Genomic DNA, 123,832 nt, shown 5'->3' on the forward strand with positions numbered 1-123,832 from the left:
TTCTAAGTTAGCCTCATCACAGCTGTATGTAATGTAGATAACAATTGTGTAGATGTGTATATAGTTTCTCACTTGTGTAAAATGGATCTGATCACTGCTTACTGATCACTGCTCTATGATCACTGCTCTCTGTGTATGCCTCAGTGTGCTGATCTGAACTGATCTGAATTGGACTGCACAGAAGCCTGAAGGAAATAAACCAGCTCTGCTGTGTAAGACCTGCGTGATGTGTGTTTGTTTTCTGAGCACAAACAGAGTTCCAGAAGGAGAAAAGTTCTGGCAATAACCCAACAAAGGTTATGGGCCCAGTCTAGCCTAGACCAGCCTACGCCAGCCTAACCCAGGCAGAAGAACCAGAACTTGATGGGAATGGTGCAGTATCAGAACCAGAACCAGGAGTCTGCTAAAACAGAAAACTGTTGATGAAGGAAGACATCAAGCTAAAGCCAGTGCTGCAAAGTGAGGAAAAATCTCAGTCGGCTGACTCTGAGGAGGACTCTGAGCAGAAGGACGGTGAGATACCAGTTCCTAAAGCAGAGGGAATGGCAGGAGCTAATATGTCTGGTTTGCATCAATTGTTGGAAAAGCTGAATGACTCTAACTATGCATTATGGTCTTACAAAATGCAAATGTATCTGATTCAGGCTGAACTGTGGTATGTAGTCACAGAGGATCCACCAGATAGAGCAGATCCACAGAATGCTAAATGGTTTAAGGACGATGCAAAAGCAATGGCAGTTATTGCATTAGCTGTGGAAGACTCTCAAATTTCCTTCATTCAGTTTTTGAATACATCAAAAGAGTGCTGGAATGCGCTACAAGCTGTATATCAAAGAGAAACAGCGGGCAGTAAAATAATTCTAACCCGGAAGCTGTATGGAATGAAGCTGAAACTAGGGGAGTCTATGTCAAACCATTTGAAAAGCATGAGAGAAATCTTCAATCAACTCAGGGCACGAGGGATGGAGTTTACAACTATACACCAAGTCTATGTGATTTTGTCAAGTCTTGATTCATCGTACGACGCGGTTGTCACCATGATGGAAAGTCAAGAGGAGAAAAATTTAACCCTCGAGTATGTAGCTGGAAAACTACTGGAAACCTATGAAAGAAGACAAGCTTCAAAACAACAGAGTTTTAAACATCCTGTGGCTGAATTTCAACAAAGCCATAAATCTTCTGATGTGGTGGCTGCATTAAAGGCAAGGAAATGCTTTAATTGTGGTTCCACGGAACATTTACGGCGGGATTGCAACAACAAGAAGAAAAAGCAGTCAACAGCAAAGTGGAGAGAAGAGAACAACATGAATGAAGCTGAATCAACAAAGAAGTGTCTTCTAGCAAGAGTCAAAGAGACAATGAATCCTTGGTTTTTGGACTCTGGGGCTTCAATAAGTATGGCAAAAGACAAACTTTCATTTGTAACCTTGGAAACTTCTACTTCAGAGCAAAAGTGTGTTACCCTTGCAAATGGAACAAAAATCCAGATATGTGGTGTGGGTAATGTATATTTTGATTGTCTGGGAGTTGAACTACAAAGTGTTTTATATGTACCAGAATTAGAAACAAACCTTCTAAGTGTGTTTCAGTTAACAGAAATGGGGTATGAGGTTTGTTTTACTGAAGAAAATTGTACTATAAAACAGGGAAACAAGGTGTGTGTGCAGGGAATAATGAAAGAATCTTTGTATGTAATTAATACTTGTACAGAAAATGAAGTTGTAGCCAGCAAAGTCACAACAAAAACAATAGCCAATTGCAAACCACACCAAGAGTGTATCCATTTAACTCATAAAAGGTTTGGTCATGCTAACTATAAAACAATTTCTAAGATTCCAGAATTGTGTGAAGGAGTGAAAATCAAACCATGTTCTAACTATCTAGAATGTAATGTATGCAGTGAAACCAAGTGTCATAAGTCAAACATTCCAAAACATAGTGAGAGAACAACAAAAAGAATTTTTGAATTAATTCATGCAGATCTTGCAGGTCCTTTTGAGACAAGTCAAGGAGGAAACAGATTTTTCTTGTCTATTGTTGATGATTACAGTAGATTTGGATTTGTGTATGTGTTAAAACAGAAGAGTGAAACTTTTGGAAAGTTTAAAGCGTTTGTTAAGTGGAGTAAAAATAGATTTAAAGAACCTATAGCTAATCTAAGAACGGACCGGGGAGGTGAATTTCTTAGCAACCAATTTAAAAAATTCCTCAGTGATGAGGGTATACAACATAACCTTACTGCTCCATATTCACCATTTCAAAATGGAGTTGCAGAAAGGAAAAACAGAACCTTGCAGAACATGTTAAGAGCTCTATTGAAAGAGTCAGGATTGTCTAACCTGTTCTGGGCAGAAGCTTTGTCCACCTCAAATTATTTGTTAAACAGGCTTTACCACTCTGTACATGAAAAAACTCCATATGAAATGTTTTACAAAAGAAAACCTAGAGTGTCACATATAAGGGTTTTTGGAAGTAAATGTTTTGCTCATGTTCAGAAAGAAAACAGACCAGGAAAGCTAGCTCAAAGAGGTTTGGAATGTAAACTGTTGGGATATGATACACAAACAAAAGGCTATCGTTTGTGGTCTCCATATCACAAAAGTGTAATTGTGAGCAGAGATGTAGTTTTTCATGAACAAATGCAGGAAACAAAACAGTATGTAAGTTTGCCTGTAGAACAGAAAGCTGTAGAAACAGAAGAAATTCCTGAACAATCTCAGCAAGAGAGGGAGGGGGAAGAAACTGTAAAGGAGGAAACTATGCCTGTAACTATGCCAAGACGATCAGAAAGGGAACGCAAAGCTCCAATTCGTTACTCAGATGAATACCAAAGCAAACAGGTTTCTCATAGAGCTTTACTAATAGCCTATGAACCTACTTCATTTGAGGAAATTCAGGAAATGGAACCTACAGAAGCTCAGGGCTGGCATGAAGCAATGTCAGAGGAAATCAGAGCAATGGAAAAAAATGAAACGTGGGAGCTAGTACCTTTACCTGAAGGTCGTAAAGCCATTACCTGTAAATGGGTATTCAAAGTAAAACAAAATGAGAAAGGACAGGTGGAACGTTACAGAGCAAGATTGGTAGCAAGAGGATTTGCTCAAAAATATCTAATAGATTTTGAAGAAGTTTATGCACCTACAACAAAATACTCAAGTGTAAAACTTTTGTTAAAAATTGCAGCAGAAAAACAATTGAATGTATTTCATTTTGACATCAAAACAGCTTTCTTATATGGAGATTTAACTGAGGAAATTTACATGACTCAACCAAAAGGTTTTGTTAAAAATCCAGGGTTAGTTTGTAAATTGAAAAAATCCATATATGGTTTGAGGCAAGCAGCAAGGTGTTGGAATAAGAAACTGGACAATGTATTGATCAAAATGGGTTTTAAACAAAGCAAAGCTGATCATTGTTTGTACACAAAACAGGATGGTTCAAATGTAGTGTATTTGCTGATTTATGTAGATGATTTGTTACTGGTTTTTAATGAAGAAGAACAGAAAAACACATTTGTAAACCAGCTGCAAAGACATTTTGAGTTAAAAGACCTTGGTTCAGTGAAAAGTTATTTGGGAATGCAAATTTCAAAAGATTCTAACACAGGGTCATTTCTGATTGAACAAAGTGGCAAAATTAAAAAATTGCTGGAAGAACACAGCATGGAGAATTGTAAAATTGTTGCCACTCCTATGGTCACTGATTTTCAAAATCAGACAGACAGTACTGAAATGGAAGACATACAGAAATATCAGAGTGTGATTGGAAGTTTACTTTATCTAGCAAACCTAAGTAGACCAGATATTACATTTGCTGTAAATCTTTTAAGCAGAAAAATGACAAAACCTTCTGTAACTGATTGGACAGCTGTAAAACGTGTATTGAGATATCTAAAAGGTACAATCAATCACAAATTGGAAATATCTACACACAAAGATGGAAATTTCTGTGTTTATGCAGATGCTGACTGGGCTAACGCAATTGATAGAAAGTCTACCAGTGGAGCAGCATTCTTTTACAATCAATCTTTGATTGATTGGTATACAAGAAAACAAAATTGTGTAGCAACCTCTAGTGCAGAAGCAGAATATATCAGTTTATCTCTGGCTTGTAATGAGATTGAGTGGTATAAACAATTATTTGCTGATCTAAGGTTGGAAATTGAGACACCAGTAACCATATTTGAGGATAATCAGGCATGTATTAGTATGGCTACATCTGAAAAGTGTAAACCAAGAACTAAACATGTGGATGTTCGTTATTCTCATGTGAAAGATATAATTCAGAAGGGCTGGATTAAGCTTGAATATTGTCCATCTGAAATGATGTTGGCTGATTTATTCACAAAGCCAGTATCAATGGTAAAACACAAAGAGATGCTTTTAAAGCTGGGTCTCAGATTGTAACACAATTTAAACAACATGCGCAAGAGGAGGACTGTTAAGTATATGAAAAGAAATACTTGCTTAGTCATTAAAATTGTGTGTGTATGGCTATCTCAGGGTTAAACAGAGAAAGACTATCTGTGGGCAATTACCTTGAGATAGAGGCTGTTCTGGGAACCTTGCCAAGATTCTAAGTTAGCCTCATCACAGCTGTATGTAATGTAGATAACAATTGTGTAGATGTGTATATAGTTTCTCACTTGTGTAAAATGGATCTGATCACTGCTTACTGATCACTGCTCTATGATCACTGCTCTCTGTGTATGCCTCAGTGTGCTGATCTGAACTGATCTGAATTGGACTGCACAGAAGCCTGAAGGAAATAAACCAGCTCTGCTGTGTAAGACCTGCGTGATGTGTGTTTGTTTTCTGAGCACAAACAGAGTTCCAGAAGGAGAAAAGTTCTGGCAATAACCCAACAATATGAAGCACCTGGTGAAATACCCTCTTCATCACAACAGTTAAAGCTGCAGGAGCCCTGCCCTCAAGACCAGATAGAAAAGAAGGCAGGGCTCCTACAGCTTTAAATGTTCTGATGAAGAAGGAATTTCACCAGGTGCTGCATGCATACACAGGAGCCCTGTCCTCCTTTCCACATGGTCACCCTAATTAGAAGGAGGGAACTGGCAAGCCTGAAGCCCAGGTTGGGGCACTTAGGGGAGGCCTACCCCCCTAAATTATTTTACAATTAATTAAAAAAACAGTTTACAAGTTTGTCTTTAAAAAGCTTGCACATCAGATGACCTCTCTCACACACACTCCACACACTTATTTTGGCAGCCCCCAGCTTTTAGGCTGGCTACAGGCCTAGGAACTGATTCCTCTGAGTTCTGCCACAGCCCAGGGGCTCATCTACACAGGCACTTTGCACCAGGGTAGTTTCGGAGTGGTGGCAGGTGATCTACGTGACGCAGCTGCCACACCAAAGGGATCCAGGGGCAAAGGCCCAAAGTTCTGCACTAAAAAAGTTGGGTACTTACCCTGACTTTTTTAGCTTGGAGCCAGGCTCTGCACCTCTGTGGAGCCTTTTTAAGAAAAATAAAATAAAATTTAAAGGGGTGTTGGAAGGGGATGGACAGGGAGCTCTGGGCTCCACACTAAATAAATAAATAAATTTTAAAGAAATGAGGGGTGGGAGGAGAGGAACGGGGCAGCCGGGAGTCAGCGGCTGCTGCCGGGACAAGCACCGGGGAGGGGGGAGGAACGGGGCAGCCAGCTCTCCTCCCTCTGAGCTCACTCTGGCTGCCCCCTTCCTCTCGCCCCACCCGGGTTTTTTTTTTTTAATTTTTAATCTGTAGAGACGAACTAGAGGGAGGAGCCAGCTGCCCCATTCCTCCCTCTCCTTGGTGCTGCCAGTGGCGGCAGCAGCAACCCCAATTTGGCGCTCCTTCCCATGCGCCAATTTGGGAGCTCGGGGCGCAGACCCCTAGCTTCAGTTGTCCATGCTCTGGTAACCTCCAAATTAGATTACTGCAACGCCCTCTACATGGGGCAGCCTTTGAAGATGGTTCGGAAGTTGCAGCTTGTGCAAAATGCAGCGGACAGATTGATAACTGGAACCAGAAGGTTTGAACATATAACACCGATTCTGGCCTGCTTGCATTGGCTGCCTATACGTTTCTGAGCCCAATTAAGGGTGCTGGTTTTAACCTATAAAGCCTTACACGGCTTGGGACCACAATACCTGACGGAATGCCTCTCCCAACATGAACCTACCTGTACACTGCCCTCAACATCTAAGGTCCTCCTCCGAGTGCCTACTCCAAGGGAAGCTCGGAGGATGGCAACAAGGGAGAGGGCCTTTTCAGTGGTTCCAGAACCCTGGAAGCCAGCCAATGAAGGACAGAGCAGTGGCTCCAGGTGACGCTGGAGGTAGAGCATTTCTCAGTGCTTTATTCCATGGTTAACCTTTTCCCCTCATTCTCATTAAACCAAAAATCATTTCTTTCTGAGTAAACTTATGTAGGATCTTACTCAATGTGATGGACATAGTTATGGGTAATATAGATCTATGTTAATCATAGAATAGTAGAATTGGAAGGTGCCTATGAGGCCATTGAGTCCAACCCCCTGCTCATTGCAGAAATCTACCTTAAAGCATCCCTGTCAGATGGTTGTCCAGCTGCCTCTTGAAAGCCTCTAGTGTGGGAGAGGCCACAACCTCCCTAGGTAACTGGTTCCATTGTCATACTGCTCTAACAGTCAGGAAGTTTTTCCTGATGTCCATCCGGAATCTGGCTTCCTGTAACTTGAGGCCGTTATTCCATGTCCTGCACTCTGGGAGGATCGAGAAGAGATCCTGGCCCTCCTCCGTGTGACAACCTTTCAAGTATTTGAAGAGTGCTATTATGTCTCCCCTCAATCTTCTCTATATTAAGTGTTGTATGGGCCCACTATTATAATTCCAGCTGGTTGTGGAAGAGCAATATCTCAGCAGGGCTAAAGGGTCCTAAAATGAAAGGACTTTGGAAGCACAACTCACAGTCTGGAGCTGTTTGTCTACTTGCATTCAGATATTGTTCTCCACCACAAGTTATTCTCAGGAAGCCAATTTATTACTCATTTCTTTCTATTCTTTTGGTCCTTTTGATTGACTGGATTACTCCTCTAGTTGAGAGATAACCGCAACTCATGACAGTTCCAGGAAATCTGGCCTGGCCTTTTGCTGATGTAATTTAAGTGGAGATATTTCTAAGCTCCAGAAAAGGAAGTTTATCTCATTTCAGTCTCGTTAGACTACAATGGCTGCACAGAACTATGTAAAGAACCTTCAGGATGAAGCCATTTGCTCTATTTGTTTAGAATACTTTAAAGAACCTGTTACTCTTCCCTGTGGCCACAATTTCTGCCAGCCCTGCATTGCTCAACATTTGGCGAAATCAGAAACTACCATGGCCTGTCCTCAGTGCCGAGAAACCACTCACCAAAGGAACTTCCAGCCGAACAAGCAGCTGGCAAAGTTGGTCGAAATTGTCAAGCAGATGGAAGCTGACCAGGCAGGAACAACAAGAGGAGAGACAATGTGTGAGAGGCACCAGGAGGCTCTGAAAGTTTTCTGTGAGGAGGATCAGGCCCCTATTTGTCTCGTCTGCCATCTGTCCCAGGAACACCGAGGTCACTCTTGCTTTCCCATAGATGAAGCCTCTCGGGATTACCTGGTAAGGTCTGTCTAATCTTTCTTTGTTTTCAAAACAGCAGTGGGTTTGTGGAGGTGGGAGATTACTGTGACGTAGAAGAGTCCTGTGACAAATATGATTGACTGCAGCATGGGAGGTTCGTACCTACAAAAATGCATTCTACAATGAGACAGTTTTGGGGAGCCACCAGACTTTGCTTTTTTGCGTCAACAGATTGAAAGCTGATTTCACACATCACTCACTACTTCATCGCTTGATTACTGATTTGTAGCCTTGTACGTGAACTGACTCCATTAAATAGTATTGTGTTTGAGGTGGTGTGAAGTGACACGAAAGCTCTGTGGAAGTTTTGACCTGTGCCGTGAGTTCAGTTTCACATTCACTTGATGTTGCGTTCTTCCAGTGATGAACTTCCATGTGGGAACTCACCTGAACATAACAGCTCTTCTGGGGAATGTAAGTTCTATGTTACCAATGGAGGCCCATGAAATTTCACAGGCATTTAAGGGAGGGGGTGCCCTTTTCACTCCCGTGGGTAGGTCTTAGTTTCTTGATGGGGGTGGGATTAACATAAGCTGTTTTGGGAGCCTTTTTGGCAAAAGAGTGGGGGTATAAATGCTGTAAATAAATAATAAAATAGTAAAAACAAAGAAGCCCAGCTGGCATGTTTAGCCTGGAGAAGATTGAGGGGAGACATAATAGCTCTCTTCAAACACTTGAAAGGTTGTTACACGGAGGAGGGCCAGGATCTCTTCTCGATCATCCCAGAGTGCAGGACACGGAACAATGGGCTCAAGTTACAGGAAGCCAGATTCTGGCTGGACATTAGGAAAAACTTCCTGACTGTTAGAGCAGTACAACAATGGAACCAGTTACCTAGGGAGGTTGTGGGCTCTCCCACACTAGAGGCATTCAAGAGGCAGCTGGACAGCCATCTGTCAGGGATGCTTTAGGGTGGATTCCTGCATTGATGGCCTTAAAGGCCCCTTCCAACTCTACTATTCTATGATCAGACAAAGAGTCCCTCTAGCCCAGGAGCCTGCTTCTAACAGTGGTCAAACAAATGCCTCCAATGCAATAGCTCTCCTGTCCTGTTTTTTCCCCCGTCAAGCAACTGGTATTCAGCCGTATCCTGCCTCTGAACACAGATGTTCAGGTTCCATTTTAACCCTTATTTCCATACAGTAGAAATAGCTCCTTCAGAGGAAAGATTTTCCTCCATATTGTAACAGCAGAGGAAAAAAATAAATTCTCCCTCCGTGCCTGTTACAATCCTTATAGATCATCAGCCCTCCTCAAATGATGCTGTTTGCATTTTTAAAAAACTACATGTTAAATGCAAAGATAGATTTAGCTTCACTTTTAGTTTGGCCCTAAGAAAGCTGCCGCACATGGGCATAAGCTGCTGATTTTAGTGGTTGAGTGCTGTGCGTTACAAGTCACCAACTGACAGAGCTCCGGAAGTACCAGTAGGATGAATGAGATAATAAATGAGAAAACAGTACAGTAATAAAATATCAGAGTAATAACTCAAATTAATAAAACTGAAACTTCCATTCTGAAAACTCATTTTAATCTAAAATTGCACTCATACTAAGGGCATTTAGAATGAACTGAAAGTTCACAGAGAAAAGAGCAATGTCTCCCCTACAGAAATTCAGAAAAACAGTAATTTAGACCAAAATCTTCTTAAACTGTCTATTACTGTTTTTCTGAATTTCTGTAGGGGAGACATTGCTCTTTTCTCTGTGAACTTTCAGTTCATTCTAAATGCCCTTAGTATGAGTGCAATTTTAGATTAAAATGAGTTTTCAGAATGGAAGTTTCAGTTTTATTAATTTGAGTTATTACTCTGATATTTTATTACTGTACTGTTTTCTCATTTATTATCTCATTCATCCTACTGGTACTTCCGGAGCTCTGTCAGTTGGTGACTTGTAACGCATAGGGCAAGGAAATTCAGGAGAGCCAATGGCTGATCTCCACATATAATGTAATACCAAGGAATTGAAACCAAAAGTTATCAACTGCTTTTAACTTCTATTCACTTGCCTGAGTCATGAGAAACCAGGGGCAGTGTGGCAGAGTTTCGTTTCCTTTACAGATTTATGAAATTGTAGATTTATGATCCCCCCTGCACCTAAAATGTAAAAATATATAAGCAGAGGCAATGGCTTGGATCCTAACTACCCTTGAGCAGAACTCCGCTCATGGGATATTCTTGCTGGAGAAATGGGGGAAGTGATTTTTGTCAATTTCTTCTCCCCGCTGCAGCTCTCTGTACCCCCTGAAAATCTGCTTTGTAGGATTGGGGGTTCCCGATTGGGGGTTGCCAGAACAGTGGTGAAGGTGCAGAACAGTGGGGGCCCAGAACAGTGGGGGATACAGAGGATAGGGTGCGTCTTTCAGCTCGCTCTGAGCCTAGGATTTTTGTTTTCAGTACCAGAAGTGAACTGAACGGCTTTCCCACAAGAGTCCACTACTGATCCTCACCCCCTGCTCTCTTCATTCCAGCAGCCTTACTTGGGTGGGGGAAATCATTTTTGTTGTTGCTACTGTTAAAAAATTGGAAGTCAGAAAACCTTGCTGATCTACTAGAAATAACCCAGGGATCTATCAGTAGATCTTGATCTGCCTCCTGCCCACCCCTGTGTTATAACATACGGGAATGTGAGCTATGCATCTCCAAATCTGTTTTGTAAACATTTTTTTTTGTAGGAAAAAATTCAAGGTCATTTGAGACTTTTGAAGAAAGAGAAAGCAGAACTGGAGAAGCTTCAAACAGATGGGGAGAACAAAAGACAAAAGTACATGGTAAGGTATTTGTTATTGTTAGTAGAAGGATGGGAAGCACTACATGAAGAGCTTTCCTTTTCTTTTTTCCCTACATAACCTCTAGATGGCACTGTGGTATAGTGGAATAGCATAAATATACCAGTGGAAAAAGTGTTTTCTTTTGCATACACAAATAATACTGCTTTCCCCCTGCTCTAAAAAAAACTTGCTGAAAGTGCTCTTTAAAAACAGAAGCAAAACTGGAGGGTCGCAACATTGTCTAAAGAACCTGTAAACAACTGTTGAGTAGGGAATGATGAACGCACAACAAATGCCTCTTGTAGAAAAGCTTTGTAAATTATGTGAAAGTTCTGCATTATCTTTTGAATAAAATGGCTGTCTTCTGCTTTCTGCTATGCATTAATAAGAGTCAGAAGTGATACGGTCAAGAATGAAAAATGTTCTTAAGAAGTTGTGAAAAATTCCTATGATTTCTATGCATCTGCTCCATCTCTAATTCTAATATTCCATTGTTTTGTTTCACCCCAGCAAAGGATAAACACAGAGAAACAGAAAGTTCTGGCTGCATTTCAGCATCTGAAGCATTTTCTAGAGGAACAGGAGGGACTCCTGCTGGCCCAGCTGGAACAACTGAAGGAAACATCTGTCACAATTAGAGATGAATATCTCGGAAAATTCTCAGATGAGGTTACCCGCCTCAGTACCCTAATTGCAGAAGTAGAGAATAAGTGTCAGCAGCCTGCCAGTGAGTTCTTGCAGGTAAAGCTAAGGGTTGGTACATACTTTTATCATTATCACTTTGTGAGCATCATCAGACAAGCATTTTATCGCACGCTCATTACTGGGCACTCACGGTTTTTCACAAGTCCTTTTGACAACGCTGTCAGCCTCCATGCATCTCCCGCCCCTTCTGCTCGTTTTTCTGTTGCAACAAAAGACCTGGAAAATCCAGTATTTTCAGCTGCAGCGAAACATCCTGCCATTTCCTGCTGTGTGCAGGAGAAGCAGCGGGATAAAAACGGCCACTGAATGGGCCATGTGGTCATTGTTTACTTCCTCTTTCTTCCCTGCGTAAAGAAAGAGGAAGTATTTTGGGACAGAAGCAGGGGGAGAAGTGATGGTAAAAAAAGTGGGATTCCCTGCTCCCCCCCCCCCCGCCCCCATATGACGATACTTTGTGTGTCTGCAACACACAGGATGTTGGGGCAGAAGTCCAAGGCCCCACTTAGCAGAATTTACACATTACTTGCTAAAGATGGGGAAGACATAAAAATATTAAGTCCAGAGTCTAAAAACTACCAAATTGCACCACTGCTGCAACATCAAGAATTAATTTGTGTGTGTGAATTAACCATCACAGATCTAACATTGCTGACACCACTTTCACGTCACCTGATGTCTGCAGTGAAGTACTTTTCTGTATAGTTAGTCCACCCATTCATCTGCTAGCCATGAAGTGCTGAGTTATCAAGTGATGTGCACCAAATATGAATCAGCCCTATAGTTATCTGTGCTACACAAAAGGAATATCCCAGCCTTGTTAGCATTTTGTAGTCAGAGCTTTTCGTCATCAGATCTTTCTTACTTTCCAGGTGTGAATAATCCATAGCAGGCAACTGTGCGGCAGCTAGCATGTCATGCCACCTTTCCTCAGCTGGAAAGGCTTTGGCCTGCAGCAGGATGAGTGACTACATGGGGATGTTGTCTGCTATGGATTATTCACACAGGTATCACAGTACGTTGTTCCTTTGTGCAAGGCCAATTAAAGGATTTGTTCCCTTCACTCTCTGTCATACACACACACACACACACACACACACACACACACACGGTAGTATCCAGGTAGTATCCAATGTTCATCCTAAGTAGAGTAGACCCATTAAAATGAATGAGACTTAATCATTTCAATAGGTCTACTCTACATAGGAACATTAGATACTACCCAGGGTCTGCACACCATTCTCTATACACCGTGAGTCGGTTTGCATGACATGCAGATGTTTAAGAAGCTAGAGTAGCTCATTAAACACTGCGTGCATGCCGCCCAATTTCCTAATTATCCTCGCTGGGCACAGCTTGTGGTTACCTGTGAACCCAGGGAGGGTGGCTGGCTGGGGTAGTTAACAAACCACCGAGCAGCCCTGGAATAGGCCATGGGTTCTGAGTGGTTTGTTAACCTCCCTAGCCAGCCACCTTCATTGGGTCTGCATGTAACAAGCCGTGCTTGGCGAGGGTAACTAGGAAAATTAGGAAGCATGCTTGGCCTTGGATAATACGCTACCGTGGTTAATAAGTCACCTGCTTTTTGTGCAAATACAGTCAGTGTACAAGATGCAGATTTTGAGCTTTAAAGCCCGTAGTGGCTTGGGAGCAAGTTACCTGAAGGATTGCCTTCTCCCATATGTAACTAACCCGAGATCACCTTTGGAAGCCTTTCTCTGCGTGCCCCTGCCAAGTGAGGTGCTATGGTGGAAGGGCCTTTTTGCTGATGGCACCCTGGCAGTGGAATGCCCTCCCCAGAAAGGTTCACCTTCCTTATAATCGTTTCAGTGTCAGATGAAAATCTTCTTACGCTCCATGTTTTTATGTTCTTTTTATGTTTAGATCTGTGTACTTTAATCTATTGAATTTTAGATCTGCTTTCAGTGATGGTGTGTATTTTAGAGTTCTATACTTGCGGCTCCTTTTTGTTTTGTTTTGTGGATGATAGTTTTTGTATTTTAATATTTATTTATTTATTTAAAACATTTGTATCTCGCCCTATATCATTAAGATCTCAGGGCGGCATAATATCTTATTGTTGTAAGCTCCCCAGATATTATAGGGCAGAATACAAATTCTGAAAGTAAATAAATATATCATTTGCCTATCCAAGGTCATTGTCACTAACCTAATTCAAATAAACATTGGATATGATAGTAAAACAGGAAAATAAATTATTTTAAAAATCCAGTTACCCAAAATGGAAGGTAAAGAGGTAAAATAAAGTAACTTGGGCTACAGCCCCTGAACTGTTTGCTTTCTATCTCTTCTCTGTAGGGCATCAGAATCACCTTGAGCAGGTATGTAACTGTGTATCTTCAAAGAATTGAAAAGATTACTGGTAATAAAGGGAAATCAATCGCCTACTCTCCACCAAGGATAGTTTCAAATTACAGAAAGGTAGATCCAGATGATGGAATTGAGTAGATCAGGTGCAGAACCTCAGGCCTAAATCTGGACCTCTTGGGATCCCAATGCAGCCCTCCAGGGTTGCCCAGATGGACCTTAGCACTTACCACCAATTATTTTGTGGTTCTCTGGGTTTTGTGCAATTTTTCCCCCCATTCTAAAATGTTGAAATGGGTTTCCTAAGGATTCGTTACTGGCGGTAAGAGTTTTAAAGCTAGAAGATGCTGGTCTCCCCCCCCCCCCCTTTGCTCCATCAAATTGGCATGATGAGGCCTGAAGAGCTTCTCTGAAAAGGAATTTGGCTCCTGGGCTGAAAGAGGCTCAGTCCCCCTGCAGTAGTTAATGTGGCTACTTTCATATACCTGAAACAAGCCTGGGCCGTGTTTGGATGGCGTGGCGTCTGCACCCCAAAGCCTCGAACTTCTGCATTGGTGCTCCTTCCCGTTATCTGCACAGGAAGGGGAGCAAGGGTGGGGTTTGCGTAAAGGAGCCACTGCCCCCCCCCCCCCGCGCTCATGCACCCAAGCCCATGTGTGCCGTGGGACATTGCACAGGCACTCAGGGGTGGCAGCCTTTGGGGGGGGGGGTTCCCTCTGTAAATGCAAAGCTTTGTACTTCCAGGAAAAAAAACAGGTGGTGGGAGGGGGTAGAGGAACGGGGTGCTCTGGCTTTGCACAAACCCCCTTTTGCCTATTTATTTATTATTATTTTAAATGACGGCCCACAGAGGCGTGGAGGTGATCCAGTGACATTTTGGCTTGCTGGTCCACCCCCTTCCCTGCCCAGCCTAGGGCAACCAATCAGGGGTCCCCATCGGCTGTGGCATGCCTCCGCAGCAAGGCAACAAATGGCAGATGCCATCGTATAGATGATCTGCTGCCACTCTGAATCCATCCCGGGGCAAACCCCTCGTCAAGATGTACCCCAGCAGTGAGGAATGTTGCATTGGCTCTGGGGAAGCACATCAGGGGCTGCATGCCCACAGTGGCAGAGGAGAGGGGGCGAGCCCAAAATGAGGAGGGCCACCCCCTCCGTTTCACACACACTGCAAAAACAGCTCCCTCTCTTTGAGCTATAGCAGCAATGAAGAGGGTGCTACTGCTCCTTCGAGAACTTCTGCTTCCAAGACATTTAGGTAGGTAGGCTGAATCCCAGCCTAAGGACTGGAGGTTGCCCACGACTGCATCTCATCTATATCTGCATCTCATCTATATCTGAATTTCCCCGCAGAAAAAGGCCTGTATGCCTTCACAGGAGATGGTAACGCAATGGAAAAATTGGATTGTGTGCTGCAAAAGTAATCAGTGGTATTTTAACCTTCTCCCAAAAGGTCATTTTGAGTGATGTTGTCTTAATCCCATTCTCAAATAGCCAAGTTAACTCATTATAAAAGGAGAAAAACGCAATGTTTTTTGAGATCAATGTAAAAACAGAAGGTCTTCTGACAAAGTGCTGTTTAAGATGACAAGAGAACATTCTTTTTATACATAGTGCTTCAAAAACATGCATATGTGAATCAGACTTAGAGCTTCATCCCACATACCTGCTACCTTTGAATTATCCCCGTAGCACTAAGCTTTCGCCGTTATTGTTTTTGCTACTGGGAGGCAACGATGCTTTGCATACCAGGAAGTGAGTTTAAGGGGGGAAATGTAAAAAAAAAAACACCATTAAAAATCAACAGATGACCCAATCCAATTAAAATTGGGTATGCTTTAAGCTCTTCCTAATATCTATTACTGTGCCAATTTTGGTGTCTTTATCTTTAAAGCTTACGCAGATGTAAGCATTTCTTTAAAATCCTGCTCCTGCGCCCCAGCGGCGGCTCGGAAGATATGCTCAAAAACTAGTGGCTAAATATGGCAAATCTTTTGGCTTTATAGCACAATTAAGGCAGGATGCATGGGAATACTTCACAATCAAAGCAGATTATAAGGTGGAAAACTTCGCAGTCCTTTGCATGCAATTCGCAGTGATTGCACAGTATAACGCCGGTGTGATGAAGCTCTTCAAGCACCAAAGACAGATGGCAGGAAACAATTCTTTATGTGGGGCTTTATCTCCTCAGGAGCTCTGCGCCCATTGGTGGTGGGGTTGGGGGAGGGAGGAATATATATATATATATATATATATATATATATATATAAAAAATCCCTTTGAGAGCATGAACACTTGTGCGCATCTTCTGTTGTCTTTAAAAAAAGAAAATGGCGGCTGCAACGTCCTCTCCTTCTGAGGCCGTCGCGTGCTGCGTGTAAACAGAGGGGGGATCTTGCGATAAACACAGCGCAAAATCTTCACCCGTGTTGTGCAATAACAGGTAGGTCTAGCTGAGGCCAAAGTATTTCTTAACATTCCTTGTTAAGTCTTTCTATACCACACGTTTATTTGTGCTCATGATTCCTCAGCCACAGCTGTTTCTGGGTGCTTCACATGTCATCTAGGGCCTCTCCTGTGCTTTGCAACCATGTGGTTTTTTTCTAACAAGGAAGTTGGTGTTTCCTTCAATGGCAGTATGAGACCCTGGTGTATTTGTGCAAGTCTGCTATAACACAGCACCACCTAGTAATTGTGTAATGGAACATTAAGAAAGACAGAGAAAGAACCCCCCACAAAAAAAATGTAAAGGAGCTGATTTTAATCCCACAAAGAATCCAGAAGCAAAAGCCTCAGTAAAGTAGTAGGTTAAAAGCCTCATGTAGAAAAGTCAGTTATCAAGTATTTCAGTGCTGCGTGTAAACAGAGGGGGGATCTTGTGATAAACACAGCGCAAAATCTTCACCCCTGTGTTGTGCAACAACAGGTAGGTCTAGCTGAGGCCAAAGTCAAGAATTCATGGACCCTGAATTGGATTGGGACATTAGGATATGGATGGTCCCCCCCCCACTCCAGACTCTTTACCCTTGTGCCATTGACCTGATGAAATCCCTCCCCACCACATACCCATTATTTAAAAATGAGAAGGGAAGAGAAACCTTTCTGCTAAAAACCTTTCTGCTCAGCTAAAAACCTTTCTTTTTCCTAAAGCTTTTAAAACTTGATTTTGCTCTGACTTTATACTGTTAGTTTTACCCTACCCTGTGCCTGTTTGGTGCATTCTCTTCCCCTCCTTATTGTTTTATTATGATTTTATTAGAATGTAAGCCTATACGGCAGGGTCTTGCTATTTACTGTTTTACTCTGTACAGCACCATGTACATTGATGGTGCTATATAAATAAATAAATAATAATAAGTGTTTTGTCCGGGGAGCATTGCTTGTTTTTATAACTATCTGGTTTTTCTTCTGTCTACAAGGTGCGAGGAGAAAACATTTCAGAAGGCAACGGACATTGCCCCTGAGCTAGAAAAGAGTCTGAATAAAATAAGTAAAAAAATTACTGTTCTAACCACGACATTAAAGAAATGCAAAGGTACAAAGAAAATAGAAGAGACTGCAGATATTTGAATCTCTTTTTATTTATTTTATTGGTGCCTGTATCCTGATATAAAGCTCCATCTGACGAACGTTTTATTGCACGCTTGTTACTGGGCACTCACCGAGTTTGCTCAGGTCCCTCACATGACGTTGTCTGCCTCCCGCACACCTTCCGTCCCTTCTGGCCTTCCCTTTGTGACAAAAAACCCCCTGGTTAAGTCCGATGTATTTTTAAACATGGAATTGCTGCTCTCTCCTGCTGTGTGCAGGAGAAGCAGCGCCATTACAACAGCGGACTCAATGGGCCTTGTTATTATTATTATTATTATTATTATTTATTTATATAGCACCATCAATGTACATGGTGCTGTACAGAGTAAAACAGTAAATAGCAAGACCCTGACGCATAGGCTTACAATCTAATAAAATCATAGTAAAACAATAAGGAGGGGAAGAGAATGCAAACAGGTACAGGGTAGGGTAAGCAGGCACTGGGTAGGGAAAAACTAACAGTAGAAAGTAACAGTAGAAGTCTGCACAACATCAAGTTTTAAAAGCTTTAGGAAAAAGAAAAGTTTTTAGTTGAGCTTTAAAAGCTGCGGTTGAACTTGTAGTTCTCAAATGTTCTGGAAGAGCGTTCCAGGCGTAAGGGGCAGCAGACGAAAATGGACGAAGCCGAGCAAGGGAAGTAGAGGCCCTTGGGCAGGCGAGAAACATGGCATCAGAGGAGCGAAGAGCACGAGCGGGGCAATAGTGTGAGATGAGAGAGGAGAGATAGGAAGGAGCTAGACCGTGAAAAGCTTTGAAGGTTAACAGGAGAAGTTTATATTGGATTCTGACCGGAAGCCAATGAAGAGATTTCAGAAGCGGAGTAACATGGTCGGAGCGGCGAGCCAAGAAGATGATCTTTGCGGCAGAGTGGTGAACAGAAACCAACGGACTGATGTGAGAAGAAGGACGGCCAGAGAGAAGAAGGTTGCAGTAGTCCAACCGTGAAATAACCAGTGCATGAACAAGCGTCTTGGCAGAAGAGACAGACAAAAATGATCGAATCCTGGCAATATTATACAGGAAAAATCGACAAGATTTAGCTACTGCCTCAATATGAGGAATAAAGGAGAGCGAGGAGTCGAAGATAAAGCCAAGGCTACGAGCTTCCTTGACCGGAGTAAGCGTAACATCATTGACAGTAAGAGAGAATGAGAGATGAGGAGAAGGTTTAGGAGGAAAAACAAGCAATTCAGTCTTTGCCATGTTAAGCTTCAAGCGACGATGAAGCAGCCAAGCTGAGATATCTGAAAGACATGCCGAGATACGATCGTGAACATCAGGAGAAAGTTCCGGAGATGACAGATATAGTTGTGTATCATCGGCGTACAGATGATATTGGAGGCCATGAGATTGAATAAGCTTGCCCAAGGGCAACATGTATAAGGAAAACAACAACGGGCCAAGCACCGAGCCTTGCGGAACCCCTACTGAAAGGGGAAAGGAGGAAGACGAGCTGCCATTAGCCAACACGCTGAAAGAGCGACCCGCTAGATAGGAGGCAAACCAGTTATAGACAGAGCCACAAAATCCAAGGTCATGAAGGGAATCTAAGAGAAGATCATGATCAACCGTGTCAAAGGCTGCAGTTAGATCAAGGAGAATAAGAACGGAATAATGGCCTTTAGACTTGGCAGTAAGGAGATCATTGGTGATCTTAGTAAGGGCTGTTTCGGTGGAATGCAGAGGACGGAATCCAGATTGAAATGGATCCAAAGCATAGTTACTAGAAAGAAAGTCAAGACAGCGAGAGTAGACCGCACGCTCCAGGATCTTTGAAACAAACGGCAACAAAGAGACAGGTCGGTAGTTAGATAGAGATAGCCTATCAAGAGTAGGTTTCTTGAGAATGGGAGAGACTGTAGCATGTTTAAAAGCAGAAGGAAATGAACCAGAGGACAGAGAAAGATTAATAATATGTAGCAAGGAAGTATGCTCGTTGCATACTTCCTCTTTTGAAAGAGTTAGCAACTGAGGAAGGAAAACACGGGTGGAGAAGCGACGGTAGGAAGCGTGTTTCCCCCTGGTGTGATGGAGCTTATAGTGGAGGTGTGGCTATTTCTTTTCACTATGGGTTTGCATTGTGCAAAATGGAAGATTTAAACAAGAAAATAGACAAATTTCTTGCCTTCTCAGTGCTGTTTTTGAAGACAATATTCTATTTTTCCTGAAATATTTCTATTTATGTACATAAAATAGTTAATTTGCTCTTAATTATATCAGTGTTACTTTTATACGTATGACCGGTTTGCAGTCTGGGGGTGCAGGTTACTCTTGTATTCCATGATTCTGCTTGATGATCAGGTGGCAGCTATAGCTCAGAGTGCCTGTGCACATCTTTGTCTGATGCACCAGCTGTATTCTCTCTTGGGTAAAGCAGGTCTGGCCACTGTTATACATGCCTTGGTCACATTAAGATTAGGTAACTGTAGTGCTCTATATGGGTCTGCCCTTGAAAAGTGTTAAAATGCATCTGGTACAAAATGTAGGTAGGGCTTGCTGCTGGGAACCAGTGCTTTTTAATCTGCACTCGTGTGTTTCTGAACTCAGTTCAAAGTGCTGATTATTACCTATACAGCCCTAAATAGCTTGGGAGCAGGATATGTGAAGGGCTGCCTCTTCCCACATAAATCTGCCAGCTCACTGCCTACTTCACGAGGCTTTTCCCCATACCCCTCTGTTCTAGCAGCAGGGATATTTTTGGTCCCTGCTGCTAGAACAGTTTTAATAAGTCTTTTTATCCTCCTTTCTGTGTTTTTCAAGTTTTCATTTTTTAGGTATATCTTTTAACAATGCAATCTGTCTTGGGAGCCCTCCTGAGGTCTGAAAGCAAGGCTAGAAGTAATTGTATAAACAAACGAACCATCGCCAATAGGTCACAGATTTGAGAAACATGCTTTGGGAACACCTTACTGCCCCCATCGTTAAAAATAATATATAAGCTTGAGGTATTTCAAATACTTACCGTGCTATGTTTACCTTTTTCAATGAGATATCCTCTAATAGAATTTTCCATTTGTATCTGTCTGTCTGGAAATTGCATTTTCTCTCCTGGAAGTATTTCTCAGTAATCTTTGATAAGAGGTAACGGATTGTGTTTTGAGGAGCAGGTGTTTTAAATATGATCAAAGCCAGAGGCATTCTGTGGCCTTTCCACATGTAATCTTTGCAGAATCCTTGGTTTTCCTTTTCTGAGAACTATATCATTGAGGATATTTTAAAATATTTTCTCTCTTGCACCTGTTCATTTCATCAGGTATTTTGTCAAAAGAATTGAAGAAAGAAGAAAAAGATACATTTCTTGATGCATACCAAACTGGTGAGAGTTTATCAGAAAACTGTAGAGGTTAATGGGATCAAAGGGCCACCTAGTCTAGTCTACTCCCTATATGGTGAGGCGGAACCATCCATCTATAAATCCCAAATCACAGTATGCTATAAGCAGGCATTTATTTCCATCAATGGGGGAAAAAAGTATTTGAGTAGTTCCAAATAACTCAAGCAAATGAGCATAGCTGCATGCTGTTAAAGATGCTATCAGCCAACATGGCGAGGCTAAAAAAAAAGGTCCCTTTAGACCCCAAATGCAGTGATCATTCAGACCAAGAGTACAGACAAATCCCATTCATCATCCTAAAGCAATGTCTTGGGCTAAATGCAAATATTCTAAATATGGCAGTCTTTGATGCCTCAAGAAAATGAGCGAGTGGTGGAAGAAACCATGGTGGCTTTCTGGCTACCATGTTTGTGGGCTGCATCTACATTACAAATATATCACCAGTTTACTGTCATGGCTTCCTTCAAAAAACTCTTACGAATTGTAATCTGGTAGGATGCTCAGAATGATCTCTTAGAGGACTTTAGCTTCCTTCCATATCAGAACTACAGATTCCTAGAACAGCCTTCTCCAGCCAGGTTCCCTCCAGATATTTTGGACTACAATGCTCAATAGCTGGGGATTATGGGAGCTGTAATCTGAAACATCTGGAGGGCACCGTGCTGGGGAAGGCTATCCTAGAAAGTGGAAATGGCTGTTAAAGCTAGTTTAAATCTGTAATATGGGTCTGTTGCTGGTGGAGTTCAGGTTAACGGACTGCAGGTACCAACTCAATTGCTGGAGAGATTCCCACCCACGGCCCCCATCTTCTTTCCCACGAATATCCCCCCAGGACTTCTTATTTTTATGCCCCATATTCCCAGATAAACAGATGCTAATATACAGATTCTTTCTCTCCAGTGAATGTGACTCTGGATGTGGAGACAGCCAATCCTTTCCTCATCCTCTCTGCAGATTTGAAAAGTGTACGACTAGGGACTGAAGAGCAAGTACTTCCCATCACTCCAAAGAGATTTCTTTCCGACTACTGTGTGCTGGGCAAGGAGGGATTCATCTCTGAGAAAGTTACTTTTGTAGTGAACGTTGGACATTCATCTGGATGGGCTATAGGACTTGCCAGAGAATCTGTAAAAAGAAAACCAAGAGTTAATTTTAAAATTGAGGAGGGGATCTGGGGACTTTACTGTGCCAGGGGGGAGTATCAAACTCTTACTCTGCCTTGCACCAAATTGTCTCTGCCATGGAAGCCCAAGAAAATTAGAGCTTTACTTGATTATGAAGGTGGAGAAGTGGTCTTTTGTGATGAGGAGAACAGTAATGAGATTTACCATTTCAAAGCATCCTTCACTGAGAAAATCTTCCCTTTCTGCTGGATCCCTGGTTTGCATGCAGAGCTTAGGTTTTGCTCCTGAATGGAAGACAAGATACAGGCTTTTGAGTTGTGTGCCCCTTAGGGTTCATTGTGGTGTCTGCAATCCAGAAGTACCTCACCACAAAGAAAGAAAAGTGGAAATCCGCAATCAGAAACCAAAATAAAAGTGTTCTATACAAATGAAATATTTTATTGGGGGAATTCACATGATACAAACCCACACACATCACTTTTTTCATCCATTCCACATGTCCTATTTTGGAGAGGGTAACTAAATATTTCTGATTAAGAGCTCCATCACACCTACTTTTTTTATCCAGTTTTCATCTGTGGTTTCCCCCTCCGTTTCCTTAGCGAGTCGAGCGCTGGGCACTTTCATGTCTGTGCACTGTTGTGCTCTTTCAAACTCATGTATCTTTTCACCGGGAGTGCTACTATGCTGGTGAAATCACCTGCCCCGCCCCTTGGGAAAGGTTTATAGGGGAGGAGGAGCGAAGGTTTGTTTTGCTTGTTTCAAAGGATGGGCAGATGAATAGTCATTTTAACTAATTTCTTTTGTAAATGTGGTCAGCTCCCCTCCTTTGCTCCAAGGTAACCAAAATGCTTACAGCTGTGTAAGTTTTAAAGCTAAAGAGATCAAACTTGGCATGGTGATAGCTCTTAAGGAGGGCTTTAGCCACCCCAAGTTTGAATCAGATCAGTTCATTCCTTGATTTTTTAAGGAATTTTTAAAATGGAAATTAATTAAAATGCTTACATCTGCATAATTTTTAAAGATAAAGAGTTCAAACTTGGCACAGTGATAGCTCTTAAGGAGATTGGTTCATCCCTTGACTTTTTAGGATTTTTAAAATTTCCCCCTTAAATCCTTTTCCTGAAAATCCACCAGTGCAAAGGATCGATTTTCCTTTCCTTTGATCATGTGAAGCTGTACATCTCCAAGTTCATAAAATAGAGATCTGCTGTTCCCTTACTCAAGAGTAAATCCCATTGCTTTCAACTGCATTTATATCCAAGTCATACTAAAATCCCATGCTTGCTTACCTTTGAGTAAACCCCCATTTTAGTAAATCTCTCTCTGTTCAATGGGGTTTACTCAAAGGTAAGCATGCATCTGATTTTAGTATGGCTGAGCCTGGGGTGCCTTCTGGCATTTGCTGTCTTAATCTCAATCCCCCAGCCGCCAACCCCCCACCCCCATCTGTAATATGGGGATAATACTGGCCTACTGTCACAAATATTTGCCCCAGAAGCCTTTGCATCTGTCAAGACTGTTGCATCAACCTGCATAATAGGCTACCTTGCAAATATTTATCCAAAATAAAGAGTTACTGGTCTTCCACATTTTCTCTCATAAATTGGTACAATTTCCTAAGCTATGATTTTAATAAAGAAGCGATGGAACGTTAAGACATATTCTTGTATTAAGTTTCAATCAGTTTGATTCTAACAGAGGCATCTGTGCTGACATGTTGAGACATTTGACTGGTCCATGGACCTAGGAGCCTGCTATTGGAAAAATAAAATTTTCCCAGCTGAACTCAGGAAAGCAGTAACAGGTGCATCAGATAGAAAAGTTGGGGGAAAGGTAACTGCTTACTGGCTGTACATATTTCTGTTTATGTGTAGTGATGAGACAAAATGAACATTTTAGAAAACCTGACAAGATATGAAGTATATACATAGCTGGGAACTTCGGGGGGGGGGATTGTTAGAGACATTTCTGTTTGTAGAACATCATGTAAGCATCACTAATAAATCATAAATGTGACCAGGGGATTCAGGGACTTCAGAATCAAACATCCCTTCTTACGGAACAGAACACCTGTCCTCAGAAGGACAATGGCAGCAGCCATTTTGCCCCCAGCTCAGAAATGTTGGGTGGGGGTATTTTACTACTTTAAAGGCTGTGATCCAGGAAATCCGGATGACCTTGGAATACACCTGCGTCAACCATGCAATGTATGTTCCTCGGGGCAGATCCTGAAAAGCGATGTATGTTCCTCGGGGCAGGCATGTTGGGGGTTGTGACACAGGCTGTGTATTTAACAGTTTCAATTGTCATGGCAAAAAGGAGTAAGTAAACTATTTCCTAACGCCGCATCGATAAAGCTTAAGGCGGTGACTTTGCCACAAACACACTACCTGTTTCTCGCTCGTTCTCTACTCAGTTTCGTTTTCTAAACTGCCGTCATCTGTACAGGACCCCACCCTCCCTTTCCCATTGGCTAGAATAGTTCGATACCTGAAAAGCCCCATTGAAGAGCCGCAGCCAATAGCGGGGTTCAGTGGGGTGGAGTCAGGGCAATCTTTCGGCCGCTGCCCTGTTCTGGCTCGGATTGGAGGTCGCTCTCTGGGGTGGCTGATGGTGGCTGTGTGAAACGGATCGGCAGGCGGAGGGGGAGAAAGGTACGTAGGGCTGGAGAGCAGTTTGCAATCTGCTGGAGCAGAGGAGGGTCGGGTGGAGACGGGGAAGCCAGGAATGAAAACGCAGGAAAGCGCCTGCAGGATGGCCCACAAAGAGGAAGTCATGGCCCCGTGTTCAGAGTGAGTCGGCTGAAGTGTAGTCTGCCATTGCCACCAGAAATGGGGCGGCAGGGCGGGTAGGCTCCGGGGCTTATACTGAGAAAACAGCTCAGCAGGCCGATTTCAAACTTAGCAGCAGGGTGGAGAAAAATGGATGACTTTTTAAAAAGGAATAAAAAAATTAAATTGGATTCTCTTATTTTACATCTATTTACTAATAGTATAAATAATATATTAGTTTTCTGGCTCAAAAAACAAGTTATAATAAAATCTGCAAACTGCCCAGAGAGCCTTGACTGTTGGCCAGTATAAATATGTAATAAATAAATAAATAAATAAATCTCATAAACATGCTAAACCCACACTTATAAAAAATGAAGCTACCTAACACTCCAATGTGAGCATTAATTTAAGTCTTTCGTGTCATGGAAATGCCTTTACCCTGCCTAATTTACCAGCTCTTGCTTCTTGGAAGTTCATTTTCTCGGAGTAAAATGGTGTGGGCAAAAGACCCAGGCTGGATAGGATTGTTGCTCTTTGTTGGGACGATGTAAAAGCCGGAATGGAATCGGCTGGAACGACCCCACAAAACAAAACGATGCCAAAAACAGTGGCATGTGTTAGGAACAATATTGAGAACAATATTTTAGGACTAAAAACTTTGCGGTATAAAGGTAGCATACAGCCATCATTTATTTATTTATTGCATTTGCATACCGCCCAACAGCCGAAGCTCTCTGGGTGGTTCACAAAAATTAAAACCATTCAAAGTATAAAACAAACAGTATAAAAGCATGATATAAAATACAATATAAAAGCACAACCAGGATAAAATCAGCAGCAGTGCAGAAAAACAAATTTTAAATACAAATTTAAAACAGCAAAATTAATATTAAGTTTATAGACTGTTAAAATGCTGAGAGAATAAAAAAGGCCTTCTCCTGGCATCTGAAAGAATGTAGGAGGGTAGGTGCCAGGCGAGCCTCCTTAGGGAGCTCATTCCACAGCCGGGGTGCCACAGCACAGAAGGCCATTGACTAGAAGCCATTGATGGCCCCACAGGCCTGCCAGCCTGATGACCCTCCAAGTAGAATGCAGCTCACCAGCCATGTATCTTGGCTTGCCAAGCTCTTTACACCTGCTTATTTCTGTTGTCCTATGCAGCAGTTAGTAAAATGGAGGAATTGAGTTCCTGGTGTACTGTATGTATGGTCCGAATGTTCATAAGTTCTACAGACCTTCCTTGCTATGGCCTTCCTGTTTAGAAGCACTATTCTTGCAAAAAGTCTATTGTGGGCCTTGTAATAATAAAAAAGCCTCAAATGATGTGTACTAGCCTGCTTGTAAGTGGTGTTATGTGCTCTAATACTTCCCTAAGTGGTGAGAAATTCCAGGTTTGGCTTCCTTTAGAGAGCACATGGGAGTCTTATAATGTTTTGTAGTATTTGTGTTATATATAAATATCTATGTAGAGCAGAAATGGAGGCAATAAATCTGATACCCCTCATATTGGCTCTCCAGACCGCTCCAACATCCCAATGCGCTTCACCTTCAGCCAACTCCTACCTCTCCCAAAATGTTATTTTTGCACACACACTCAGACTTGCATGTCCAAGCACTCAGACCCCACCTCTGGCCAGTAACTTGCTTTCAGGGAAATACCGAAAGCCATTGAATCAACATTACTGCTTCTGTATTCAGATCCCTGACCCCTGTACCTGCCACTTTATTCAAAACATGAATGGCAGACCCTTTCAAAGTAACTAAGATAGGGTAAACCCGACAATACCTCTGGCATTCAGTGGCTCAGTTCAGACAATATGTTTCTGCAGTGTTTACACTACCGTTGAGAAACGTGTTGTCTGGCAGGAAAACTCCACGCAACGGTGGCAGAGTGCTGAAAGAAGTGAGTGCCGCACTGGGAGAGTCCCCGGTATTTTTTTTTTTATTATTATTTTTGCAGAAGTGGCTGATGGGATACCATTGGGAAGACCATGGGAGGAGGGAAGGCAGAGGAACTGTCAGTCAAATGTCACGATGGATTTTGCTCAACTCCACAGTAGCCTACAGTCACACGGTGGAGTTAGAACATGTTATGTGGGGAGTACCTCCTAATAACTCAACCGTTGAGTGGAGTTTTCACACTGCATTGACTAACATGTTGTCTGAACTGAGCCAGTGAGTCTGAAATAAAAGGAACTACCCCTGTTCTGGTTATTGTATTTATTTATTAAATTTATATACCGCCCCATAGCCGAAGCTCTCTGGGCGGTTTACAAAAGTTAGAAACAGTGAACAGTAAAAAGTATACAAAATTTAAAACCACCAAAAATATAAAGACAATGTAAAACAACAGTATCCATTTAAACATCAACAGTTCTGGGGTCCATTGAAAAGCAATCAAACCTAGCATATGTTGTTAAATGCTGTTAAATGTCTGGGAGAAGAGAAAGGTCTTGACCTGGTGCCGAAAAGATAACAATGTTGGCCCCAGGCGAGCCTCATCGGGGAGATCATTCCATAATTGGGGGGCCACCACTAAAAAGGCCCTCTCCCTTGTTGCAATCCTCCAAGCTTCCCTTGGAGTAGGCATGCGGAGGAGGACCTTAGATGGGTAGGTTCATGTCGGGGGAGGCGTTCCATCAGGTATTGTGGTCCCAAGCCGTGTAAGGCTTTATAGGTTAAAACCATTGCCTGTTCACTGGGAGGCAATTCTTAACACATTTACAGGTCTGCCTTTAACCACACTGTGAGTAGCTGTAGAAACAATGACTTCACCCTTAAGCAGTGTGCAGTAACAGGGAAGGAAAAGATGACCTTGGACTATTTACACTTAACTTGCATCAGATCAGGCTGTTAGGCACTGATAGTTGGTGTGGGAACAAAGTTCCTTCATCCTTTTCGCCAACCTTGTGTAAAGCACAACAAGATTCTTTGTTCCAGTAAGAGTATTCAACAATATTGTGCCTTTAATAGTTAAAAAACAAACCCCTTCTTCAAATACCCCTTATAAAACCTCCCACTGCTCCCTCTGTATCTGATTCCTGGCGAGGGGAAAGAACTTCCTGATTGCACAAAAGGAACGCTCAGCATTCTGAGGAAAAACTAAACTAAACTTTATTCCTGTACTTTACAGCAACACGACACCAATGGCTGCTCCGAATCCAGAGAAATCTCTTCAGGATGAAGCCACTTGTTCCATCTGCCTGGATTATTTTCAGACTCCAGTGATGATCATAGATTGTGGGCACAACTTTTGCCAAGACTGCATTGGCCAGTGCTGCAAAGAGTCCATCCGCAACGTGTTCTCCTGTCCGCAGTGCAGGAAGCCCTTTCTCTGGCAAAACGTCCGGCCCAACAGGCACCTGTGGAACATTGTAGAACTGGCCAAGCAGTTCAGCATGCGACGGGCAAAAGAAGCAGGAGATCAGGATCTCTGCAAGAAACACCACGAGCCTCTGAAGCTGTTCTGTGAACAGGATCAAACTGCCATCTGTGTGGTGTGCGATAAGTCCAAGCTACATAAAAAGCACAGTGTCGTTCCTATAGAGGAGGCTGCTCAGGTTTACCAGGTAATGGAGGATAGCAGAAAGGGTTCACGACAGCCTTTTCCCAAATGGTGGGTGGAGATGATGGGAGTTGTAGTCTGACATATCTGAAAGGCATCAAGTTGAGGAAGATTTATGGGAACAAGTTTTTCAATGTTCTTGGTATGACTCTCGAAGAACGGTCAATTAAGGGCAAAGCATGTTGAATTGAGGGAGGGAGCATAATGGGAGAAAGCCAACCATTTGCAAACAGTGAAACAAACTCTCAATCCGTGGAAATTCTCTTGTGAAAGGGGCATCTTGGAGGAACAGGAAATCAGGTTGAATTCATTTATTCGTACAGAGGAAACTACCTTCTACCAGCTCAAACTATTTGCCTTTCTAGCTCAATATTCTCTGATGGGCAATGATTCTCTCTGGCAGAAAAAAACCCTCTTTCTCATCACCTGCTTATTACTGATACTGGAGATGTCAGGCATTGGACCTGGGCATTTCTGTATGCCAACCATGTCCTCTACAAGTATGTTCTTTTCCTGATTAGTACATAATGGCCTGGTTCTCATATAAAGCTAAGCTATGGTGTGGTTTGTTGATATTTGGCTTGTTGTGTCTGAACCCATCCCTGCAAACAAACCATGGTATGTTAACCAACTGCAAACCACACATAGAAGCCATCATTTCTCAGCGGCTTAGGAAGTCCAGCTTGTTCAAGCCATAATTAGTCATCATCTAAACCCAGAGGTGTGACTTATCCCTGTCTTGTTTACACTCTGATCAGTCCTGAAACACAGATGCTCAACAAGTAATTATTTATAGGATGTTAGTATTTCACTAGGTTGGATATATTAGTTTTGCTGCTGGTCCTTAATAGTTAATCTTGTTTTGAAGTTTGTTTATGTTTTATATTGACTGTAAGCAGCCCCTAACATATTATAGCTTAAAGCATTTACTGCCAATACCTAAGCCTGAGAAGAAGGGTTTCAAATATTTAGAATTGGGACCGGGTGGGGAACATGTAAAAGCTTGGAAAACACCAAGTGATTGATGGTTGGGGGGCATTGGGAAAGGGTGTGTGGCCATTTGGAGAATCCTTATGGGGGGGCGGGACTGTGACCCCAGATGGGCTAAGCCTGAGGTTCTTCACCTATATCCTATGGCTAAACTTGAATTGCCTAATCTTAGATCAGCAGCAATAATGAGTTGGATCCATGCTTAGTCATGCTGAAAGTAGACCCAGTGAAATCAAGGGGACTTGATTGAGTTAGTCATGACTAACTCGTCCGTTGATTTCAGTGGGTTTACTCTAAGCATTGATTAAACTCGTTGTTTCCACAACCCTGTAATTCCTTAAACATTACATTCCCATGTGCCTGTCTCTCAGCATGCTCGCATGTGATGCTGCTACCATAATAACAAACGCCATAATTAACTGGAAAAATGGAGCATTGTTTTTTGTTCCCTCGTACAGTATTTTATTATTTGCTTTATTTTCTAGTATTTATAGGCCAACTCTAACTGGGTTTTCGGGGGCAGTTTGCAAACAGCAGAGTAGATTTAGCAAACGCCACAGCGGTTGCATTATTTATTTCAAGTGTGAGCTGCCTTGAGGGCTCTGGTGTGGCAAAGATAAAAGAAAGGTTGCTGTGATTATATGTCATACAAAATGGAGGACCTGTATTATCTCTCAGCTCTTGTGAGATCTCTTAGTTGCTGACTAATGGGGATTTAGATGAAGCAAGAAACCTTAAAACCATCCCTTTTCTAAATCTCTAGTTGAGGTGTGGGCAGGAGATTGGAAGAAATGCTTTGGCTCATTTGAAGCTGGTGCCTGAAAAAGGTTGGAGAAGTAGTTGTGAATTCGTTTAATATAGCAGAATATGAGGTGGGATAGTATTTAGAGGTTACTACGACACCAAATTTGAGTAATTTTCACCGAGATTGATGATGCTGAAGTTGGTTACTAGTTCTCAGTTCAGTATTTGCACAAAAGCAAAGCTCAGTCAGTGAATGTAATAAGGAATTAAAATGTATACAGTTATGCATTCCAAAATAAACTTTGGACACTCCTATACCCTATATCTCCATGACTGGGAAGGGGACTTTCCCTGTAGAGATCCAAAATCATTCCAATAAAACTGCTGTTCTTGTGTAGCACTCATTGATGCATGTTCACCCCATATCACAATTACAATAATGAATATGCCACCCCTAATGATACACCAACGCCTCCAGGAAAGTGTCATCTCCTAGATGGCATTGAATCATGTTTGGCCCAGTGTAATATTAGTTATTTGTTAGAAGTTTCCGAAGAGTAAATAGTATTAACTGATTCAGGAATGTATGTTTTAGAAAAATAAATGCATTACCTATGAATTTAGAATAGCGTTTAAGAAAGATCATTGCAGAAATGTACAAATTAATGTTATTTACAGGTTCATGCTGAATATCTCCATATATTTTAAAATATGTTCAGTAGTATATAAATCTATTAAAACATAATAATAAATAATTGCAGGGAGATGAACTTAGAGACAGATATGTTTTTACGTGTAATGTTAAGGAAAACTGAATTGAAGAACATTTTTAAATTCCAATAATGTTTTTTCTTGATGAGTTTCATTTCTTCTTTTGTAAGCATAATCACAATTTTCTGTCCTCCTCCTCCTCCTCCTTATTCACTGGTGAAGCGGTAATTTACACAGGTGACTATCCAAGAGTTCTGGGTGTATGATTTGTGGTGAGCGTGGGATAGTGAGCAAAGTCTTGCATCTGAGCAGAGCATTGGGCCAGGTGTGATTCAATGCCATCTTGTAGAGGAAACTGCCCAGGACATTTGAGTGTAGACATTTGAGTGTATGGTTTTGGCTTATTGCTGGCTGCACAGCCCCAGTTCCTTAGTTTTTTTCTATATGCGCTGGCAATTATTGGCACGAGGATGCCGTGCCAGCCAGTGTCCTGCATTCAGAATGTTGGACCAGATGTGATTCAAAGCCATTTTGTAGAGGAGGAGAGGACACTTCCCTGGAGGAATAGGTGTACAATTTGGGATGGCCCAGAGCTTTTTGCAGGGTACACAGCCCCCATTCCTTATTTGTCACCTGGGAACATCACATAAGGGTTGTGTAAAAATGACTGTTTCGATTGGAGAGAATGCTTTTGGATATCCAAGTGGACAGTCCCCTGCAGTCATGGAGATATCAAATATACGGTAGTCCAGATCTTATTTTGGGGTGAAGGGGGTATATAAACTTTAGTTCCTTCTTAAGTTTACTGATTGAGCTCTGTTTCAAATTTCCATGCAAATAAGGAACTGGAAATTAATAACCAGTTTCACCATTATCCCAGATTGGTTGTTTAGCTGCTTGTGTATGCAAGAAGGAAAAGTTAAGCTCAAAATTGTATATATCTGTCTCAGGAGAAAATACATCGTTGTTTGCAGACACTGAAAGAAGAGAGGGACAAGGTTTTATCCTTTAAATCGGATGCAGCGGGGCCAAGCCAAGATCTGCTGGTAAGTACTATTATAATCTGAAGGCAGGAGTGCAGGTAAGAATTAGGAGCAACATTCACTAAGAGCTGGCTGTCCTTTGTGGGCATTTGGTACCTGGATTCTAAAAACAGCGACTTGTCCAAGACCACCTGAGTCAGCTGCCGAGCTGCAGTCTCAGTCTAGGATTCTTAGCCTTAGACCAAGGGCAGCACTCTATCTAGAGAAGTAGACAATGAATGAGCTTCTGTAAATGAGTGATTTATTGCGTGCTCATTACTGTCCACTCACGGATATTCGTGGGTCCTTTTGATGACACTGTCAGCCTCCTGCGCGTCTCCTGCTCCTTTTCTCAGTTTTAGCGTGACAAAATCTACCTCAGAAAACCCGACTCTTCTGAGGTTGCTCTATAAAATGCTCACTAGAGGGCGCTGTCCCATTGAAATGTACAGGCCACGTGGTTGCTGCTCTCTTCTCTGGATATTTGTGCTCATTTCAAACATGGAAGAGAGCCAGGAAGAGAGCAACAGTAAGGAAACGAGATTCCACCCGCCCACCCACCCCATCTGAAAGTCTTCATAGCAACACTGTGCAGATTTAGGAAGCAGTGCCCCAGTTCACACAATGTTATTGTACTCCCATCTCTTATCAGCCCCAGCCAGCACAGCTAGTGCTCCAGGAAGATGGGAGTTGTAGCCCCAAAATACCTGGAGGAGCACCAGTTCCTCACTAAAGCAACAGCTATCACACACCTTCAGTTCAGAGGACACAGTGATTTGCCAGTAATGGCAGTCTGAAACATTCTGGGCGAGGGCTTGGTGGTATCTGTACATTCCCTCTTGGAACCCTCGTCTGGAAAGTATCTCAGGTCCCCATGTTTCCTTCTTCTTTTCCATTGTTTGCATCTGTCCAAACCAGAGGGAGACCGAAGCTGAGAGGCAGAAGCTTTTGTCGGAATTTCAGCAGCTGCGGCAGGTTCTCTTAAGAGAAGAGCAACTCCTGTTGACCCGACTGGAACAGCTGGAGAAGGAGGTGGAGGTGAAGAAGGAAGAACATGGAACCAAATTTTCCGAGGAGATTTCCCATCTCAACACCCTAATTAGCGAACTTGAGCAGAAGTGCCAGGAGCCACCAAGCAGGCTGCTCCAGGTAAGACTGTATGGTGCAGCTATTTCCATTCGGCTGCATAGTCGTCATGATCCGGCACGCATGCTCCTCTACTCTCCTGAAGTGGCATATTGTGGTGCAACACATTCTCTGAGTGCTCAAAGCACAATATGTTGTATCTGGGATCTGTTTACCTCGTACGCCAAAGTGTCGTTGCATGCAAAATGGTTTCGTGCTTCTCCTGGTCAAAATATGACCTTTTTCTTTTCTCCAGAATGAGCTGTTAGCCAGCCTGTGAACAGTTCTATGAGACATCTGCATAGAAGTTCAATTAATTGGCTTGTTTGCCAGTGTTACACCTATTCTGATCCTGTTCAGATGACAAGCTAAGCCATGGTGCTTAAGTATTTTGCACTAAACATTATGGCTTAGCATGTCTCGTGAACCATTCCTAACCATGGTGTAAACATGCTCACTAACCATTTGCTGCAAAAGGGTTAGTGCCCTAACCGTGGCTTAGCGTGTTGTCTAAACAAGCCCTCTATCAATTGCATTGGCTGCCTCTTCGTTTCTGGGCTCAATTCAAGGTGCTGGTTTCAGCCTTCAAAGCCCTAAATGGTTTCGGCTCATGCCATCTGAAGACCACCTACACCTGTATGCTCCTGCTCATATGTTAAGATCAGTGCTGGAGGCTTGGTTCATCAGCAGGAGCCATTAGGGAGAGGGCTTTTTTTAGTGTTTACCCCACACCTTTGGAACTCTCTCCTCAGGGAGATACATAAAATGCCTAATCACTGCTACCTTTTTAACTGAAGAACTAAAAAGTCAGAGAGAATAAAAAGGTTGATGCTGGAAAGGCCACAACATAGCTATTAGGTGAGCCTTTTCTGGGGAGGGCATTCCACAATGGCGGTGCCACCACTGAAAAGGCTCTCTCTCTAATAGCTACCTTCTGCTCAGTGCTTGTCTTGGAATTAACCTGAGAACCCCATGTGCACTGAGTTCGATGATGACAGAAAGATGGGATATAAATGTAATAAATAAAATGAAATGAATTCCTGCAGAAGGGGGTTCCCAATATGGTGTGTGTTAGCCTGAGCTGTCTAATCTCTCTGTATCTCTCTTTTTCTTCCCAGGATATTGGAAGTATCTTCAACAGGTATGAGGCTTATTCTTCCTGTTATCACTTCTCCACACTGAGATCCAGAAGACCTAAGAACTGGAGGGGGCAACCCGGAGTACTGTTTTTCATACACACTGAGATTTTATTAATAGCCAGTGATTGTTACACTGGCTCCACGGAAGATATAAAATAATTAGAGTTTTATTGGACTAATTTATATTGATGTTCGTTTGATGTTGAGCCTTCCCCAACATGTTACCCTCCTGATGTTTTGGCTTTCAACTCCTATCAGCCCCAGCCAGCAAGGCCAATGATCAAGAATGCTGGGAATTGTAGTTCAAAACATCTGGAGGGCACCAGAGTTTGGGAAGGCTGATATAGAAGCATGCAAACTTTTGACATGGACAGATGTCTTTATCCTACAAGTTCATTACCAGTTGAAGAGTTTCATTAGACTGGGATATCCACTTTGCGTGGCTCTTAAGCTCACAGGTGGAAAGTTTCCTATGCCCACCTCCCTCCAGAGCCAACTGCAACCCCGGAGAGTTGGGTGGTGCTCATAGACAGCATGGGATTGGGTGCAGTGAGGCTGCCCAGTAACCAAAGTGGATATAGTGGGAGTCAACTAAAATGTTGTAGGTTGGAGTTAAAAGTGGCTTCTAGGCCAGAAACGGTGTGAAGACTGCTGGCTTGAATAAAAGGCCACATTGCAAACACTGACACGTGAACTGCCAATTGTCCTTTGTATTAGATTCCAGCACCCATAATTGCCACATATATGTTGGACAATGTGGTCTGCTGTCATCCATCACTCATGTGGTGGTGCTTTGAGATATATGAGGTTAGGATTTTAAGAGTGCAGAGTTAAACTATGGGATTTGCTGCCACAAAATGTGATGGTCACCAACTTAGATGTCTTTAAAAAGGGATTAGACAAATCCATGGAGGATAAGGCTATCAATGGCTACGTGTCATCATGGCTACATACTACTTCCAGGAGCAGAGGCAGCAGGCCTCTGAATACCACTTGCTAGGGAAACACAGTGAGAGAGGGCTATTACCCTAATGTTCTGCTTGTAGGCTTCCCAGAGGAATATGGTTGGTCACAAGAACAAAAGCCTTTGGTTTGATCCAGCGGGACTCTTCTTACATTCCTCTTCGACCTAGAGTGCTCTTGATTTTCGGTAGCATATGTCTACTGTCCCCCTCACCCCCAGTAGTAAGCACATTGATCGAGGTCCATGTCACCTTGGCAAGCCATTCGCACGATGAAAATGTCTTCTGCCTGACATGGATTTTGCCTCTGTTGAGTGTTACTAAGATGTAGTTCTGTATTTAGGAAGCCCTTAGTTGCCAGTTAACTGGTTACTGATTTGAACACTTCAGACAAAGAGTACACCAGAAATTGTCATGGGTTGCTTTCAGTTTTGGAATTTGCAAGTGGGAAATCTCTAGATCCTTTTTTAATTTTTATGAAATCTAAATGTTCTCAATAAAACATGATACCCAAGTACAACCATGTAAGCTAACATAATAGTTCCTTAGCAGTAAGAAATCAATAAGATGCCCGGATCTTAACAATTTAAAAGAAGACAGTATTTCTTAACATTCCTTGTTAAGTCTTTCTATACCACACATTTATTTGTGCTCATGATTCCTCAGCCACAGCTGTTTCTGGGTGCTTCACATGTCATCTAGGGCCTCTCCTGTGCTTTGCAACCATGTGGTTTTTTTCTAACAAGGAAGTTGGTGTTTCCTTCAATGGCAGTATGAGACCCTGGTGTATTTGTGCAAGTCTGCTATAACACAGCACCACCTAGTAATTGTGTAATGGAACATTAAGAAAGACAGAGAAAGAACCCCCCACAAAAAAAATGTAAAGGAGCTGATTTTAATCCCACAAAGAATCCAGAAGCAGAAGCAGAAGCCTCAGTAAAGTAATAGGTTAAAAGCCTCATGTAGAAAAGTCAGTTATCAAGGATTTCAGTCTTAAGAGTTTAAAAGGAGAGCTTTAGTCTAAGTTCTGTGTTTCTTACTTAGCCCTAAATAGGTTGCCCCGCTGATAGGTAGGGTGCACAGGCTTGTGAGCTTTTGGAGGTTAAGAATCTGATGTGATCCATATCATCAGAGCATATGTTGCTTACCTTACATTTTAGCTCAGTCTCAACTCCTCAAAAATTCCAATGAGATTAAAACACACAGAAAGAGGAGTAAGTTTAACATATGTCTTTCAGGCCAGATAAGATTCTAAGATAGATTCTAAATCCTATCTTTGAGGAAACAACTTCCATCTCAAAACCACTTAAAGCAGAGGTTCTTCTTCGTGGTCTCGGTGCATCACACATATGGGCTCTGTTTTTGTTGTTTATTCGTTCAGTCGTTTCCGACTCTTCGTGACTTCATGGACCAGCCCACGCCAGAGCTTTCTGTCGGCTGTCACCACCCCCAGCTTCCCCAAGGGCTCTGTACCTGTTCCTATAGATGCTCTGGCACCCACAAGTTCAAGTTTGAGGGGTCCTACAAGTGATTTTCCTCCTCTGTGAATAAATGGAGAAATTGCTCAATTCTCATGCGTGGGGGGAGGTGGGCCTCTTTGCCAAAAACAGCTGGAGGCCCCCCAAATCCAATCCCTACCAAGGTTCCATAGCCAGCAGGGTCTTCAGTGGAGATGACCTTTGCCCCTCCTGCTGATTTTTTTTAAGAAGGGCAGCTTTTTCCATCCCTATTAAAACCAATATTGTACAACTCTTCATTAATCAAATAACCCTTGATCCAAAGTGATTGGCATTAATTCAACATCCTTCCTTAGATATTCTCCAGAAAATTAGTTCTTGATATCAGTTAGCCAGAATCCATTATGGACCTGCTTGTGTTTTGGGGTATCTTCTCTGTAGTACAATCAGTATTTTTGTTAACATCTCCAAATTCTTAATTAGGTATCATTAAGCATTTGCAGCAGCTCTTCACCTGGCTTTTTATAATTAAGAAAAGACATCTGATATTGCTTTGAGAGAAGCAATCTCTCAGTTGCCGTCCCAGCAGTTCCAGTGCAGGTGGTAAGATGAGATATTTTCTGGAAATAGGTGACATTTTTGTGAACCGCCCAGGGAGCTTTGGCTATTGGGCAGTATACAAATGCAATAAATAAAAATAAATAAATGCATCAGATCTTCTAAGAAACATCAGGAGCTTTATGTGAATAAAACGTTTTTCGTGTGGTTTCCCTTTCATTAATTAATACCTTAGGTGCAGGAAGGGCAGATTCCAGCCTCCTACTATACCTGATCCTTCAGCGCTCAGGAAAAAACTCCAGGAATTCTCCAAAGAGAGTGCAACACTGCAAGGAGAACTGAAGAAATTCAGAGGTATCAAATATATTTCTGAAGCAGACTGGCTAGCATAGAAACACTTCTATTGGTGTGTTGGGGTTTTTAGGCCTTTATCTAGGCAATCAGTGAATGCATGTCCCTATCATATGCCCCATTAAAAGTCAATGGCCTGGATCCAGACTTAAGTTAGGGTGCAATCCTATGCATGTTGAGATCGAAGAAGATCCATAACTCCCAGCATTCCACAGCCAGCCATGCTTGTTGAAGTGCTGGGAGTTATAGGACCTTTTCTGTCCACAAACGTGCCTCAGCCAGGCATTAGTACCATTGAAATAAATATGATTAGTTAGTCATTATTAATTTGTTCCATTGATTTTCAGCTTCGTCTGGGTTCAACCTAATAGCATTACAGTACATCTAGTGCCTGGTTAATGGATCTGAGGTAGTGTGGATGTAATGGCTCAGTTTGGACAACATGTTAGTAAATGCAGTGTGAAAACTCCACTCAACGGTTAAGATTTTAGGGGGTACTCCCCACACAACATGTTCTCACTCCACTGTTGTGTGACTGTGGGCTACCATGGAGTTAAGCAAAATCCATTGCGATGTTGATTGACAGTTCCTACCCCAATCCTCCCAGTGGTATCCCATCAGCCATTGCTGCAAAAAAACAATCCCGGTGGCTCTCCTAAAGTGGCACTCCCTCCTTTCTCCGCTGTTGCCTGGGAACTCTGTACCCAGTGGGAAAAGTCAACTCAACGCAAAACTCCATGGGGTCTTGCCACATGACACCCAGCACAACAGTTGTGCAGGAAGTCTGTTCTGCACAGTGTGGATATTCTGCGTGGAGTGTTCCCCCCCCCAAAAAAAAACCCCACCCCTCCACTGTTGCTTTGAGTTTTCCCGCCAGACAACACGTTTCGCAACTCTGGTGTAACAACTCCACCGTGGAGTTCTAAAACCACTGTTGACTAATGTGTTGTCCGAACTGAGCCAATGACTGGGTTCAGACGACACGATAACCAGTGGCGGGTTAAATAGTCAACGGTTATTTAAATAATCAACGGTTGGTTATTGTGTAGTCTGCCAGGACTTCTTCACACCATGGTGGGTTATTTGGCTGAAATAACCAACGCAAATAATCAACTCTGTGCAGAATTGATTATTTGAACAATTATTAGTTAGCGCGTCGTGTGTTGGGCACCGTTGACTATTTTGTTGCACACAGTTCATTATTTTCAGCAACTACAGAGTCCCCTGGCAAGAGTGACCAAAGCAGCAGCTGCCACTCTAGTTCAGCCAGCAGAACTCGCAATGGCTGATGGGATACCAGTGGGAGGGGGCTGTGTCAATCAAACACACTGTTGACTAATAGTCAACTCAACAGTGGCCTTAATCCACACCACAGTTTATTATAATCATGTCGTGTAGGGAGTACCCCTCAATAATCAACTGTGGAATTGACTATTAACCCACCATTGTTTATTGTGTTGTCTGAACGCAGCCATTGGTTGAATTTCTGTTTGCCCCCTTTTAGAAAACAAATAAATTGTGTTGATGTATGCTCAAAAACGTGAGTAGAGGAGCTTGCGCTCTTCCAATAGATGAATCCGTAAAGTCAGAAGTGGGTTTAGAAAGATTCCCAATTCCAAGATAACGACAATTTAGCATGTATAGCTAGAATACATGCTATGAATGTCTGCATTATCTATGCAATGGATATAATAATAATAATAATAATAATAATAATAATAATAATAATAATAATAATATTGTTACCCGCCTCTCCCTCTCGATCGAGGCGGGTTCAACACAAATGCTGTTAAATATAACATATTAATAAACAATAGTAGTTTTCAGCCATGTTTCTCCTCTTTTTCTTTCCCTAGAGACTCTGACTGAACCAAAATGGGTAAAAGGTTAGTTTCTACAGAATATGGGTATCTCATAGTAAAGATAAACACAGAGGCATTCCAAGGCAATAGCTTGGTTTAGACATGACAAATTGTGGCTGGATGCCAGACAAGAACAAACTTGGAAGGAGCCTTTTGCTCTCTCCTCTTGCAATGAGTAAGTAGTTGATCTCTGAAAAGCGGAAAGAATCATAGAATAGCAGAGTTGGAAGGGGCCTACAAGGCCATCGAGTCCAACCCCCTGCTCAATGCAGGAATCCACCCTAAAGCATACCCGACAGATGGTTGTCCAGCTGCCTCTTGAATGTACCAGAGCCAGTACCAGAGCCAAGTACCACCACTGGTACTGGTGTCAGTACCAGAGCCAAGTGGAAAAGAAGAGAGGAAGTCTCCAAGGCACGCAAAAATAAGAGATTGAATAGCCCTTGGCATTTTGAAGGTATTCTTCCTTGGGGCACTTGGATACATGTCTTTGAAATGTGTTGGGCTGTTTTTGTGAGGAGACCTTGGTGGTGTGGCAGGGCTGCATGAGAACAATTGCATTAGTTTGGTGTTCACCTTTCTAAAGAAAATGTTTTTTAAAAATGGTTGTAGGTGTGGAGAAGGGGAGTTCTGTGACACTTGTGTAACAGAGCACCCACTCCTGCCATTGATGTTGATTTTTCGGGGGCAAAATTGCATTTTCCCAGCCCTCTTTTGGTTTGAGCGATAGGAAGATGCAATAGGGTTGTCTTCTGGAAGCACATAGGAGTCACGTGTAATGTATTAATTATTTCTGGTTGTTTTCAAAACGGTTCATGCGCAAGGATCCTTCGGGCTAACTGTCACATTTGTTCTTCGCAGAGAATGTGATGCTGGACTCAATGACGGCTCACCCTCGATTTATTGTGTCTGAAAATCAGAAAAGTGTCAAATGGGGCTGTGTCCGTCAGGAGCTGCCCTACAACGCCAGGAGATTTGACCCTTCCCGCTGTGTGCTCGGCGCCCAAGGATTCTCCTCAGGGAAGCATCATTGGACGGTAGATGTGAAGCACGGGACATCCTGGGCTGTGGGCGTGGCTAGAAAAACCGTGAAGAGGAAAGGACAATTCAATATTGACCCCGAAGAGGGCATCTGGGCCGTGGGCCTTTCCAATGGACAATACAAAGTTCTGACTTCACCCCCTACCATTCTGGATCAAAGCAAATACATGACAAAGATCCAGATTCGTTTGGACTATGAAGGAGGTACAGTGGCGTTTTATGACCCTGAAGAAAAGAAGCGCCTCGTTCTCTTCCCGTCAGCCAGGTTTGAGTCAGGGAAAGTCTTTCCTTTCTTCCGAGTTGGTGACATGAACACTATCCTCTGCCTGTGTTGAATGCACTATCGCCCGTGGGGCTTGGTCCCAGAGCTCAGTGCCAGGCCCTCCGACGAAGTTGTAGCATCACCAACTATAGTACCAAATTGAGCTTCAGCTTTGCTAACTAAGAGAGTGGCCCCATTCAGAAGGCACCTTTAACCACAGTGGTTAAGCCAGAAAGCCAGGCCGTGTTCAGAAGACACCTTAAACCATGGCTTTAACCACGGTGACTAAGGCTTTTTGGCTTAGTCACCGTGGTTAAAGCTGTGGTTTGAGGTGTCTTCTGAACACGGCCCAGCTTTTCTGCTTTTCATGGTTTAAGGTATCTTCTGTCCTTGATTTTTCTTAACAATCCCCCATCAGTTTTCTGTATTTTCTAAATGGATCTGGAGGTAACAAAATGGCTATTCTACTTAATAAACTGTCTGTAAAGGGCTAATCAAATGGAGCCTCTACCTATTTTTGCAGGGTAGAACTTGACCTGTCTGTATCTTAATTGCCTGCCTGTGATGTGATCTATTTTCCCCTCCAAAGATAATAAATTTTGTTCTGATGGCCTAGATTAGGAAAAATATAGGGAAATCAAGTGTAAACTTGGGGTGCACTTTATATCTTTTTAAGTAGTTAATAGATCTAGTTTTTAACAAGTTTTGTTGTCTTTATTTTATTCTTGGCTGGATTTTCTTTTACTTTGGTACCCAGTGTACTGGAAAGCATATACACACCTCATAACAGTTATGAATGGTGCATGCATTTTAAACTACTGCCTTTCACAGAAAATACACAGAAGGGGTGATCGGACAGGATCATAGCCCAGCTTCTAGGTATCTTGCTGTGAAAAGTGGCAATTGAAAGGTGTGAGGATGTGTGTGCACTATTAATAACAGGTATGAGGGATGTGTATCTTGCATTTGTACATTTATGCCCAGATACAAGTAGTATTGTGAGACACAAGCAGGAGTTATGGTCGAATAGACTCAGCTTATCCTAGCTAAACTGAGATATCTGAGAAGAAGGAAATATGACAAGGGTTTATAGAGAAGTGGTATCTACTATTTTTACATGAGAAATAGAAAGATCAAGTAGGTTCACTTTGTTTTAAATTGAGATCTGCTTTGAATATTGTATCTGGTATGTTTTTACTTTCTGGAAAAAATGTTTTTAATTGCAGGCTTTGCCTGTAGAATAAAAGCTTACCTAGGTAATCAAACCTGTTTTAAGTAGGCAGCAACCCTGCTTATTTTAAGAGTTGTGCATTTTATTTGTTATATGCAAGACCTGGATGAAAAAGCTTAGGTGACAGGCAAATAGTTAGACACTGGAATAACTTGCTGCCATACGTGTGATTTCAAAAAACTAATAAATGCTGGCAGGTTTAGCATTAAATCTGATAATACCTTGTCATCCTTCACATAACATATACAGCTTATATACAGCTTCAACCAATAGCATTCAATAATAATAATAATAATATTGTTAGCCGCCTCTCCCTCTGGATCGAGGCGGGGTACAACACAAATGCAAACAGCATAAAATACATATAACTAATTAAAACGTTTAAAACTAATACATTATTAAAAGCAGCACATTATTAAAAAGGCATCTTAAAATTCAACTGGGTAGGCCTGCCGGAAGACATCAGTCTTTATGGCTTTCTTAAATTCTGGAAGACTGTTAAGCTGACGAATCTCTCCTGGCAAGCCATTCCACAAACTGGGAGCGGCAGAAGAAAAGGTCCTCTGGGTAATAGTTGTCAGCCTGTGTGCACCAGTTGCTGGGGGACATGGGTGGGAGGATGCTATTGCACCATGTCCTGCTTGTTCATCCCTGGTTGATGGCTGGTTGGCCACTGTGTGAACAGTGCTGGACTAGATGGGCCCTTGGTCTGATCCTGCAGGGCACTTCTGATGTTCTTAACAACCCTGCCAGATAGGTTGGGCTGGGTGTGTGTGACTAACCCAAAGTCACCCAGTGAACTTCCATGGCCAAGTGGGGACTAGAATACAGATCTCCCAACTCCAACACTCTAAGCACTACATTAGACAGCTGCTCTGATCATTTCTCTCTCTCAAGCCAACCAAGTGGGGATCCTATACATGAGAACCACTGAAATCATCAGTGAAATTGACTATTATTAAGCAGAGGCTGGATAACTCTCTGTTGGGGATGCTCTAACTCTGGATTGCCAGCATCAAACGGGGGTTGCATAATAGATGGCCTAGAAAGCCTCCTCCAATTGTATCATATCACAAAAATCATGGAAGTCCACATGCAGATTCCCAGAAGAAATCACCGATAAAGTTGACTGTTTCTAATGAAGAAAGCCTCACTAGAAAGAAGTAGCAAAGGAGTAATTCATTAGAAACTTGTAAATATAGAGCACATAACTGTGGGTAATCATACCTAGGGTGTGCGGAAACAAGCCAGCTTCATAACACATGGTATCAAGTTGGGTTGTTTCAAACAAACCACAGTTAAGATCAATCACAGTTTGTTGAAGTTGGGCAACATGAGAAGCCACGGTGAATCAAAACTGGAAATAAAAGATTACAAACACCTCCTTGAGACTGCACAGAAGGAAAGGGGACTAGGCTCACTCCTAGCACAGCAAGCCACCATGGTAGGGATCACTAACAGAAAAACAACAACTCTAAGCTCTATCAACACTGCTATAATATTCAAGGTTATTCAGCATACGCCAAAACAGCAGAAGTGGTTTACAAGATATTGATGGTGTAGTTGCACTCATAGTGTAACCAATTCATTTTGAAATGGATTTTCCTACAGGCTGATCACAACTCAGGTAGAAGTGATGTATGCTGCAGTACCAGGGAAATATTCTGTCAGGATTGTAGTATCTATTGATCTAAAATTATTTCTAGGCTGACTTTTAAGGGTGAAACCCTCTCAAGGTGGCATGCAAGATACCAAGTACATGAAGTGGATCTATTAAAAACAGGTTGCCAATTAGGATAAATAAAAACAAAATTTATCAATAAAAGCCAAGAACCCAGATTTACTAGAAGAAATTTGGATTAGCTTGTAGTTTTTCCAGTTTTAACACAAATATGAATTCGGGTTAAATGATGAAACTGATTGAGAGAACACAAGGGTTCAAGAACTTTATTGTTGGATTAATGACACCAAATCATAAGTATAAAAGAAAAATATACATATGAGGAGTTACAATGCTGGCAAACAGTATACAATGATTACATGAGAAGACCAGGCGAAATAGCCAACATTGCCCAGATGCCAGTGAAACCCATTGCTAGCAGTTGCTAACATAACCCCAGAAACGAGATGAAACACTAGTTTTTGGAATGGGGTGCAGATCAGCAGAATTCATGAAAGCTCCACTGATGTGTCCCATTCTGGAAACACATTTTCGGCTTATGTCTCAGGAAGTGCTAGATTCCTGTTTCGCCACCGGTTCATCCCATGGGCACAACAGAATGAGCAGAAAGTATTGGATACTGCTCAATGGCCCAAATGAGGAACCATAAAATATATCTTTGTTTTTAAGGCACAGAGGGCTTTAAAAGGCAAATCGCATCATCTCTGTGGTGGGGGGGAGGGGGCTAATAATTGTCAGGCCCATGGCAGGCACAGAGGGGGGACTTATCCCCCCTCTGAAGCTGGTATTTGCACTGGGAGGAAATCCCCTTACTGGCATCAGCAGAAGGGAGGCAAAATAAGGGTACAATTCTTTGCATAGTATAATGCTACTGTGCTCTACTCTTATTATAATGCAACAAGCCGTGCAGGCGGCCGAGCTCACCTTGGTCCTGAATTGAAGGGGGAATTTGGGCCACCAGCCTGGGATGGCAGCTTCAGCTTGTGTAGGCTGCCCACAATGGATGTGCTCAGAATGGATACCTGCTCCCCTATCAGAGCTGCCACCTAGACACATCTGAGTACCCCGTTGCAGCAAAACACAAGCCAAGGATCATGTGTTTTAAGAACACAGCAAGAGTTCAGCGGATGAATCAAAAATCCGGAAGAAAGGGAAAATTCTCTCTCCTTCAAAATCGATTGACTGGAAAAGAAAGAGGCGGCTCTTATCCTCAGGATCAAAAAAAGCCACAGTCCCCTCTTCATAGTTCAGAGATACCTGGATCTGTGTCGGGTCATCATCTGGGTACAGAAGGGTCGGAGGGGATGTCAGAGCTTTGTATTGATCTTTGTAAAAACCCAGAGCCCAGATGCCCTCATCAGGTTCAAAATCAATTTCCTCCTCCCTCTCCACAGATTCTCTAGCCACGCCCACAGCCCAAAAGTCTACGTCCTCTACATCCACTGTCCAATAATGCTTCCCTGAAGTGAATCCCTTCGTTCCAAGCACACAGCGAGCATATTCAAATCTCTTGGGGTTGTAGGGGAAATCCTGACGGACGTCTCCCCAGCTGACACTTTTCCGATCTTCAGAAACAACGTACCGGGGATGGGCTGTTTCTGGATCCAGCAACACGTTTTCTTGAAGAGAGTAAACACGATGATGTAACACGATCCAAACCAATTCAAGACAATACCCTTTTAACTGAATCAGTTGCTTTAATGAAGTAGGGTACAAAGCTTTCAAACTGCATGTATTTCTTTAGAAAGAACCAAGGTAGGCTGATACACACAACCAAACTGGCATATGGAGAATGTGGCCTGAGTAGATCTGCAGGTTGACTGGATAGGTGGGAACTCAGGGAGGCAACTGTGAGATTCTTTCAATCCATGTCCTGCACTGCACAGATCTACACAACCTTCATACTCAAATACACAGGTATCAGTTAGTTAACTGCACCAATAAAGGCCAATTTGCACAGCCTCTGTTGTATTCCAAGATATAACTCTTGCATGAACCTCTATGGGTGCCTTCATAACCAGAAGATTTGTTGACTCCACATATTAATTGAAAACCATTCAGTGAGAATTATATACCCAAAGCATTGCTGATTCAAAGGCCAAATAAATTCTGTAGAATAAATCTGGTAAACATCCTCAAGACTACATGACAAGGACATTCATGCTAAGCCATGCAAAACAGGAAAACCAAGTATGGGAAGTTTTGCAAGCAATGGGCCTGTTCAGACAACACACCAAGCCATGGTTAGGCCACTAACCATTTTGGAGAAAAAATGCTAAGATATAATATTTTATAATATTATAAACTTCCCTCCCCAGTACTGCTGTCTGGTCCAATTTGCTCCCTCTGCCCCCGTTATTAACTAAAAACAGAAACATCACCTCAAATCGCAGATCACCGAAATCTTGGCTTTCTGTAGGTACCATGAAAGGAAGCTTACCTTTTATCCATTTTGGTTTCGACATGTTCTCTAGGAAAATAAAAGAGGAAAGTAAAAGGTAAAACTTCAAAGTGTAAATACATAGACAGGTCTGTACTAATAGTTCACAGAGTCTGCTTGCATAAAACGGCAACGCATTTTTTCTTGTCATGAAAGTTATCTTCTTTCAAGGTTACTAGGGGTTACTCATCTGACTGCTAGAACATGTTGGGTGGTTGACCTGGCCAAACATAATAAAGATGGACTAAGATGCCTCATCTTCTACCAGTTGCAGAATCCCTGATCTGAGAGGCTAAATAAGGTATTTTCCATGCTTAGTTTTGTAAGACCCCCAAATTTCTTTGTCCGTTCCTTCAACTATCCAAGGGTGCTGGGCACTGAATCTACGCTACTTTTGATAGCTAAAGGAATTTGGAGATTGTACAAAACAAAGTACCCCCCCCCACCCCAAATTTACCTAATACTTTCATCCTGAGAGTATGAGGATACCTGGCATAGGATAGTCAGATTCTTAAAAGTTTTTCTATTTTATAAAGTACCTTTCTGCTGGCTGCTGTGTCTCTTATTAAAACTTCTTAAATATTAATTCACTTTAATGGTTGTGTTATACAGTGCCATCTAGTGGCTGTATAAAGAAAAATGTAGAACTTGCAGATAAAGCAAGTCACCCGAAAAAAAGCCCATGTCAGCCCATGTAAGGTGCCGATCACATGCAGACAGAGGCTGCAGGCTTTCTGGTGGCCATTCAGCTCACCAGGCCCACCCCTGCCCAGGTGGATGGTAACCAATCAGGGGTTACCATCTGCCTGGGAAATCCTCTGCTGCAACGCCAGACTGAGGTTATACGATGGATGTTCTGTACTTGCTTTGCTCCTTTCAATCTATTCCCTGCACTGCACAGATCTACACAACCTTCATACTCAAAACACACTGGTATTGGTTAGTTAACTGCTCCAATAAAGGCCAATTTGCACAGCCTCTGTTGTATTCCAAGATATAATTCTTGCATGAATCTGTATGGATGCCTGCATATCCAAAAGTTTTGTTGACTGCACATATTACTTGAAAACCATCCAGTGAGAATTATAAATTTGAAAACCGCCCAAAGAGCTTTGGCTATGGGGCAGTATATAAATGCAATAAATGAATAAAAAAATAAATATATATACCCAAAGCACTGCTGATTCAAAGGCCAAATAAATTCTGTGGAATAAATCTGGTAAACATCTTCAATACTACTTGACAAGGACATTCATGTTAAGCCATGCAAAACAGGAAAACTAGATATGGGAAGATTTGCAAACAATGGGCCTGTTCACACCAAGCCATGATTAGGCCACTAACCCTTTTAGAGCAAATGGTTAATGAGCATGTTTAAAATGTGGTTATGTAGCCACCATGGTTAGGATTGGTTCACAGGACATGCTAAGCCATAACGTTTGGCTCAAAAGGCTTAACCATCGTGGCTTAACTTGTTGTCTGAACAGGGTCGATGAAGAAGTCACACTCCTTCCCCAGCGCTAAAGCCCAAATTCAAATTACCCACCTCCCTCTTTGTGAACTGCTTTTAACCAAATGAAAGAGTTTGACATCAAAGATGTCCTACTTCACATGTAGTTTGGCCCTTAGTTAGTCATGCTTTATCTCGCTGCATTAAACTTTTACTGATGCTTAATGTATTGCTTTAATATGCAGTGTTTCAGTGCTATTTGACAGCAACGGACGTTTGCTTATTCACGTCACAAACTAAATTACTGCTTCACCATGCTGCAGTCACTACAGTGTGAATTAAAATCAACCCACATTTTGGCATGCGAAACGGGATCTCCCCTGTGAACTTACCCTCAGAGCCTTTACATTGTACCAACAGGAATTATGCTAGGAACCAATCCTGTGAAATTGCCCCCAAAATATATTTTAAAAATTCCCTTGAAGGGGCAAAACAGACAATGTGTAAGAGGAGATGCATGACTGGATATTCCCAACATTCCTATTTTTAGTTAAATCTGAAGGTGGCCATAAAAGAGATTGGGTCCATGTTACTCAGGAAGAGATGGTTTAATCCTTTCACCTGTACCATTTGCCCCAATTTAAATCCTGACATAAGCCATTTGCCTCCCAGGGCTTAGGGGATGAATTAGATCAGGAAAGCAAAACAAGGGCTAACTTCCCTCCCCAGTACTGCTGTCTGGTCCAATTTGCTCCCTCTGCCCCCGTTATTAACTAAAAACAGAAACATCACCTCAAATCGCAGATCACCGAAATCTTGGCTTTCTGTAGGTACCATGAAAGGAAGCTTACCTTTTATCCATTTTGGTTTCGACATGTTCTCTAGGAAAATAAAAGAGGAAAGTAAAAGGTAAAACTTCAAAGTGTAAATACATAGACAGGTCTGTACTAATAGTTCACAGAGTCTGCTTGCATAAAACGGCAACGCATTTTTTCTTGTCATGAAGGTTATCTTCTTTCAAGGTTACTAGGGGTTACTCATCTGACTGCTAGAACATGTTGGGTGGTTGACCTGGCCAAACATAATAAAGATGGACTAAGATGCCTCATCTTCTACTAGCTGCAGAATCCCTGATCTGAGAGGCTAAATAAGGTATTCTCCATACTTTGTTTTTTTAAGACCCCCAAATTTCTTTGTCCGTTCCTTCAACTATCCAAGGGTGCTGGGCACTGAATCTACGCTACTTTTGATAGCTAAAGGAATTTGGAGATTGTACAAAACAAGGAAAATTCCCCCCTCCCCCATAAATTTACCTAATACTTTCATCCTGAGAGTTTAGGATAGTCAGCTTCTTAAAGTTTTTCTATTTTATAAAGTATCTTTCTGCTGCCCCTGTGTCTCTTATTAAATCTTCTTAAATATTAATTCATTTAATGGTTGTGTGTAATTGCGTATTATACAGTGCCATCTAGGGGCTGTATAAAAAAAAATGTAGAACTTGCAGATACAGCAAATCACCAGAAAAAAAGCCCATGTAAGGTGCCGATCACAATCCCGCAAAGAATATAGACTGATCACAATCCCGCAAAGAATCTGGAAGCAGAAGCCCCAATAAACTGCAGGACAAAAAGCATGATGTGGAGAAGCCCTAAGACCCCTTTGCTTGGAAGCACTCATGGATGGAGTTTTGTGACAAACCCAAGGTATAACTTCCCCCACCCTACCCACCTCTTTGACTTAACTCCAGCAGTGTGAGATCTCCCTCTGTCTCACAACCAGGTAGGTGGTAGTCGAAGGTGAAAGCTGGTAACACACAGTCTTACTGAGCCAGGCTGATGTGTGCCCAAGAACCATCACAGACATCTCATGAGTTTCACGACTAAGTGAGGATTTAAAACCAGGGCCATGCTTTGATGTCACCAGGATGCTGCTGCGGTTAAGGAAACCCCACACTTTCTTTGCTGCAGGGTGGCAGCGGCTAATCCCAGCGCAGAGGGAGGCTGCAGGCTTTCCAGTGGCCATTCAGCTCGCTGGGTCCGCCCCCTGCCCAGGCAGATGGCAACCAATCAGGGGTTGTCATCTGCCCGGGAAATCCTCTGCCCCAATGCCAGACTGAGGTTATACGACGGATGTGCTGTACTCGCCTCGCTCCAGCGAAAAAGTTAGGGGAAGCACCCAACTTTTTTAATTCACAGCTTCTCAGGAAAGCCCCACGATGGCTGTGAGATGGTTGCTGCATTGTATAACTGACGCAGCGTCACTGTGCAGCCATCACGGGGTTTTCAAAGTGTATAGACAACCCCAAGATCTGCTTGGTCTTCGTCAAACCTTCTCTCCTACTAATGAGAAAACCTTCATGCTGCTATACTTCCATTAAAAGCACAAAGCTGCTGTCCCATTGAAAGGGTAGTAGTCCATCTTTGTCTCTAGAATTCATATTTAAGTATTTCTTTTACCTCTGAATTTTCCCAGAGTACTTTTCAAAGATGCACTTTCTTGAGATAATTTCTTGAGCTTTTGTTTCATGTCTGTAGAATCAGGTACAACTGGCAACTGAAATTTTCCTTTCTCACATCTAATAGGAGAAAGCAAGAGAAATACACATCACCCCAAAACAATACTTTTTGTCCAATTCCTTCATCAGTCACATAGTGCTAAATAAAGACCTGGCTATACTCAGAATAGACCTTTTGAAATCCATGGGACTTAAATCTCATTAATTTCAATGGGCTACTCTGAGTAGGACCAAATCTGGATCCAACCTATATTGATGATCTTCCTATACATAAAAAGCAGTGCTTAATTGGCAAAAGGGCTGCCACAGCTCAAGGATTTTTCCATACTAGGTGTTGCATGAAGAATTGCCACACTTCGTTCATTCACTTTTTGCAGGGCATCTCCATGACATCAGGTGCTTCCAGATGGATGGTTCTCAGCACTACAAATGAGAAAGCATTCTGCAGCAATTCCGTCTTTCTTAACTGATTTTTTGCGGCAAGAAAAAAGATGTAAGCAGCAGTGGGAAAACACAGGTAGGGGGAGTATAATGAGTTGGAGACACACACATCCCGTCATAAAATTCCATGAATAAGGCAGTGTGATATCCCTTGACGTGTTTAAAGTCCATTGCAGTTCTGTACATCACTTGAAGTGGAAGAGCAAAGACTTAATAGCACCGGGGGGGGGGGGGGGGGGGAGGGTCGCCTGTCTGGAAACACCACAATATCTTATTTATTTCCTTTTTAAACCAACATATATACCTTATAGAACAGTAACTAAAGATTCAAAAAGGACTCGTTCTCTCTCTCTCTCTTACACACACACACACACTGCATACTCCACCGGTAACTCAGGCACTGTTATGGATCAACTACAAAGGTCACATACCTGACCAATATGCTTCCAATGTCCTAAAAAGGGGAAAGCAAAGGTAATTTAGACACTCACATGAACCTGCCCATGCCTTAAGATCATCTTCCAAGGCCCTACTTACTCTGCTGCTACTAAGATCATTGCGTTTGTTGGGCACTACAGAGAAGGTCTCCTCAGTGGTGGCCCCTGCCCTATGGAATTCACTCTAAAGGCAAACACAGCTGGCTCCATCTCCATTTATGGGTACTTTAAAGAGATCTTCAAAGCATATCTATGCTCTCTGGCTTTTAACTAAAAACATTTAATGAAATTGGCCGCCACCAATCTACTGACTGGGTGAGGAAGAGGAGTGAATAGATGGGTTGACGTGGGGGAGGGGGGGTCATCAAAATTCAAAGCATCGTGGTTCATGAATAAGTCATGCAATAGTTATGCACGTGGCTAACCCTTGCTCTGAAGTCAGTAACTAGTTATTAAAGCATTGTTCTGATTGGCTACTGCCATTGAGGCAACAACGTTCGAGAGAGAAATGTTCCCGGTCAGCTTCACTCAAGGTCTTCTAAAGATATCTTGGCTCTCAGCAGCGGCTTTGTCATTAAATTCATGTTTTACCAGCCCAATTCACCTCAAGCCCAATTTGCTACACTATGCTTGAAACTATTTGTTTCACTTTGAAACTATTTGTCTGATAGTTCAACATTATAAGAAATGTTGACAATTTTAAAGGGACCAGAGTAACGAGATAGCAAATGGAGATCCTGTGACAATGTGGCACTCTTGAACTACCTTCCATATTTCAGTTTGTACCATACCCTTTTGTTCTTCTTCTTATGCATATTTCATGAGTTGCTCCTTTAAATAAATTCCTTGTCTTCAAAGTCAAGTCTGTCAATGACATCATTAATGAATCTACTGGCTATATATGGTTCAATATTTACTAACTAAACTCATTCATTTCAGCCTGTTTATCTGCATCTGCATTCTACAATCATGTACAGAAGATGTAAATAAAGTGTCAAACCCTATCATTAATGGCTAATTATGTTATCATAGAATCATAGAATAGTAGAGTTGGAAGGGGGCTATAAGGTCATCGAGTCCAACCCCCTGCTCAGTGCAGGAATCCACCCTAAAGCATACCTACAGATGGTTGTCTAGCTGCATCTTCAATGCCTCTAGTGTGGGAGAGCCCATGACCTCCCTAGGTCATTGGTTCCATTGTCATACTGCTCTAACAGTCAGGAAGCTTTTCCTGATGTCCAGCTGGAATCTGGCTTCCTGTAACTTGAGCCCATTATTCTGTGACCTGAACTCTGGGAGGATCGAGAAGAGATCCTGGCCCTCCTCTGTGTGACAACCTTTCAAGTATTTGAAGAGTGCTATCATGTCTCCCCTCAATCTTCTCTTCTCCAGGCTAAACATGCCCAGTTCTTTCAGTCTCTCCTCATAAGGCTTTGTTTCCAGACCCCTGATCATCCTGGTTGCCCTCCTCTGAACACGCTCCAGCTTGTCTGCATCCTTCTTGAAGTGTGGTGTCCAGAAGTGGATGCAATACTCAAGATGAGGCCTAACCAGTGCACAATAGAGGGGAACCAGTAGCTCATGCAATTTGGAAGCTATAGTTCTATTATTGCATCCCAAAGCATTTTCTTTTTTTGCAGCCACGTCACACCGTTGGCTCATATTCAGCTTGTGATCTACAACAATTCCAAGATCTTTCTTGGTTGTAGTATTGCTGAGTGCAAAAAGAGAGAGACATTGGCTCTGGTGCTGGATTTTTCATTTTTTATTTTTGTTAAAAAGGTTATTTTAAAAAACTTCACGAATAGCCCAACGTTTCAGATGGTGTCAATCCTTCTTCAGGGGCTGTTTAGAAAAGTCGGCTGATAAGCGGCCACTGTGCTGGCGCTTTCTTTCGAGGGAGTTGCCTCTCCAGAGCCAGCGTCTCTCTCCTTTTGCACACACTTTTGATGCTTCTCCCTCCAACCCATTTTTGTAGTATTGCTGAGCCAAGTATCCCCAACTTGTAACTGTCCATTACAGTTTTTCTAGATGTAGAACTTGGCATTTATCCCTATTAAATTTCATTAGGTTGTTTTCAGCCCAGCGCTGCAGCCTATCTTGATCACTTTGTTTCTGTCTTCCAGGGTATTAGCTATCCCACCCAATTTTGTGTCATCTGCAAATGTGATAAGCATTCTCTGCACCTCCTCATCCAAGTCATTAATAAAAATGTTGAAGAGCACTCGGCCCTGGACAGTCATGTCGATACGTCTATTAGTTTCTTTAATCTCAAAACTATGGGATTCAGCACTATGCTTACACCTCTATGTAAGAGATATGAACTTTTGAAAATGGTGCTATATGACTCTTTTGCAGCTCTGACTCACTGAGGTCACCATAGGGCTGCAATCCTATACCACTTACCTGGAAAAAAACCCCACTGAATGCAATGGGATTAATTTCTGAGTATACAATTGCGCTATTTCTTGCTGAAGATAAGCAGTACACCTATGTACCCTTGTTGCTGGGGGACATGGACGGAAAGGTGCTGTTGCACTCATGTCTTGCTGGTGGGTCTCCCATCAACTACTGGTTGGCCACTATGTGAAAAGAATATTGGACTATATGAACTCTTGGTCTGATCCAGCATGGCATACTACAAGCGAGAAGTAACTTGGAATTGTTGTAGATCACAAGCTAAATATGAGCCAATGGTGTGATGTGGCTGCAAAAAACCAAATGCTAGTTTGAAATGCATTAGCTTTCAAATTGCGCGAGGTACTGGTTCCCCTTTATACTCATCTTGAGTATTGCGTCTAGTTCTGGGCACCAAACTTCGACAAGCTGGAGGGGGTTCAGAGGAGGGCAACGAGGATAATCAGGGGTTTGGAAATGAAGCCCTATGAGGAGAGACTGAAAGAACTGGGCATGTTTAGCCTGGAGAAGAGAAGATTGAGGGGAGACATGATAGCACTCTTCAAATACTTGAAAGGTTGTCACGCAGAGGAGGGCCAGGATCTCTTCTCGATCCTCCCAGAGTGCAGGACACGGAATAACGGGTTCAAGTTACAGGAAGCCAGATTCTGGCTGGACATCAGGAAAAACGTCCTGGCTGTTAGAGCAGTACGACAATGGAACCAACTACCTAGGGCAGTCGTTGGCTCTCCCACAGTAAAGGCATTCAAGAGGGAGCTGGACAGCCATCTGACAGGTATGCTTTAAGGTGGATTCCTGCACTGAGCAGGGGGTTGGACTCAATGGCCTTATAGGCCCCTTCCAACTCTATTTTATGGTTCTTATGTTCTTAAGATCAACCACCAATTAGCATTATTATTTATCATACTTACAATGAATAACTTCGGGACAATGCACCGAGCAGTTGAGATGTATGGCATCCCAACAGATGGCATTCCGAGATACATTTTAGACCAGGATATTAGTCTTACCTCCAGGAATTCACTTGCCGATTGGTCACTCTTCTTTTGTATCTCACCAATCAGATCATTGATGGAGGATATTTCATTATTAAATGGACTTGCATAGTCATCTCTTGTCTTCTCAATCTCCCTTTCCAGCTCTCCCAACTTGGCCAGCTGGGATTGCTCTTTGTCATCCAGAAACTGCCGCTGTAGTTGGAATTCAGACATAATCCCCTGTCTCTCGGCTTGCGCCTCTTTCTGACATAGACAAATGCAAATGAAGGGGGGGGGAGGTTAATACTTTAGCAAAATCAACAAACTGATCAATCTAGAGCCTAATTCTATCAAATACTTGGAATTAAATTGATGGAGGGTGCAATCCTATGCATGTTAATGCAGAAAAAGTCTGGTTCCTGGGTAGGCAGAGAACAGAAGTAAAAAAAGAAACATGACAGGCTTTATATTAGTAAAACAGATTACCACTAAAATTAATGCTCTGGCATTATTTCCGCTCTCTACCTATCCAGAAACCTGTAAGTTTCACCCAGAGCAAGAGTTACAGCTGGCTTGCATGTTTTCAGAAACAGGATGCCAGCCATTTGCTTCTTGTCCGAGAATGCTAATTCTAATCTGATACCTGCAACACCTAGCAGTGACTTGTTCGATCAGTCTGCAATTTCCATTTTGAGACTAGCTCTAAATTGCAGACCGCAGGATCATGAGGCTCTTCACATGAGCGAAATAAGGCACACTCATAACTGGCTACTCATGGAAGTTTGCAGGTCCTTTTGATGATGTCGTCAACCTCCTGCACTTCTCCCGATTATTCCATTGTAAAATAAATCCTGGATATCCTGATTCTTCTGAAATATCATGGGATTTCCTAAGGTGCACATCCGAAGTTGTGCTACAAAGCACCCACTAGAGGGTGCTGTCCCATTCAAGGCTATGAACACCAAGAGGAGGGTAAGTTTTCAATTATAGACCACATGGTTGTCCCTCTCCACCCATGTAATACAACCCATTATAACTGCAGCTGCAAGCAAAGCCCCAGTAAGGCAACATGAATTCCCCTTAATCTAAAGAAGTACTACAGGTAGCCAAATTTTCAGACTTTTCTATTCCTTTGCCATTCCCTGCTTTTTCCCACCTAGCCTAATGAAGAGTTGTGAGAAACTGGAATATTTGCACAATCTTTGAGGGGCATTTTCGCTGGTCCTAATAAAGGACCCAGCTGTGGGTTTTGGATTTTTTTAATTTATTTTTATTTATTTGTATTGCAATGTGGCTAAAGTTTGCTTCTCCTTTGATGAACTGCAAAATCTGTGTCCTTGGGGATGGTATGCAAGAAACTCAATGAGAAGGGCCCTAGTGCCATGAAATGTAGGGGTTTGAAGGGTGTAATAAAGCATGCTTACTCCTTTCAGCTGGGAGCCATGAAAGCTGTGGAGGCTAGTGATTCTCTCCAAAGACAACACAGCACCTAGAAAGTTCTGTCAAGGGGATTAGTCAATACTCTTCACCTGACACGTAATGGAGGCGCCAGGAGAACCTCCCTGTGGAGAGCATTTCACAAATGGGGCGCCACCACTGAAAAGCCCGTCTTCCCTTGTAGCCACCCGCCTTGCCTCATTTGGCGGAGGCACCTGGAGCAAGGTCTCTGAAATTATTTTAATGTCTGCATAGGTAAATATGCCCCTTCTGTGCCCCCTCCCTTGCTTCCCCTGATGATGCCATTAGCTTAGAGTGCTCCAGCCCTCACAGCATTTAGCATATGTACAATAGTGGTGGCTTTTGGAGAAATGCTTTATGTGACGTGACCAAACACCAAATGTTACAACCAACTAACTTCCTCCTTTCTCTCCCCTAACAATTTCAAAGCAGAGAGCCAGCCCTTCCCCCTTCCAGTTCCTACATAGAATAGGACATAGGTCAGGATTGTGGTGCATGAAGTATATTTATCTTCCTCCTCCTCCAGTCCTTTGTTTAATCACATACTCCACCAAACTACATAGATCTTTGTTCCCTGGCACACCACCAGCTCATTTATTATTATTTATTTATTTAGTAATTACATTTCTATACCGCCCAATAGCCGGAGCTCTCTGGGCAGTTCACAAAAATTAAAAACATTCAAAGTATAAAACAGTATAAAACCATAATCATAAGGTTATGATTATAACCTTATGGTTATCATAAACATGCCCTAAGAGGAGGGAATGCATGCCAATTCTTACCAAAAGCTCCTGGCTTGGCTTTTCGCCATTCGATTTTACGAACAAAATCTGGTTTCTTTCCTTCTTCAGATTTTCTGCATATTTAAAAAGTTTTGCCTAAGGATAGATAATGGTTTTTAGATTTAAAGCTTTTGCTTTTCTGGGATATTTTATTTATAAGAAGCAGTCGTCTTTAAATGTTCTTAGTTTATAAAGGACCTTCTTCATTTGCATTAAAACTGTATCACTTGTGTAAGACCAATATTTTCCAGCAATCCAGCCCACCCTTGCTTTTCCAGTCATGTGAAATTTTAGAAGCAAACCCCCATAAAAAATCCAGAAAGGCCTTTCCAACTTTCAAACACTCAAATTTATTGCAAAATGAAAATGAGAGCCGAAACTAATTTGAAGCTATTTGACTATAAAGACACACACACAAAGTACAGAGGCAAAAGACTGTAAATTCAAATTCCAAATGTTAAATGTGGGTCAAGAAATGTAAATTTGGCCCACTTACCCATTTGAAGAATGATGTTTGCTTTTGTTGAAACAGTAGATTAATAATTCATTTAAAACAACAACATTATCAAATGCTGGCTTCAAATCTGGAAAACCTGTCCCATTACACATTTATGATACATGTTCTTTCTACTCCAATGGACATACCACTGCCTTTCCTACTCAAAATGACTCCAGTGCTACAAATATTTACTATAGGATGTGTTTCAAGACAGGTGTGGGCCTACAACTCCCATCAACTCTAGTCAGCATAGCCAATAGTAAGCAAATTTGGGGTTGTAGGCTAAAACATTCAGAAATCCCAGTTAGACTTCTGTTGGGGAATCCTAATTCCAGTTAATCTGTGTCAACAAAGGCAGATGTGGCATTTTTTTAAAAAATATTGTGGCCTGAATTCCAGAGCCAACACCTTATTTCATCAGTCCACATGTTTGATGGAGCCTGCTGCATCAGTCTCCATGGAGATCATAACATCCCGAGTTTCCAAAACATGGGTAGTTCAGGGTTCAGACATTCTAGTTTCAAAAACACCATGCCCCTCTCACATAATTCTTGTACATCCTTAACTTCCTTTTTTTGAAACTAACCATGGTGCAATGCTACGTTTGCATCAGCATTAATTTAAATCATAGTTTTCTTCAAACCAGATTTTACAGCCATGCCTAGAACAGGATTTGTGAACTGTGGCTTGAAAATAACCCTGATTAACATTTACATTGATCCAGATAACACATTAGGAAGCGAAATATGCACGCGAGAAAGGGGTAGATATCCCACGAGTGAGATGCTCACTGTCTTCTAATCATGGTTATATTAGGAATGTTGGGACTACATCAGGCCTATGAATGCAAGAGCATTCTTGGTCTCTGTAGAAATCGGCAAGCCTTACCTTGTAATCTGCAGCAGCTTCTTCCGTGCAAACAACAGTGTGGTTTCTGTGAGCCTTGGACCTCTCACAGGACGTGCAAAGGAGGGTCTCATCTTGTTTGCAGAAAAGACTCAGAGCTTTGTTGTGCTCTTTGCACATTTTCTCCCTTCGTGGGCTCTTCTCCAGATGCACACTGAGTTGCTTAGCTACTTGTACTATGTTGCCCATTTGTCTATTGGGTTTAAGATCTTTCCAGGAAAAAACGTTTCTACACTCCGGGCAATAGATATTAGTGTTCGATTTTTGCCGATGCTTGGTGATGCAGCCTCGGCAGAAATTGTGCCCACAACCAACGATCATCACTGGATCCTGGAAGTAATCCAAGCAGATTGAACAAGTAAGTTCTTGCTCAAGATTTTCTGCTGGGTTTGCAGCAGCCATGATGCTTTGTTGTCAGCTGAAGGGAAAATGAGTTTCTCTTTCGTGTTCCTTGAAATGGGCGTTTCCTCTCTCCTCCCACCCCCCCTTTCTCTCTCTGCTCCACCCACCAGTCAAATTATGCAGTGTTTGAGTTTAAGGTAAAGAAAGGCCTTCAAATAGGAAGTCTGAAAAGATTTACATTTTGAAAACAACCAAGAGGCTTGAGACACTTTAAAGATTAACACATTTACTACTGCATAAGCTTCCACATTACTCTTTCCTCTAGCTACCAAGTGCCACGTTGCTGAGGCTGTAACAGGGAGAGGGAACAGCAGACCTTGTACTGTGTTTGGAATTCCTGACTTTAGCAGTGGGATTATTTAGGGTGACCCTATGAAAAGGAGGACAGGGCTCCTGTATCTTTAACAGATGTATTGAAAAGGGAATTTCAGCAGGTGTCATTTGTATATATGGGGAACCTGGTGAAATCTCCTCTTCATCACAACAGTGAAAGCTGCAGGTGCCCTGCCCTCTGTTAAATCTGGTCGCTCTAGGATAGCTCCTGCAGCTTTAAATGCTGTGATGAAGAGGGAAATTCACCAGGTTCTCCATATATACAAATGACACCTGCTGAAATTCCCTTCTCTATGCAACTGTTAAAGATACAGGAGCCCTGTCCTCCTTTTCATAGGGTCACCCTAAATAATCCCACTGCTAGTCAGGAATTCTAAACACAGTACAAGGTCTGCTGTTCCCTCTCCCCTAGATTGTTATGTTAGAGAGACTTATTTGACCGTAGTTAATAAATACAAAGTAGTTCAACATTTTGAATTAATCAGTGATGTCGGTCACTGATGGCCTGATTCCGTTGAATCCACTTCTAGTAAAACATCGCAAAATTCTTTCATCTTTTAAGTATTTAGTCCTCATTGTGAGGGGTAGTGGGGATGCAAGGCAGTTGGTATGCTTTGGGGATTCTGGCACCCAGCCTCAAATTTAGGTGCTTATTTTAAAGATTCTTGGCCCAGGGGAAGTGTGGAAGAAGGTGGGAGTCATGTTTCCGCTGATGCATAGATTTCAATTTCACATGTCCATTGTGGAAGCTAAACAATGTCCCTAAAACAATGGTAGTATGAAAGATATGCTTTCAGTTATTGTATTGGCAGGATGGTGATTGACAGCTGCCTGGGATTTCAGTCTGCTTGTAGGGCAAACTGGTTATAAAAGGTACTATTTAAAACAGCCATGGAGAACATCCGACCTGCCAGCTGGTCCCCACAAGCCATGCCCCCCCTCCCCACCTGTGGCAAAAATCTGTTATCTCTAATCATCAGCTAGTCAGAGATAAGTGCTTCTCCTTCCCTGGCACTGAGATCACTGGGAAGGGACGTGGCTGTGTGTGAATGGGATGCATCTGTGTAAGCCACTTGCCACCAGTGGTTCCAGACAGAAAAATGTTCCTCACCTCTGATATACAGATTGCTTTCATTTATTATTACTTTACAACTTTTATATATCACTCCCTATCCAAATATTTTGGAGTGGTGAACAGAATAAAAACATTAAAAAATTCATTTTTGGAAGAACAATGTGCAGATAAAACCGCAACTGGTCATTCAGGAAAAGCTTCCTGGAACGTTTTTAGGAGGCGCTGAAAGTGATACAACGCTGGGGCCTGCCTGACCTCCAAAGACAGGGAGTTCCATAGGAAGGAGGGCCACCACACGTAAGGCTCTTCTCCTGGTGGACTCCAATTGGACCAAAGGTCCATGTCTACCTACCAGGAGCATGCCCTCCGACAACCTCAGTGACCAGGCAGGTTGGTAAGGGAGACGGCACTCTCTCAGGTACTCTGCTCCCAAGTTGTTTAGGGCTTCGTACACTAGTACTAAGATCTTAAACCTGGCCCAGTAGTGAATAGGCAGCCAGTGCAGTTCCTTTTTACCAAGCAAGAAAATGGAATGGCTCAGTTGTTTGGCCTCTTAGTGATTAATTGTCCGCTTTATTCTTCCATGTTTAGGCAGAAGCCTGATGAGAAAAATTATACCAGTAAAGGACAGGGGTGTTTCCAGTTATGGGAATGGGAGTATGTTACCACCACCACCGGAATTCCCCCAAGGGTGCCATGCCCCTTTCCCAACCCCAATTTCCAGGCTACCCAGTAACAAAATGGGACGGCTCAGTTGTTTGGCCTCCATTGAAAAACTGTCCGTTCTAGTCTTCTGCATTTGGGTAGTAGCCCAATGAGAAGAATTCTACAAATAGGTATTTTTGCATTGAAATGGTCAGTGACCATGCTCCACAATATGTCTTTTATTTCTCTCTGTTCCCTTGCTCCCCAGCAGAAGTTTGGTGTCCCAATCCAATCTTTGAATCACGTAAATTTTTTGATGATTATTTGTGGCTGGAATAATGATACTGAATAGGTTGGGATCCTGTCCTAGGCACCACTACAGAATGGCTGTTATAGTCACCCACCATCTTCACTTCCAGAGAATGTTTTCCCCAGCTGCCAGTAAGAAAATGCACTTGGAGGCAGAACCTCACTAAGCAGTTTACAAAGTGGGCAGAGTGTATAAAGTAGACAAGGCCCAAATCCTGCCCACCTTTGGCTCTGGTCCTGTCTACTGGAATTTAAACCCCATGGTTTCAATCGTGGTAATTTTGACAGGCAAAAGTTATGGTAAGATAACTTTTTATCTGGTTGAGCTTTTATATTGTATTTTATATTATGGTTTTATACTGTTGTTTTATACTTTGAATGTTTTTAATTTTTGTGAACCGCCCAGAGAGCTCCAGCTATTGGGCGGTATAGAAATGTAATAAATAAAATAAATAAATAAGATTAACACTAGAAATTTGTCAGCTCCCACCTCACTCTCTTCAACACTTCACTCCACTTATGGTTCCATCAAATGTGGGTTTGGAGGACTGTCAATTAGTAGCCTGCTGGCTGATATATTTGGAAGGGCTAATATTCCATTGCAATACAGTTCCTCACTAGCACAAGCAACCATTTTTGCACATCACCCAATGGAGGAGTTGGTCCATAGATTTTAATCTTAATTATATTGTAAGGTATGGTTCAGCTTGGCAAGGAGGCATATTTTTTCAAATAAATCTTCAAATATAAAATTTAACAAGCTAACATAAGAGGATGGGACTTACTTTTTACAAGCGTTTAATATAATATTCACAGTTCTTGTTATGAATCCCATAACAAGATGGTAAATATTTACCCCATTCAGAAACTGGTAAACCTAAAAAATAAAAAAACCACCCCAAAACAGCAGAACCATGCACCCTAAGCTGTATGTGACTTTTCTATATGGGGTTGTTCTCTTTTACGCTTAGGCAATTGTATAAGGCAGTAATGAAGGTCTGCACACCTTGTAACTTATCAGACTGCATGCAGCCCATTAGAGGCTCTGCAAAGCTGCTTTAGCTTCCTACCCGAGTCTCCCAAAACAGGGGAGCTAAATAGGTTAAGCCAGCACTTGGTAGACCAAGATACATGACTGGTGATCTGCCTTTGGTGCGGTGGGTCAAGCCCTGCAGACTCCTAATCCCAGTTTTCACAGTGGCAGCCTAGCAACCATTAAACCCCCAGTGAGATTTCCAAATGTTATTTGCTTTTTCTGAACCCACCGCACCAAATGAATTGCAAAATAAGATGCAATGTTGAATCATCTATCAGAGTAGGAGAGGGCAAGTTTTTGAATTACACTGGACTCTTTGACATGTCTTAAGAAGCCTGTGCAACTCAAAAGCTTGCTTCTTTTCCCTTCAACAGATGGTGGCTCATTAAGGCATATCTTGATCTTAGTCCAGGCCTGTTTGATACTAAAATGAGCTCATCCGCACATTCTCTGTCTCTCATTACTTCAAACAATGAACTTATTCTGAATGGCTCTTCTTTTCCTTCCATTCAGCCCTCCCACCCAAATCTACATTTTAATACATGTGATTATGACTTTGCAATATTATTTCAAATTTTTCAGTTTGCTTTTACGCAATTGCTGAATAATCTTTCAATAAATTTCATGGAAAGAAAACCTGGCCTCTGGCTTTACTCCCAGGTTTTCTTTCCATGAAACAGCGTCTCGTCTGTTTCAAGACGAGACGCTGCCAGACAGAAATGGGTTTGCCTTCAGATTGTCATCTCCTGCCGGAGGCACCTGGCCAAGTGAACATCACTTTTTGAGACCGTAAATCTCTTTGCGTGGAGAGCGCACAAATGCCAGTCCTCAAATAACTCCAGCAGATAAGCTTGGCTAGCTTCCTTCAGGGCCAGAACCGCCGGAGTCTGGAAGCGCAAGTTCCACTCGAAGCCATGCGCCAACTTCTTGGTGAAACGCAGGAAAGGCAACTTGTCCAGCATCATCCCAGAGGCCTTCTTCTGATACCGGTGGATCAGCTGCAATGCCGACATTCTGGGATGGCCGTGGCGGAATGACGTCTCCTGTCCTGCGTCATGGCCAGGAACACGTCTACGAGTTCCTTGGGGAACCGCCTTCTTCCATGGCTTGCTTGCTCGCACCAGTTTTTGAGAAGCCTTCAACGTTCTAGCCATGGAGAGCCACCAGTGGTCTTTGATGCTGTTCTGCAATACAAGACAAGCAGAAAAGCCGATCGTCAGATTCAGGGATGGGGAACCTTGTCACAACAGTTAAAGCTGCAGGAGCTATACTAGAGTGACCAGCTTTAACTGTTGTGTTGAAGAGGGAATTTCACCAGGTGCTGTATGCATGCTAATGACACCAGCTGAAATTCCCTTTTCAATACAACTGTCCAGTCCTTCTTTCCATATGGTCACCCTAGTTTACAGTCTTAAGATGGAAAGTGGCAGGAGGCTGCAGACACTGAAATTAGACTCTACCAGGTACTGAAACGGTTTCAGGTCACAACTGGAATCCTCACAATGGTTGCTTGGAACCAACAAACAAAGTTTGATCCCCCTTTTTGAAAATACAAAATTCAGCTGTTACTAAAAAAAAGGGGGGTGAAATCTCCATCCATAGGCAAATTGGGTAGCTTTACCTAACAGTTGGAGGAGGATGTACTTTCAGAGAATAAAGTCCCAGCAGCTGCTACATAGCATTGCAAGCCTTCAGCAGGGGTGGGGAACTTGTGGACCTCCAGATGTTGAATTATAACTCCCATTGGCCCTGACTATTGGCCAGACTAGCTGGTGTTCAGAGGAGTCAGAGTTGAACAACATCTGGAGGGCTACCACCTCAATCATCACAAGGCTCCCTTCCATCTCATCACCTGTCCTGTGCATTTATTCTTTTGTGACTAGAGGTGCCATGTGTAGCTGCCTCTGCCCCAACCATCGGCCAGAGAACCAAGGGCTGCTGGAAGCCTCATCCATCCCTGCCTCACACCATAAACATCACAACAAGGGGGAAACCAACCTACTTTGAACAGAGAAGGAGCAGCTGCAGGGAGCTTGTTTTATTTATTTATTACATTTCTATAACGCCCAATAGCTGGAGCCAGAAAGCATACTTACAAGAACTTTGAAATTAAGAACTAGTGCCTGAGTTGGCGTTTTTTCCTCCTCACTCACAATGCTTTTTCCTTTTGTGTTGTGTATTCTAAGCCTGAAGGCAAAGCCTACCTTATTAATATTTGTAAGCCACTTTGGGAGCCTTTTATGGCTAAAGAGCAGGGCAAAAATAGTTTCTATAATTAAATAAATAGACCTATCTTGCGCTTTCTGCCATCTCATCATGTTCCCCCTGCATCTCTAGTGCATGCACAAGAGGGTCAAATACAGCCTGCCCTTTCAGGAATGCCTAATACTTCGAAAGTAGAGGCGCATAGCTTGCAAGCTTAGCAGGTGGAGTTTTTTTTTTTGGCATACAGCTGAATGGTGTGTGTGAGAGAAAAAACTTCAGCTGCTAAGTGCCTGTGCATAAGGCTGCTGTTTAAAGTCACAGAAAAGGCACCAAGAAAGAGCCAGCAGCGTTAAGTTTGCACGAGTCTTTTTGTTTTGTTTTATCTTTCTATTATTCCACGCAATCATCCAAAGGTGGATGGGGATATCTTTAGCAGATGTTGCCTTATAACAGATCTGACTTCTTTTGCATCTAACACAATATCATCTACTGAGGAGTGGAGTGGAAGCACCTCCCCAGGGTCTGGGGAGAGTAAGGGATTGTCTACACGCAACGCATGGGCTCTGGCACTGAGTGAGAATCCCATCCGCACAGCAGAAGCCCTTCCCAACTCTCCTTCTCCAATGCATCTAAGGAAGGCACATTGTTAAGTTCAGTCTTCAATACCTTTGGTAGTAATTTAAATCACAAGATTGGCTCAGCACCAAAATTTAATGGGTATTTAACATGTTTGTGCCTTTAGGTCAGGGATGAGGAACCCTGTGGCCTACCAGATGTTGTTTGATTCCAACTCCCATCAGGCCCAGCCAGCAGGGCTGTGGTCACAGATAATGGGTGTTGTAATCCAATCCACTGGAGAGAAGCACATGTTCTCCACCTCTGTGTTGGGTCTAGCACAAGCCACTACAAAATATGCTGCATACAATCATAAAGACTAGAACAACATTTTCTCCCAGGGCTTTGGAGGTTAATTTGCAGTCAGCCCCCGCCACCTCACCCTGTAATGAATTAATTACATACAAAACAGATACAATTTAACAACCACTCCACTCACATCCATAGACAGATTCCTACTTACAAAACAAGCAAGCCCAAGAAGTATAATAAATCCCACTGAGTTCAAACGCTCTTACTCCCTGACAAGCCATAAGCAGGATTGCAGCCAACCTTACACATCTGTGGAACAAACACAAACCCCCAAATTAGAGCAAATAAAATGTACTCACAAAATTACAGTAAACGAAAGGTGAAGTAAAACCCTCGCTGGCACAGAACAACTGCACTACTCTATTTTGTCTTTTTGAGACCCAGGCTATTAGGGCCTTGTGAGCTGCGGCTCTGAAGGGGAAATGAGCTGGGTTTATGGTCTTAAGGTCATCTTAATTTAAATACCACACAGCGAAGTTGAAGGCTATTGGCTGCAATTGATGGAGGGCAGAACGAATGCTTTCCATAATGTCTTCAGAAGAGTTTTCAGTTTTCAATCAGGTCGGACCTGGTATTCAACCTCTTTTCCTTTCCTTTCCTTTTCTTTTTCAGTGCTAAGGAGGCTAAGTAATTGTAGGCATTGTGAGACAAACAACAAGAAATACTTGAGGGAGATGACTTCGATAAATCGCGTTTACAGCTAGGATGGCCAGATCCAAAAGAGGAGAGAGATCCTGCATCTTTAATAGTTGTTTAGAACGGGGTATTTCAGAAGGTGTAGCTTGTCATGCAAACTACATCTGATGAAATTCCACCCTTCGACACAACTATTAAAGGTGCAAGAGTTCTGCTTTCTTGCATCTCGCTACCTTATTCATGTCAGAAGGTTTGTGAATGCATACTATTGCATTGTACAATAGAACGATGCATACTATTACATACTATAGTATATAGGATGCAATAGTATACTATACTAGAATACTATAGCGATGCATACTATTGCATTGTACAATAGAACTAGCCTGAATTAACTCAGGCTAGCTCTAGCAGTCTTTCCCAACCGCGCGACCTTCAGATGTATTGGATTAGTTCCCATCACCTAGCGATTTTCCGACTGTTGTGTACCTCTTCCTTGAGAGCTACCTAGGCATGGAGTGGAAAAGAAAAGTTGCCGCCTTTTTCTAGCAGGGCTCTGCTGTCTTTTTAAATAGCAGATATGCATCAATACGTCAGGGCAGGTAAAGCTCTCCAAACACAGCATTATCATCCCAGGAATAGCTACACCTGCTGATTTTCTGCCTGAACTTGATTAGGTTGTGTTTAGTGGGTCTTACTACTAGGAAAGTGTGTATAGATTGGCAGCATAAAATATAAGAAGAGAAGTAACCACGCCACCAAGAAGAAAAAGTTTCTGATTGTTTTCCTTGCCTCAGGGAAATTATCAGCCACGTGGTCGTCTGCTCTCAAAGGATAGAAGGAAGCAAAAAAGCAGACGTTCTTATATTACACCCGTGGAGGTGAGCAGCCGATCATTGTTCTTTGAAGTCTTCTGTCAGGACCGATATAAAGGGGGCGTGTGACCCGAGGTCAATTCTAGAAATGCATTTCTCATTCGCCATTTTTCAGAGTCCAATCAATATTAGTCCTTCGAATCAGAGATAGTTGACCCTTACATCCAAATAGGCAGCATACAGAAAATGATTCGCTACCTCATATATGTTATGTTGTCTTATTAGGGCGCAGGTTCTGGCTGACTAGCCGGATCGATTTCCGCCCCTTTCAGGTCATACAATTCCGTTGTCTGAAAACTCGTGACTTTTGCCTGATTTTGGGGGGTAGTGGAGTCGAGCAAGTTTTCGAGTTCACAGAATTCTTCATCAGATTGAATAATAAGCAAAACAGGGGAATGGGGAAAGAAGAAAAATCTGATTTAACGCCTAAGCCACATGTCAGCCTTTTCCTCACAGCCCTAGCTTTGCTTTCGAACTAGTCCAATGAAGTACCTCTGTGAATTCAAAAGCTTGCTTAAACTATTTTGTGAGTTTGGCTGATTCCGACCCTAATAAAGATATTGCCCTTCTATAGATTGCGTACTCTTAGAATAGTTGCATTCTGCTTCCAGATTTCCAACGACTATCACAGAATAGAATCTTTAGTTTACCCATAAACATCAGGCAAAAAAATGAAAGTGGGTAAGAGATTCTTACTGTTAGTTGTAGCTAGTGTGGGTAAAACCACCTTGGATTCTGATTGGTCTGTAAAAAACGGCCAATGAGAGGAACACAAAAATAAGTCATTGCTTACTTACATCTCAGTCCAGTCGTGAAATGAATCCATACTTTCCTACTACAGTTGTGAGGAAAAACTGCACAACCATAAGTATGGGAGAAGTAAGTCTCACTGAGTTCAATGGTGCTTACTCCCTAGTAAATGTTCAGGACTGCAACTTAAATTATGTAAATAAACCATCTACATTTATGACCAGTATAGAAATTAATAGTTATTTATTTATTTTATTACATTTATATACCGCCCCATAACATCTCTGGGCTGTTTACAGAAGTTAAAAACAATGAACATTAAAACATATACAAAAAATTTAAAGCATAAAAACAATATTTTAAAACATTTTATTACAAATGTTCAATTCGCCTTCTTGACAATTAGCAACGCTCTTCCAGAACACTTGAGAACTACAAACTCAATCACTGCTTTTAAGACTCAGCTCAAAACTTTTCTTTTCCCTATAGCCTTCAAATATTGAGTTTGTTCTGACTTTACACTGTTGGTTTTGCCCTACCCTGTGCCTGTTTACACTTCCCTGTGCCTGTTTGCATTCTCCTTCCCTCTTTATTGTTCACTACAACTTATTAGATTGTAAGCCTACGCGGCAGGGTCTTGCTATGTACTGTGTTATCTGTACAGCACCATGTACATTGATGGTGCTATATAAATAAATAATAATAATAATAATGTTCTAGGTTTCAGACACGCAAAGTACTAGGAATTCAAGGCAACTATAGAATCAGATCAGACGTATAAAGTGTTTAATTGGAAGTTAAGAACATAAGAAGGGCCATGCTGGATCAGACCATTCAGTTTGTACTGTATAACAGATCATAAGAAACACTGGGCTAGTAGTTTTCAACACCATGGGTCCATCTAGTCCAGCACTCTGTTCACAGTGGCCAACTGAGTCCCAGTATGTTCGATTGCCTTATTCTCAGGGAAGTGTATGCAGGATCGTAGTCTTAACATCTGCAATTAAAAATGTAAGCGCGGCAAAACCGAGGGATTTGGATTCAAAGAAACACATCAGCTGAACGCATTTAACTGATCTTTACAGAAAGGGGGGGGAGGCTACAATCCAACCACACTTTCCTGCGAGTTAATGGGGCTTACTTCTGAGTAGACATGTACAGGTTGCACCATAAAAGGGTTTGACTGAAAGGTGCAATATCGGATACATATTTTAGTGTCGATTAAGATTAAAAGTGAGGATCTCTTTAACGTTTTTGTTGTTTGACAACCCTCTTTCTACAGCTGCACATTATGACTGATTACATCTTCGCTTTCAACGATTCAGGAACGCCGCGTCGTACGACGAAGCCTTCCTTTGAAGCCTATAATCCAGGCGCGGGAAGAGAGAAAAGGCGGGAAAGCGAGAAGCGTTTGCTTGCTGTTCTCCACGCAGCCTCTCGAGTGTCTCAAGCCCCGCCCCCCTCAGTTGCCCCTAAAGCCTGTGTTTCTTCAGCACCAGAAATCTGCGTTTAGAAAGCATTACGAGGAATTGTCACCAAAATTGTACAGCAGATTTATAGCAGGGGCCTTAGTGATTTAATGCATGGGAAATTTCTAACCAAATGTTTTAATTGGAAATTGCACGAGCAGGAAAATCCTGCAAACTATTCCCAGTTCTCACCAGTACAGCAGACTAGGTCTAAAAAAATATATGAAAATGAATATTTGAGTTAGAAGAATAGTAAGGAAAGATCAGGAGTGGAATCAGATTAATTAAACAGAGGAGGGCAGCTGTTGTTCTTTTCTCATCCTTATAGGAATACATTTTAAATTAATTCCAAAAAACACAGAGGTATTTTTGGCCGTTTTGATAATACTCTTCTCCTACTGGTCAAAACAGGATCCTGCTTTCTATTGGTTTATCATCTTCAACCAATCAGGGCAAGAGAGGCACCACCAAGAAATGTATAAAAGAGGTGCCCGTCTAAGAGCTTTCTGCTTTCGTTCACTTCGGAAGAAATTGGAAAGTCTTTGACGATGTCTGGTCGTGGCAAGACAGGCGGGAAGGCACGAGCAAAGGCAAAGTCTCGCTCCTCCAGAGCAGGGCTGCAATTTCCTGTGGGCCGAGTTCACCGACTGCTGCGAAAGGGGAATTACGCAGAGCGGATTGGTGGTGGAGCCCCAGTATATTTGGCTGCTGTGCTCGAGTACCTCAGCGCCGAGATCTTGGAACTCGCCGGCAACGCAGCGAGAGACAATAAAAAGAGCCGAATCATCCCGCGCCACTTGCAGCTGGCGGTGCGCAACGATGAAGAGCTGAACAAGCTGTTGGGCGGAGTTACAATTGCTCAGGGTGGTGTTTTGCCCAACATCCATGCTGTCTTGCTGCCCAAGAAGACGGAAGCTCTGCATAATGCTGCTAGCAGCAAACCTACCACCAGCATGAGCAAGTCTGCCAAGGTGCCCAAAGTTGCAGTCAAGCCCATGGCTGCTCCTGTTGCTGTTCAGTGAGGAGAGAAGAGTTAACAGCCCTGCCCCGGGGGATAATACTGAGACCCAAAGGCTCTTTTAAGAGCCACCCTCAGGCGTTTTAGAAGAGCTGCTTGCGCTGACCTGACCATTCCAAAATTTAGCTTTATGAAAGGTATATGGCATGCTAGTGCATTGCAAGCTTAGCTAAGATTAACAGCACAAAAATGTTTTAAGTGGCAATCAATGTAAGCCCTTCTGGATAAAAAGGCCCACCTAATCCAGCATTATATTCATAAAGGAACCCAATCAGCTGCCTGTAGGAAACCTGCAAGCAGGATATGAGTACATCAGCACTGTCCAACCCGTGCTTGATGCAGAAAACTTATACCATGTTAATAAAAACTTTCCAGAGTACACTGAAAATCATATGAGATAAAGACTGAAAGAAAAATTATGTTAATACAGTTGTGGGTACGTGAGAATCCCCAGATAATGGACTGCAACTCTTACCAACCCTAACCAGTATAGCCAGTGGTGAGGGATGATGGTGCAGTCATATTCCCCACCATTGGGTTAATGGTTGCTTCATGTAGAAGCGAGCCTTCTGTTTGGGGGTGAAATTGAGACAAGACCATTTCTCCTTCCAGAGGGCCATTTGTTCTACACACGTGTAGCAATATTCCCCCCCCCTCGCTCTTGTGGTTGAGGGCGTAAGCAAAAGATGCAACCTTTAAGAATTATTTCAATGCTTTATTATTTTCAAGTTCAATAAATAAAAGTTAGAACACAGATTAACAAGCAGTTGTGACAAACATTTAGCTGGTAAGCAGTTTTAGTTTTAACTTTCTTCCTCCCTCCCTGCAATACAATCAGAATAATCTTTCCCTCATGTTTATTGGTAACTGATACTTACCCTGGTTAAATTCTTCTGAGCCTTTTAACAGCTGCCAATTTATCACCTTAAACATTCCTGTCACCTCCCTTACTGGTACTAGTCCCTCTAGCAAGCCACCAATCCAAAGTGGACCCCATGCTTCAAGGATGTAATTTTGCCTGGGCCCCCTCCTTCAACAGCATGAAGAATGGAAAAACACACTCTCCAGCGAAAGCAGCTGGCACAAGAGTGGCAATCAAGTCACTGGAATTGGCATCAAAAAATGCCACACGCCTTCCCCCATAGTCCACATAAACACGGATTTTTCTGGTGTCGTGCAGATGAGCACTTTCTGCTTGCAGAGCCCAGATGCCCTCAGTTGGATCAATTTTGGTCACACCCTTCCTTTTGACAGATTCCTTAGCGACACCCACAGCCCAGTTTCCCCCCTCAGCTGCTATCTCTACCTCCCAGTAATGCCTCCCCCAGGTAAACCCCCGAGAACCCAGCACAAAAGGCACAGAATCGAAGCCTCGAGAACTTGCGGCTGGATGCAAGATTAAAGGTCCCTGCTTGACACTCTTTCGATCCTCAGACAGTATTAGCTGGGCACACGCGGTAGCTGGATCCAGAGTCACGTTTGCTTGTGGAAGAACAGAGACAACCCATGTTAGAAGCAAGCACAGAGAGGCATGGGGAACTGCAGGTTAAGTAGGCAGGCTGCTGACAGTGTCTCAACAAACTGCACCAACTGAGTGGATTAGTGTGGATTCCTGAGCAACAATTCCGCTTATCCCAGCCATCCCCAACCTGGTGCCCTCCAGCTCTTTTGGACCAATTCCCATCAGCCCCAACCAGTATATCCAGAAATGCTAGGAACTGTAGCTCAAAAAATCTGGAAGGTATGGGATTAGAAAAGGCTGGGTTATCGGATTGTACTCGGTATACGTCCAGATGGGTCTCAATTTAGAGTCTGGCCCCTTGCAGAGCTAGGCACCAAAATCAAAGGATTTCAGTGCACCTAACTCACATCAGATCAGGTTGCATGGCTAATATCTGTTTAGATATAGAAACTGCCCTTAAAAATAAATACTCCAACAGCTCTTGGTGGTGCACAGTTTAAAGTATACAACGTGCATATAAAGCAATACAAAAACCCACTTGAGTTTTAAACTCATGCACACATCCAAATTGGTGTAGTCATCTAATGAAGCTGAATGGTGGGAGTTTTAGGACATGGTTAAACGGTGGAATTCCCTGCCACAAAATAGGATGATGGCCACCAACTTGGGCAGTTTAAAAGGGGGATTAGACCAATGTATGCAGGATAAAGATGCAATGTATACAGGGTAAGGCTGAAAGTAGTTTCTTTCTCCTACTCTGGAGACACTGGGAACTACATGAAGTACTGATCTATTTTTAAAAGTAGAAAAATAAATGGTTTCTACACTCTTAATCTCTCATATTTCATTCCCAGATATTTACCTCTTTCCACCTTTGGTTTCAGTGGCAGTGTCTCTAGATGGGGGGGAAAAGCGAGACAGATCATTTTCCTCTAAGTTGTGCTTTCCTACTGCTAGTACTCAAGTTAACTAAAGACAGGACCTATACTAAATATATTAACACACCTTTAACAGCTGTTCCATCTGTACAAGTAAGCGCAGAACTGTCCTAGGCTTGCAGCTCAAAGTCACAGCCCAGAGAGTTTAGTTTTGCAAGGGAATCAGAACACAAACAGCAGAAGCTCTGCACGACCTGAACCCCAGTACAGAATTTGTCCATCAAAAGAGATTTCAAACCATCATTTCAGAAACAGTGTCCATTGAAGTAAAAAAAGAGAGAGAGGCTTTCAGCTGTGCCTTGCAGAGCTCCCCTTCCTGAAATATCTGGAGGCCCAAAACAGAAGAAAAAAATACTCTCATGTGCCTGGAAAAACCTTTATTATGCCCAACGTGTTTCAGAATCATAGAATAGTCAAGCTGGAAGGGGCCTACAAGGCCATCGAGTCCAACCCCCTGCTCAATGCAGGAGTCCACCTTAAAGCATACCTGACAGATGGTTGTCCAGCTGCCTCTTGAAGGCCTCTAGTGTGGGAGACTTTCCTTCCTCAAGAGAACTTTGTCTTTCTCCAAATGTGTCACAAGGAATCTTTTTCAATGCTTCTGTCTTAAAATGCTCAAAACATTGTTGGAAAGATTCTTTGTGACACATTTGGAGAAAGGTAAATAGCCCCTGAGGAAGGAAAGTCCTTTCCAAAATGCGTTGGGCATAATAAAAAGGTGGTTTTTTTCAAGGCACTTGAGAATATTGTCCATTCTGTTTCGAGAGTCACAAACGTCTTCCCTTCTTGCTGTTTCCGAAAATGTCTGGAGGGCCACAAGTTGCTCACTCCTGCATGGTTTAGCAAAAGAAGATGGAGAAAGGGACAGAGGGCCTCCATTTTTAATGGCGCATGCACACATACTGGAGTCATGTGACCAGATGCAAAAAAGGGCAGGACTCCTGTCGAGTTCCCTACTTGCACACAGGAGAACATTTCTCCAGGTACATGCAGAAAAGCACCCCCTGCTCCTGTTCCATCTTCTACACAGCCGTTAAGGGTGCCAGGCAGTGGTGCTGTCAGTGCAAAACTCAAGGCAGACAGCCAGGTCTCCACTCCTGGGCATGTGCAGGAGGGCCCCCAAATCCAGCAAGTGTGGTGTAGTGGCTAAAGTGTTGGACTGGGAGTTGGGAGATTCAGGTTCTAGACCCCACTCGGCCATGGAAACCCACTGGGTGACTTTGGGCCAGTCACAGACTCTCAGCCCAACCTACCTCACAGGGTTATGAACACCGCCTTGGGTTCCTTGGAGGAAAGAAGGTGGGATATAAATGTAATAAATAAAAATAAATAAAAATAAAAACAGCAGCAGATAAAAATAGGTAGTATCATTAAGTGATAGCAGTATCCTATCTAATCAATTAGATCTAAAACACTTTTAAATGCCATGTCTTCAACCAAGAAAGCTCTGAGTCCTAGCTTTGCAAAGGCATTGATAATTCTGTTTGAGAACTACAGGCCCTAGATGTGATCACAGGGCAATAAAACATCAAATAAAATATAATACACGAGCAACCCTAAAACTACAAATATATAAAAAGGGCACCAGTAATCCCAGAAGGGTAAAAATAGAGTAATCAACACTGCAGGAGACTAAATTATAATATCAGCTTTAAAACAAAATGGAGATACAGAGCATTGAAACATTAGAAGATGTTAAAAGGCCAGAGTAAACCAAACAGTCTTTGCCTGGCACTGAAAAGATGCACCAAGCAAGCCTCTTTAGGGAGAGTGTTCCTGAGCTGAAAAGCCCCCCCCCTTCTCATTGCCCCCCCCCAATACTTCAGAGAGATGGGGCACACCCATCATAAGCTTTTGTGGGCTAGGTTTAAGAGGGCTGCATCATATTATGTCATAATAAATATTAGTTTTTTCAGGGTGACTCACAGGTCTCTCCTTAGTATTATTCATTGGAGAGGTTTTACCTGTGCATTTTCTCAAGGTATCTTGTACGAAAAGGCTCCTTACGGAAAGATCCCACAGCTTCTCTTTCAGCTTAGGCGAAACACGCTCTGGAGCTTGAAATGTCTCTGCCTGACATCTAGAGACAACAAACAAGCAAGTTACCTGCCAGCAAAAGACAAGGGAAGGAAACAGCTGGGGAGAGATATTGGTGGGTGGGGGAGGGCGTACTTTGATCATCAGTAACTCTCTCAAGTAAGTATATCTTACTTGAGAGAGTAGCTTCAAGCATTTTCCCATAAAAGTGCATTCTGCTGGGAGCTGTAAATTTTGTAAATCACACGTTTTAATTTGTGTTTTGTAGTCTCTTTCTCAGTACTGATCCTGCACTGAGCAGAAGGGCATGTGACCTCCAAAGTCTGTTACGTGATTCCACAAGATTACCATTTTTAATAAAGTGGTTAAAAGCACAGGAATGTGTATCTTCTTCCACCCAGTCAGACCATTCGTTCCTATAGCTCAGTACTCAGTCATTATCTATGATATGAAGATAACAATAAAACCTTCCTTGTAGGGCTGTTGTTAAGGATTGGCATATGCAAGTATTCAAAGGACTTCACATACTTAAGAAGCATGGCTTAAATTTTGCAGTCTTCACTTCTGCATCAGGTCCCAATTAACAGGGCTGAGTAGACACCAAAAAACCCAGCAAGGCTTTGTGATCAACTCCAATTGTGCAGCCGGTGTCTTTTTTCAGAGGGGAGGGGAGGAAAAGACTCATTATTTTCTTATTGGGATTTCATCTTATTGTATGCAATGACATACTTTGATATGGGGGGAGCGGAGGTGGAGAGCAAGAAAGAGAAAAATTACATACTTGCGCATGGTCTGTTTGATGTCCTGGAAAGAGAAACAGAATGGAATGACGTTAGTCTCAGGAGAGATTTAATTCGATGGGAGGAGAGTTCTGTGAACACCCTATCTTTGTGCACAAATGGCAGGTTATTGAATCTGCAGGTAGTTCTGTTGCAAATGACAACTGCTCCATTTTATGTCAAGAAATTCAATTTACGTTTTAAATAATCCACTCCATCTGTGTGGGTGGTGGGCTGGAGAACAAGCAAGAAGGAAAAGGAAGGCAATCAACATCAAGGGAAAGCAAGCAACCCTTTTGCAGTAGGTCGTCTCAGTTTTCCTGCTGTAATTGAACAGTTGTTCTGGGAGACTCACACAGTTGAGACCTCTTCAAATTATAATTTCTATTAAAAGTGAAACATTTATGAAAAGTTTTGTTTAATTATTAAATCACACCAGATGGCATTCAATAAGCCAATAGCAACTTGAAAAAAAAATTCAACGTTTTGAATTTTTCAACCCATAAAAGCCTTACTATACCTGGGACAGGCCAATATAGGGGTCAAGCAACAGCTGATTCTAAAATCTCAGGGGCTACTAAGGAAGGACGTGCACCTACTTTTATCCAACTTCACCTCCAGAATCAGAAGGACAACCAAGCAGATCTTATGTCTTAATCGTGGAGGGAAAGGGGTCAAATGGGGGGGGGGGGGAATTGTATACACATAAACCACCCTGCAGAAAATCTTGACCAAAATGTGAAATGGAGTTGGATTCAATCCGTGGCACATCCTTTCTTGCACAATTGATAAGGAGAATTAACTTCAGGCACAGGAAAAAAACATGTAACTGTGAGTAACATTTTCAGAACACAGCCCAGGCTCCATTGCCTGCCCTGCTCTTCCCCATCTATGGAAAAAAGCAAGATGCTTTGGAAACACACACAAGACCTAGCCCTGCAGGGCACTTATTGATTGATTGATTGATTGATTGCTCTCTGGGCGGTTTACAACATTTAAAACCATAAAAACCACAGTATAAAAGCATAACATATAATACAATATAATGACACAACCAGGATAAAATCAAGCGGCAATGCAGAAATTAATACAGATTTAAAACAGCAAACTTAAAATTAAATTGTTTAACTGTTAAAATGCTGAGAAAATAAAAATGTCTTCACCTAGCTCTCTCACCTGTATAAACTCACAAGCTGGCAGTTTACACACCCTCTGTATCTCGTCAATTTGCTTTAGGATATAGGAGCTTCTCTTACAGAGCTCAATCATTTCGTCATCAAAGTCTGTCTCCATCAATGCAGCAAGTGCTTTCACATCTGCTTGCAGCTCCTTCATCTGTTGACCAAGCTGCTTGTACTCTACTGCCATCTTCTGGGCTCCATCTTCCATAAGTTTCTGAGAAAGAGAAAAAGACCCAACCCAGAAAAGAGAACAGAAGTTATATGTACCTCTCTTTTCAACACATAATACTCAAAGTGGTTAATAAACTGCATGTAACAAAGTCTAAAATATGAAACCCATTAAACCCTCTGGATCGAGGCGGGGTACAACACAAATGCAAACACCAAAAAATACATATAACTTATTAAAACATTTAAAACTAATACATTATTAGAAGCAGCACATTATTAAAAAGGCATCTTAAAATTCAACTGGGTAGGCCTGCCAGAAGAGATCAGTCTTTATGGCTTTCTTAAATTCCGGAAGACTGTTAAGTTGATGAATCTCTCCGAGCAAGCCATTCCACAAACTGGGAGCGGCAGAAGAAAAGGTCCTCTGGGTAATACCTGTCAGCCTAATTTTGGCTGGCTGAAGGAAATTCTTCCCAGAGGACCTGAGTGTGTGGGGCGGATTGTACGGGAGAAGGAGATCCCGCAGGTAGCCTGGACCCAAATCATGTAGGGCTTTAAAGGTGATAACCAACACTTTATACTTTGCCCAGAAACTAATTGGCAGCCAGTGAAGAGATTTTAAAACTGGAGTAATGTGGTCACCCCTAGGTATACCGGTGACCAGCCTGGCTGCCATATTTTGAACTAGCTGAAGTTTCCGGACTATATAGTAAACAGAAACATTATGAATTCAGTAACAGGAGTTCAAAATTGTTAGCACTTTGGGTTCTTAAGAACCCCCCTAGATAGATATTAAAACAGGGTGATTTGGAAGAAGAGCAACAGAGGCACAGCCATGACACACTTGTATGGTACGTGATGACCTCACAAGCACCCTAGGCTGCGTTCCACTGACATGCATCCTAAGTTAAGTTAAGGTCACAAAACCTTGGGCCTAAACAGGAGAAATGGGGCCTGTTCAAACAACAACATGTTATTAAGTCATGGTTGAGCTGCCAACCCTTTTGCATCACATGGTATGTGAGTGTGTTTAAACCGTAGTTATGTAGCCACCATGGTTAGGAATGGTTCAACAACATGCTAAACCATCATGTTTAGCTCAAAGCGCTTAACCATCATGGTTTAGCATGTTGCCTGAACCGGGCCGTTGATGCTATCTATGATGCAACAATGAGTGTGCTGGATCTGAACAAGGGAGGTTAGCTGCTGTTCTTATACACTGATTTATAGATGGGTATGTAATGTTTGCAACACTGGACCTATTTGATGGAAAGGCAGGACATAAATAATGTAGTAAAAATAAAAACCCAGGTTCAACATGTATAGTTCTGCTATGGAGGTTCCTGGGTAGGCCATACCAAGTCGCCATACTTTGTGGGAGAGAGGGGGTGGGTCAGAAGAGCAAGAGGGAAAGAAACAGAAGAAAGGCAGCTGCGAAAACCAATTGATGACCAAGCGCTTCTCTTTTCCTACTTCAGCGGTCGAGCAGCATTGTCAGGAGCAGACACAAGATAACTGCCCTTATACAAATCTATGGTGTGACCACACTTGGAGTACTGTGTACAGTTCTGGTCACAATACCTAAAAAAGGATATTAGAGCTGTAAAAAGTGCAGAAAAGAGCAACTAAAATGATTAAGGGGCTGGAGCATCTCCCCTATGAGGGAAGGTTACATCAACCGAGATTGTTTACCTTGGGAAAGAGAAGGCTAAGGGAAGACATGATAGAGGTGCACAAAATAATGCACAGTATGGATTGGAGAATGTGGCTAGGGAGATATTTTTCTCCTTCTCCCATAATACTAGAACCTGGGGTCATCCCATGAAGCTGATTGGTGGGAGATGCAGGACCAATAAAAGGAAGTACTTCGTCACACAGCGCAGAGTTAAATTATGGAACTCACTTCCACAAGATGTAGTGATGGCCACCACTTTGGATGGCTTTAAAAGGGGGTTGGATAAATTCCCGGAGGAAAAGGTTATCAATGGCTACCAGCCCGAATGGTTGTGTGCTATCTCCAGTAATCGAGGCAATAAGCCTGTGTGCACCAGTTGCTGGGGAACATGGGCGGGAGGGTGCTGTTGCACCATGTCCTGCTTGTTCATTCCTGGCCGATGGCTGGTTGGCCACTGTGCGAACAGAGTGCTGGACTAGATGGACCCTCGGTCTGATCCAGCAGGGCTCTTCTTATGTTAACTGATCCCTATTCATATTAAGATTGCATTAACAATTAAGAAATACTTGGGGTAGAAACATTGCTCCTGCGATGGAAGAAGTGTGTTTATAGTATTCCCATACAAACTCCCTGGCAACTTTGAAATGCAGTCCCTCACACACACACACACACACACACACACACACACACACACACACACACACACACACACACACACAGAGAAATATTTAAAAGGGCCTACCTACCACTAGGCTGTGCCTTTGTTCCTTCACAGCAGAGAAACACTTCAAAACCGCTTCATACTGCTGCTGCTTAACTTCCAGCAGCGTGTGGATTTCATCCTGAAATAAGAGATACTGAGATTCAGTTCAGCTTTTCCAAAGAAGGGATGTGGGTGGTGGGAATCCAGAACCATCTCTGTGTTACATGTTAGCTGTGCCTGCATTGAGGAAGCCGCTGCTGTTGCAAGGAGGAGTCCGCCTGTAGGGTTGCCAACAGCTCTAACCTGTCCAGCTCTTGCGCTTTTACCAGGGGTTTGATGTGCAGAAATAAGCAGATGAAGTATCATCACCTATTAATTCCTGCCCAGACTGCCGCTAAAGGCACAGGAACAGAGGCCAACTGAGATATTGGCAACCTTTTAAAAAAAAAACTAGCCCAGGGGACAAATCACAGGACAGTGATCTTAATTTGAATCCCCATTCTGGCCTCTGAAGCCTAAACTACACTGATAAGGATTTGCTGTGACTGAGTCTCCTGACATGTTTTGAGTTTGATTTTTGAAACTGCTGCAGGGGGTGCTCCGCTTTAGGGAAGGGACCATAGTCCAGACACATATTTCGCACTTGTTCAGCCCCTGGCATCTCCCATTAAAACAGGGGTGAGGAACCTCTTTCATCCCACAGGCTTTAGGGGGCCGCATTCCAGTGTTGGGTGGAGCTGAAGGCAAAGGGGCAGAGACAAAAGTAGTACCAATGGGGCCAAAATACAAATAATAATAAAAATAAAAATAAATAAATACTAGCCTATTGCCAGTAACTAAGCTTTAGGAGACACAATTCTCAACCTTTTAGAATGGGAGAAAAAACTGCACCAAATCTGGGAATACATCAAATGATTGGTGAGTGTTGAAAAGGAGGTGGAGCCAGGGGAAAGGGGCGTGGCCAGATTTGCCCTACAAAGCCCGAGGTTCCCCAACCTTGCATTAAAAGGACCATGCAGGGCAGGCGAGGCTAAAGGCCTCTGCCTCAGAGATCCTGAAGAGCTGTTGCCAGTCAGTGTGGACAACACAGGACTCCCTGCTCCTGCTCTTAACTCCACCTCCCAAAAAGAACATCGCATGCCTCCATTCAGGCTGGAGCATCAAGGATACATCTGCAGATATACACTTTTGCTGCATTGTTACATTCAAGCAAATGAAAAAGCAACACACAATATAGAAATGATCCCTCAGCCAGGATCTCTGAGAGCAGTTTCCTCCACCTGGTACCCTCCAGATGTGTTGGGCGACTTCCCATCATCCATGAGATCTGAGGATGATGGAAGTGATAGTCCATCGCAACCAGAGAACACCAGGTTGGGGGTAGGCTTATACCAGAGATCCCCATCATACCTTGGAGTCCTGGGCAGCATCTTCTATAGGAGCAACAGGGTGACCTATGTGAGCATTGGACTGGACACACACCAAGCAGAGCAAAGCTTGGTCCTTTGTGCAAAAGAGCCTCACCGGCTTCTGGTGCAACTTGCACAGGCTAGTCGTCGTCTTCACCATCTCCACATCCTTTAACCGGAACTGTTTGATGAGTCCCAAGATGTTCCTCAACTGCCTGTTTGGTCTGATTTTGGCATTGGCAAAACTCTGCCTGCATTCAGGGCAGCATACGTTGCTTTTGGTGCCTTGCCAACACTGGGTGATACAGGCATTACAGAAGTTATGGCCACAGTCTAAAATCATCGGCTCCTTAAACAACTCCAAGCAGATGGAGCACGTGGCTTCGTCCCGAATGCATTCCACTGCCTTCTCCGCATCCATCGCACCTGCATGAGATGAGCAGGTTTCCAAGCTGCAGTCTTTATAGGCATCCCCCATGGCTCAACGAAGACAATTGCTCCTCTCAGCCAATGAGCGCTAAGCAATTTCTTGCAAGAGCCTCCTTCCATTTCTGATTGACTCACTGAAGGAAGAAGCCTCATTGAGTCACTCCCACTCCTCCTCCCTCTGGTTTAATTTTCAGCAGCATCTTTCTTGCAATTTGGGCCTGCAGATTTATATTGGGTGGTGGGAAAGATCTCAGGGATATGAGTTTATTTGCCCTTGCTATTTGCTGGTCATCAGCCCTAAGTAGAGACATGGATAGTAGTGCAAGAATCTTAATTGCAATGTATGTGGGAATCAGTGTAGCCAGGCAAGTACTCCACAGAATGAGGCCCTAGACCAGTGGGTGCACTGCTGTGCTTAATCATCACTAATTTTTGCCTTGGTCTCTTTTTTGGCTCATCATTTGCAAAGTTGTTATAGTGGTTTTAAATGTTTCATGTTTTTGTAGTTTTTAATTTTTTGTATATTGTTTTTATCTTATGTGAACTGCCCAGAGACCTTTGGCTATGGGGCGGTATACAGATGCAATAAAATAAATAAATAAATTTTCCATTATGACATTTCTGTGTATGTTGCCTCCTGTGCTTGGGTTCCTTGCAAATCAGTTCCTTGCCTTCTTTTTAATTGGCCCTGCTCTTGTGCCCCTAACAGTAGAAATGGAGCAGACAATGCTTCATGGAAAATGCTTTACCAGCAACATTTTGGTGTTCCGGGACCATGGCCAGTAAGAAGTGGCAATCTTAAATACACAACATTGGTCAATCCAGCGGCAGGGAACCTCTGGCCCTCCAGATGTTGTCCAACTCCCATCAGTCCCAACCAACGTGACCAATGAACAGAGATGATGGGAGTTGTACTCCAACACATATTCTGCATGTGTGAGGAGAGGGAGTGCATATCTATGCCAGTAACCACTGTTGTGCCTGGATCTTTGCACACACACCCTTCTTGAAGGGAATGTCCTACCATGACCTTTGAGAGAGCCACTGGGACTACTGTGGGTACCATAAGAACACAAGAAGATTCCTGCTGGATTGGACCAAGAGATCCATTTTGTCCAACTACCTGTTTCCCACTGAGGTCAACTGGATGCTCTGAGGAAGCCAACAAACAAGGCATGAAGGCAGTAGCTCCTTATCAAGTGGTATCCAAATGGCATAAATATGGACTTTCTGCATAGCCTTTTATCTAAAGGCCACTTGCTACAGCTTTGTACTATCCTCATGCGTTCATAGGAATCGGCCACATTTGGAATACTGTGTACAGTTCTGGTCATCACACTTCTAAAACAATATTATAGAGCTGGAAAAATGCAGAAAAAAGCAACCAAAATGATCAGGGAGGGGTAAGGTCTGAGCATCTCCCCTTACGAGGAAAGGGTACAACACTTGGGGTTATTTCATTTAGAGAAGAAGACAGGTAAAGGAGGACATGACAAAGTGGATAGAAAGAGGCTTCTCCCTCTCTCATAATACTAGAACCCAGGGTCATCTGGTGAAGAAGCCAAATAGTGGGAGATTCAGGGCAGATAAAAGGAAGGGCTTCTTCACAGAGAACACAAGCGAATAATGGAATGTGCAAAGACAAGATACAGTGATGGCCACGGAAGTGGACAGCTTTAAAAGGGAATTGGACAAATTCATGGAGAAGGCTACCAACAGCTACTAGTTCTGATAGCTATGTGCTACCTCCAGTATCAGAAACAATATGGACACCAGTTGCTGGGGAACATGGGGGGGATCATGTCTTGCTTGTGGGCTTCCTTCAGGCAGCTCGTTGGCCAGCATGTGAACAGTATGCTGGACCAGAATGGACTCTGGTCTGATTTGGCAGGGCTCTTCTTCTTACGTTATTTTCTTTGAATCTGACGCCTACACTTTTAAATGCTCTGAGGCACAGAAACAGAATACAGATGTTTGCAGAGAGGCAACATGAAGAGTCCTGCTGGCCAGTTGCCACAACAGGGAAGGTTACACCAAGCTTATAAACCCAACCTCAGTAGCTTTCCCTTTAACAGCAGTTACCAGGTGATTGTGCTTATCTCCACACCATACTGTGGAAAGCTTCAGCAACTGATTTCTGCATTGCAATGCTGTTAAAGGGCCAGGAGCAGGTCAGGTTCTGTGGCAGGCGTCTTTCTGGCCAGCTGGCAATGCTAATGGTGGGTGGGAGCAGAAAAGGGGGGCAGTGTTAGTCTTCCCAAACCTGGCACCCTCAGCTATTTTGGGCTGTAACTCCCATCAATCCTAGTCAGCATGGCCAATGATCAGGGATGATAGGTGTTGTAGTCCAAAACATCTGGAGGGCACCAGGTTGGAGAAGGCTGCTTTATGTGAACGGTAACAGATAAGAAACTGCATTTTGTGAGTCTGAAACAGCCTTCTTCTGCTGGCTTTCAATATGGCTCAAGGGTTCCACTTTTTTCCTGACAGACAGAATCTGTTATTAAAAGCTTCATGTCTGGCAGAAATTCAACAGGTGTGGCTTCCCCCTCCCAGCATCACCACACTGAGGAAAATCAGCCCTTCTTGTACTGCTGCTGTTAGTACACCCCCAACTGAGAGGAAAAAACTAGCAATCCTTTCTAGGTGTAAACATAGTCATAAAAATTATACTAAAACATTTAATCAGTAGCCGCATGGGAAAACTTGTACCAGTGGGACAGTGCGCAAAGATCTATCTTTCATGATCAAGCACTAATGTGTCATTGTTCCACTCTCCCGCTCCAGTTTGTGTCTTTAAAGCAAGGGAGGGGCTTTTCAGATCATGTTAAACCGCAACTCCCATCAGCCCTAACCAGCATAACCAATGGTGAGGGATCATGGGAGTTGCAGTCCAACAACTTCTGGATGGCCAAACGTTCCCCATCCCTGTTTTAAACCTAGCATTATTTTAAAGCAGTAGCCTTTGTTTCAGACGATCACAATCCCATAAAACATAATCAAACGTCAATTTCTTCAGAACAACACAAATAATCTTTCGTTAAACTTTGGTCTGTTCTGTCTCCTTTTTCTTGTTTGTGTTGCTTGGAGCAGCAATGTATATTCTTTGCAGTTAAGGATAAAGAAGAAACACTCAAGTTCAAGAAACAGTTTATTACATAATTTGCACCTCGAACAAACCTGAACTGGGCCTTATTTTTGCAGCCTGAACTTCCTCACAATGGCAAATCAAATATTCGTTAGGAGTGGGGGATGCATTAGACAGCCCATCAGCTCAACGTACCGTCATGTTAAAACAAACCTAATCCCAATTGGAGGGTTTTCAGATTTTCTAGCACCGCTTAATTAAAGCAAGTACTCTTGGCTAATATTCCCTTTTACTGTTGTCTCCAATAGATGGAGAAATAATGTGCTTGAGAATAAAATTGCCAACCTGTTGATGTAAGGTAGAGTCATTGTGGGAAACATAAAGGATAGCTTCCAGCATTGAACAGAATGCTGCTGCTGTCCACTGCTACTATTTAAACCCACCAACCTAGGAAGCAGTTCTTCAGAGCACAATTTGCCAAGGGATCTTTCCACTTGGAGCTGGCCCTGGCCTGGAGAAAGTCACTGACAGCAGAGACAGCAGTGCCACTGTATTTTTCCTCGGAAAGAGGAATATACATAGAGCACTGGCATTGCTACCATTCTCCAACCAGTGACACAAGCAAGGAAGCAGCAATGAAAGCACGAGTTAGACATATGCCAGAGGTAGAAAACTTGTGGACCTCCAGATGTTTTGGCTTAAAACAACTATGATCCCTCACCATTGGCTATGTTGGCTAGACTGATAGGAGTTGTAGACCAAAACATCTGGAGGGCCAGAAATTGCTCACCCCTGGAGTAGGCATTGGTCACTTGCAATTTCAGCTCACCCCAGCTTCAGTAGGATAGTGACAGACTATAAAGTGACCTATCAAAATAGGCCAACTGCATTTAAAGAAAAGAAAAATCTTTCAGGTGGTGGTGGGAGAGAAAGAGATGATATCCTCTTCCCAAGACCTCCCACAAAGATTTATTTTAGGGAAAAGAAGAGATTCAGCCCTATTTTGCCCATTCTTTCCTTTCCATGTATGTGCTAAAAAGATCCCTGATTTCCCGGGCATGAGGGTTTGACACGTACACAGGTTGGCGCTCTGGCTGCTGGTAAGACCTTGAGACAGATCTCACCACCTCCTCCCACCCTTCCTGGAGGGGCTCCCCTTTGGTCTCGCATATGTTGTGCAAGATGCAGCAAGCCACAATAACCCTGGGGGCATAGCGCTCCCTCACATCTAGACGGGAGAGTAGGCACCGCCAACGGCCCCTGAGGCGCTCAAAAGCATATTCTACCACTGTTCGGCAGTGGTTGAGTGTGTCATTGAACAGCTGCTTGCGGGTGTCCAAGTGGCCACTGTAAGGAGTCATTAGCCATGGCAGGAGAGGATAAGCAAGGTCCCCAAGGATCACTGGTTTCACTTGCTCGCCCTCCATGTCCAGAATAACGTTGGGGCCAAATGTGCCTTGATTCATGGCACGGAAGACGGGGGAGCTACGAAAGATCCTGGCATCGTGAACTTTCCCAGACCTCCCAGCATACACATCTGTGAACCTGCCTTCATGGTCCACCAGCGCCTGCAGGACCATAGAGTAATAACCTTTGCTGTTGATGTACTCAGTTGCTCTGTGGGCAGGAGCAATGATAGGAATGTGGGTTACATCAATGGCCCCAATGCAGTGAGGAAATCCCTTGGTTGCAAATCCTTTCATCACCGCCTGGGGACTGGTCAGGTGGACCACATGGTGATAAACATCATAGAGTGCTTGGCAAACTTCCATGACTATCCTTGAAACCGTGGAACGTCCAACACCAAAACACTCTGCCACTGACCGGTAGCTATCTGGGGTGGCCAGCTTCCAGATGGCAATGGCCAGCTGCTTCTCAACAGTAATCGGGGCCCGCATGTTGGTGGTCTGCCTCTCTAGGACAGGCCTCAGCATGTTGCACAGCTCCATAAAAGTCTGCCGGCTCATCCTGAAATTCTCTTGCCAGAGTGGATCATCCCAGTGGGGCAGGACGACCTTCTCCCACCATTCAGAGCGACCTGGCTGCACCCAGAAAGCACGTTCCATTATGTAAAGCTCATCTATCAGCCCAGCGAGGACTGCTGGGGACTGGAAGAGGCAGGAGCACATCATGGTTCTCAAAGAGTCTATGCTGGATTCTACAACGGCTCGGAGGCGAACAGCAGCTGCATTTTCTACCATCCGCTCAAGCTCATCCAGGTCATTGTGGTTTCGGTGCAGAAACTTCCGGCGAGTTGCCAGCCTTGTGAAAATGCGAGACTGGATCCCTATGACGGTTTTAACAGCAGTCACTGCAGCTGTAGCTACAGTAATGGCAGTTGAAGCCACTTTGTCATCATTGAGGTTCATCTCTGAAGAAAGAGAAAAAAGAGACACCCTTTTAGGAACACAAGAAGCTGCTTAGGTCAGACGATTTGTCCATCTAGCCCAGTATTTACTCTGTGGCTCTTCAGGGTCTCAAATATTTCCCATTACCTACTACCTGATTCTTTTAAGTGGAGATGCCAGAGAGTGAACCTGGGACCTTCTGCATGCAAAGGAGGTACTCTGCCTGTGAACTATAATCCCTCCCTTTTTCATAAGCACCCTTTGCCTTTGTGAATTTTAGGTTAGGCCTATTTTATTTGGATATTTATATCCTACCCTTTAATGAATTATCACGACAACTTATGTACCATGACTTAAAAGAAAAGGTCACCTTATTCTATCTCTTCTATAAATTATGCATAGGACATGAAACCCCCTCCCCAGCTGGATATCATTCTCTATCTACCTATGGCTTCTAAGACGTCACCAGGCATGGTTCATATATTCTCAAGTTTATCAGTACAGTCATTTGAGCTAGAAGCACAGAGGTGTTGTTTTTAATGAAAAGATGCTAGGCTTGCTCAAGATACCAAATTCCATACTTTCACAGTGTGACTGTAAATTTGGGAACTCTTTGGGAAGCAAAACACAGCAACTTCAGACTGAGTCGGGAGGAAGCCAAAGGTCTGAATATTCACTCATATACAAGGACAGTTTCGTTTTCAGCAATCATGGAAAAGGCAAGGCTAGTTTTATAATTCAGGAAGTTTATAAAAAATATATAGGGAAAATGCTACCACCCAAGAAAAGTTGTAAAACGTGACCCCTCTGTGTGTTTTGCAAGTGATTCTGAGTAAAGGACAAACAGACAGACTAAAAATGGTGCCTATGGCCCGTAGACAGTGTGTGAGGGGTCACTGGATAGTTCAGATTCACAGATTCAAGGTTGGAGACAGTGCTCGGACCTTGGAGCTGGGAATCTGCACTCCAATCCCCCGACCCCTCACAGCCGGCACAGAAAGAACTGCACCAGCAGCTCTCTGAGGTTGGGAAGTCAGGCTTGGATGACGGGAAATGGGGGCGCTTTAGTGGATAGCAAGAGGAGCAGGTCGGAAAGGCCAGTATATGAGCTATCCTCAGGCCTTTCCAGCCTCCTTCCCATCCCCTCTGAAATGCCCCTGCCAGATGGTAAAAAAACCCCTATCTATTAAAAATGAAGAGCGGGAGGACAGGGAGGTGAAGATTGCCTCCACCACACCTCCTACTTTGCCATGAATGATAGTAAATCTCTGAGTTATGATCATCGATGGCAAAAACAATAGGACCGCAACCTTAATTTCTCAAATATAAAGGCGAAAACTTCCCAGAATGCCCTGCAGCAGTTTGCACAATCCAGAGCTAGATTGGGAATTCTGTTGAAAGCCTGGGCAAAAAGCAGGAGCTTTTACTGGGCCCTTATGCATTAACAGAAACTCAAGAGTCTATAGCAGCCATAGAATTACAGAGCTGGAAAAGAACTCAAAGGTCATCCAGTCCAGCCCCCTGCTGGTGCTCATTCCTAAACCTGACAAACTGAATATCGTTCAAGTTCTATCAATTTGCACCAAAACAATCTTAAAATTGCTTTCAAATATTGAGAGTTAAATATCGAAACAATAATAAATCCAGCAGCATATTTCCATATATTAAGAAATATGCGACTTTCTTTTGCAATTAAGCTTAATTTGAGCTGGAGGAATAAACAATTTAGATATACCTAAAGAGCCAGCAAACGAGACAGAAGGTACCCCATGTTGAGTAGCCAAATCTGCCTCCCAGCAGACAAAAATCAAAGCCATTATTTACATGGTCACTGTTAACATATCATTGATTATATTTTTTCTACTCATTTCCTTACCCAAGTTGATATCTTTTGGGATCTGCCCTTTTCCAGGGTTCTGGAGATCCAGGTTCCATCTCTCTTCTTCTTTCTCCATCTTGGAACTTATCTTAGGTTTGAAGATGGGAAATTCTAATCAGGGGAGAAAAATAAAAAATATATAATCAGGGATTGACAGATGTCAGTGAGACTTATGGTTCAGAGTGTGTAGCAGCCAATATTTTAAACCTATTTTTGTGGGTTATAAACAACTAAACATAAACTATGCAAAATGAATTCTGGCACAGATGTTGTTTTCTAAAGGATCATAGCTTTCCATTAAATTAAAATCAAAAGTTTCCAATGTAAACAGACAATATCTTCTGAATGCTCTCAACCAAACATAAAACTTCCCTGTTTCTCCTTATGACCAACAGTATATACAGAATGTCTCTATTTTATTTATTTATTTATTTATTACACTTATATACCGCTCCCATAGCCAGGGCTCTCTGGGCGGTTTACAGAAAAATTTGTTTACAGCAAATGTGTCTACACATTTGCTGCATTTATAGGATGGCCAGATGCTAAAAAGGACAGCTTTAATAGATGCATAGAGATGGGCAGAAGGTAGATCTCCAGATGTTTTGGACTTCAACTCCCAGAAGCTCCTGCCACAATGGCCAATAGTCAGGAAAGCTGGGAGTTAAAACCCAAAACATTTGGGATCTACTTTCCACCTACCCCTGGTATACAGAGGGAATTTTAAGCAGATATAGCTTGTCATGCAAGCTACACCCACTAAAATCCCCTTCTCTACACAATTATTTATTTATTTATTTAATCAATTTATAGTCCGCTTGATTATATAAAAAGGCACCTCAAAATGGTCTACAACATAAAAGTTTAAAATACAAACTGTCCAGTTAAAACATTTAAAAACAGAAAATGAAACGTCTCAGTTTAAAACATTTTAAAACGAATTTTAAAACCTCTCAGGTATAGTGACTAGGTGAAGGATGAAGAGGAGTTGCAGCCCCCCAAAATGTCTGGGGTGCCACCCACTCCCCACATTTGCTTTAGGCCTTCCAATAAAGACCAAGTGGAGCCAGTAAGGAGTAAACAATAGTGGGCTACATGGGTCAGTGGTTCGACTCAGTACGAAAGATCTTGCAGATGACACAAAATTGGGTGGGATAGCTAATACCCTGGAAGACAGAAACAAACTTCAAAGTGATCTTGATAGGCTGGAGTGCTGGGCTGAAAACAACAGGATGAAATTTAATAGGGATAAATGCCGAGTTCTACATTTAGGAAATAGAAACCAAAGGCACAGCTACAAGATGGGGGACACTTGGCTCAGCAACACTACAAACGAGAAGAATCTTGGAATTGTTGTAGATCGCAAGCTGAATATGAGCCAACAGTGCGATATGGCTGCAAGAAAGGCAAATGCTATTTTTGGGCTGCATTAATAGAAGTATAGCTTCCAAATCACGTGAGGTACTGGTTCCTCTCTATTCGGCTCTGGTTAGGCCTCATCTAGAGTATTGCGTCCAGTTCTGGGCTCCACAATTCAAGAAGGACTCAGACAAGCTGGAGCGTGTTCAGAGGAGGGCAACCAGGATGATCAGGGGTCTGGAAACAAAGCCCTATGAAGAGAGACTGAAAGAACTGGGCATGTTTAGCCTGGAGAAGAGAAGATTGAGGGGAGACATGATAGCTCTCTTCAAATCCTTAAAAGGTTGTCACACAGAGGAGGGCCAGGATCTCTTCTCGATCCTCCCAGAGTGCAGGACATGGAACAACGGGCTCAAGTTACAGGAAGCCAGATTCCAGCTGGACATCAGGAAAAACTTCCTGACTGTTAGAGCAGTGCGACAATGGAATCAGTTACCTAGGGAGGTTGTGGGCTCTCCCACACTAGAGGCCTTCAAGAGGCAGCTGGACAAGCATCTGTCGGGGATGCTTTAGGGTGGATTCCTGCATTGAGCAGGGGGTTGGACTCGATGGCCTTGTAGGCACCTTCCAACTCTGCTATTCTATGATTCTATGATCTTCACAAGCCAACTTGTGATTCATTCTACGGGAATATGCGAAGTTAAAACAAGCAAGGATAGAAAAAGAGCTCTCTTTTTTGTGTGGCCGCAGCCACAAATGCGACCACCTCTCCATGCCTGGATTGTGTGCATTCCTTTAACCTCCTCCCACTTGCATTAGGAGGCCGCAGCAGGTCCTGCTGTCGTCGGCGGCCCGACAGGAATCACCTGGATACCTCCATGATGGGATGGGGGGCGCGGGGCGGGGGAGATCTCAGATCCTCCGTTCTCCTTTCTTCGGAGTAAAGTTGCGCGATTCCTACAGCCAGAACCGCCCCACCCCTTCGGGTGCTGTAAGCCGGAGATCTACTGGGCAGGGGGCACGTCTGCTCTCTGTCGCTAGTGCTGAGCCTGCTTTGGAGTCTGCAAAGGCAAGATGGCAGGGAAACGTGCATGCAAACCAGCCGCCCGAATCCGGAGTCAGCGACAAAGCCCTTCCAGCAGCCACGCGACCGGTTCTCTTCCTGCTGCTGAGCTCGGAGATCAACTACGTGTCAGCTCCCTCCGGGTCCTAAAGGCTGTCCAGTACAGGGAAGTACTACGACTCCGCCCGGCTTTAAGTTATTAGCTCGCATTATCCATTATCCATTATCCATCATCAATGTATTGTTATTAGGCTGGATCCAGACAGTGCCGGCTCCAGGTTCTTTCAGGGATTTGCGGCAGGACAGCCTCAATGGTCCCCCTTCCCCCAGTGAGTCCGCCTTCTCACCCCCATTGTCCCCAGCTGATCTTGCACATCCTCCTTTCTTATCGGTGCTGCCACCGGCTTGCTTGACAGGCAAAGAGCCAGGGAGGAAACAGGCAGGGGCATCTCATAGAATAGTAGAGTTGGAAGGGGCCAGTGAGGCCATCGAGTCCACCCCCTGCTCAATGCAGGGATGCTTAAAGCATCCCTGAAAGATGGTTGTCCAGCTGCATATTGAAGTAGGGTGACCATATGAAAAGGAGGACAGGGCTCCTGTATCTTTAATACCGTATTTCTTCAATTCTAAGACACACTTTTTTCCCCATATAAACATCTCTAAAAATGGGGTGCTTCTTAGAATCATGGGTGTGTCTTAGGGTTTTTTTTCCTGCTGGTGGTACTGAAATTAGTGTGCATCTTACAATCGAAGAAATACGGTAGTTGCATAGAAAATGAAATTTCAGCAGCTAACATTTGTATATATGGAGAACCTCGTGAAATTCCCTCTTCATCACAGCAGTTAAAGCTGCAGGAGCTATACTAGAGTGACCAGATTTAGAAGAGGGCAGGGCACCTGCAGCTTTAACTGGTGTGATGAAGAGGGAATTTCACCAGGTTCTCCTTATATACAAATGACACCTGCTGAAATTTCCTTTTTAATACAACTGTTAAAGATACAGGAGCCCTGTCCTCCTTTTCATATGATCACCCTAATTGAAGGCCCCTAGTGTGGGAGAGCCCACAACCTCCCTAGGTAACTGGTTCCATTGTCTACTGCTCTAACAGTCAGGAAGTTTTTCCTGATGTCCAGCTGGAATCTGGCTTCCTTTAACTTGAGCCCGTTATTCCGTGTCCTGCACTCTGGGAGGATCGAGAAGAGATCCTGGCCCTCCTCTGTGTGACAACCTTTCATCTATTTGAAGAGTTCTATCATGTCTCCCCTTAATCTTCTCTTATCCAGGCTAAACATGTCCAGTTCTTTCACTCTCTCCTCATAGGGCTTTCTTTCCAGACCCCTGATTTTTTTTAATTTTTATTTATTTAAGCATTTTTATCCCGCCATTCAGACAAAAAAGGCTCTCACAGCGGCTAACAAAGATATTTCTTGACAGTCCCTGCCCACAGGCTTACAATCTAAAAAAATGACACAAAAGGAAAGGGAATTGGGAGGGAGGAGGAGGGGCGAGAAAAACAAATTCAGGCACTCCATTCTTAGTTACAAAGTTCAGCAGTGACAGTTGGCAGCAGCAGGGAGCGGGCTCTCAGCTGGAGCTGGACCCAGGCATGATGGAGAGTTGCCTGGCTGCTGCTTCCTCCCCCACTGGTGGCTTCTGCAGAGACAGTTGGTAGCAGGAGGGAAGGGGCTCTCAGCTGGAGCTGGACGCAGGCATGATGGAGAGGTGCCTGGCTGCTGCTTCCTCATCGTGGTTGCCCTCCTCTGAACACGCTCCAGTTTGTCTGCATACTTCTTGAAGTGTGGAGCCCAGAACTGGATGCAATACTCAAGATGAGGCCTAACCAGGGCCGAATAGAGGGGAACCTCCTTCTCCTCCTCTTCACCATCACCTTTGTCTGGGCCAGAGTGAGAGGCAAGCAGGTTGTATTGGTAAGGAAGAGGAGCAACTCCAGGGGACCATCCAGAGTCAGTAGGACTCTGCTGGCATCTGGGCCCTTGGCAGCCACCTAACTGTGCCTACCATTAATACCAGCCTGCCTCCAGACTAAGATGACCAACATTGTTCCATCGAAACCAATGGAACTCAGAACATGACTAATATGCTCCCTTGATTTAAATGGGCACTGAATTCAACTAGTTTAGGTTGCAATCCTAGACATACTGGGGATTAAGTATGGAAGCCTGCTCTGCCTCCATTTATGTATCATGACCAGGGCCAGCCCTACCTTTAGGCAGGGTGAGGCAACTGCCTCAGGCAGCAGATGCTGGGGGGCAACGGTGGCAGCTTATTGGACAAAGCTGAACGCCCTAGAACGATTGTCTGTTTCCATTACACCTGCCCAGACCATCTTCAGTAGTCCTTCTCCAGGAGGCCCCACCAAAGGAAGTGAGGTGAGTGACTACTAAGAGAGGGCCTTTTCTGTTGTGGCACCCTGGCTGTGGAATAAGCTTTCCAGAAAGGCTTGCCTGGTACTACATTGTGCTCATTTTGGTGCCAGGTGAAAACCTTTCCTACCCACACCTAGACTTTTTAGTTTTTCAGTTTCGGTTTTAAAATTGGTACTATATTTTAAAGTTTTGCACTGCTTTTTGTTGTTTATTCATTCAGTTGCTTCCGACTCTTCGCGACTTCATGGACCAGCTCACGCCAGAGCTTTCTGTCGGCCGTTGCCACCCCGAGCTCCCCCAAGGTCAAGTCTGTCACCTCCAGAATATCATCCATCCATCTTGCCCTTGGTCGGCCCCTCTTCCTTTTGCCTTCCGCTTTCCCTAGCATCAGCCTCTTCTCCAGGGTATCCTGTCTTCTCATTATGTGGCCAAAGTACTTCAGTTTTGCCTTTAATACCATTCCCTCAAGTGAGCAGTCTGGCTTTATTTCCTGGAGTATGGACTGGTTTGATCTTCTTGCAGTCCAAGGCACTCTCAGCATTTTCCTCCAACACCACAGTTCAAAAGCATCTCTCTTCCTTCGCTCAGCTTTCCTTATGGTCCAGCTCTCGCAGCCATAGGTTACTATGAGGAATACCACTGCTTTAACTATGCGGACCTTTATTGTCAGTGTGGTGTCTCTGCTCTTAACTATTTTATCAAGATTTGTCATTGCTCTCCTCCCAAGAAGTAAACGTCTTCTGATTTCCTGGCCTTCTATTTGGTTATTTTTAATTTATTTTTATACTGTCATTTTAGACTTTTATGGTTTATTTTGTTTCGTAGTTTATGGTCTAATTGTTGTGAACACCTCAGAGGGTTTCAGCTTTTGGGTGGTATAGAAATGTAATCAATTCATTAATTAATATACCACACAACTAGGCCTGGGACCCCTAAACTAGCTTGCTGTCTCATTGCTAGCGGTGGAAGTAAGGTTCAGCTGTAAGACCATGTCAGCTTCTGTATGTGGAGTGGGAAAGGGCTGCCATCTTGTGTTGCACCTCAGGCAGTAAGATGTCTTGGGTTGGCACTGGCCTGGACATGACTGTGCTACTGGAGGCACCACCTCCTGCAGACTCTATGCCACAGGTGGGCAACTGGTAGCCCTCCAGATGTTTTAACCTGAAACTCCCAACAGCCCTTACCAGCATAGCCATCAGTGAGAGATGATAGAAGCTGTAGGCAAAAACATCTGGAGGGCCACCAGTTGCCCACCTCACCCCCATGTTGCCATGCAATCCAGTGTTGCCAACTGACCAGAAGTCAGCCTGCCTGCTCTGCTCTTCTGCCTTTAACACCACACACCCCTAGAATTGCCAGCTTTTCAACCAGCTGCTGTAGGTTTGCCTTCAGCAGTGGTTGCGTCTCAGATGTTCGAGCAGGCGGTAACATTCATCTTTTTGCTACGAAAAGCTTCACCTGCTAAGCTCTGCAGGTCAAGCAGTGTTGAAGGCACACCTACAGCAGCTGTTTGAGAAGCTGGCCACCCTAGAAGAAGCCCTTCAAATCTATATCGTGGACTGGTGCGATCTGTGGCTGCAAACTTTATGCAACAAACACAACTAATGTTTGTGTACACTGGTGTTTAGCCTCCACATCGCCACCCCAACCCGTTTGTGTGTGTGTGTGTGTGTGTGAGAGAGAGAGAGAGAGAGAGAGAGAGAGAGAATTATTTATTTATTTATTTATCTATCTATCATATTTATACCCCGCTCCTCAGCCAAAAAAGGCTCTCGGAGCGGCTTACACTTCGCAAAAAAGACAGTCCCTGCCCTTAGGCTTACAGTCTAATAAAGACATGACACACAAGGAAAAGGAGTTCAGGAGGGAAGAGGTAAAGAGAGAGAGAAATTAAGTGGACTGGGAAAAGGGCTGATGGGATTGTCCTGCTCCCGAAGGAGGGGAGTCCAACTGGAGCAGGCCCCGATGTTTCCTCGGCCTGCTCCTGTCCCCTCGGTCTTTCTATTGATATGCCTGTGTATTTATAAAAAATGAAATCCCTTTTCTTTCATCCTGGAATTCAGGACACGGTAGAGTGGCAACTACAAGGTGTTTTTGTGTGTGTGTGTGTGTGTTCTTGTAGATGCTTTGTGAGCCCCCCCTCCTATCACTCTAGGCATTGGGCCCTCTCTGTAGAGGCTCAATCCACCCCACTTGTCCGGGAGGAGAGGACAAGGCAAGTGATGCCTACCTGTTGCTCATCACTGCTTGTGTGCTTGGAGTGGACAGTTAGCAGCTGGCGGCAGCAGCAGGGAAGAGGAGGCTTGGGTGGTCATAAGCAGTAATCACCTCACATGGATAGGAGTCCTGGCAGGTGCCTGGGAATGCATTCAAGGTTCCTCATCCACGCGTTGACCAGACTTGGCTCTGCTTAGCTTCAGGAGGAGATTGCAAGTATGCTGACATACACCACTTGCTGGGAACATGGACAGGAGGATGCCGTTGCACTCCTGTCTTGCTTGTGGGTTTCCCTTGCACACCTGGTTGGCCACTGTGTGGACAGAATCCTGGATGAGACGGGCCCTTGGGCTGATCTAGCCAGGCTCTTCTTATGTCCTTAATACTAAACCAGCCTCCCCCAAACTGGCTCCCTGCAGATGCATCAAACTACAACTTCTATCATCCCCAGCCAGACCAGCCATTGGCCATGCTAGCTTGAGATGAAAGGCATTTTAGTCCAACACATCTGGAGGGTACCAAGTTGACTGTAATAAAACTTCCACTCATTTTAAATCTGAGGCTACTCCTGCAGAAACCTCTTCGGAGAATATACATCGGGCTTTTGTGTAATGTTTTAATAAAGGGCAAGATATCAATGACGCTTGTTGGCAGTGTGAGTGGCACGTATCCAACTTTTTGGAGCACAAGTGTTGAGAAATATAGCAGCTAAATGCTGAGAAGCAAGTAAATGTACAAATCTGGTCATAGGAATGTGTGGGAGATGGTCTGTCTGCACATTTAATATATTAGGATACCTTCCAATGATTTGGAACATAAAGAGCAGGTTTGAAGAAGTCAGAGTTGCTAAAGGATATGAATACCCCATCAATGGAAAAATAAAAGCAGCCATGCAGACTGAGCATGATAGGCATTGTTGTCCAACACATCCGGCAGGGAACCCAGTTGGGGAAGGCCGACAAAGAGTAAAATCCCCCCTACCCTTGAATATGTGATGACGTGGTGTTTTCAGGAGCCATAAAGGGCACCAGAGGCTAGGAGAAGTCGCTTCCTGCACCTCTCAGGAACAAAAACAGTTTGTTCCCTCAGGCCATTCTCAAAAGAAAGGCAGGTGAGTCGTCACAAGAGCCTCGTCGCACAGACACAGCCAGGTAGACTAGTCCAACAAGCTCTCCCAACTTCCGCCTCTCGTCTTTCAAGCACCACTTGTTCGAAAACAGATTCTTAGGAAAAGGAGGAATCTGACACAGCAGCTTTGCATGTAGGCCACCCCACCTACAAGCTTCAGGGCTGTGAAGCTTTCACTCAGATGCCCCTTTGCCTTGGCCCCTGAATGCATTGAGCCTTGCCCCTCCTCTCCCTCTTCACTGCATCCTTCCTCCTCCAGTCTCATTTCAGAGATCCTTTTCAGCTCTCTTCTCCATCTTTCATCCCACCCCGAGCCCTAAGACTTCCACCCACCCATCTTCCCATCAGCACACATGAGGTTCTTCTGCCAGCTCAGGCTATGCTTCACAACTTCGCAATTATGCAATTGTCACTTCCCCTTCAGCAGTTAGAATATTTGCCGACATTCCGTGACATTGCTGCAACCAATAGCTAGAGGTCATTTGAAGCAGCTGCCTATTATGGGCCGTCTCCAGAATGGGGCTTATAGCTACCCCCATATTAGCCAATGGGTCTTGTATGAGCAGCAGTATTGAGTTTCATCTGAAACTGAAAAGAAACTGCGATCTGTTTTGTATGTGATGGCAGACTTGATTTTCATCATGCCATTGCAAATAGCTCAGAATGTTTGTGGCAATGTTTTAGGCCTACCCACACTGGGGTGTTGTGTTTTTGGGGAGCTGGGGGTGGGGGGAAGACAAAGAATGGGCCGCCAACTGGGAGTACTCTGTACAGTTGGATGATGAAAGGAGTGTGACTAGGGATAACACCAAGCATATCATGAAGAAGGAAAGTACAAAGACACCTTCTGAGCTGAGCTCTCCCACCCAATGAGATCGACAGGCAGTAAATTCAGAGCAGACGAAAGACACTTCGCACAAATGCATAATTAATTAACTTATGGAATTCACTGCTACAAGATGTGGAGATGGCCACAGGCTTGGCAGCTTCAAGAGTGGATGAGACAACTTCACGGATGAAAAGCCTATGAAAAGGCCTTGAGCCATGATAATTCAATGGAACCACCAGGTTGAGAGGCAATTGGCTTGGGAGCTTCTCCAAGGCAGGAAGTTGGAAACAGAAGGCTGGACTAGAGGGGCCTTGTCAATCAAGCAGGCCCCTTCTTATGGTTTCTATTGCTGGTACTGCTTAACACCACATTGAGCTTCTTTATGCGAGCGATGTGTAGCATGTTCGTAACTGGCCACTCATGAAAGTTTGCGGGTCATTTTGACGACGATGTGAGCCTCCTGCATGTCTCCCACTCCTTCTCCTGGTTATTCCATTAAAAAAATAAAAACAACCCTTGGATATCCTGATTCTTCTGAAATATCTCAGGATTCCTGGCTGTGTGCAGCCAAAGTTGCGCTACAAAATACCCACAAGAGGGCGCTGTCCCATTCAAGTATATGAGCAGGGAAATTTTCAATTACAGCCCACATGGTGCCCCCTCTCCTCCCATGTAATTCAGCTCATTACAATTGTGAAAGTGAAGCAGGAAGCAAAGCACCGCTAAACAAACATTATTTTCCTTTAAAGAAGGCCATTGCATTCCCTTCTTCTACTCCTTTCTACACCAATTCTTCCCAAATGATTCTATTTTAGGTTCTCCCTTTGAAATATCAGGGTGCAATCCTGTGTATGATTCGACAGAAAAAAGTCCTACAATTCTACAGTGCTGCAAAATTGTATCCTACAATGCTGGGACTTGCAGGACTTCTTTCTACCTAAGCATGCATAGGATTGCGAGCTAAGATGCATTTTATCTTTGGGTACCGTTCTTTGCCTGAACTGGCAAAGCTGTATGTTGTAACATAACCCAACCTGGCCCATAAATGCACAGAAGTTAATATCCCATATCTATATTTTACCAGGGCACTTGTCCTTACACATAGTTATGTTAGTCCTTTCTAGAACTATGGCCTAGAAGAGCCGACTCTCTTCCCATGGGAAGAATTTATTGCAGTCAGCCAAAACTAGACTGACAACTGTTACCCAGAGAACCTTCTCTTCTGTCGCTCCCAGACTGTGGAATGGCCTGCTGGGAGAGATTCGTCGACTTAATAGTCTTGCCCAGTTTAAGAAAGCCATAAAGACTGATCTTTTCTGGCAGGCCTACCCAGATGTTTTTTAATATGTCCAATTGTTATTTTAATATTGTATTATTTTTATATATTTTTAACCAGTTTTATTCATGTTTATTGTGATTTTGTATTTTAATGTTGTTCCCCAGCTCGATCCAGAGGGAGAGGTGGGTAAGAAATAAATATTCTATTCTATGCCATTCCCACCTGGTAAAGAGATTTTTACCCTTGTTGAACAGATCCCCCAAAATCAGGCAGAGGGATCTTCAGTGAAAGGAGCCCTTCTTCTCACGGATCCAATACCTCCTACACATCGACCACATCCATAATACAAAAACCATTCCTGCTTTAATTTTTCTCTTTTCCTTTTTATACAACTGGGCAAATAAACAACCATTTGTTGTAAAACGATTTTAAAAATTCCTGAAAAATAAAGCTGCAACCCGTTACAAATGTACCCCGAAGTCCTGCATCCTAAACCAACTACGGACAATCTCCCTCCCCCAGCCCGATTAAAGCTGAGCAACTGCGGAGTCACCTCCGGTACTTTGCCCTGGCGACGGACCTCCTGGAAACACCCGAGCGCAAGGGGGACGGGTCTGCCGAAGGACTGGGCTGCCCAAGCCGCGGAAGCCGGGCATGCCGAGTCAGCGCCGGCGGCACCGGCGCCTGAGCCTCTGTCTGCTTTCGCACCAGCGACTCCAGCAGTTCTGTCTGGCGGTTCATGAGGGCAATTATCTGCTCAGTGTCCACCCGGTTCCGCTCGCGGTCCTCCAGGTCGGCCTTGGCGTATTCTCCGAGAGCTGCTAGGATTCTGTCGGTGGCCGCCTGGACCCTTTTGTCGGCCGCCTGCGTGATTTCCAGGGCCATGTCTTGCCTGTTTTTCCTTTTCCGCTTCCGGATGTTGGCCAGGCGCTCAGCGGCGTAAGACCTCACAGGGTCAGGCAAAGGGCTTGGGGAGGTGGTTACAGCCCCATCTGGGGGGAAAAAGAGAGGTGGAAACAAGATTCAGACTACAAGCCCAAATACACTTACCGGAGAGTAAATCCCATTGAACTCAGTGGGTCTTGCTTCTGAGTAAACATGCTTAAGATCACTCTGAGCCGGAACAGCGCTCGTTGCTCTGCAGTACCAATGAAGTGTAAGCAAGTTGAATCCAATCCAGATATCGCACCAAATCGTGGTTTAAGTTTCTGAACAGGCAAACCATGAATCAGAGCTTTTTCCCTGCTATGATTTCTCCCATCTCCTCGGGGTGGGTGGGACGAGGATGAAGTTGAACTTCAGAGGTGGAGCGCTAAACATCACTTTAAAAACACACACGTTGTGAACCATTTGGTAAAATTGGATCATTGAAAAACAGTACAAGAACCAGTTATCCACTGCTGCTTTTTTGTTATTTCGTAGAATGCCTTTTTATGTTTATTTTTTGTAAATTTTAAAATTTAAAGTTCTTCATCATACCAATTTTTTCTATGAGATTTTCTTAAGCTGCCTTGAACGAGGGCAGGCAGTTTTTCAGGCCGATTCAAGGTGCTGGTTTTGGCCTTCAGAGCAGGCTTGCGTTTAAGCTTTCTCCTGGCTTCCAGGGATGACAAGAAATTCCATACATGAGAGTGAGTTGGCAACCGCTGTGCCCAACACATCAATGCAGTGGGCTGCTGGAGGAGGGATGGGACATTCCAGAAATCTTCTGAAAACCCCAGCCAACACATTTTGCAGGCTACCAAGTTTCATGGGCTTAGTTACAAGGCTGCTTTAAAGCCCGAAGCGGCATGAGACCAGAACACCTCCAGGACCATCTTCTCCCATCTGAACCTACCCAGGTTCTAAGAACCCCCCTGTTGGGAGGCCCTTCGGTGGGCTTGTCCTGCCACCTGAGCTGAAACAGATGAAGACTCAGGGTTGGGCCTCTCTTTAGAATTCTTTCCCTAGAGAGACACCCTGCTTTCATTTTGGTGCTAGCTGAAGACTTTTTGTTCGCCCAGACGTCAGTGTGTTTTAGCCTTGATTCATAATTTTGTTGGGGTCCTGTTTTCTCCCTGGCGCCTCTTTTCCCTGCTATTTTATCTATTTTGGAATATTTAGAAGGTTATTAACTAACCTCTTCCAGTAGGCCTCACCAGATGAATTTTAATCCTAAGAATTTTAAGATGTTGTGATTGTTATTTTAATATTGTATTGGTTTTATATGCTCTTTTAACCAGTTTTATGTATAGTATTGTTGTATTTAACGTTGTCACCTGCCTCGATCCAGAGGGAGAGGGGGGTAAGAAATAAATTATGTCAGGGATGAATAAATAAATCTGTCAGATAAATAAATAAATCTGTCAGGGATGCTTTAGGGTGGATTCCTGCATTGAGTAGGGGGTTGGACTCAATGGCCTTGTAGGCCCCTTCCAACTCTGCGATTCTACTATTATTATTATTATCATAATCATCATCATTATCATTATTATTATTTATCTTTGCTTCTCCCATACCAGCTCACTGTAAACTCCTTGGGGCAGAGGCCTTTCCCTTCTTCGCTTCTGCTCTGAGTCCACAGACATACAGTTTCCAGCTGGTTCCCTGGAAGGGATTGTTACTTGCCCCCCAGCATGTACCCATCTATTTACAAGCCTGTGCGAAGGATGCCAGTCCTTCAAAATATCAAGTCTAGGAATGGTGATGTTCTTACCCACTGTTGAGGCAGAGCTGCCTGGTTTATCACCGGGAGCGGATGACAGCGGGGCAGCTGGGCTGCTGACTTCTGCTGTGCCAGAAAAGAGACACACAGTCAATAAATGCAAGGTGCGTAGCTGGCCTTTGTCCACAGTGGCGAAACACCCCCACACACAAGAGCTGGAGCTCCGGGGAGAGCTACTAGTTAACTGCAGCAAAAAGCATTTGTTGGCTACAAACGTATGCAAACCTGACACCCTCCAGATGTGTTGGACTACCAATCCCACCATGCCCAGACAATCATAGAACAGACTGTGCGAATCAGCTTTCTCCAACCTGGAACTTTTCCAGATGTGAACTACAGGTGTCAGGTTGGAGAAGACTGAGGTCAGTGATGAGTAACCAGTCCGTACATGAGCTGAGCTGGAATAAAGTAAAAATCACTCAAAACACACTGAAATTCCCGGCATGTTAACCCCAGCTTCATGTTCCTGAGAGACAGTGATGAAGTCAATGCAGAGGCCTAAAATGGGAGGCAGTTTGTGTGTCCCAGAGTACAAAAATCTCTCCCACTGCTTATGCCAGGGCTGAGGGAGCCTGTGGCCTTCCAGATGTTGCAGTACTCTAACTCCCACCGGCCACAGCCAGGTATGATCACAGTTAACATCCAACATCTGGAAATACACAGGTTCCCCACCCTTGCTTTATACAAATCCATTTATTATTTGATTTTTAGCCCACCTTTCCTCTTGCAAGGAACCCATGGCAGCTCACATGGTCCTCCTCCTCTCCATTTCATCCTCAGAACAATCCTGTGAGGTAGGCGGGGCTGAAAGTCCCCCAGCGAGCTTCATGGAAGTGTGGAGACTAGAACTTGGATCTCCAACGCTCTAACTGCTACCCCACACTGGCTCTGGATATGAAACGGCTCTGCCTAAAGTGCAGGAATGTTTGAACTGGTCAGGGGGTGACAGCCAGAGTGCCTTCACTTTGACAGCACCATTTAAACACACAACAATGCCAGGGAGTGGCTGCTGGATGGAAACCGCCCAGAGAGCTTTGGCTATGGGGCGGTATATAAATGTAATAAATGAATAAATTCTTTTGCAAACCAAACTGCATTACTCAGTTTAGTTTGTAAAACCTGAAGTGTGTGCGATCATGCGTGTGCTGTGCATGTAAACATCTACATACACACACACACACACACACACACACTGATGATAAGCCGTGGCAATCATGGGGGATTTGTGTTCTCTCTTGCCACCAATTTCCCCCTGGTGAATATGGTTACTTAATATGATTTGTTTTCCCTCATCCTACAACCAACTAACATGCATTCCTGGCACCTACTCAGCCCATGATGAGTCTCTGACAAAGCCAACCCTTCAAGAGAGCCCATGTAATGTAGGGGGTAGACCGTTGGGACCAGGAATGGGACCTGGGTTTGAAATCCCCCATTCAGTTAATCACCAACTGTTGACCTAACCTACCTCCCAGGGCTGTTATGCAGATAACATGATGAAAGACGACCAGGGATGCCACCCTGAGCTTATGTGAGGCAAGGCGGGATATAAACATAGTAAACTAGTAAGCTTAAGAGCTCCAACTTAGCTCTACTCCTTCCATCCTTCCTCACTTCCACAAGCTTGCACCCTACTGAGCTCCAAGGCATGTAAAGATGGAATATATTCAAGGCAGTATATACTGTTCCTTCTGCTACTTTATTCTCACTATTACCCTTTGAAGAAGGTTGAAAGGTCATGGATGGTTTATGGTGGCCCAGTGATCTTCATGGGAGAGGGTTGGGGTTTTTTGAACCCAGATCTCTCCAGGCCAAACCCAACTCTCTAACCCAGGGACAGGCGACTTAGTGCCTTCTAGGTCTCTTGGACTACAACTCCCATAAGACCCAGACAGTATGACCAATGGTTGGATTATGGGAATTGTAGTCCAAAACACCTAGCGACAGCCTACCTTGCTCTAACCGTTATAGCACACGGGCTCTCCTGTGGCGCATTAGGGGCTAAGAAACTGTAGTTCAAATTCTTGGCAGTTTTGGACTACTTAATCAGATGCAAGATGCAACCGATAAAGCTAAAGAAGTCACAGCACCATAGAAATTCTTAAAATGCTGCAATTCACTGACTTTTTGCAACAACAAAAAAGAGCTTCTTTTCCTGGATTTGGTTGATTTTGCTGTCACTGAAACTCCGATTAGACTGAAAGAACTGGGCATGTTTAGCCTGGAGAAGAGAAGATTGAGGGGAGACATGATAGCACTCTTCAAATACTTAAAAGGTTGTCACACAAAGGAGGGCCAGGATCTCTTCTTGATCCTCCCAGAGTGCAGGACACGGAATAACGGGCTCAAATTAAAGGAAGCCCGATTCCAGCTGGACATCAGGAAAAACTTCCTGACTGTTAGAGCAGTACGACAATGGAATCAGTTACCTAGGGAGGTTGTGGGCTCTCCCACACTAGAGGTCTTCAAGAGGCAGCTGGACAAGCATCTGTCGGGGATGCTTTAGGGTGGAATTCCTGCACTGAGCAGGGGGTTGGACTCGATGGCCTTGTAGGCCCCTTCCAACTCTGCTATTCTATGATTAGACCAAAGACAGAATGCACATTTCGTAAATAGGCCAGGTGGATCCACGCAAACAGGGCCGGCCGGCCGACACACTTGTAGCATCCAAATGCGCCACTCACCCATGGGAGGGGTCCCTGCCATTTCGTCGAGGGCTTCCTCCTTGATGCACGAGATGGGAAAGCCATCACCCAGACTGGAGACATCAGCAGGCGATGGCGTGTGCAGGGCCAGCTGGTCCTGACCGGCTGGGCTACCTGCTTTCACCCCCTCCGCCATCGCCGCCTCCTCCTCCGTGGAGCACTGCGACATGGAGTCTGCGACGGACGCCCCGTGATGACTGAAGCTGGGCAGCCCCTCCGGGGGCGAGATGTCCACGTCGTTCGCCAAGAGGTGATCGAGCCGATCATAGAAAAGCCATGCTAAATGCCCTTTCCCAGGAGAGTTGTTAGCCTTGGCTATTCGGTAGTCTCTCTTTAACGTTTTTATCTTGGAGCGGCACTCCAGCGCGGAGCGCTTGTGGCCTCTCAGTGCCATCTTGCTGGCGACGACTTGAAATGTTTCGATGTTCCGGTGGCTCCTCTGAAGCTCCTGCTGGATCTCCCGCTCTCGCCAGATGACCAGGAGGTCAATGACCTCGGGGTAGGTCCACGTGGTGCCACGGTACTGCCGGTAGGGGGTAATTGCAGGCTCCGGAGTTTCAGGAGCTAGAATCAAAGGGGTGGGGAGGAGGGAGAGAGAAAAGTTAAAGCAGACTTGTAAGCACGATTTATTTGCTTTCAATTTGTCCATAAGGGTGAGAACTTCATCTTTTGTCACCACTATCTGCTTCAGTTCTTCAGACTCCCTTCCTGAAAACATCAGTTCAGGCACAGGCATCTGTCCTGTATCCTCTGCAGTGAACACTGATGCAAAGAATTCATTCATCTTCTCTGCAATCTCCCCGTCCTCCTTTAGTACTCCCTTAACTCCATTGTCATCCAACAGTCCAACTGCTTCCCTAGCTGGTTTCCAGCTTCTAATATATTTAAAGAATTCTTTATTGTTGGGCTTGATAGTATTAGTGATGTGCTCTTCAAAATGCTTTTTTGCATCTCTTATTGTTTGCTTGCATCTCCTTTGCACCAACTTGAGCTCCCTTTTATTTTCCTCACTTGGGCAAGACTTACATTTTTTGAAGGAAACCCTCTTTTCTACAATAGCTTCTTTGACACTGTTTGTTAACCATGCTGGTGACCTACTTAGTCCTATTTGAGTAGACCCTTTCAACTGACTGACTTAAGTTAGAGTTGCATTGGACGCAATCCTGCATCTCCCACATCTTGATTGCACCACTCTGCTCCTGCCCCCCAGACTGACTTCACTGGGACTTACCTTCCACGTATTCATTTAACGTAAGAGCTAATATATACATAAGCAGGAGAATCTAAAGGAATTAGAATCTATGCTAATTCATTTAGTGCAGGGGTGGGCAGAATGTAGTTCAGGATCTATTGGTAGAACTCTGGGTGATTTGCAGTAGATGAGCAAGGATTTTTCTCACTTCATTCACTATCTGATAGAAGGAGATATAATTCTAAATACAAAAGAGTGAATGAAATGAGAAAGAGAAAAAGGAAGGATAGACCAACTCCGTTGCACTGGATCTTACACTGCCAGCTAGAACATTTTCAGTGTTCAGTGAGTATCGGATGAATGTAGATTTTGTTGGACTGGGAGAATAAGCAAGCCTGGGATATGCGGAAAGCACATTTGCAGGCTGCGGAATGCAATTTCCTTTAGGCTGAGTAACCACAAACTGTACTCAGCTCAGTGTTGACCATGTTTAGGAAAAAAAGCCTACTCCAGCCTCTATTCCTTTCAGGTTTATCTGGCTCCTCACCCAACTTGCTTCCAGGCAGGATTTGCCTCTCTCTAGCAGCTTGTTCATTTGGGATCCACGGATCTTCTTCTGGTTCAACCTTGCAGATTAGCTCCGGTTCATCAACAGGCAACCCTGTGCAAAAGAGGGACAAGACTAACTTTTGCTGGCAATACAAGCCATGCTTGACTAGGAGATGTTGTTCTTCACTGCCACTTCCTGGGCTAGAGGTACAAAGAACTTCACAATTACTGGAGGAGTGGTGGTTCTTACCCAGCAAGGCTGCAGTTGCATAGTTGTTCTGCATGATGATAGCCCAGTGCAGAGTTCTTTGGTTCAGGTCCGGAAAGTCTCCCTGGTGAAGTCCACCACTACTTTTTCAACAGTCAGCACCATCCAGAGCAACACAAGAGGTTTGGTTTCTCCTCCCACAGTTTTATCCTAGGAACTGTAACCAGAAACCAAAGAGAAACAGTGACACATCTTAGAGCATCCAACTCTGTAGTATTATTTTAAACCTAAGTTATAGACTTAATCAGTGTGTGAATGGGAGACCTACTGGGAAGGCCATGTGAGCTGGATAGAGCAGAGGTGGGAAACTTGTGGCCCTCCAGTTATTTTTGGACACCCAGCTCCCATCAGCTCCACACGTCATGGCCAATAGTCAGGGATGACTTTGGTCCAGCAACATCTGGAGGACCACAGGTTCCCCACCATTGTGGTAGAGGAAGAGCAGGATAGAAGTCCTCAAAAGGGCAGAATTACAACCAGCCAGTGGAAATTGCAGGGAAGCAGATTTCAGGTAAATATTAAATGAAATTCACAATAGTAAGAGCTGTTTGACACTGGAATAGATCTCTTTGGGAGGTGGCAGCTATCCTTCACTGGAAGTGTTTAAGCAGAGTTTCAATAGCCATCTGTAAGAGTTGCTGTCATTGCATCCTGCACAGAGCGGGCGATGGACTAGAAGCCCTCCAAGATCCCTTCCAACTCTATGATTCTATGATGATTTTATGATACATCAATCTTGCTGAAGCTAAGTAGGCCTGGTCAGTGCATGAATGGAAGACTGCCTGAGAACTCTGTGTACTCCACCTTGAATTCCAAGGAAGAAATGTGGAATACAAGAAACAGAATTACTGTTACGAATTAGATTGATATCCTACCCTTCCTACAAGGAGCAAAAGGCGGCATCCCTGTCCATTTGTAGGTTAAGCTGCTGGATCCTGGCTGGCCCAAGGTTACCCAGTGAGCTTCATGGCTGAGTGGGGATTTGAACCTGGGTCTCTCCAGTCCTTAGCCCAACAGTCTAACCCAGCCTTTCCCCAACTTGGCATCCTCCAGATGGGTTGGATTACATCCTCAGCCACTAGGGATGATGGGAGTTGCAGTCAACCCATCAGGAGGTTGCTGGGTTGGGGAAGGATGGTTTACACTACACTAACTCTCAAATAAATTAAACCATAGTAGCACGAATAACTTGGCAAATGGCTCTGGTGTTGTTGGAGCTGAAGTTTAAGCCCAAGAAATCAAAATGGGATGTCCAGTCCATTCTCCTACTCAGAGAAGTAGTGGCATCAGACAGCCAACCAGCCACACAAACATATAATCCAGACTAGTACGCTGGGGGCAGAGAGCTAAAGCAGTCCAACAGCTGCTTAACTCCCCCAACCCCAGAAATTTCAGGTTGCTTGAGAGGTGATTTTTTCCCAGGCACTACTTCAAGAGCTAGGAAAAACCTGCAAAGCCGGTTTGAACAGAGATCACAGCAAGGGAGGAAAAACACACAGCGGGTTCACACACATTGAGCAATGAGGGCTCTACCATACCACCTCCAAGTCTCTGGAAAGATGATTGCCTGTACCCAGTCCCCAACCTCTAGCACTGAAGGCAACTGAAATCGGAACGGTTTACGGATGTTTCCCAGGGGCTCAAAATCAAGAACAGGCTTACAAAGCAGGAGGAATTTAGAGCAGAGAGTCCAGCATTGTGCAGCCTTTCCCACCCGGGTGCTCTCCAGATGTGTTGGGCTACGAGTCCCAGCATCCCTCCAGCTAGCACAGCAACTGGCCTTGAGATGGAAGTTGTAATCCAACACATGTTGAGGGCATCAGGGTGGGAAAGGCTGCATGATGCAGTATTTTGGGAGGGTGTATTTAGCAGCAGCAGAACAATTTCAGATGCTCTCTAATCACAGGGGTACAACTCTCTCTTTTTTACTAGGTGCTATAAAAAAGCAAGGTTGGAGATATAACAGGGTGTTTCCCCCCTCCTTCCATGGAGCTGGAGGTAGTAAACAGCTGTCCACACCATGCCGTCATCTCAATCAAGGTCCAGCAGGTTTTTGTAGTGCTTCTTTAGAAACCTGCAAAACCTGTTTGACCAGATCCCATAGTGGAGCAAAAGGAATGAAAGCATGCATGCCCACCCAACCCAGGTGATGTTGGCTCCATTACAGCATGTTCAACTCTCTCTCTCTCTCTTAAAAAATAAAAAGTAGTATCTAGAGCCACACACGACAGATATACAACTCAGAACACATAATATAGGGAAGGAGTAGGATGGGGTGAATTGATGGTTTAGAGCAGGGGCAGGCAGAAAGTAGCTCTCCAGATGTTTTGGACTCAACTCCCAGAAGCCCCTACCAGTATGGCCAATGGCCAGGCATGCTAGAAGTTTAAGTCATTTGGAGTTCTACTTTCTGTTCACCTCGGGTTTAGGAATCTGCTTGTGTTTCTCAGCAAGACTGCAATCTTAGACCCATTTGCCGTAAAGTAAGCCGCATTGAACTCAGTGGGGCTTACTTCTGAGTAGACTGTAAAAAGTAAGTCCAGAGATTCAGTCAGAAAGGGGAAGGGGTGGAAGTCTCATTTCTTCTTTAAAGAATTTGAAGAAAAGGAGGAACAGAAACCCATTTTTAATCTCCCCCCATCACCCCTCTTCGCCTTCTCCTGAATAAAAGCAGGCGGTCAGGTAATCCGCCTGGATGGATTTCCCCAGAGTTAAATAGCAGAAACACCTGAACACTCAACTGAGGCTGCAATCCTGTACATATTTACCTGAGAGTAAGTCCTAACGAACGATCCTTGAGTAGGATTGTACTAAAAGTCGCAGTAGTAGTTGTTTCATGAACAGAACTCCCAGCTCCACTAGCGATGCAGTTTCAGCAACCCGAGGGGAAACATCCATCTCCCTTTTTACTCCTCCCTAGCCACAACTAGCAGCTCTTGGCGGAAGACAAGCTCAGCCGCAAATCCCCTTTTCTACTGTGTTCCGGTGTTGAGGGTCCCTGTTTCTTTCGGAGAGGGGTGTGTGTGTGTGATAGATCCGGTTCTCTTTTGCGTGCGCTGTTAAAGAAAACTAGATCTCTCTCTCTCTCTCTCTCTCTCTCTCTCTCTCTCTCTCTCTGTGTGTGTGTGTGTGTCCGTCCGTGTCCCCAAACAGTCGTCCCCCCCAAATACCGATGCCTCTTCTGCCTGCCCCCCGACCTGCGGGATTCTAGCAAAAGAAGGAACAGGAGCTACGACTGTGTGGCCCTGCAAAACGCAAATAAAGGGTCCCCGCAGATTCGTCGCACGTGAGAACACGCGATCAAGAGAGGAGGGAAGTGGAGAAACACAAGATGCATACACACGATTGTTCAGGTGGGCAGCCAAACTGTGCGGCACTTCCTGTTGGAGGAAACGTTGGGCCAGCCAGATGCCAGAAATGACTCACGCGTCGCCCAGCTCCTCCTAGGTCCTAGAGACTTATCGCTTTCTCCTCTATAGGATTCTTCAAGTGTCGAGGCTCGAAAAACTCTCCAGCGTCCCCGATCCTAACCGCGCCGCGCTTGGGAGGAAATCCCGTGGATTGCAACCGCAATGGCTCCAGCGGTCGCCGCTGCTGCTGTTGTCGCCTCCAAAGAAGTGAGTCGAAGAAGACTTGAGAGCACGTCTATACACACCACTGAACGTAACAAAAAACCCAAAAAAAACCAAACACACACCAGCCCACACACACCAAAAAAGAAACCCACCCCAACCAATTTTAGCTGTCGTGGCTTCCCCTGCAAGGAAGCTTGGAGATTGTAGTTCGACGAGAGGTCTGCCTCCGTTACAGAAGTTATCTCGGTTACCCATCCGAAACTACCGTTCCCAGAGTTCCCTGGGAGCAGCCCATACTAGCTAAACTAGTTTTGGAACCGGTTTGTGTTTCTAGTGCAGATGGCGAGAGGAACAAGCGGGGACCAACGCCTTGAAATGGGGGAATACAAGGAGGATTTAAAATTGGGTTTTTAAAAGGTTATTTTATGGAAACCTGGAGGGGGATCTTTTCAGGTTTTGGAAGCTGCATTTGGATAAAAACCGAACATGATTCTGTTCCAGTGGCATTTATATAATCAGGAAGGTCTGTACAACAGGAATATTTTGAAATAAAATACATTCACAGTGTGCTCAGAATTAAATCTTATGGCACTCAGTGGGACTTATTGCCAAATAATATTTATCAGAATTGCAGTCCTATAGGATTGCATAGTATTTGTGTATAGGATTACAACCTTAGGCCTCAGTCCTAAATACACTTACTAAGGAGCCTATTCCTCTGAGTTCAGTTGAATTTACTTTTGAGTAAACATGTTTAGCACTGCACAGCTGCAATCCTATGCATATTTACCTGAGAGTAAGCTCAATTAGACACAGTAGAACTTTTGAGTAAACATGCATTAAGATTATTCTATTAAGATTGCAGTTTTTAAAAGCCCTGATCCTGTGCCTTTATCAGCATCTAGCCAAAAAGAAATTTTGCAAGTGAATCTTTTACCCTTACTTTATCTGCATACCAGGAAAAGATGCCATCCTAGTTGTGAACCAAGCCACTGAGCTTCTTTACATTTTTTTAGCCCACCTACCTCCTCGTTTTCTGCTTCCATTTTCATCCTGAGATTGCAATCAGTTTATTATACAGCCACATGATTTGAATGGAATACTTCCTGTTTCTGCCTTGAGTTTGAACTTCCATTCAGATCAACGAAACAATGAAAATCTAGTGGCAGAATTATAGTGCAACACCACCAATACATTTGACAGATTTATAAAGCTGGTTTTATCTGTGGAATAAGGAGCGGAAAGGGCAGGAGATATCCTGTTTGATAGCAACATCATGAAATCGACCCAGGAACTTCCATGAGTGACCAGTCACGAGTGTGCTATAAGTTGTTCATTTAGAGACAGCCTCTGACTTTGCTAGCAAAAACTAGGCAGACAGGCTCAAAGCAATAAGACAGAGATCACACTTCATGTTAATTTTGTGGTTATTATTTGAGAATTGCTGGTGGTCATCACCTTGGTAGTGAGTCACCAAAGATCATTACTTCCAAGTACCCCAGGAAAATTTCCATACGGAAAGAGCTCAGTTAGAAGGTGATCTATGGTGTCTGATGTTAATAGTCCCAATGTGTGTTTAAATAGAAAGAAAGAACAAAGGTATCCATATTGTCTGTAAGGGGGGAAAAAAACTATATTAGTGTAATAACTTTATTAGGCCAACCAAAAGATCACAAAAATGTGCAATGTTTTGAGATCTCCAGATCTCTTCATCAGGCAATATGTTACAAAAATCAGGGGTAGGGGTGCGGGTGGGTGGAATAGGGACACGAAAATCCTGATTTACTGGTGAAGTCACACTCTTAGTGTCTGCATGTTTATAGAGTCCCAAGATGAAGTGGTGGAGGAGGAGATGTACAGACATTCTATTTAGGCTCTAGCAAGTCATGTGATGGTTCCTGGTTGGACCTGGAGCTGCCCCAAGGGCTGTTGGGAGCAAGCAAGGGGAAAATGCCCCTCCTCCCTTTGGCCTTGTTCAAACAACACACTAAACTATGGTGGTTAAGCATTTTGAGCTAAACATTATGACTTACCATGTTGTGTGGTGGCTACATAACCATAGTTTAAACACACTAATCATTTGCGGCAAAATATGGCTTAGCGTGTTGTCTGAACCGGCCCATTTTGAAAAATATAAAATCCAGCTGTTATTCAGAATTGTTTCCATCCTGGCTGAAGAACACAGGCTCCATTTATTGGTGAAATGTTTGCTGAAAGTGAGTAAAGAGAAACATTTTTACACCTTCCATACACTTTGTCATAAATGCCGCCTCATCCTCTTCTCCAAGTGCTGTTCCTATAGAAAGAAACACACAAATTGGCCTGTTGGATCAGAGGAAAAGTCCTTGCATTCAGTTTCCAAGGTCGGTGGCCTCCAACATCCCTATAGGAAGCCCGCAGGCAATTATCAGAGATTTGTGGACTGACTTTTCTTTGAGCTACATCATTGCCAAAACATTTTCTCTACGCTTACACAACAGACATTGTGATGTGAGCGCTGCTGAAAATGGGCCAACTTTACATTTTAAGTGGCAGACATTGCTCTTTAAAGGATGTTAATGTTTAGCTTTGAGGCATACAAATGAAGGTCTGGGTCAGGATGCATTGCACTCTGGTTGGGAACATTTGTTCAAATTTGGGACTGCTGGAAATGAGAAGCGAGCAGAGGTCTCACATTTTATGCTGGTTAAGCAAATGTCAACATCCAAGTCCAGGTTATTCACACAACTACTCAAGTGCTTGATGGTGGCTATTTAGAGCGTACACCAGAGTTAGGCAATTTCAAGCAGTCTGGGGACCACATCCCATCCCCAGGAACCCCTGATGGGGCTGCACTCCAGCCAACCCTCAAGCAGTGGAGGCTGGTGGCTCCAATGTCAGTGGGGCAGTGAATCTGCTCCAGGTTTCAGTCAGAACTCTAAAGGAGCCATCCAAGGTGCTCAGATAGTTCCTTTAGAGTTCTAACAGATTGTGACTAAAACTTGGGGCGGATTTACCACCCCACTGATATCGGAGCCTCCGGCTTCCACTGCACTCCACCAAAATGCACCCAGGGCGTCACCTGTTGCTCTTGTGTACTGGGTGGTCATGTGTTTCCTCTGGCATTGTTTTAGGATGAGTGCAAAAAGGCATTTACCAGATAGTGGTAATACTATCAAGCACTTTAATGAGCTGATCATCTTCATTGTCCTGCCAAGTGTGGGGGATCAAACAACACGGCCACAGCTGATAAATCTTCATCTAACAGAAACTATGCTACAGGGAGTCATCAAAAGTACTCATGTATTAAACTGATGGGTGAAAAGAAAGCCCCCTTCTCACGCTTGTTGGACGTGCGACCAGAGGTGTGTGTTGCCAGGGCATGTCATCAGTGAGGCTGGCAGCTGGCCAAAGGGCACAACCCTCTCCCCCACCCAACACCTGAGCAGTGTTTGTCTGCATATACACCTACAGTAACTCAGGGTTACCCAATGGAACTGATTGGCACAAAGGGAAGTATTCTGTTTCTGGGCACAATTCAGAGTGCTGGTTATCACCTATAAGGCCCTTTAAGGCCCGGGACCAGGTTATCTGGAAGATCGTATTCTCCCATATGTGCCTGCCCATGCTCTGAGATCTTCTGGGGAGGCCTTTCTCTCAGTCCCACCAACATCTCAGGCATGCCTGATGGGTACGCGGGAGAGGGCCTTCTCGGTGGCTACTCCAAGGCTCTGGAACTCCCTTATTTATTTATTTATTTTATTTTATTTATTTATCATACTTATACCCCGCTCCTCAGCCAAAAAAGGCTCTCAGAGCGGCTTACACTTAGCAAAAAAGACAGTCCCTGCCCTCAGGCTTACAATCTAAGGGAAGCTAGGCTGGCTCCCTCTGTGCTATAGTTTCGGAGGCAGGCAAAAACTTTTTTGTTTCAGCAGGCTTTTGGAACTATACTGGACCTGTGTTAATGTATTGGATCTCCCCACCCCCTTTTTCTGTTACAGTTTTTTTAAAAAAATTAAGATGTGTTTAATATTACTGTTGGTTTAATTCCATTTTAACTTTTGTAAATTTATATTTATATGTTTTAATTGTAAACTAAACATTGTTGGTCTTCAGTTCCAAATAGTCACCTTCACCTTAAATCAGGAGTGGAGAACTCCCATCAAGTACAGTCATCATGGACAGACATAATGATGGGATTTGTTGTCCAGTAACATCTGGAGGGCCACAGGTTCTCCACCAACCCGTAAATGCATTTAAAAAAAAAATGATTACACATATTCATAAAAGACAGGGGGTCTATCAACAGCTGTTACAATAGCCAAAAGGAACCTCTATGTACCCATATGATATATCTGTGTTAATACCCACCTGTTGAGACAAACAACAGGGGAAATGCAGTACCTTCATGTCCTGCTTCAGAGCTTCCAGATGCTTCTGGCTGGCTGCTGTTGGGAATCGAAAATTGGAATAAATGGATTTTGTTTTTATCCAGCAAGGCTGTCCTTACGAAGAATAAAAATGGTAACATTCTTCTCACCATTTGGCAGAAGAATACAGAGATGACCAGTTTATCCAGTAGTTACCTGCATAGTGTAGCAAGTTACTATTTGCTACACCCATGATCTGGCTGAAATGCAGATTAGTTCACGGCATGCCAAGTTCAACCCAGTGTGTGAACATACTTTGACTAGGATTTTATTGTTAATTGTTGTATTTTTATTGCTTTAGTTTAATTGTTGTTTTGCTCTTGCACCTGGTTTAGAGAACTGAATTTTACTAAGTGAGTAACTCAGGTAACAAATAAGGGTGCAATATTTAGGGTAAATTCCTATGCATGTTTAGACAGAAACCCCCCCCCCCTTACAACTCCCAGCATGCCCCCTGGTTGCCTGGAAGTTGTACGTCTTTTTTCTGTCTAAATTTGCATAGGATTGCACCCTTAGCTGATTAATTGATTAAATGCCTCTTGATTGACTAAACGATAACAGCAATCAGGAAATACTTAAAATTATATAATTATTTTTAACTCTGCAGATAGGAGGAGCTATGTTGGCAGATGCATCTCCTCACACTCCCAAACATGGAAGATTATGCCTCTTCTAAGATGGTACCAGCTGCAACAGATCCTCTTTAAAAAAAAAAGTGTTTTTAAAAAGCTGTTTTGTCAACATGGAGATTTAAATCAATCGATTAAGACTCTTATAATGAGTCCATTCACCTTCATTAAATGAGTGCCCTAGCATGTGCTGGTTTGGCTGTGTGTGACTAAATTTAAATTAGCATTCATTTGCACTGCTAGGGTGTTTAAAAAATAACCACAACTTTAAAGTTGCCTATTTGTTAGAGTTGTGGATCAGTTTATAATTTTTAAATGGGCTTAATGCACATGGCAAAACAATCAAGTTACCAAGCTAGTTAAAAAGACGCCATATGGAAACAAGATTCTAGTCCCTTAGACTGTTATGGGGAAGACCAACCCCTTCTTGAATTCTGTGACTTACTCAGTGACATCGCAGTAGTCCCTTTGACAACCGCTAGCAAGCAAACCCTGCTATTCTTATGTCTTTATAGAAGGGTCCACCCACGGGCACATGAGAATAATGAGTAAAAGTATTACTTAAGGCTATACAGAAGCAAAGCATCCATAGGACAGACAACCTTATACACAACAGCCGCTCGGGTCCTCCAGCCGACCTCATCAACCAATAAACGCGTTCGATTCGTGAGCCTCCAATAGAATAGCCTTGTTCTAATTTCTAGGATCCAATCACGGACCTCAATTCCAATCCTGCGCTCCATCAGTTTCCAGAAGTTATTCTCCATCCTTGTCTTGTTTATAGATAAGAAACCCTTCGTTATATTACAGCCTAAATTAGGCATGCATGCCGCCACCGCCGCTTTTGTTGGCAGCCTCATGGCTTAAAGATAAGCAGCGCTAACCTCCTGGGCACGTTTACTCGGAAGTAAGGCCCATTTAGTTCCGTAGAGCTTAATCGCCCGGTAAGTAAGTTTAGGATTGGAGTCAAAGTGATCAAAACTCATAGGCTCAAACCCAGGAACGGAAAATAGAGACATATGAAAATGTTCATTTTTCTGTCCTTTGTTTAGAAACTTACATCGTATTCTTCCAGAAATACGAGGGCGTTCACCCAGCCCGACCTAATGGTTAAAAAACCGAGGCAGGATCTACACTACTGCTTATAACAGTTTATAATCGTTATGACAACTGTTCAGGCCCAGGACACATTACATATACCATTTCCATACCATTTTTAATATGTTATATCCTGCTTGGTGTAGATCGGGCTGAAAGCATTTCTGAATGTTAGGTTTGTAGCTCCATCGCCTTAAACCTTTGATAACATCTTAAAAATAAAAATACAGAGTTGTTTGCTTGTTTTGTGGGGATTGGGACACGTTTGATATACTCTGCGTCTATCTTGTAGCCATGGAATAAAATAAAAATATCTCCTTCGAGCCGGAATCGAACCAGCGACCTAAGGATGACTCATTAAACGTTCTACAGTCCTCCGCTCTACCAGCTGAGCTATCGAAGGGATGTGACGTTGAAACTGATTCAGGGCGGATAAGAACCTTTACCTAGAAGTTATTATTTTTGTTTCTTGGACTTCCTTTGTTAGATATTACATTTTTGTCCATGTAATAACAAAAGTGTATCTGGATCGTTTCTATACGATGAAGACAAGTTAATGTGCACGTGGCGAACGCTAAAGCCACTCCATTCATTTCAACCGTGATGTGCAAACCCGAACAACTTAATCTGGCCGGGTGGGTGGGGACTCTTTGGTAGACCAACAAGAATAGACGATGTCTGTCGTGCAAGTTTACTTGCAAGTTCCTGTGTGCTCGATCGGGCTGAGGCAAGTGTGCACAGGATGGCAGTCGTGCTGCCGAACCAATTTGACTAGATCAGTGGAGGCTGGTGGCTCCAATTTCGGTGGGGCTGTGAATCCATTCTGGGTTTCAGTCCAGCCAGAACTCTGCAGGAGCTATCCAAGGTGCTGAGCCCTGCCCCCAAAATAGGTCCATCCAGTGTGGCAGGACTGTTTGTGAAAACACTAACAGCAAGCAGGGAGTTCTCCTTGGAAAAACTCCTGCCTGTGAAGTAAAATGACTTTAAAACTTGATGCGATGAGCTGAGAAGGTTAATTCAATCATGTCTGCAAGCCAAGATCAGGTTCGATCGGACCCTGCCCTGCAGGAGCAAGTTTTTAGAAGTACAAATAAAGCCCGCAAGCTCAGCTCAGCCCAACCAGGGAAGCTAACTGCCATCCCACCTTTCCGCCACACGATGGCGCCATGTAGATGGGACACAGCAAGCCGCTCTGGTTCTTCTGCCTGGAACTCCGAACCTTAGAATCGTGGAGTTCGAAGGAATGTATAGCATTACAAGGGTCATTACCTCTCTCGTCTCAGGCTGGGCGCACATACGGAATGCCTTTTACCCTTGAGCGGAAAGAGGTCGCCTGTTTTATTCGATGATGGTAATAGGTTTGTTGGCCACCCTGAGAGTCCCCTTGAGAATGGAAGCCCAGGATCAAAGATATTTTAGAGAATTAGACATTAATATTGAATGGAAATTGGATAGGCAACATAAGCTTACGGTGTATCCTCCCTACTAATAGGAGTGCTTCTGTCCAGGGTTCCAGCCTGCCATTCCCTCCACGCAGGGCTTTGCACTCCTCTTCCACTTCATTCAAGTGGCACCATTTCATGGCTATGAGCATGTTCAGTCCTCATTGGGCTGTTTTGGGAAGGCACCCCCTTAGGTTTATGTATTGTTTTAAAACTTTTTTTTTTTTTTTTGTATTTCTCCCGAGCATGGTGATGTCTCACTCTTGTTTCTCTGCAGTCCCGTTTTCACTCCATTTCTGTTGGCACTCACCATCTGAGTTCGATATTAGAGGGAGGGATCAGAGTGGTTAAAAATTAAATGCGACAATTCTTTCAATAATTAACTTTTCAGTCAGCATGTATCTGAGCACGGGTACCTTTTTTCTTCTTTTTCTCATTAGTAGGGAGACTACAGAAACACTGACAAAATACATTATTTTTTTCTGGTGTAAGGACCCTCTGTTATGACAACTGACTAGGCTAATGAAATTATGCCTATGGCTGGTGGGGCAAGGTAGCTCCCTGGTAGAGTACATTATTTGTATGCAGAAGGTCCCAGATTTGATCCCTGGCATCTCCAGGTAGGGCTGTACCTCAAACCCTGAAGAACTACTGCCAGTCAGTGTCAACAATACTGGGCCAGATGGACCAATGGTTTGATTCAGTATACGGCGGCTTCCCATGTTCCTCTGTCTCTCTGTGTGTAGAACAACAGCTCAGCCCCTAGCTACAAATTATAGCTAACTTGGGAGCTCACCAATGAGGGAAAACTCTGCAGAAGCTGCACAGCCTGTGCTCCTAGTCCACCTCCATCTCAGCTTGAGAGCATCACAAGCCAAGGGGCACTGAATGTGTGATGTGGCTGAGGGAGCTAAGAGTTGAATTAAACATGATGTTGTGTGTAGTGGACTGTATCACTCCAATTTTGGCCCTGAGCTGGAAAAGGCATGAAAGAATAAGGCATGGGTGGGCAACTTGAGGCCTTCCAGCTGTTTTGGCCTACGACTCCCATTTGCCCTAGCCAGCATAGCCAATGATGAGGGATCATGGGAGTTGTAGAACAAAACATCTAGAGGGGCACATGTTACCTACCCTTGGAGTAAGAGGAGGCCTCAGCCAGGCCCTACAAAGAACAGTGCTTACACAGCAGCAGGAGAACCTTCCTTCCTGCCCTCTTAAGCCACCCAAGTTCCTGGTGACTGGATGTTTCTACTCCTGCTCCCACTATGGTCCTTGAGAGATTCAGTGGGGCTGCTGTCCTGCAAGTAACATGAGCAAATCCTTGCTGGATCAGAGCAATGGCCTTTCTAGTCTACCATCCTCTTTATCACAACCGTCAGCAAGATGCCTACTTGGATGTCAGAGGCACTGTGTTACAATGATTCCAGTCCTACCTGCAAGGCTGATTTCAGAAAGTAACATTGGGTGACTATTCCTTGGCCACTTGGCAATTTAACTATGGGGCTCCACAGGGTACCATCTTGTCCCCAATGTTATTCAACATTTATATGAAGCCACTGGGAGTAGTCATTAGGGGATTTGGAGTCAAGTGCCATCAGTAGACTGATGACACTCAGCTTTATCTCCCTGTGACATCTGAATCAGGTGAGGCTGTGCAAATCATGGACCAGTGCCTAGACATAAAGGTAATGGGCTGGATAAGGGCCAATAAACTAAAGTGGCATCCTGGCAAGACAGAAGCCCTGTGGGTGAGTGGTTCCCGATCTGGGAAATAGGCTCATTGCCTCTTTTGGATGGAGCTTCATTCCCTCTGAAAGATCATGTTTGTAGCCTGAGGGTACTCCTAGATCCTTTCCTGTCGCTGGAGATCCAAGTGGCTGTGGTGGCTCAGAGTGCCTTTTACCTGCTTTGACAGGTTCACCAGCTATGGTCTCTACTGGATAGGGATAGCTTGGCAACAGCAGTACAGGTGCTAGTAACCTCAAGACTGGATTACTGCAATGCACTCTATGTGGGGCTACCCTTAAGGCTGCTCCGAGAGTTTCTGCTAGTGCAGAACACAGCAGCTCAGCTGTTGTCAGGTGCTGCTCCTTTTCAGCATGCAACTTCTTTGCTGAGAGACCTACATTGACTGCCTGTTCACTACTGGGCCAGGTTTAAGGTTTTGGTACTAGTGTACAAAGCCCTAAACAACTTGAGATCAGGATACTTGAGACAGCACCTTCTCTCTTAACAACCTACCCAGTCACCAGAGCGCAAGCTCTTGGTGGTTCCACATGTCCCAATTGGAGTCCACCTGGAGATGAGCTTTCACTGTGACGGCCCCCTTCCTATGGAATTCTCTGCCTTTGGAGGTCACACAGGTGCCAACATTGTCCTGTTTCCGGCACCTCCTGAAAACATCTTTAGTTCAGGAAGACTTCCTTGACTGACTCACCACAATTTTATCAGAATTCTGTTTCTTTTTTAACTGGTTGGACACTGTATGAGCAGAATGCTGGACTAGATAGATCCTTGGTCTGATCCAGCATGGCTGCTCTTATGTTCAGTGATGGCCATTCTACATTCGCTCAATGGAGTGTATTTTTTACTTGAGGATGCATACTTACATATAGAATGAAGTGAGAAGCAAGGCCACCTCAAGGCTGTTTGCTGCTCTTGGCAAAAATTAAATTTGCACACACTCTGCATCTTGGTGTGTGCGCGCATGAGAACGAATGCACAAATCTAAGGGGCTTCTTATCCCTTTCTTAGAAGCAAACGGAAGGGATTTTCACTCCATTCAATTGGTATGGAAAGTAATAAGAATACAAAACTGTTATGGAAAGCTCAGTGTATTGCTTTCTTTCCCGTGAAGCACTGGCTTGGTTCCATTTTTTTTTAAAGTATATCAGTAGTCTTTAACCTTTTTAGGAACAGGATCACCTTTAACCCCAACCTGAAACACAAAACCTACTTTAGTTGCTTTTTTTTAACCTTCCCATTAAAGGGTTAAGACCTTATCATAAAAAGCAATGTAACTAGTATATAAGCAAAACCAACCTTTTTTCTATCACAGGCTACTGCAAGCAAATCTGAACAGATGTTTCGCATTGCATGTAAAATATTAGGAGACTGATTCAAAAGGCTTTCCATGAGGAATGGTTCCTTGGTGAATTCTTTTTTCTTCTTCCCTTCCTTTTCTCTTTCTTACAAAAAGAGATCCACATTAAATAATTTGGAGGATGTGAGCCAGCTACATCTCAGCCCACAAGTTGAAAACCAAGCAGATAAAGAGCGGCAAAAGACCTGCGTGGGAAACTTCATTAAACGAGACTGAGTCAAACCCAACCTTGGAGACATAATGACTTCTGTTCCTTCATAGTTCCTGCCACCCCATCTTTCCAAATATAGAAATGTACTTTGGTTCATTCCCCTTTTCTCATTGCTATCAGGAACTACCACAGCCTCTCTTCAGTTCTCTGATATTGTAGAATTCATTTTAAAACCATTCTTCCATTTCAATCCTGGTATATGGTTTCAGTTGCCTGGGGGTTAAGCCATACGGCAGGATAGAAAGTTCGGGGGGGGGGGAGGGGGGAGAATTAGTCATAGAGGTGTACAGCTTATTTGCTCTTTTTTGCTTTTAATTTTCTTTTCCGTGGTGCGTGCTCTCACACAGAAGAGCAGCTCTCTACATTAGTCTTGTGCCAGACATTTTAATGCCAAATAAAACATTAATCTGTGTTTACTTAAGACCCAGAAATAAGTGGATAGCCTTGAAAGCAGGCTGACCTGGCCATGTTTGACAGGAGATGCAATAAATACTATTTAATTTAATGCTCTTCTGGCCGGGGTTGGAGGGAGGAAGCTGGCAAAGGCCCCGTTCAGACAACACCCTAAACCATGCTGCTTAACCACAAAGTGGTTAACTGACTGCATTGACCTTAATGCATTCCATTAACCATTTTGTGGTTAAGCAGCGTGGTTTAGCACGTTGTCTGAACCAGGCCACTGCCTGCTAACCCCCCTCTCCAACTCATCACCTGTTGCCTACACCTCCCAGTCACATCTTCTTGGTAACCTAATGCCAGTTGCTAGCTCTCTTTCTGGTTCTACAGATATTCTAAGAAAAATACAGCAGCTGGAGGAAAAGAGACAGAGGAACAGATCTTTCTTGGGGGCAGCGAGCTAGTGTTGGAATGGAACGACCTCACAAACCAAAGCTGGCCAACGAATGAACGAAATCTTTAAAGCTGGCCTACTCCGAAGCAGCCTCAAGATTCATTATTACGCTGCTGGTATTGACTGGAAGATGACCTGGGTTAGCCCATTTGAAAGGCATGATGGTTACACCCTTGTTTGTAGAGTTAAATACCTTTCATTTTCTTCATTCAAACATGACAGATGTTAAATGCAAGGAAGTTTGTTGGAGCTTTGTTTGAGGATTGGATTAAACTATGCAAACTCACATGTATGGGCTTATTTTGCATAAGCTCCAGGACTGCAGAGAATGGAGTATGGTCGTGGTGTGCAAAGGACTTGGGAACAGCAGCAGTGTATATTTTAGACTAGAGAATGGGGAGAGCTAGGATGCAAGTATTGAAGTTATAGCCAAGCCACAGGTGTCCAAGTACTTGTCCCGACCCTTTACAGCAACTTCTGAAATTGCCCACATATAAGGTCAATACGTGGCCATATGTGCTAGAAACTCGTAGTTTGTTTCAATCCAGTGATTTCCAGAACATTGGTGTTACACAGATACATCCGCAGCCTGAGACACATTTGCTCCTATGAGGGTGGAGGATAGGTTTAGCAATGGCTGTTAGGCATGATGCAAAGTCTCTATTCAGAATGGAATGGAACTTCAGATGCTGCCTCTGGTCCTGTTATGCTGGAATGGAACAAGAGGGGAGAACAATTACCTTCATGTCCTGCCTAGGAGAAGCTAGTTTAGGAATAGAACATTGGACTAAGCCAGGGGTGCACAACCCCCCTGCCCCCAATCCGATCTAAACTGCAGCTCCCCCAGCAATCTTTCTACATATTATTCTTTCTTCACAGGTAGAGGAACAGAAAGAGTTATCTTTTTCAGGATTGCTGGAACGCGTGTGTGTGTATGCAGGTCCTGACCCAGCATTACATGTGGCTCTCAGGGCCAAAAAGGTTATGCACCCTTGGACTAGATAGACCTTTGGCCTGAATGACCACTGCAGTGCTTGTTTTCTCTCTCTCTCCTAACCTTTGTTTACTTGAAACACTGACTAACAGACACTAAAAGACTCAGTGACATCAAAGACGCAGGCTGTCTGAAAAGGACCGGCTTTTATTTTATTGTGGAAAATAAGTTTTTGCATCTTTAGTCTTTTCTTTTTCACCAATTGAAATCTGGACATAAAAACAGCATCTCCCCATCAAACACAGTAATTCAATGACACCCCACCCACCCCCAAGTTTTCACAAGCTTATTTTCGGCTGGAATTTCAAAACAGACAATTCCATGGAGTGGAAGGAGGCTTGGGAGAGAAGGGGGGGGGGGATTGCAGCTGCTGGTGGATTCTCCCTAACTGACCCAGAACCTCACTCCTGCCACTAGGATCTCAGCTGATCTCCTTCCATTCCCTTCAACCAAATCACAATCTGGAATGGAAAGGGAGGTAGTAGCACTGTGAGTTAGGACAAAACACAAACACAGACGACATGCCACAGGAGAGAGTTCAGGCAAGAGTTGCTATGGATAAAGTTTCAAAGAACTCTGCCCTCCTAAACAAAGGAGTGGTGGGGTGGTGGTAGGGACAGGAAGAACAGAGAAAGTCTTCAAGTCAGACTCCTTGTGCAGGAATTAAGGTTAGAGTCGGTTCCTTAGAATACTGTCCATCCACTGGTGGGCAGGTGAGTGAAATCCTCAGAGTCCTACAGGTAGCCGATACTAACTTCTGCCTGGACAAGAGGAAGAAGGGCAGAGGTACAGGCAAGGTAAGCAGTTGTGGCGGAAGGAGGAAAGGAGGCAAACTTCACCACCTCTGTCCCACCCACTCTGCTGCCCCTTCAGAAGCCAGGTTCCTTTTCCTGTACCCAGAGGACAGAAAGGGAAAACGGATGGGAGCTGAACATTGCTGCCTTCTTCCCCTTTCCCCAGAACCACAATAGCTGCCTTCCACTGGTAAGAGGTGTCCTTTGGAGGCGCTCCTTTATCTGCACAGGAGATAAGTTTGAGTCAAGGAATGTGTAGGCGAAAGCAAGAACAACCCTGGAGTTGGTGGTTGTTTTTTTGCTTTGATGATGATGCAGTCCATCAGCCTGATTTCAAAAGGAGGGGTTAAAACTGGCTGAAAACGCCAAAGATTCCAACTCAAATCCAACTCGCCATCACCACATGCTCTCTCTCCCATCCTCCTAAGAGAGAATTTGCACATGTATGCTCAAGGAGAAGTTAGGGGAGAACAGAGATACCACGTTGAAGGATCTCTGCCTTCCATAAAGAGACTTCCACCCATGTTTTATGGAAGTCCTACATTATTTCACTTTCCAATAGAACCCGTTTGCAGAAACCCCACAAATATGTATTTCTTCATTGTGACCCATCTTCTGAGAGAATCCAAGATGGATCACCCTTCAAACAAAAATATCAACATCTCAAGATGGGGGATATTGACAAGAACATCCTTTCGCCTTGAGAAATCCCAATACTCTGTATCAATACTGCTGTTTTCCAGAACATTACAAAACATAATTAAGTAGATACGTCAGACCATTCAATTTCCCACAAGGCACCATCTCCTGCCCTACCATCTGCACCAACTAGAAGTGCAAAGATATGGAAGGAAAACCTCCCACACCCATTTCACTGAACTTAATCAAAGGAGGGAAATTCCTTATTTAAGTGGTATTCCAAACCAGAGACAATCTTTCTTCCTCCACTCACCATGGAGACAGTATTATGTTTTAAAAAGACCAAAAAAAAAAAAAAAGACAAAAGTAATACAGCATCCAAAACAAACGAAATACTACCCTTTGGTGTGGTCTGAATTTTGGCCAGATGAGGTCTGAAGTCCCTTCTCCATGCCCACCTTATAAAGAGGCTCTGGAGCAGCTCAGCAGCACCTCTTAGAGGCAAGAATGGGCAAGGGGAATTCTCCACCACTGAATAAGGCTGGGCTCCTTTGCCGGAGAGCTGCTTCTGTGGTGTGGTCTGCTGCCTCCGGAATTCTTCTCCCTCTCCACTCCTCCTACAGACATGGCGGTGGCCAGTGCAAATATGGCAGCCAGTGGAACCAGTTGCAAGGAAATGCCATTGAGGGGCAAGCAAACTCTGCTATGATACTTTTTAGGAAGGAGGCTCCCCCAAGGAGAATTAAGGCAGAATTTTTTTGGGGGGTGTTGGCCAAGTCTCCTCGCTCTCCTGGGAAGAGAACATGGCATTTATAGCAAGCCACAAATGTAAGTCATCCTCCCCTTAAATATCATGTAGCTATTATATGGCGGTGGCTACAGAACATACTGGGAGCTAATACAGAGGACGACAAGCCAATGGCCGTGCTGGCTTGGTGTGATGGAAATTGTAGTCCAACACATCTGGAGGGCACCAGGTTGGGAAAGGTTGCTTTAGGTTGTTTGTTGGAGCTTCCAAAATGGCCTTTTGAGTCAGGAAGCGCCTTTAGCAAGTGCTGGCTGGAATAACGCAGAGCCATAACCTTGAGCATTTCATTACCAGGCTTTTGGGGATGGGGAGAAGAAGATGACCATCTCACTCTAAGACTTCTTTTAGGTTAAAGTTAATGGACCTCAACGTGGGGCTGCAAAAAGGAAACACAGTTCCATTCTCTTTCCCTACTATAGATGACTGCTCGGGCAAAAACAGTAGAAAACGCTTTTATCTCTCCAATTCCCCTTGTGTTAGCTACTATCATCTTATATCTATCAATGCACACATCTTATCTCCACTCTCCCATACAACA

General features: G+C 43.6%; 8 protein-coding genes and 1 non-coding gene across 16 annotated transcripts; 3 read left to right on the forward strand and 6 right to left on the reverse strand.

The window, feature by feature from the left end:
• The first annotated feature begins 7,133 nt into the window (after nucleotides 1-7,133).
• Nucleotides 7,134-22,056, forward strand: LOC134396871 (E3 ubiquitin-protein ligase TRIM7-like). 3 transcript variants are annotated; one of them, XM_063123465.1, is made up of 7 exons: nucleotides 7,134-7,603; nucleotides 10,301-10,396; nucleotides 10,907-11,137; nucleotides 13,418-13,440; nucleotides 16,846-16,961; nucleotides 20,271-20,333; nucleotides 21,252-22,056. In XM_063123465.1, exons 1-7 carry the CDS (start codon nucleotides 7,187-7,189, stop codon nucleotides 21,761-21,763), a joined length of 1,458 nt encoding a protein of 485 aa, XP_062979535.1. In that variant the 5' UTR covers nucleotides 7,134-7,186; the 3' UTR covers nucleotides 21,764-22,056. The 3 variants fall into 3 exon arrangements, with proteins under 3 accessions (XP_062979535.1, XP_062979536.1, XP_062979537.1); XM_063123467.1 differs by lacking the exon at nucleotides 7,134-7,603 and adding an exon at nucleotides 7,819-8,038; XM_063123466.1 differs by lacking the exon at nucleotides 10,301-10,396.
• A 1,978-nt stretch (nucleotides 22,057-24,034) lies between these two features.
• LOC134395932 (zinc finger protein RFP-like) lies at nucleotides 24,035-41,421 on the forward strand. Its single transcript, XM_063122206.1, has 8 exons — nucleotides 24,035-24,132; nucleotides 27,386-27,821; nucleotides 31,213-31,308; nucleotides 32,203-32,433; nucleotides 33,528-33,550; nucleotides 36,761-36,879; nucleotides 38,733-38,762; nucleotides 39,600-41,421. The coding sequence occupies exons 2-8, from the start codon at nucleotides 27,399-27,401 to the stop codon at nucleotides 40,112-40,114; spliced, it is 1,437 nt and encodes a 478-aa protein (XP_062978276.1). The 5' UTR covers nucleotides 24,035-24,132; nucleotides 27,386-27,398; the 3' UTR covers nucleotides 40,115-41,421.
• Nucleotides 41,422-43,192: 1,771 nt separating this feature from the next.
• On the reverse strand, nucleotides 43,193-57,733 carry LOC134395930 (E3 ubiquitin-protein ligase TRIM39-like). Its single transcript, XM_063122204.1, has 8 exons — nucleotides 57,262-57,733; nucleotides 55,875-55,970; nucleotides 53,665-53,895; nucleotides 50,231-50,253; nucleotides 49,300-49,418; nucleotides 47,695-47,724; nucleotides 45,394-45,423; nucleotides 43,193-44,572 (listed from the first exon to the last, which is right to left on the reverse strand). The coding sequence occupies exons 1-8, from the start codon at nucleotides 57,679-57,681 to the stop codon at nucleotides 44,055-44,057; spliced, it is 1,467 nt and encodes a 488-aa protein (XP_062978274.1). The 5' UTR covers nucleotides 57,682-57,733; the 3' UTR covers nucleotides 43,193-44,054.
• Nucleotides 57,734-60,824: 3,091 nt separating this feature from the next.
• LOC134395903 (uncharacterized) lies at nucleotides 60,825-64,615 on the reverse strand. Its single transcript, XM_063122135.1, has 2 exons — nucleotides 64,511-64,615; nucleotides 60,825-62,263 (listed from the first exon to the last, which is right to left on the reverse strand). The coding sequence occupies exon 2, from the start codon at nucleotides 62,231-62,233 to the stop codon at nucleotides 61,811-61,813; it is 423 nt and encodes a 140-aa protein (XP_062978205.1). The 5' UTR covers nucleotides 62,234-62,263; nucleotides 64,511-64,615; the 3' UTR covers nucleotides 60,825-61,810.
• Nucleotides 64,616-68,489: 3,874 nt separating this feature from the next.
• On the forward strand, nucleotides 68,490-68,963 carry LOC134395904 (histone H2A-like). Its single transcript, XM_063122136.1, has one exon. The coding sequence runs from the start codon at nucleotides 68,490-68,492 to the stop codon at nucleotides 68,961-68,963; it is 474 nt and encodes a 157-aa protein (XP_062978206.1).
• Nucleotides 68,964-69,959: 996 nt separating this feature from the next.
• On the reverse strand, nucleotides 69,960-79,792 carry LOC134395497 (E3 ubiquitin-protein ligase TRIM7-like). The gene is made up of 7 exons (XM_063121661.1): nucleotides 79,316-79,792; nucleotides 77,949-78,044; nucleotides 75,352-75,570; nucleotides 74,178-74,200; nucleotides 73,324-73,439; nucleotides 71,284-71,316; nucleotides 69,960-70,441 (listed from the first exon to the last, which is right to left on the reverse strand). Exons 1-7 carry the CDS (start codon nucleotides 79,790-79,792, stop codon nucleotides 69,960-69,962), a joined length of 1,446 nt encoding a protein of 481 aa, XP_062977731.1.
• A 3,089-nt stretch (nucleotides 79,793-82,881) lies between these two features.
• On the reverse strand, nucleotides 82,882-87,303 carry LOC134396872 (uncharacterized). Its single transcript, XM_063123468.1, has 2 exons — nucleotides 87,056-87,303; nucleotides 82,882-85,202 (listed from the first exon to the last, which is right to left on the reverse strand). Exons 1-2 carry the CDS (start codon nucleotides 87,132-87,134, stop codon nucleotides 83,830-83,832), a joined length of 1,452 nt encoding a protein of 483 aa, XP_062979538.1. The 5' UTR covers nucleotides 87,135-87,303; the 3' UTR covers nucleotides 82,882-83,829.
• A 10,380-nt stretch (nucleotides 87,304-97,683) lies between these two features.
• LOC134396873 (uncharacterized) lies at nucleotides 97,684-108,465 on the reverse strand. Of its 6 annotated transcripts, none has more exons than XM_063123475.1 (6): nucleotides 108,081-108,465; nucleotides 104,722-104,889; nucleotides 104,470-104,583; nucleotides 102,710-103,294; nucleotides 100,017-100,088; nucleotides 97,684-98,313 (listed from the first exon to the last, which is right to left on the reverse strand). In XM_063123475.1, the coding sequence occupies exons 2-6, from the start codon at nucleotides 104,753-104,755 to the stop codon at nucleotides 97,871-97,873; spliced, it is 1,248 nt and encodes a 415-aa protein (XP_062979545.1). In that variant the 5' UTR covers nucleotides 104,756-104,889; nucleotides 108,081-108,465; the 3' UTR covers nucleotides 97,684-97,870. The 6 variants fall into 6 exon arrangements, with proteins under 6 accessions (XP_062979545.1, XP_062979542.1, XP_062979541.1 ...); XM_063123472.1 differs by having other exon boundaries at nucleotides 100,017-100,091; nucleotides 104,722-104,896; nucleotides 108,166-108,464; XM_063123471.1 differs by having other exon boundaries at nucleotides 100,017-100,091; nucleotides 104,722-104,896; nucleotides 108,083-108,464.
• Nucleotides 108,466-114,768: 6,303 nt separating this feature from the next.
• Nucleotides 114,769-114,856, reverse strand: TRNAY-GUA (transfer RNA tyrosine (anticodon GUA)). Its single transcript is given in 2 exon segments — nucleotides 114,769-114,804; nucleotides 114,820-114,856. It is a non-coding gene; the product is annotated as a tRNA-Tyr (tRNA).
• Between the last annotated feature and the right edge of the window lie 8,976 nt (nucleotides 114,857-123,832).

This window comes from Elgaria multicarinata, chromosome 3 (assembly GCF_023053635.1).
Source record: "Elgaria multicarinata webbii isolate HBS135686 ecotype San Diego chromosome 3, rElgMul1.1.pri, whole genome shotgun sequence".
Classification (NCBI taxonomy): Eukaryota; Metazoa; Chordata; class Lepidosauria; order Squamata; family Anguidae; genus Elgaria; species Elgaria multicarinata.

Coding starts and splice junctions, on each gene's coding strand:
- LOC134396871 (XM_063123465.1), top strand. CDS start 7,187: ATGGCTGCACAGAACTATGTAAAGAACCTTCAGGATGAAGCCATTTGC. Junction 10,397..10,906: donor ACAAAAGACAAAAGTACATG/GTAAGGTATTTG, acceptor GTTTCACCCCAG/CAAAGGATAAACACAGAGAA. Junction 20,334..21,251: donor TCTTGATGCATACCAAACTG/GTGAGAGTTTAT, acceptor CTTTCTCTCCAG/TGAATGTGACTCTGGATGTG.
- LOC134395932 (XM_063122206.1), top strand. CDS start 27,399: ATGGCTGCTCCGAATCCAGAGAAATCTCTTCAGGATGAAGCCACTTGT. Junction 27,822..31,212: donor AGGCTGCTCAGGTTTACCAG/GTAATGGAGGAT, acceptor TATCTGTCTCAG/GAGAAAATACATCGTTGTTT. Junction 33,551..36,760: donor ATTGGAAGTATCTTCAACAG/GTATGAGGCTTA, acceptor TTAATACCTTAG/GTGCAGGAAGGGCAGATTCC.
- LOC134395930 (XM_063122204.1), bottom strand. CDS start 57,681: ATGGCTGCTGCAAACCCAGCAGAAAATCTTGAGCAAGAACTTACTTGT. Junction 55,971..57,261: donor AAGCTGCTGCAGATTACAAG/GTAAGGCTTGCC, acceptor ATCTATCCTTAG/GCAAAACTTTTTAAATATGC. Junction 44,573..45,393: donor GAAACCAAAATGGATAAAAG/GTAAGCTTCCTT, acceptor ACTCTCTTCAAG/AAAACGTGTTGCTGGATCCA.
- LOC134396873 (XM_063123472.1), bottom strand. CDS start 104,755: ATGCAGAACAACTATGCAACTGCAGCCTTGCTGG. Junction 103,295..104,469: donor CCTGCCTGGAAGCAAGTTGG/GTGAGGAGCCAG, acceptor CTTTGATTCTAG/CTCCTGAAACTCCGGAGCCT. Junction 100,092..102,709: donor GGCAGGGACCCCTCCCATGG/GTGAGTGGCGCA, acceptor TTTCTGGCACAG/CAGAAGTCAGCAGCCCAGCT.
- LOC134396872 (XM_063123468.1), bottom strand. CDS start 87,134: ATGGAGAAAGAAGAAGAGAGATGGAACCTGGATCTCCAGAACCCTGGA. Junction 85,203..87,055: donor CCCAAAAGATATCAACTTGG/GTAAGGAAATGA, acceptor CTCTTTCTTCAG/AGATGAACCTCAATGATGAC.
- LOC134395903 (XM_063122135.1), bottom strand. CDS start 62,233: ATGGCTAGAACGTTGAAGGCTTCTCAAAAACTGGTGCGAGCAAGCAAG.
- LOC134395497 (XM_063121661.1), bottom strand. CDS start 79,792: ATGGGGGATGCCTATAAAGACTGCAGCTTGGAAACCTGCTCATCTCAT. Junction 78,045..79,315: donor ATGCTGCCCAGGACTCCAAG/GTATGATGGGGA, acceptor CTCTTATTTCAG/GATGAAATCCACACGCTGCT. Junction 71,317..73,323: donor TACCTTGAGAAAATGCACAG/GTAAAACCTCTC, acceptor CCCCCCATCTAG/AGACACTGCCACTGAAACCA.
- LOC134395904 (XM_063122136.1), top strand. CDS start 68,490: ATGTCTGGTCGTGGCAAGACAGGCGGGAAGGCACGAGCAAAGGCAAAG.